This window comes from Catharus ustulatus, chromosome 5 (assembly GCF_009819885.2).
Source record: "Catharus ustulatus isolate bCatUst1 chromosome 5, bCatUst1.pri.v2, whole genome shotgun sequence".
NCBI classification, from domain to species: domain Eukaryota; kingdom Metazoa; phylum Chordata; class Aves; order Passeriformes; family Turdidae; genus Catharus; species Catharus ustulatus.
This window is the reverse complement of record NC_046225.1, coordinates 25,682,436-25,826,614: the sequence shown is the minus strand read 5'-3', so window position 1 is coordinate 25,826,614 and position 144,179 is coordinate 25,682,436. Positions and strand designations below refer to the sequence as shown.

Below are 144,179 nucleotides of genomic sequence, written 5' to 3'. Positions count from 1 at the left end.
TGATCAATTTTCTCATCACACAGTTTTTTTCTTATTAATGTATTTGATAAACTTATTTGCAAAGTAGTAGTAAAAGTGAATGTTCAATGTATGGTTTGAACTGCAGTATAGTCAAACCACTACTTTTTTAGCAGAGTTGCAGCTACTTTTCAAGTTCTAGTGTCAAAGGTTTCTGCCAGAAAGCAGATATTCAAAATACATATTGGGGTCTTTTGTAGGTTCTGCAAAGGCACATGTAGCAGTAGCAGGGAGGGGGGATCCAAGAAGCTCCTGCTACCATGCTCTGAAGCCTTCTTTGAGCAGGTCTACCAGCTGCTCCTCCCATCCACCCTGTCCTGCCTCCTTTGGGACAGTGGCTGTCCTTTGTCATGTGCTTTTGGTGTCCTGCGGCATCCCAGAATCACAGAACCTCAGAATATCCTCAGTTGGAAGGGACCCACTAAGATCAATGAGTCCAACTGCTGGCTCTGTACAGGACATGCCAAGAGTCACACCATATGTCCGAGTGTACTGTCCAAGAGCTTCTTGAGCTCTGTCAGCCTTGGTGTTGTGAGCACTTCCCTGGGGAGGCTGTTCCAGTGCCCAAACACACTTTGGGGGAAGAATCTTTTTCTGATATCCAATAACCTTTTCTCTAATTTCCTAATTTTCAATTTGAATTCTCTAATATCTAATAACCTAAACCTCTCCTGACAGAACTTCAGGCCATTCCCTCAGGTCTTATGACTGGCCACCACAGAGAAGAGATCAGTGTCTGCCCTTCTTGCTCCCTCATGAGGAAGGTATAGACTGCAATAAGGTTTCCCCTCAGTCTCCTCTTCTCCAGGCTGAACAAACCAAGTGACCTCAACCACTCCTCACACAGCTTCCCCTTCATCGCCCTCCTTTGGATGTTCTGTAACAGCTTAGTGCCTTTTTTTATACTGTGGCACCCCAAAACTGTCCCCAGGCACTGAAGGTGAGGCTGCCCCAGTGCAGAGCAGAGTGGGACAATCCCCTTCCTCCCTTGCCCAGCTGGCTATGCTGTGCCTGATGCCCCCCCAGGACAGGGTTGCCCCTCCTGGCTGCCTGAGCACTGCTGGCTCATGTTGTATTTGGGATCAACCAGGATCCCCAGGACCCCTTCCCCAATGCTGCTTTCCTCAGTCTGTCCATACACCCAGGGTTGCCCCATCCTAGCAGCAGAATCCAGCACTTTCCCATGTCGAACTTCATACCATGGGACTATTAGAGACATAACTGTGCTGCATCTGGAGTTTTGGAGGAAATCAGGACAGGCAAGCAAACTTCAACTCCAGCACTTTCATTTAAGGGTATTATCACCTCTTATCTCTGAGCTATATTAAATCTAAGGGCCTCTCTGCCTTATCTGCTGCCAAATAAAAAGGGAATCCAGATATTCTGGCAAGGTTTATAGGCAGGCTGTTGGATAAAATCTGAAGAAATACAGGCATAAAAAGACTACAGACATCATATTACTAGCTCTTCGTTTTATTAAGTTGCTTAACTGGAGATAATAGTTTATTTTAGGTAATTCCATCTTTTCTGTGTCTCTGTGTGTTGCAGGCAGACAGTGGTAGCTGTAAATGCTAGCCGCTTCCTTCCAGTGACTTAGCAGAAAGGCAGCATGTCTGCCAGGCAAGTACAATAGAAGAAATTGCTAAGATGGTTTTGAAACATTTAGTGAGGTCACATAAACTGGAATGGCAATGCTTTTGCAGGTCCTTTAGCACTACCTTCCTGCTTCACTCAAATAAATTCATACATTCAAGTTTGCTCCTGTATATTGTGCCCAGTGATTGTATCAGAAACTCTTTGCTACATACATCTGTTTTTAGCAGCTGAGCAGTACCTTTCTATTTTGAGTTGATTTTTCAAGTGGGAAACAGTCTCATGAGAAACTACAGCAATCTGAAAGAGCAGTAACTTAGTTAGTAGTCATGAGATGCTGCTGTGAAGAAATGCAAACCCCACAATTTAAATATGCAAAAACACAGCCCTGCCATTTTGATCAGAAAATAATCTTTCAATTCTGAGTGTGCCTCCATTCAGACAGTGGCACAATTTTGGTCACCAGGCAGGGCTACAGTCTTGTGTTAGCAGAAGGCAGAAAGAAAGAAAGCCAAGTATTTTATCACACTATTTCCCATTGCTTTTTTAACAGGTCTCTGTAGGTTTGATATAGTACGACTGCTGGAATCACCCATGCATTTAAGCCAGTCCTATAAACCTGTTCAAGGAAACAGAGTAGACCAGATGTAATTTTTCATACCTTTTACACTTAATTGCCTAATAGTAAATAGGATATGCCACCTATTTTTATCTGGTTATATAAACCAAGCTTGGTAGTACTGCTAGGCACTGATTTAAAGCTGAGATAGTCAAGGTCAGAAATCTACCATTTACTTGTGAGTTCTGTCAAGTGTTGAGGCATATTTATGGGAAAGTGTGGGAGGAACTTTGCGAATTTCCAGTGTCTCGCTCAGACTGTCAGTCAAGGTGCTTTGAGCAAAAAATTAATTTTATGTTACTTTTAATCCCATTCATTTCTCCCATGGCAGAAGGGTTTGTTTCTCAGATAAGGCTTTGAAACAAGCAGTTATACCAAAGGGAAGACATGTGACGTGCTTGCATTTTTCTGAGACCATTGACCTCCCAGGCTCCCTGTCAGTCACACTGATGGAAGTGTGCAAGGAATCAACCCTAGTTCAAATTTCCATCACGCTTTGCAGACTTTTTTAAAATGAAACCTGGAAGCTGCTCAGCCTCAAATATCTTAATGACCTGGAAAAAGAAAATGCACCTTCTAACTGATTATGAAAAAAATGTTATGATAAGCATCTCTGGGTTTTTTTTTAAAGAGCAAGATTGATGGTCAACTTTTAAATGGAAGGAGCTGGCTGAGTCAGACCAGCTTTGATGCCACGTTCTATAATGGAAGGAGAAGATACTATCAGTTCCAAAGTACAGTAATTTCACGAATACAAGCCGCACCAATTTGACTAAGATTTTGCTCCTAAACCGGAAATGCGGCTAATAATCAGGAGCGGCTAATACAACCTCAGAAGTGCCTGCCAGAGTGCTGAGCCGAGCAGCTGCAAAGTCGGCATTTTGCGATTGTTACAAATCGCTACTTTGTTGCACCGCGGGTGGAGCCTGGCTCCCTGTAGGCAGAACGGGGGGCGGGGAGAGAGGCGGGAGAGCTCTCTTTCCTCCTCTGCCACAGCCCAGGGGAGAGACGGGGGGGGGGGGGCCCGGCGCCGCCATTGCTGCAGCTCGGGGAGGAGAGGGGGGACCCGGGCCGCCCCTACCGCGGCCGGGGGAGGGGGGGGGGGACCCGGGCCGCCCCTACCGCGGCCCGGGGAGGAGAGGGGGGACCCGGGCCGCCCCTACCGCGGCCCGGGGAGCGGGGGGAAGCCGGCGCCGCCATTGCTGCGGCCCGGGGAGGGGGGGGGGAAGCCGGCGCCGCCATTGCTGCGGCCCAGGGAGGGGGGGGGAAGCGCGCGCCGCCATTGCTGTGGCCCGGGGAGCCGACGGGAGCCCCGCGCAGCCATTGCCGCGGCTCGGGGAGCCGACGGGGTGCTTTGTCCCCGCCCGCCGCCGCCGCGGCAGGAGCGGGGAAACTCCGTCCCCGCCCGCCGCCGCTGCCGTAGGAGCAGGGGAAGCTCCGTCCCTGCCTGCCACCGCAGGGCAGCGCCGACCCGGGGTGACCGAGCCCAGGGGCAGCGGCGGCCGGCCCCGAGCGGCAGCACCGTGCTGGACCACCTGGCCCCGTCAGCGGCCCCTAGCGGGCCGAGCCTGCAGAGCCTTAGCTCAGCCAGTAAACCCCGCCCTCCCGCCGTTCTGTTAATAATTGCACGCGGGTCCTCGCTGCGAACGACAGAGCGGCTTATATTCGTGTGCGGCTTATCTATGGACAAAAACCAAAATATTTGCCAACACCCAGAGATGCGGCTTATAGTCAGTGCGGCTTGTATTCGTGAATTTACTGTACTACTACTTTATTCCTAAATTGACAACACCATGCACATCGGTGAAATCCATAAATCCATGCTCCCCATCAGGACTATACAATAGGAGTCAAGATGTGGTTTTGTCAGGACAGTGGAGTAGGAGCAAAAGGGCTATTTGCATACTTGAATAAATAATAAATATCCAACTGACCTAAAGCGAAGAAGGTACTTGCTCATGCCACAGAGCACATTCACTCTGAGAGAAGTGCGATTGATTTAATTTAATCTAAAAATATTTAACTAACCAATAGCTAATAGTTAATTAGAGCCACTTAAAATACTATAGGAGACATTGGCATGAAACTGCAATTTGCTATACCTGATAGACAGTGATCTAATACAATATCCTTCAGCTGTATACAGCATCCAGCCACAAATTGGGATTTTTTAATTTCAGTTTTCAGTTTGGTAGGAGAAAACTGGTCAACAATTCCAGCAATGTAATTTCCCTTTCATTACAGGAAAAGATGTCAGGCATAACTAGCACTCTCAGGGACAGCTATGGGCACTGTCCTACAAGAGCAGCTAATTCAGTTCCAGCCCCAGTTCTGACTGTTAAATTCAGCATTCACTGGGAAAAAAGCCATAATTTTTGAGTGGAAGTTTGAGTACAATATCTACCCTATGATATTCACTTCAAATTTTTTTCCTGGGAATTGGAACGGAGCTTGGCCAGTAACAGCAAAAATCAGCTTTTTCCTTAAGAAATTGCTGTAAGTGGAGGTGTAAAGTACTGGGCATATACATTTTTAAATAGATACAGAACTGTGCTTGAAAGAACATGTAAGAAGGGGCTGGATCTCCCTTGGCATACTGCTCTTGGCAAAGCACAGATGGAGCTCCATGACTCAGCTTCTGTATTCTGCTAGAAAGATACAACAAGTCCTTGGTAGATCCAAAGTGTATTCTTCTATACCACTTTTATCCAGTTACTCATGAGTCTCTGTACCAGTCCTGGAGGCTCTTGGGATATGATACTTTCTGGACTGCAGCTGGGCCCCCTCAAAGTGCTAACAGGAGTAGGGGGCAGGAGCTGGGTGTTCCTCCAGTCCAGGGGTTTTCCAAATGCCTTAAAGTCCATCTGGGTCACCCTTTTTTGTTTATGTTTTTTGGTAGTTGTTCTTGATTCTGTAGCTAGGGAGGGATATTTTTGTCTAACCACCCTGTGAAGAGAGCTTACCAATACCTAATATGAAGTTTCAGAATTACACACCAAGCCACAGAGACCCAAGGCATCGCCCTTGCCTAGACAGCTCCAAAGACAAATTCAGTTTGGTGGTACATGCATCCTTCTGCCCAGACCACAGTTCTTTCTCCCTACCTGCTTACACAGCAGATGGAATGCTGTTGGCATTATGTTGTAAAACTGTCAACATATTTTTCCCATACAGCTTTTGCCAAGGTAAAATTGCTACTTATCCATAGAGTAAAACTGTACCTGATAGATCTTCATGTCCCTTAGATTCCTTAAACTGTTTGCTGAAAATGAAATATGCAGTCTGTATGGACACAGGCATTTATGACTGACTCTGGTGATACCAAATCTTGAGAGAAACATTATGCAAGCAGATGGTAGCTGCTTTCAGCTGCCTTTAACCAGGAGATGAAGGGACCAGCTGGAGTTGTACTAGTGCTTGAAAATCAAAGGCATTACTGACATTTCCCTGAGCCACCCAGTTTCCAGAAAAATGAGTTTTAATATCTGTTCTGCAGTGCAGAGTTCTAGCCAGGAGCTACAGCCCAGCAAGTAGAAAAGGAAGAAGAGGTTTTATCAGCTGGGACTGATACTGATGTTGCCACTGGCTGTGAGAGCAGAAGTTGATTGCCATACAGGCATATGAGAGGGAGCCATCTAAATCTGGAATTAATTCTTAGCAACCTGCTGACAATGGTAAAGTGCTGTTGGGGTTTCTACACTGAAATGTGCAGTAGTTTAAATGTGGACAGCATGTGCACCATGAAATCCAGATTTCCCTAGTGTAGGATGGCTTGCTGGTTTTTCAGACTGAAAACTGGAAATCAGCCTATTTATTTTATTTTATATGTTTATTTTATATGTTACTTAGGAGTGTCAAAATTTCTCTGATAGTTTAGTGCTGTTTGCAAAGTTTGCTATGCTGCATACAAATGGCTGGTTACAATATGAAAAAAATGCATGGAAACTGGGGTTGCTTGGAATTAAGCTACACAGGTTATTTCAATTATATATACATACATATATACATACAGAGAGAGAGAGAGAGACAAGAGAGAGAGAGAGAGAGAGAGAGAAAGAAAGAGGAGAGGTTTTCTCCTTTCAATTTGGACAGTCCTCTCTTATCCAAGAATGATGCATGACAGGGCCAGCCTAGAAGCAAATCCCAGGCCTGTTCCTTGCTGCTCACAAACCTTCTAATGACCACAGGCAGTATTTTGGCTTCCGTTGAAGTACAAATTCAAAGTAATAGAATGGATAATTTTGGAAAATGGCTGACTGAAGTTCATATGTATGCGTGTGAGGGCAGTGAGCAGACATTGCTTGTTCAGAAATATTGCCAGCATCCTCTTTACTGCTGCCTGGGGAGAAGATTTCTGCTCTTTGCTCTCAGAAGCTGCGAATCAGGGGCTGGAGGAGTTCCGCTGCAGTACTGTGCTCATCTGTAAAGCCTCTCTGTAGTGTATGCACATCATCACTTGCATAACCAACATCCAATTGACCACCAGATGGCCTTTGCAGAAGCCAGAAGTTAAGGTCAAATTTTTATTTCTGATTTGTGGGTAGACACTGTCTCCAGTCCTGCATAATCAGATTCTCTGTGTGTCAGCTAATTTCCTACGGCATAATGTATTTAGATTGGTAGAAAATTTCTTACATTGTTCCCAAAGTACTACACAGTTAAGCAACAATCCTCAGTTATCCTTCTTGCAAAGAGATAGGATAGAAACATGAATTGTTAATCACACACATTCTCCATTCACTCCCAACAGGCATTGCAGGATTGTGGTGCCTGCAGCTGGCTCAGGAGGGCTTAGCTTGCAACAGAGTGGGTAACATCTGTCTGTTGTACCCACAACATCAAGGCCTGAAGAAAATGCTGCAAAATGGGTTGGAGAAACTAAATGAGCATCAGGGTGGGTATTTCAACACTAAGATTTACAGTTGCAACAGCAGCTAAAGAGTTTCTAACTTAGGTACATCTGCTGTATTCTGTCATTGAGGTAGCAGAATCACTGTAAGGAACCTAAACACTGAGTTGTGCAACTTCCAGCACTGGTAATGGTAATGAATGAATCTGCACCTCAACCTTTACCTCTGGTGTACATGGAAAATAGGACCATATACAGAACTGCACTGGATGGAGTTATGTCTCTTTTCAGGAAATTGGACACTGAAAAACATTGCTAGGTGATTTCAGTCCCAGTTGGAAATTGCCCTTCCTGTGCCAAACTGGCACAAAATTCCCTCTCCTCCTTCCACATGCCCCCTCAGATCTACAGAATCCCAAATAATTGTCTGCTCCCATCTCATTTTTGCTTCTACTGCAGCTCCAGGCCATCAGTCTGTGTTTGTATATGTTTTGTGTGTGTGCAGTATTGCCTCTCACAGCAGTCCCAGGTAGTCTAGATGAATAGGTGTGCTATTCAATTATTCAGTTTTCTCAAGGGCTGTTTCCTTCTTTCTCATTCCAGGTGAGGCAAAGGATACTTATGACTCTGCGGTTGTATTGCACAGGATGCTGCTGAGGGAGAGACATGACATTTCAGGTTATGAAAAAATGAAAATGCCTGGAGTTCCCAAAACTATCTCCCCCTTGTCTTTCTTTTTCCTCAGTACTGATGGGTTAACAGTCACCTTAAAGCCTTCAGAGATTCATAGCAAAGGGTGAACTTGAAAATGCACTAAGGAATTAGATTCAATTGTTGTTTATAAATTGCGTGGCTGGAATAGTCTTCATGCCCTGGGGTTGTTGCGACTCAAGTGTGGGATAGGGTACTTTGACTTATTGAATCACAAACTGTTGGACTCAGCCCACGGATGCAACCTGTCCAGATCCCTCTGCAGAGCCTTACTAACCTCCAGCAGATCAACACTCTCACACAACTTGGTGTCATCTGTGAACTAACTGAGGGTACCCTCAATCCCTATTGTCCAAATCATTGATAAAGATTTTACACAGAACTGCCCCCAACACTGAGACCTGGGGAAGCCCCCTAGTCATCAGCCACCAACTGGATGTAATTCATTCTCCCCAGTTCTTTGGTTCCAGCCATTTGGCCAGTTTTTAACTCAGAGAAGAATGTATCTGTGTAAGCCATGGCCTGCCAGTTCCTGCAGGAAAAGGCCATGGGAGACGGTATCAAAGGCTTTTCTAAGTTCAGCTAGACACATCCACAGCAGGTCACCTCATCCACTAGTCAGGTCACCTGGTCACAAAAGATCAGGTTGGCCAAACAGGACTTGCCTTTCCTAAACACATGCTGGCTGAACCCAATCCTCCTGTTGACCAGTACATGCTGCATGATCACACTCAAGATGATCTGTTTGCCACGATCCACTCACACAAGCGGGAGTTGTGATGGTTCATTTGACCTCGGGGTGCAAAAGTCACACAACAGGGGACTAAGCTTTATTCAACAGCAAACAGCAATGTAGTTTTATTAAGTACCAATAACACAGTTTTGCAATATATAAAGAAAACAAAGTAAAGGGAGAGAGAGAAAGAGGGGGATGGGGAATAGCTACCAACAGATGGGATGATGTCCTTGTGGTCTTCAGCCAATAGATGTGTCTTCCATCCGTGGGGAGATCTCAAAAGTCTCTTCAGAAAGTCACTTTTTATAGTCTTTTTCCAAAGCAGATGACCTCTGACTAAGAGGTGGGGAGATTTATGGACTATTGTGTGCAGAGGCCCATTGCTCTGAGAAGCAGATGTATACTTGTGAAACATGCCGCTCCCGAGCCAGTCCCTGCTTGAAAGCAGTGTACTGTGAACAGTGAACCTGTGAACCTGCAAACAATTACTTGGCAAGCATCCACCTCGACCAGGCCAGAACTCCTGTCCCAAGCGAGTGGGGTCTCAGTCTGAGCTTTTGCAAAGGTTGTGAGACAGATCATGGAATCTTCGGACTGTGTCTTACACTGTTCCATTAATTTTCCTGGCACTGAGGTCAGACTGACCGGCCTGTAGTTCTCTCCATCCTCCTCTAACCATTCTTGTAGAGGGGTGTCACGTGGTCAACCTCCGGTCATCTGGGACCCCCAAAGATAACCAGGATGATGATAAATGATGAAGAGTGCTTGGTGAGCTCTTCTACCAGCTCCCTCAGTAACTCCATGTGAACCCCATCTGGCCTCAGAGAGCTGTGAGTTTCTAAGTGGTACAGCAGGTCAAGCAAGGACGTAATGGGTGGTGTTCTCATTGAATATACCCTCCAAAAAAGGTGGGGGCAGAAGTCTATGGAGAAGCTGCTAGTGGATTCCCACGGGAACCAGGAAGAATGCAAGAAATTCTTCTCCCAGAAATACTACTGTCACAGCAAAGGAGAGGGTTGTTGCGCATCTTATGAGAGAAAGTGTTTTTTACAGTATTTCTTACCACACAGGTTAAGATGTCAAACCAAAATCACAACTATTAAATGGATAAAAGTGGGAATCCTGAGCAGAAGCCATTATAATAGCTGAATTCACAGATCATTTCTGCTTGATTCTGTGCCATCGCTAATTATTGCCTCATGGAGTGCAATCAAGCTTTGGATGAACAAAGCCATGAACAGGGCTCTTACCTGGATAAGTCAATCATGTGCTTTTTGCTGGGTGGTAGACCAAAACTGTGGGAGATGTTTACATTTTTTTCCAGTTCAACTTGGAGCCCTGTTTTGGCACAAAATCAGGAAATACCTCATTCAGTCAGAAAAATCCACCTTTTTGGCCAGCCAGGAAAATTTACCTTTGGTTTCTGACCCTCCACAGTTCTCATTTTGTTTCCTTCCCAAAGCCAAGTTTCGATTAGTGCATTAAGAGCAAAGACACGGGCCCCACATGACAGTGTTTACCTCAGTGTGGAAACCACAGGAGATTGCTGAGCAACCAGGACTGCTAAATAGTTCTTGGGAACTGGTGCAGAAAGAATAATTGAGGAGCAAATGAGGAGTTTATGTGGAGCCCATTCGCAAAGACATACACAAGCCTGCTCTCAGTAGCTGAAGTTGTGCCTACTAACAAGCCTCAACTGAAACCGTTGGTTTTATAGTTGACAAAGGGTGCTTGTGCAGTGTCAAATAGTTGAAACATAACAGGTTTGGGGTTTTTCCCCCCCATTTTTATTGTACCATATGTTTTGTGAAAGCAATCACTTAGAAATCTCTATTATGTAATGCTGATTTAAAACGTTCTTAAGCTCCATGAAAAAGACCTCTTTTAATTATATGATCATTTTCTTTCTTTAGCATGCTTTTTTGCATGCTACATGCCTTCCTTTCTACCACATTATGTTCATGGTAGGATAAAGAATAGCACTATTTACTGCTTTAGGATTACAGTTTCATAAATAAAACATAATGAGAATCACCACGTCTAAATAAGATTAACATTATTTTTCTACTTATTCTTAGGTGGATTATTATTATGTAATTTATTCACACCCACCTTTTGTGTAGCAGCAGAACAGCATTAAAGTTCTAACCCTCTTCTTCCCTTTGCCTGCCTGCTGAATATTTTCTTAATACAGAAGTAGCTGAATAAAGCTAGAGACCAGGTCATGTATGAAACAGGATCTGAACTTTTATTTTTTTCCCTTTACTGGAGATTTAAACTTAGAAGTCTATATGTCTCTTTCATCCTTTGCTTCCCACCAGACAACATGCACTAAATGGGGCAGTTCAGGAGAGGAGATGTGCCTTCCCTGAGGTTGAATTTCTAAGAGGTGTTTTACAGGCTCTGCCTAGAGTGTGCTGTTGGTGAGGCTTCACACACCCTTAGCTCTGGGGACAGCTGGGCCATAAGCAACTCCTGGAAGAGTGTCCTTGCTAGACCTTGGCCCCAACTGTGTGGACAAATGCTTTAGGGAGAGAAGCTTGAAGCCTTCACCTCATTTTAAATCCAGACTGGTGGTAATCTGCTAGGAACACTCCACTGAAGATAAGGGCAACAGCTAGCTCCCATCTCCTCAAATAAAACTGAAAAGCCCCAAGCATCTGTCTTCCATGCACATGGGGGCTCAGAGTCCCTACCGATCTTTGTGCAAGAAGCAGGCTCAAGGGGCTGCTGGGAGATGCCCAGTGTGTTTGCTAAGATGACACCCGTGAGAGCTGCTTTTGCAGGTATGATACAGTTTGACTGTTCAGAAGGGATTAGTTTCAGAAATAGAAATAGAAATGCAATTGGGACACTACTGCTTCCAGGGGTAGGCGGCAACTGAGAGACATCTTGAGGGCACCTCCCTGAAACATGGAGCCATCACTGATAGTTTTGTTAGACAGTCTCACTACGTTCCCAGAGAAGTCTGAGATGAATTAGACAACAACTTTGTTAAAATATCCATTTAGATGAGAGAAAGAGACTATTTTGCTGTCTCAACACCCAGGAGTTTTAAATTAGCTGGTTGAGGACCTCAGTATTTCTAGGATGAATTTTAAATAACTATTTAGAGACAGAGGCATCTTCAGCTCTATGCCAATGTTTACAATCAGAAGATGGTATGATTCAGATGCTTTCAACTGCTGTTTCTCATTCTGACATTCATTCTGGGTAAAATATTTTAAATAGGATACAATAATAAAATAGAGGAGAGAATTAATGAGTTTATAATTACTACTTCTTGCTATTTATTGAAGAGCTTAAATGGATGCTTTCATGTTTGAAATAGATTGCTAGATAAAAGGATAAATTTGGCTAGTGTTGGGGGATATAATGCGCTCAGATATCTGGTAAGAATTTGATTAGATCTTACATAATATTTTGATAATAAATAAGACTGCTACGAAATTACCATAGCACATTTTAAAAAATAAGATGGGTGACAAGTCTTCAGTACATATAACCAGGTAATCATGAGCAAGCATATGTGCTTCCAGAGTGGTCAGCTGGTAGCTGCTTCTTGATTATTAACTAACTGCCAGAAACCAAAGAGGTTTACAGTAACAACAATGTTGAGCTTAAAAGCCAGACAGAACAACGTGGTTCTCTGAATAAACTGAGAATAAGTGTAGGTCTTAAACTGAATTTTATTGCTCAAATAGATGGTCTGGGTGCAATTATTAAAAATAAAAATGCGGGGAGGAAATCTTCCTGTGTCTCAAAATGCAGTATCTGTGTAAAGGATGGGAAGGATAATTTGAGCTGGTGGGGTAAAAAGATTCTCCTTGACAGCATAGGGTCTAATACAGTCTTTGGATGTAGAAACAGAGCTAGTTTAAATGGTAATGGAGCAATGATATTGTGTTTGGCACTGGAGAGAGCATTAATGGAATCTGTGTCCAGTTCTGTCATTTGAGAAGGATATTGGCAAACTGAAATGGGTTCACAGAAGAGTTGGAGAACAATTAAGAAGTTGGAAAATACTTATTATAGGCAGAAAACCCACCCAGGAGCTAGTGTGTATTTTACAAAAAGAAAGTTAAAGAGTGCCTAATCTGCAATCCATGAGTTTATGAAGGAGGAAAGCTTTGGTAATGGCTTCCTGAAACCTTGAAGCCAGAAAAATGGGACTAGAAGCATTGTACAGGATCTAACAGTAAGGCTCTCATTAAAAGTTATGGTAGCAATTGTAAAACTTTTTTTGTTTGTTTGTTTTTTTCCTTACAGCTACACTTTAATGAGAATCAACAGAGAGGAATGCTGCTCAAGAGTCATCCCTGCTGGCCTTGGGAGCCAGAAATTTAAGAAAACTACTGAGAGTATCTCTAACAATAAGTGAGTTAAAATTGCATAATCATCCACATAGAGACATAAATACAAGCATGAGGTCAGGGTCTTACCTGAAACCAAATGCTTTAAATATTGAGAAATTGTTCCAGACTGTTCACATGTACAAAAGGCACCTTATGGCACACTGGTTGTCAAGAGAAAGGGGTAAGAAATGAAATGAAATGAAATGAAATGAAATGAAATGAAATGAAATGAAATGAAATGAAAACAGAAACATGCAAGTGAAAAGGGTTGGTTGGGCAAATAACATATGTAAGGTGTGGACCAATGAGAGTAGAAGAGAAGCCAAGTAACTCCCTCCCATGAAAGAAGGTCTGAGAAGAGTGGCGTTTTATACAAACACGAGAGTGAAATTAATCCTGAAAGGAAAATGAATGAGGTTGAGATTTGTGTTAGGCTTAGTTTTTATGCAGGTGTTCTCATTAATGTGAGAGTAAGGGGAACTGCAGATGATGTGAAAGTATAAGTAGCTGCCCTGGAGGAAATATAAAAGGAGATAAGAAAAAAATGGTAGAGGACAATAACACAGGCACAGAATAATAGGGTGAGATTCAGAGTGAAAATATGTAAATTAACTCATTGAGGCAGAGGAAAAGATGGAATTAATCCTAAGGAATGGAAAATTGAACAGAACAGCTATGCTGAAAGATTAGAAATGTGCGAAGATGGAAATACAGAGCCAGTGAAATGAGTCTGCAGTGTGATATAGTAGTTTAAAAGATGGCATTAGTTCTGGATTTCACATGCAAAAAAAACAACTCAGAGTCTAGACCTATAGGATGGTCTACTGCCAGGCCCCAAGCACAGCATGAGGTGAAGATGTCCCCCTAATTTTATTTCTTGGGAAGAAAAATACCATGCTGTGAGTTGAAATATCAATAATACAAGGCATTTTTTGAGTCACTGAAATTAGTTCAAACAGAATCCAGAACATGGATCGAAGTATATTTGGATCAGAATTTAGCTGAGGTATTTTGATATTGGACAGGGTACAGCCAAACTCTTGTTTGCACATTGAAAAGTGACATAGATTGGATTGAGGCATATTCCTCAGGAAACTACAGACTGGAACTTCAGAATTAATTTTCTGAAACTGATCTGGAAATCTGAGTCTTCCTAGGTTGTCTGACTGGGCATTTCCCTAGAAAACTTCTAATAACATTTTCACCATCTTAGATACAGCACTTGTGCAACTGTACCACAAAGAAAAATGTTCAGAGGCAGGGAGATGGATTAGAATACCTACTGGGGTTTTTCCACCTTTGTGATGACTTTATGAAAGCACTTTGTCAGCTCTTCACTAACTACTGTGTACTTAGCTCTGATCTGTCCTGTCCGACCATGGTTTGGGAAGTTAGATTTAGCTATAAATCCTAATCTGTCTCTCTGAAATCTAAATATAGAATAGTTGGGAATGTATGGGCTGAATTATGGATCAAATGTGTCACTGCAGAAATCAAGGACAAAATGCATGACATTAAACTGATGTAAAAGAAAAACTCTTTACTTGACTATTTCTGTACTCATGGAGTACATTTTTCATGCACAGAGCTCTGTGAAGACATCAGCTAATTAATCTTCACAGGATGTCAGGGGACCGTTACTCACACTTTCATTTTTTACGCAGAAGAGAAAGTTTACAGAATCTTTCAGTCTTACAACTGGAATCAGGAACATGCATCTCTTGCCCATTGCCCCATGCTGAAGTCTTCAGCCCATACTGCCACCTAATGCCTATCTAATAAATGTGAGAAAATGCAGCTTTGAATAAACAAATTAAGTAGATATTTTCAAACTATTCACAATGCTTAATAATTTAAAAATTATATGATAGATAAATCGACTCGAGGGAGAGAAAAGCAGGAGAATGTGTGATATGAGGTTGACAGTAACTGCACAGAGAAGCATTGTTTCCTCCTGCAAGAAATTGCAGGCTGCTTTACTGTTCTGGTTTGGTACAAATGTGATCCTTAGTAGCACAGGCACAGCTTCTGAACATCACTAATGGGTCACTCTGAGAACTCCTAGTTGGGGCTAGCAATCATTGGAAGGAGTTTCCTGATCACTTAGGGGGCTTCAGGATAGACATTCCCCACCATTGCTGAGGCAAGCATTGATATATGAGCTCCACTTTCTGGTAGAGGGGGAAACTAAGCCAGCCTGTGATTGCAAGTCTTCTCAGAGACCTCAGGAGCCCAGGAATCCCAAGCCGTTATTTGTGATTACAGCAACTGCTTTGCCTTACGTACTGATGAGGCCAAAACTTGTCATGGACCACAGCACTGAATTGCTGCCCCCTCCATAGCAGTAACTTCTACTGCATCATCAGTCGCAATTTTATCAGTTTTCAAATCTGCCACAAGCAGTTACAGTAGCTATTATTCACAGATCCATCCCCAGCACGGTAATATTCATAGCCACACAGGCTTCTGTGTGCTGCCCCTGGATTGTTTGCAGCTGCTGAGGCACACACAGAGCACACGTTGACACTGGCACTAGACCAGGGGCACGCAGCCATCGACTGCAAGATGCCAGTGTCCTTAAAACAGAAAGAGGTGGCACACTTGTTGCACTGACTTAAAATTCCTGATGTACCTAGACTCCAGACTTGCTAACAAAACATGCTTGTCACTACAGCATGCAAGTACCCATTGCCCAGAGGCAGTGTAAAGCAATTCTAAATATTTTTTCTTAAATTCTCCAACAGTTAGAATATTCCATTAACAGTAATATTTGCATGGTCATGCCACTCATTGAGCAAGTTTCCTGTAACTATTAGGTTTAGTACTGGTTTAATGAACCCTGATATTTTATTGTCCCAGCAGTGCTGACAGTGTTGCCACTGGAAGACCGTAACAAGGGAGAATGAATTGATATTGCCATCTTGTTGCCATTGTTATAGAGATGAAGTTCTGTTTTGCTGTGGTTGAATAACCTTTAAATTGGGGGAGAAATCAGGCCTATACCAGCACTCTTGCGTTTTGATATACAATATACTGAAAGCAGGAGGTTGCTGACAAGCAAGGGAGGCATTCATAATGAAAGCCAAGCTTTTTTTCTGTGGGAGAACTTTTCCGTCTCTCTGACCATCATTCAGAAATCCCTTTTCAATCTAATGTGTGACTTGTCCAAAGCTATGAACCTATGCAGAGAAAAGTAATGCTATGCCTTTGAGGATCTGGAGACTATGCAGTTTGGTTTTGTCCTAATTCAAGTGGAAAAATAAAATATTTTGAGTCCTTTATGTCAGCACTTGAAGGCATCCTTCCTCTTGACTTATGTTGACTGCATAGCAGACATCACTAGAGCCTTCGGTCCTAAAAGTACCCAAAATTTGTGCCTGCCAGAGATCTGTGCACCAGGCAGGCTAGCTTACCTGGCATCTTTTCCTTTTAAAGAGAGCTGCCAACTGACTGGGAAATGGGACAGGCAAGAAATCTGCTCGAGACCTTGTTTGTTTTCTTTTTTTCTAAATTTCACTGGCACAGACACACATTTACAAAGCATTTCAGGTTCAGTTAATTCAGCAACTTGTAGTGAAAAGAGAGTTTTGTCTGTTCTACCCTCCCCACAGTGGTTCTAGTCTTACCAGAAGATGGTTAAAATTACTTAGTATTAACTTTCATTAGAAACTGTCAAAGAGAAAAATACATAGCCTGATTTCTAAAAGGTAATGACTGCAAACTTTCCCACTGGAGTGCACATGCTTGAATAAATTAGGTTATTTTCCTGTTTCAAAATAGGCCAAATTCAGCTTAGGAAGAAGCAATTGTATTTATTACAGGAGAACTCAGTTTTCTGGGAAGTCAGTGGTTTTTTTTCCAGGAAAGCTTCTGTTGTTACGATTTTTGGTGATGGTGTTGTTTCTGTTAATTCTGCATGGCAGTCCCACTATCCTATGTAATATAAGAGAAAAAAAACAACCCCTACCTCAAAGAAGGTTGATCCCAGGAAGAAAAGAGCAAAGCAAGGAAAAGAAAGGAAAGGAGAGAGGAAAATTGTAGTTTCCTCATAGGATCACATGTATAGGCCTTACTGTTTCTTGTCAGTCATCTTCTAACTTTCCCCCACTGCCACTCAAGTTTAAAAAGGAAATGTTTATGATGGCACCCACTTCCATCTCAAAGCACCACAGTGTCAGTGCTCAGTGCCAGGTTTCCAAATGCATTCCCAAGCAGCCAATTAAAGCAGACAAGATAGGTACCAAAGGAAAAAAAAATATTCTTCTGCTGCCACCTCGTTAGGGAATGCAAGTGCCTGTCTCCTGTCAGAATCACTGGAAGGTTTTTGCAAATGCATAAGTGCATAAATTGTGTCTGGGAAATTGCAGCTACTACTACTCCCAGAGAAGTGCATCCTGTTAGCTTGCTTTTTAGATAAAATAATTAAAGGCATAAGTGAGGATTGTACAAAATTCAGATATATATATCAGATATACTGGTATAAATATGATTTGTGCTAACTAAATTTGTAATTATATTAGCAAAATTGTTGCTTTGTATCAATAGGAAAAAGTGTACTCAATTGTTATAAAGTAAAAAGGAAAAAAAGGGACAGAGCAGATCCTCAGATCCTCCAGATGTTTGGTAGGAGGGAGGATAGTGAAGATGTAGGTCTGATAACAGCAATTTGGCCTTGAATTGGGCCAAATTGGATGATTCCAGGCATTGGACACTAGAATAAAGCTTGTTATGAGAACATATATTTAATTATATAACCCAAAGCTTAATGCGCTTGCGCCATCTGCAAGGTTACACAGCAGACACTGAGGAAGACCCAGAGCCTTCATTGGAAATGAGACCCCCGAAAGGATGAGAGACCCCCAACTACTGGTGAAGCCCTCGCAACACAACATAGTGACGCAGATTTTAGGAATAGAAACTAGGAGGAGCTTCCCAGAAGATTTTATATTAATATGCATTAGGATGCAGCATATAAGTGAGATTTTTACCTTGACTAATCTGGTGCAGAGGGAAGGGCCCTACCCATACTCTCCGGTCAGTGTGCCCCCAGTCGATTTTGCTTATGCTTTATTTGAACCTCAATTATACTAAATTACTCACTGCCAAATTTTGTATATATTCAAATATATGTATTTTATACACTTTGACTGTATTCATTTATATACAACTGCTCCTATTAAAAATTGCTGCTAAATTTAACATTGGTGTCGAATTTAATTTTGTTTCATAAATTGGACATATCGAATAACCCATTCATAACAATACTGAATCTAGAACAAGGACTTTTGCAATATTAACAGGGCTTTCATTCTCCACATTTCTTGGCAGATATCCTCCTTTGCCAAACATTTCTATTCTGCTGTTTACTAGACATGGGACAGGCTGAATTCAGGAAGAAGCAAAGCCCTGGTTTTGTCTAAGACTGCAGACACAATTTCTTGCCTGCACAGTCAGGTACATGTAGTAGCCACGCAAATGTTGAGACTTAGCATGTAGGAAACACAGAATTGTCCTTCAGAAGAATATTATCTTATGCTTTTGAGGGAGCAGACATCAATTTAGATTATTTATCATGGATCAGCCATAATTAGCATAATTAGCACATGTTAGGTTTGAGCATTTTCTTGCCAAAGTGATGTGGATACCTTATCTGTATAACAGGAATGTTATGCTTTTTGTTTTGTTGTTGTTGTTGCTAAACCAGCACATTACAGTGTTACTTGTACTGAAATAGCGACTGTGGGGAGTAGACCACCCCTCTTCCCTTTGAGCAGAGGGTGGGACAGAGGACATTTTGGACTGTGACTTCTACCTTTAATTGCTACTGTTTTGTCCTTAGAGGTAGGTTAGATAGAATATGTATTTCTGATCCTGATAAAAGAAGCTGAGATTAAAGTGTTGATCTTTTTCTTCTTAGTGGCATTGCTGTAACTAACTAAATTACTTGGGAATGGAAAGATAATGAATACAGAAAGTGGATTGGAAATGTTACCAGAATGCCTTAATGAAATTTAAATTTTTAAAAAAGCATTTCAGCAACACACTGATTGTCCCTTACAAAGTCACACATAACAGTTAGTGCACAGTGCAAAGTACAGGAGGAGGAAGGGCCTACCACAGTGACCAGCTTCCATTAAGTAGTAACACCTAATGCTGAAGGTTTTGCCCTTGACCTCACCTTTGATGAGCCTTGGTATTCTCTGTGAACTTACTCATGAAACTTCAGGTTTTTCAGGTCATTTTAGTGGACAACAGGAGTGAAAATTTTGCCATTTAAGTTGTTGGTTTAAATACAATCCCAGTTGCTAGTGGCCAGAATTCATCACTGTTTGACAGCTGCTTGCTGGTGAGATAAACGTCCAGGTCCCAGAACTGTCTTTACTTGCATTTGCAAGGAAGGGATGTAGCTGGAAACAGATTTGCATTTCCACTTCTGGAGACCAGAATGATCATGCATATTGCTTTTGATATTTCTTTTCCAGAGGTAGATGATTTGCCTTCAGTCCTATCTGAGACTCTCAAAGACACCTCACTGCCTTGCTGGAGGGGAATGGCTCATGCAATAGAAAAGCATGATTTCCCACACACACTTTTAACTCTCTGACTCCACATAAACATAATCCTAACAGATTGAGTACCCTGTAATAATAATGCAGTAGGAGTAGAAAGTATTTCCACTCTGTCAGTTCTCAGGTGTGTTCATGTAGCTCGTAAAAGCCTGGCACCTTCAGCAGTAAAACTCTACTTTGTAAAATTTGAGTTGCTGTTTTTCTGGCAGAGCTGTGAAAGTTGTCGGCATCCAAGTTGCACAGAACACCTTATTGTTCTGCTTCTCAACTGTGATTCCAGGATCATTGCCTGCATGCTTCAGTGCACATCTCACAAATTAGAGCTGTACCTGTATGCAGGCTCAATTAGGTTCGTTTGTGTACAGGGCAGCTGGGCTATTTCAGTGCTATCTCTGGCAGTGCCTATTCCCAACACTCTGACATGGAAAGAAAGAATAAAAACACTCCTTTTCACAAGAGAGAGCGGAAAAGCCAGAAAGGAGATTTGCAGTAACACTGGTCACGGCTTCCCATTGTATTATCTACAGAACAGGCTGAAAGATCCAGGGTAGTAGCAAGGGCCTGACATGTGCACAGGCAACTGGGAGAGCAGGGAAGGAGCACCAGTGATGTCGTGGGGAACCCAAGCCAGACCTTTAGGTCCAGAGAGAGGTTGGGAATAGAAGCAATGAGCTTGAAGCTGATTTATAATAGTCTGTCTGGGATTTTTTTTCTTCCTCCTCCCAGTTAAAGAACAGGGCAAGGAATTAACATTTCTCTAGTCTTCTGGTAACAAAAGCCTTTACTTCTACTCATAAGCTGAAAAAGTAATTTAAAAAAAAATTCTTGGAAAGAAAATTTGAACCTTTAGGTTTCAAAGGCATTGAGATGCAATTTTGGCTTATCCTAAAATATGTTATCGGGGCAGAGGAAAACATGGGATCCAACCTAATTCATCTGAATTCATGTGTGATCACTTGAGACTGAATTCTCTATTACACTTAGCTTTATTTGCTAACAAAGTTTAACCCAGTCTAGTTTTTTCTTTTTTTTATAGATAAAGTTTATGCCCATGCTGTAACCTAGATAGTTCCCACACGTAGATGTCTGGTTATTTCTAATAAAACTGGATTCCTTTTCATTTTTTATTTCTTACTATTTAAATGAAAATTATTTCTGATATTAAATAGTTCTAGATGTTGATGAAAAGGTGCTATAAAAGTGTCATATTGCATATTTGAAGATTTGATTTCAGAAAATACATATGGGCTTGGACAAATTAAACAAATCTTGCCAGAAGATCCATGAAATAATTTTTATCCAGGTGTTGAGAGATGCTTATAATTTATATAGTAGTATTTGCCCTTAAAATGTCTTCTGCAGTTATGGTTCTTATATCACCTGCATTTATGAATTATTTGAATAAAGGGGATATCAACCAGTTCCTTAACATGTGACTGAGGTGAGCATTTGTCAGCCAGGCTCTGAAAATGTGAAGATAGTGAAGAAACAGTTGTTGGAGCAAGGAGGTGATTATCATGGCCAGCAGGAAGACAGGAGTTACAGATGTGCTATTAAAGCCTGAAACCTGCATTTTCATCATCATGCTTGTACTTTGACTCAGTCTTCCCTGCAGCTTGAGCTACAACACAGCTTTTTGTAGACAGAGTTTGTTCTGTCAGAAAAAGAGGGTGGTGACCTTCCAGGCTGGAATTACAGATTAATGCGTTTGGAAAGGCAGCAGGAAAACTGTCCTTAGTTTCAACTGTCAAATATGAAAGGCATGTCTACGTCAGTCATGATACATGCAAGCACAGTTCTGAATTGATCTCTGGTCCTATTCAGCATTTTAAACAGGTTACAATACATAAAATGCTGTTTTGTTGCATGTTACATTGCATTTTACAAAATACCTAGGAGATAATTTACATTGACGGTTAATGTTGTTTACTTTTAATAATGTGTATGGTAAAGAAAGGTGCATAGTAGTTTAAAACGCAGGCATAAAAAAGAAATTTATTTTTCCATTATTTCTATATAAAAAATCAGTGGTGACAAAGTTGAATGACTATAATTATCTAACATTCTCCCAAAAATAATTCCCCTTCACTTTCCTCTCTCTCCACTCTTCGTACACTCTCAGTAGTTTTTGTCCCTGCTATTTTAATTCTAGTTCAAAGCATGGCTTCCCTGTAGAGAAAACAGATGAAAAGAGTTTTGCCGTTGATTTCAAAAGGGACTTGATTTGACTCCAGATCGTCTTCCCAGTGATCACAACAAAAGAGTAAGGGCTGAAATACACAGTCTAGAAGTTTTTATGGAAATTCAGGGCTTTATTCTGAATGCAGTCAGGTACAGTGTTTCACAAAAAATTTCCAAAGGTTCAGCCAGATGATAGAAATCAAAACTGCAGTCTCACAGCCAGTCTGACCACTTTGCCTGAGACTGAAAATCATCAGGATCTCCTTTGAGCAGGGCTGATCCCAACAAGTGCATCAGGCCTTTGAGGTTAAATGTATTGAAAGGCAGTCATTAGTGCCACTGGAGTTATAGCAAGGATGTATTTATGCTGAGAGAAATCTGTGGTGTAGAAGTACAAAATGCCAAGCTCAGTTGAAAGGTTTTAGGGCATGTGTGTGCAGATGGGCAGAAAGATGTGATTTCTTTCTGCTCTGTTTGGTACTTGTTTTTTTATTTTATTAAATTTTTGTAATAGTAATTTATTCTATGCAGTGTGTAGTGCTATTGGTCATCCTTATTCCTTCAACTATTCCAAAATTGAGGCTTAAGTTTTGGGTGACACATTTCAGGTCACTAAATTCAGAAATGAAATGAAACTGGAAAGCCTGTAGAAGTAAACCACCAGGAAAAACTCCTAAAGGACTGCTATCATCATAGCATTGAAGAACAAATATGGAAAAAATATACCTGAGCAAAACAGTGACTGTGACCTACATAAGTTGTGGACAGGACAAAGTTTGTCTAGACCCCAACCACAACATGGACACATACAGCACTTTCTTCAGGGCTCCTGAGGGAACACCTTAGTCTGTCCACAGCAAGTCAGTCTAGAATCTTCCATTTATAGATGCCAGAATGCCAGTAATATAGGATGGTTTTCCAGTTTTGCTCTGCAATTGGATCAAAATCTCTCCCACCACTATTCATAGACCACAGTAATACTGTATGTGCATGAATATCAGCTTTGTTGGAGCACAATCTCCCTAGCAAGGGGTCTCCCTTCAAAAATGCCTAATTATTCTGAGGTAAATTCAAGGTGAACCCACAACACTTCTTGAATGTGAGGGCAAAATTATCCCCAAAATGCAGATCAATGAAGGTGTCAATGAAGGCATCTCATAAAGAATAAGTCAGTTACACATTTTATTATTCATTTTGATCTCTCAGGGGTCTTTGCAAAACCATTAAATGAAAATGTGATTTGAACGTTGCACTGTATTTGGAGGTGATATAGAGTCCTTGTTTACACTGCTGTCGGCGGAGGAAAAAGCTATGATGGAATTCATAGTAGACTTGAACCAGCTAATGTCAATTGCCGTACCTACACTGACTCCACACAACTGAAGTGAAAATCTGCCTAAGTAATTCTGGTCCTTCTCCAAATCTGTCTCTTATTAGTAAATGAGTTTCATGAAGTACCTTCATCCATCTTGTGCCCCTTTTGCTACCTAATACTTTCCAGAGTAAGACATCCTTGATGAGAATACATTTCACTAGGCTAATTCCCCTAAGGTTTATAAATAATAAGTCACATAAGCACAGCACCTTATTTGCTATATCTGCTTCATTTATGTCAGTACAATTCAGTTGCATTTCCCTGCATGCAAATAGCAAGAAGTGACTCCTAAGACCCTAACAATACTCAGGACAGTGCAAAAGATGGTACTGAGTAATGAACTCAGCACAGCTCAAACATCCAGTGAAGCTGTGACAAAAGCCTCTCACAGACCACAACTTACAGAGCCAACCTCCAAATTACCTCTCGGTGCAAGAGTCTTGATTTTCCCTGCCAGATAAAAGAGAAAGCAACACTAAAAGCTAGTTCAGCAGCTGGTCCCACTTATCCATTCAGTGGAGAGAAATGGAGTTGGCACTGGAGAAGAAACAGCTAACAGGCTGGAAATTACTGTATAGACTGCAGGAATTAATCAAACTTCCACTGGAGCAGAGAGAAACCAATAGTGAGAGCTCTTATGCTCTGCATCTAAAATTTACCTGGGAGCAGGTAAATTACCAGAGCTCAGGTGCCTGGCTCTAGGGTTTATTCAGTCTCTATCCCAAACCCAACAGTGACACCACTGCAACCAATAGGACCTTAAAACCAGCAGGGGAGAACTGCTATTGGACCCTTCCCTTGAATCAGCAGCCTGGAGATGTCTCAGGGGCAGATGCTGCTTGGAGGGGGGCTGTGGAGGGCTTACTTGGATTTTAGCACTGACTGGCCCTTTTGCCCAAGTCTGGTTTTGGGTCTGGTTGATATCCAGCAGTGTCCAAAAACGCAGGCTCCAGCAGAGGGCACAGCCACCCAGCAGAAGTGGGGAGCTAGGCCAGCAGCAGAGGCAGGAACAGCAGCAGGATCTTCCTGGGAGCAGAGATCACAGAATCAGCTGAGCTGGAAGATACCCACAAGAATCATCGAGACCAACTCCCAGCCCTGCCCAAGGTCATCCACAAGAATTATACCATGTGCCTAAAAGCATTGTCCAAATGCTTCTTGATCTCTATCAGGCTTGGTGCCATGGCCACTTTCCAGGCGAGTCCATTCCAGTGCCCAACTACCCTCTGGGTGAAGAACATTTTCCTAGTATTCACATAAACCTCTCCTGACACAGCTTCAGGCCATTCCCTCAGGTCCTGTCATTGGTCACCACAGGGAAGAGATCAGTGTCTGCCCCTCCTCTTCCCCTTATGAGGAAGGTGTAGACTGCAAGGAGGTCTCTCCCCTCAATCTCCTCTTCTCCAGGCTGAACAAACCAAGTGACCTCAGCCACTCCTCACACAGCTTCCCCTTGGGGCCCTTCATCATCTTCATTGCCCTCCTTTGGATGCTCTGTAACAGCTTAATGTCTTTTTTTATACTGTGGCACCCCAAAACTGTCCCCAGCACTCAAGATGAGGCCACCCCAGTGCAGAGCAGAGCGGGACAATCCCCTCCCTTGCCTGGCTGTGCCTAATATTCTCCAGGAGAGGGTTGGTTCTCCTGGTTGCCAGGGCTAAGTGACTCATGTTTAACTTGTCATGGACCAGGACCCACAGGTTCCTTTCTGCAATGCTGCTCTCCAGCCTCTCCTTCCCCAGTCTATGTGTACATCCCAGGTGTCAAATCTGGCACTTTCATTTATTGAACTTCATACGTCTGATGAAGTCTCAACAGTTAGCAGAACTGGCTCCTGCTTACCCCAGATGCACCCTAAGCAGAGATGGAGTCTTTTTTAAAAACACCCTGGTCCCTGCCATTTCCAAGAGAGGAAGAGAGGCAGAGCATCTTTTAGCACCAGAGCACATGAGCACCTGGTCTGTGCAGGTGAAAGGAGGTTAGCACAGCCAGAACATTGGAGAGGGGGGAAGTTTGTTTGTTTTTCTGTGGGTTTTGGTTTTGGTTTTTTATTTTTCTTTTTTTAATGGTTTGTTTGCTCTTGATTTGGATTTGTACATCAGGCAGGCTTCCTAAGCTGAGGTTTACCATTTCTTCCCACTAAACTCAGCTACTAGATTCAGGAGAATTTGTGAGTTACCTGGTTAGCCTTGCAAGAAACACAGGACCCACCAGCTCCCACCAGCTCTGATCTGTAACTAGCTTTTCTGCCTAGTTCAACAGAGAGCCATGGGCCTGAGGTGAAGTGGGGCATGGAGGCTCTTCCTCTCTGAGTTGGGACAGCTCTGCTTCCTTTCCCCTCTGTTAGCCTGTGCAGCATTTCAAAGTGCCTTCCTTGTGCGAGGGAGAGCTCAGGGACTCCTTCTTCCTGTGATACCTCCCAGTGTTCATTTTAGCTCTGTGTTCTCCCCAGTCAGGGCTTTCCCTCTGCGGCATGACTAAAAGCTCACTTGAGTTTTCTGTTTGTCTCAGTAGAGCATCATGTCAAGTGCAATTGTCATATTATACAACATGACAGCAATTAACACATAACTACAGCACTACAGCATCTAGGTCTTTCTTCACTGATGACCACAAATCACAGACAAGCATTTAAACTATGAACAGAATGAATAGGGTACATTTTAATTATGTGGACAATGTGTGTAACAGATAAGCAACGTAACAATTATGCTTTGTACATAAAATAACACTTTCCTTCTAAGACTCTCCTTACATTTAAAACTCAGTAATGAATTTAGCCTTCTGTATCAGCTACGATGGGAGAGTTTTGCTCTTCAGAGAGAAAATGAAGCAGAGAAGTGACTTGTTAGAAGCATCTTAGAAACTCTGCCATTGACCCATTTAGGCTTAATGAACAAAACCCATGAAGTTCACAGGTTTGGGGCTTCTGGGGCCTGACTGAAACCCAACAAATATTCTGTCAACTCCGACAATAAAGAATCAGAAGTTTGACCTTCAGAGACCATTCCAAGACACAAGTTATAAGAAGCAAGTGATGAAATTTCCTGTCTCCTGGGTGTTGATTTGAACAGATGAGGGGCTCAGATAGGAAATACATTGATTGTCCTTCCTAAGGAAGCTAGTGAAGAGCCCCATATGGAAATGCAAAGAATCTTCCTCTGGTCAGTTCCTCGAGCTCATCAGTGCTCCTATATGACCTATGCATATTCAAACCTTCACCAATAATCATATAAGCATGTTGGAAAATTAATCTCTCTTCTCTGGACTGTCCTGGACAAGGGAGAGAGAAATGATGAGAAAAGGGATCTTAGCATCAAAGACAGTGGTATATTTCTACATCTTCCTATGGGAAGGCAATTCTTATCCCTGGAAGGATCTTTACCAATATCTGTATCTTTTAAAACGCTGGAGAAAAACCCCATAGTTCCAAATTTTATAACCCTTTTTTCTCAAACTGATCCAATAATATCCTACCTTATGTCCATGTCACAACTTATTTATGGCCCTCCTACCAGAACTCTGAAACCCCTCCTTTTCAGTTGAGAGCCAAACTTTAAACAGAGCTCTCTCCCATACTGAGTACAAGTTAACTAAGCTGAGCAAACTTGAACCTACCCTTCTGATCAGAATAGTTGGTCCAGGGCTAATCTATTTCAAGCACTCTGCTTCTCTGAATGAGAAGTTGTTTCCGCTGTAAGCTTGCAGTGCTGCAGGCTTATCCTTGGGCAGCACCTGGCTGTAGAAATACGTGTTTCCCAGTTTACAGATTGGTAGATAGATGACCACTGAAGCAGTAAAACAAGATTAAAACAAGCAGATAGCTGGAACTGAGGAACAACCTGTCTGCTCAGTAATATATAAAACCCAAAGACAATTGACACTTCACACTTAAGCAGGTGGTCTTTCTTCCTTGCCCATCTCACAGCCCCTGGAGATGTTTCAAGAGTTGGCCACCACAACTTACTATCACTTGGCCCCTTTGAGAGAATGCAAGGGATCATCCCAATACCAGTTGCACCACCAAGCATGCTACTCACCCTTTCTATGGGCCAGACCTGACCCTTCAGGGAGCCAACACAATTCATTGCACAAGCTATTTACCTTTCTTATTTTACATTAATTACCCACCCACTGTACTGAACTGCATCAGCTGATGGAGGGGCCAAGGGAGTGCTAGGGTTGCAGAGGCAGGGGGAGTGCACGACCAACAGGAAAGCAAGGAGCAGAAACTCCCCTTCTGTGGCAACCAGGTTGGCTCAGCCCTTCCACGCAGGCAGTCTGGCAGTCCTGCCAGTGTGGCAATAGGTTGCAGTGCAGAGAGCAAGATGACTTGTTATTTTGGAACACTCCCCAAATAGCAATCATCCTCCAAACAACTGTCATTCCTGTGGCTCTTCTGTTGGAATGCAAACAGCTTGAGGCACACAGGCATGGTTTTGTGCCCAACCGCAGGTGACTGTGTCTGTGGGTAGGTAGGCTAGGGTATCTAGCACATTTCTGGGGCTGGTACAGAGGAAATGAGATTTAGGGGAGCAGCTGCTGGAGGCCAAGAAGAATACTGGAGAATATCTCAAATAGCAGCACCAGACATGCATCTCTCTGAAAATGAGTTGAGACTGAAGCCACTTCAGTTGAGACTGAAGCAACTTATAAGGGTCCTCAGCCAAGACATAGCACAGATCCAGCTACACTGATGAAACTTCTGGGATATAGGATACTCCAAAGCTTGAGTAGCAGGGGCAGACCCTGCCCAGAGATTTTCCCAAACCTCTGAAATAGTGACAGCAGATTTAACGCACATCTGGGTGCAAAAACTTACCCTTGACCCCACTAACTTCCTATAAAAGTCCCTGTAGTTTTATTAGCATCATAATTTTCTCTTCTTTCTTCATGTGTTCAATCTAATGCTATCATAGACCACTTTTTTAATGCCAACAAAAAGCACTTATGAAGCCAAAAAACACAGGTGGAGAAGATGCTCAAAGATGTGTTTAAAACTTAAAAGAAGCCCTTTAAAAACAGCTTATTTGTTCAACTGTGCAACTTTGTTTATATAAAGCATTTCTTACTTGTATTTTAAAGTGCATGTATCTCTTAAATGCAAAGTGAAGTTATTTTCTGTACTATTTTTGCACAGATTCCAGATGGCACAGAGCAAGTGACTTTGCTATTGAGAACTAAAGGTTTTAAAGAGGTGACTATAAAGAGTTCTTCATCTTTGTACCCCCTTCTTCATTGACTGCAGGGTTCAGTCTGACTGAAGTGAAAGAACAAGAGAAAAGCTCAGCAATCATTTCCCATGTTCAGTCTTGAAGAATCAGCCTAAGCATTATTTGAGGCACCGTTACTTTTTTGATAAGTCCATAAAAGTGAATACAATCAAATATTTGTATGGTTAAATGTCTCATTATTACATGGAAGAGTGAGACCTCCTTTTTCCTCTTTATAATCAGTGAGCCTTTGTGCATACCTGTATGATCTCATCAGCAGCAGCAGGAAGATTATGTAGCATGGCTATGACCTAGTCCTATCCTTCATTTTGGTAATCTCTACATGGCACTTGTGTCGCACATTCACATTTGATCTAATAACAGTAGTAAGTAATCATAGCCTTAACAGTTAAGCAATAACTAACAGGAATTAATCCTGTTCCTGCTTTGAAGGAGCCCAAGTGATAATTTTCATCTTCAAATATGTAGCAAGTGGGCACCATTTCCAAATCTCATCACTGACTCCATTACCTCAGACAGCAAGTGTACCACCACATCTAGTACCTGCTGAGACCAGCAGGTCTTTCCAGAGCTACAGCAAGATATAGCACAAAATTCTGCAGCAGAATTGCAACCTGTTTGTACTGCAAGCTAAAACAGCTGGGATAGAGACTGTAAGCCATTTGGCAATGCCACTGTTGCATTATCAGGGCTTTTTTAAGGCAGGGAGTGAACTGATTTGTTCAGGAGTGATAGCAATATCAGTTGTGTTGGCTCTGGAAGCAGTTAAACCTGCACAGAGTAAAAACAGGTGAAAAGTCTAGGCCTGTTTGATGACACTTTCCTAATCACAACTGGCAGGCAATCTCACTGCTAGAGGGTGAAATCATGATGAAAAAATCCAATCACAACATTTTCAGGGTGCTCAGTATTTTGCTCTGCAGCTACTTACCAAAGCACCTGTTGGCTTTTTGCTCACTGTCCAAGATAATGAAATATGCAGAAACAGGCTTTCAAGAAATCCAAACTAAAAAAGCATGGAATGTAAAGGTTGAAGTACTCACACTTGTTGCTATGTTTCCAACTTTCCACTCTTCACCCAAAATACATGTGTACCTACCCAGACACTGGTAATAAAAGCACTAGGCATCTGAAGCCATGTTTTCTGCTTCTGTCTCTTTTGTACTATAATTTAAAACTAAAATAGTCTTTGCACAGACCCCATTACTTCAACCATATTTTTCATTTTTAGCTTAATTCGATTAAAAAGTAATACATAGGAATGTCAAGAACATGTATGGATTAACATCAAATACCGTAAGTCAGTTCCTATTCCAATCTCTGCCACAGACCTTTATCATGACCTCATCATGCAAACAGGTAGCTCAGCATAGGCATCCAGCTCCAAACTTACATGCTCATATTTGAAGTTTTTGCCTTTTGCTTCTGCATCTTGCCTCCTTGCCTTAATAAACAGATTCTTTTTGCTGAGCTCTAAACAATGAAAATAGATTTATTTCCTCTCCCATTTACTGATATCATCCTACCCAAGGTTGTAGGGAAAGAAGGAGGTCATTGGGGTTGTGCTTTTCCCAGCTTGTACAGATGAAGCACTCCACAGGTCTGCAGCTGTACTGGCAGATAATGCAGAAAAAGACTTGTGTCTTTTGCCTATGAATGAATACCATCTGGGTTGTGCTGAGAACTGTTACTAGCGTGTGCAAAGACAGCGAATACAAATTTGGTGATTTATATGGAAATCGCTGTAAAGAGGGAGCTCTTGCTGTTGGATTGTGCTTTATATACAAGATGTCATGTGATGCAAACCCACAGATATTTTTCACTTCTTGCCACAAACTGCGGCCTAGAGCTTCAGCACAAACTGAAGAATGCTTCTGGCTCTTATGGCTGTGAAGGTAATACTGAGAGGGGCTGAGGAGGTGAACCATGTGAAGACAAAGATAAAATTACCCCACTTACATCAGTAAGCTTTTATCGAGCCAACCTAAACCATAGCCCTGACAATGAGGAGGGGCAGATTTCCATCTGAGCTACCAACATAGGCTGCACCCTGGAGCTGCTGCCCAGGTCCCAGGTCCAGTGTGCACTCTGCAGCTTGCTCCTGCCCCTCATCTTTTCTGTGGTAACTGGCATGAGCTGCACTAAAAATATTCCAGAAGAGCTCAGATCTAGATGATTTCAGAGTACACAGGTGACTTCTAAGTATGTAATCAAGCTGAAGTCCTTGGGTGACAGAAGGAAGTACTTTGAGACAGCTTATTTTATAGATCTTAAAGATGACACAACAATCCTGCTTTAAATTTCCTTGTAATTCAGATTAGTGTTTACTATTAATTTATTATGTGCTAACACTTCCTTTGTACAACAGTTGGTTCATAGGGTTTGTTTAGACTTAACATGGAATTCATTCAAGCATCTTCCCAGCTGCCCATGGTTGAGACCGGGAGTAATGCAGTGGCACAAACAATTTGCAGGCCTGAGTTGCCAGGTAGACTTGGGCTGGCCATAAATGTCCTTTGGCCATCTCTTCTTCATTGCCTGGCACTTGATGAAATCTTTCTCTTGGTTAGAACCGTTCATTCTTGGTACTAACTCTCATTACCTTATCTGAGACCATCACCAAGTTGTTTCTAGATTATGGGGTATACAGAGGATCCCAGTTTTCCATAGTTTCCATTATTGCATGTTGCTTTCATTTCAAGTATAGCAAAATCACAGACAGAGAGATTAAATCCTTTGATGTATTAATTGATACAGCTGGAAGTAAGTTCTTGAGCACACAGGTCCCCTTCAAGTCTTTGTGTGTTTTAGTAATCAATGTTACATTTAAATCACAATATCAGCTCTCATTCCCACTTACTATAGCTTACGTTGACTTGCCAGCAGTATAGTATCTCATTTCCCAGCAGCTGCTAAGAGTTTAGTTGAGACTTAGCTATACATCAGCAAGACAAACTATTCAAAATTACTTCTTACAGCAATAGAAGCCTAACGGTTTTTGCAATAAATTAACTCTATGACACACAGGGAAAAGTATTTGCTTAGTAGCAGAAATGATAATGGTAAGGTGCCCAACCTGATTAGAGAGTTATCTGTAAATCCTGAATGAAGCTGCTTGCATTATTCAACTAAAGGGTCTTGGCTAAACAGAAATGGCATAAACATATATCTGGTAGAAAATGAATCATTTACCTGCAATGCTTTCTGCACAGTCTTAGAAGACATGCTAAATAAAGGGAATAAAAAAGTAATGCTCAATGACTATCCACTTATTGAATGAGATGGGCACTCCATTAAAAACACAACAGTATAGAGGTATGAACATGAACAAGCACAGGGGGACTAATGTTTTATTCCCTGTTTCTTGAGACCACTTCATTCTCCCCACATCCTTTCTCCTGAGAAGCATTTCCTACTTTCACTTCAAGATTGTGCTTTTATGTGAGAACTAATTATATTACTTCAAAAATGGATGCATAAAAGTTATTTTCCTTTAAAATAGACCATATGTTTTTGTTTACTGTTCTTGACTGTGATCAGTATAACCAACTAGAAGCAGGTTTTTTACAAACCCCTCAAGGCCAAGAGGGTTTTATATGCTCTTTCATTGTTCATGCAGATTTTGGAAGTGACCCCAAGATTCAGGATTAACTTGTAGATAATAACATGTTAGGGGAAATTTTCAGGTAAAGCAGGACAGCAAAGGAAGTAAGATTCACTTCAGATTGTTTAACCTATGCAGAAGTCTTGAGAGCTATAGAAAACTTGAAAAAGTCCCCAGCGAGTTTTTGAGACTCACACGAATCTCAGCAGGGTTTAGTATTTCCAGGTTGTTAATGTATTTCCTGAAACTGTTACAGTAAATTTTCAAGTGTTGCTGTGACTTAACCTCTACCCGAGTTCTTGCACTCAGCAATGAAGGCTGAATGCCACATGGATGCTTTGCGAGTCCGGTTGGCAGCTGAGCTTCCAGGTAGACAGAAACTGTGCGGGGGCAATACTCAACCTTATCTGTAGCCCCACGACCACCCTAACCCTAAAGAAGCCCTTGTCATAACATTTCATAACCTTTGTCTTCATCCTATGCACCCCACCAGCTCTAACACCAACTTTAGGAAGCTGCCAGTGTAAGGGAGCAGGTCTTCAGACCTTCGGGCTAATGTGCTGAAAAATACAACTCTGAAGAGCATGGTAATGCAAATGCAAGCAGGATCATCAGACTTGTTAGCTGTTGATGCCTCAATACTCTCTTTTTTTCATTTTCTCAGTGCTTGTGTTTAATGATATTAAGGACTTCCATGTCAATGAGAACTGAAGTCCAGGAGAGTCAAGAGCATGCTGACCTTGGTGGACCTGCTTGCTTAGGCAGGCTTCCTCGACACTGTTTTCCTCCTGCCTTAAGACTGCAAGTTCAGTGGGGGCTGGGACCACTCTTTTAGCTCGGCTTGTACTGCAATGCACATTCAGGATGCTGCCGGAGTCGGAAGAGCTCAGCTGGAAACATCAGCAAGTGGCAGATGAGATGCGAAGGAAGATTAAGGCTACACAAACACCGTGTGACCCAACTGCGAGAGCAGCTCAGCAGGTGATAGTTAGACTTAGGGTCTCTGCCCCATGCGCCACCAGCCCCATGCACACTGTAACATCCAAAAGCGTGTCTGTGCAAAGCAGGGAGCTACGGACAGCCTGGCTTCAGGACGCTGTCACCTGCATGGGGACACCCAGCTGCAGCCCCTGTCCCCGCAGCAAGCTGGATCCGGCTGGGCAGTGGGGCAGAGATCCCACTCCCGCGAACTGGAGGCACCGCAGCAGGTGCGCTGGGATCTAAATGCAAAAGAGGACGTGTCGGGAGGAGGGTGGGGAGGTGGGCTTCTTCTGGGGAGTGTAGAGTGTGTGCGTCTGCCCTTCTGGCTAAATCTGAGCCTGTGCTTCTTTAGTTCCCGGCTGACCGGCGAGGGCACGCAGGGCGCTGCGGCATGGATTCAGCACAGGGAAAGAGGCTTCCTATTTTTGTAGCTATATTTTGGCAGCCTGGGGAGTGCGTGTGGGGGCCCTGCCAGGAACACAGCCCCAGCGCATTCCCCCACCGAGGAGCGCCAGCAGAGCTGCGCGAGGGGCGGTGGGGGGCGGGTGTCCCGGGCGGCGGCGGCGGCGGGCGGGCACTAAGACCGCACCGCCCCCGGGCGCTGCGCGGCGGCCGCAGAAGAGGAGGAGACCGGCGAGCCCGGGAGGAGAGGCGCGGAGCTATGCTAAACCCGGGGTACCGCTGAGGCGGGGCGGGCCAGGCCAGAGGCAGGGGCTCTCCGGCGGCAGGCGCGCAGGGGCCCGGCTCCCGAGGCGGCGGCAGGCAGCATCTCGGCGCGGGGAGCAGCTCCGCAGCCACCGGGCCAATGAACATGTCAGTGTTGACTTTGCAGGAATACGAATTCGAGAAGCAGTTCAACGAGCATGCGGCCATCCAGTGGATGCAGGAAAACTGGTGAGTGCCGCCCCCGGACCCCGCCACCCGCCCGGATCGGGGAGGCGCTGAGCCCATCCGGGTGCGCGGGTTGCGCCCGGCCGGCGCGGTGCGGCTCGGCTCGGCTCTGCGCCGCCGTGTAGGGGCACACGGGCGCTGCCGCCGGCGCTACCTGCACGCCCGGGCGGGGTCTACCCCGCCGGGTTACACAAGGCCGGGGCATCCCGCTGCCAGCGCGCTGCGGGGCCTGAGCCCCACCGCCGCCGCCTCCCTCCGCGCTCCGGCCCTCCGCTAGCTCGGCGGCGCAGAGCCGCACACGTGCCCCGGCTCTGCCCTCGGCCTCCCTTGCCTCCATCCTTGCCCGGCCCTGCCGCTCCCCCCGCTGCAGCCTCGTTCAAACAAGTTGTGCGTTTGTCCGCGCTCCCCGCGGAGCCTCTTTACCTTTCCTTCCCCCTCCCCCAGGTCGTATTAAACTTCATTTGCAGCCATGCGGTTATTAACTTTTCCGGCGTGTGCGTGCGGCCGCGGAGCGGGGACGAGCTTGAGCCGCGGCGGGACCGGGGCTGCGCATGGACCCGTCGGGGCTGCGCGGGTCGCGGCGAGCCAGAGCCTGACGACCCCGCAGAGGTACATACGTAAGCTCGCAGCCTGGCCCGCCGAAGGAGAGTGGCTGTGCCGGGAGGCCGCTCTCTGCCCGGCACTGCCCCGGGGGCATCCATGGGCCTTGGCCGGTAGCACGGATGCGAGGATGGAGAGAGCGCCCCAGTTGCCTTTGCCCCCTCCGTGGGGCCCTCTGAGCTGTCGTCGTGGCCGAGATCCCTCTCTCGATGACACTTGCCCAGTCCTTGTCCTGGCTTTGTTCACCTGCGTGGGCTTTGTGTTCGCAGTATATCCCTACTCACCTGTGCCTTGCTGATGCACTGTCCCTGACCACTCTCTCCTAGTGCCCAGTCTTGCCCTTTCTGCTGCTCCTGTGGTCTCTGTCCCCAGCTAGCCCCCAACTTTTGCATTGTCTACATGCCCTCCCGTGGCAGGTCTGTCTGCCTTCTGAGCCTGCGCAAGTGGTAGGATAGGGCCCAGGCTTTGGTGCCTACATTTGTAGGGTAGGATCCTAGGTGGATCTCAGCCAGAGATTTGCTAGAATCCTTTGGTGACTTGTCTGGGGAATTTTAAGAGCAGTATAATTAAAATGACCATTTAAGTGCATGTATGTCTCCTCCTGTCCTGCAGGTGAGCTCATCACTTCTTGAAGGGTGCCTGGTGACACTCATGTTTCAGGAGAAAGGAGACCACATAGATATTATTGGGCTGGGAGTATTGGATGCTTCCCATTCTGTCCATGTTCCAGAAGAAAACTGGCATCAGAATAGGACATCCTGGTGAAAGAGGATGGAGGGGGTGATACATGGTATATATAAAATAGTCAAATAACCCTGGAGAGATACTGTTTATTTTAAAGAACATGCCTAGCAATTAGCACTCCTGCGTCTTCTCCTTGACTCTCCTGCGCTTTATGATGTGACCTTGGGAACATTACATAACCTCTCCTAGGCCTCAGTTTTCCATGCAAAGAAGGACCAGGGGAGTGGGGGGTGGTAATGCTGAAATGTCCTTATGAGGTCCTTATGACTTAGGTGATGTTTGCCTTGAAGTGCCTTGAAGGTGTCAGGTACTACATAAATACTAAGCAGTGTTACTAAAATCTCCCTGGCAGTCATGTGCTGCGGAGGTCATCAGCTGGGATTCTGTAACACCAGGCTCCCACTTCCCAGGTTCAGAGGAGGAGACCATCAGTGTTATGCTGCTGTACAGCTAAAGAGACATGATCATACATGTCCACATGCTTTTTAGTATGGTTTCACCTTCTCTGAGGGAACTGAGGAATTAATATCTTTGATTCTTGTGAAAATTATGGAGAATGATCTTCCTGTGTCCTGGGAATGTTTCTGGAAATGAAATAGAGCTGTGACCTCTGAAGTCTCTATTGTGGCAGGCTTTTCCTGAAAATGCTGCTAAAGACTCTTCCCAGTTTCAGGTTAAATTGTGCATTTTTGTCTTGAAGAAATGCTCTTGCTTAATGAAACAGGTCCTATTCAAGTGTTTGAGTTTTGCAGGGAGCTGAACTGGTAAAATATAGCAGCTTTTTTACTTCCCATCATGATGACTCAATAGATTTGTGTATGCAGCATCAATGGCAGTACATGGCTTCTGCACTTTGTAGGTGTAACCTTAATGTACACATCCTTAACATAAGAGCCATCCAAGATGAGGTTGTCAGGTAGTATGTAGGGAAAAACGTGTTTCTTCGCTCTTTGAGCAAGAAGACAGACTAGGGGGACCTGCTTAAGGGAAGACTGTGTCAGGATTTTATGCTGTAATTGTTATTTAAATTAGGCTGCAATACTATTACAATGTCTAAGGTAAAGGTAAACAAATTCTATAGGTGTGGCATTGGCTTTTTTACCTCATCTCAGAACTATGTCTTGTTACATTACAACATACATACACACAAAAAAGGCTGTAGGGTCTTAAGGGGCATGAATGGGCTCTAAGGAGTTGACCTTGAGTTTTGGATTTTGAGATGTCTCACTAGGTTGCATATGAAGATGTGGCCTACTTTGAGGATGGGTATGAATCCTTTTACATATCCTCCAAGTTCTGATCTGGTTAAAGCACCATCAAGCCCTTTTAATTAAAGCCATGTAAGCCTAAAGCTGGAAAAGCTTGAATGCAAAGCCTAGGGGCAGTAGCATATACCCCTAGGTACTGGTATGGTTGGTTGGGAAGGATCACGGTGGAAGGTCTGGTTCTGTTCAGCCAAGACTTGCCCCTCTTTGCCTTGGTCCTTTGAGCCTGCTCCAAGGTCCATCACTCCCTGGGGCAAGTGCATGCTCTCTCCTCCCCAGTTGCTGGCGCCCAGTCTTTTCTTCCCCATCCTAGGGCTTGTTTCCTTACTGCCATTTGCCCCTGAAAATCCCATCTGAGGGTATATTGGTCTAATGGCATTGAATGAGCTCCTTCTTGCTTCATTCTGGATGTTGCTGCACCACAGTGTGGAGGACCCCATCCTGCAACATGCATGGCACTGAGACCTCTTTAAAGCTTGGGCCTGGATTAGCAGTGCTGTTTTGGAGGAGAAATGAATAGTCTGTTGCCTGATATTTACAAGCTGATGGTTTTCATGCCTCCCTGAATGCCTGGCTTTATATTTATGCACGCTTTTATGGTATAGCCCCCAGACTACCTGATTCTCGTGCAGAGCATGAGAGTGGCAGAGCAAAGTTGGAGGCTGAAAAGATGGACTTGCAGCCTACTGGTCTCTGATGGTAAGAGGTGCCGATTAGTTGCCTTTCCTAAACTAACAGTGGCAGGATTTCAGGAGGCTAAAGAACAGCAGGTCCATTTGCTGTCATGAAACTCCTTACACTTGATGTTGTGGGAAGGTTGTTGATACATGTTTAAGTATAGTGCCATCGAGTAACTTTGAATTTGAAATACAGTATCACTTTAAGATACTGACATCTTGTGCTCAAGCCATGAGGGGTGTGATTTCAGTATGTTCAGGAGTAAGTAAAATGTTTATTAAAATAATTGCTTTAAGTGATTTCTCAAATCAAACTCAGCACTTCCTCCCAGACTTCTTCAAAGAGGGAAGTAAATAGTCTGAGGACTAGAGGATTATTTTTTAACTGCTGCATGAGAATTAATGCAGCTCTAGTCCTTTATTTCTTATGGATAAGTATATTAATATTTTTGGAGAAAATTCATGGTTCTGTTAGACATGCAGCAAAAAGTGTTGTAGCATTGAGATCCTGATTCCCAGCTGCAGCCAGTGAGGCAGCAAAAACTGGCTGGTGCTCAGGAAAGGCAAAGTGACAAATGCCTGGATGGAGTGGTGACTGCTGGAGTCCTTCTCCATCATGCTGCAGAGCACCAGGTTCAGGCATCAGCACGAAGTGACAGTCGTTCCTGTTATAATTGTCTGGCCAATAATAATTATCTTCAGATGTCTGCTGACGAGGGGCTCACCAATGGGGAGGCAGGAGGCCTGTGCTGACTGCCGAGATTATCTGGGAGAGCTGACGTCAGCCCAGGGCTTGCCTAAAATCACAGAAACTTTTTCCTCTGCTGCTCCGCCAGCTGCTGCAGCACTCTGGACATCCCTGCCCCAGCCTAGTGTCCTCCTGCCACCTGCTCCCCTGGGCAGGCTCTCCTCAGTTCTCCCTCTCTCATTCTTCTCCTGTTTTGCTTCCCCAAAAGCCAAGGTTTAACCCTTGGCAGCCAGCAGCATGCTCGCAGGTAGTACTAGGAGGAGGACGAGCAGCATGAAAGTGAAACTGGTTATTCCGTAAAGATGCTGTTAGGCTCTGCTGCAAAAACTGGCTGGTTTTGTTATCATTAACTGAAGTAATGATTCAGTAAAGAGAGAAGGAACTGCATAAGAACTACTGGGAATTTTTTGGTTTTAAGGGGATCTGACAACTCAAACTCGATTCTGAAATCAACTTAGTGGACCTTAGATGAGGATAAATGTTTATGTACTTGAAAGAAAACATCTGTGCAGGAAGTTATTTTTAACCTTTTGTTAACAAAATTTTTATGTGGCAGAGGCAGAAAATGGAGCCAGTGCTAGAAGAAATTTATCCTTTGGTGTGACTTTCTTTCAAGTCAAAACTAGAGATAAGTGTGGAAGGGCAGAGGGTCAGCTATCTGGGTTTGTAAATACACTTGCCTTTTAATAATTCACACAAACACCATCATCCTAGACAGGTTTGTTTCCTAAATGCAGAACAAGCTCTCCTCATCCACGTAAGCTGCTCTTACCTCATGCAGAAATAACGAGTGAGACTGTGAGTGTATCTCTCCAGGCGTATGTGTGTAGCAGCCAAAAACTGATGTAAATTACTTCCCCCCTCCACCCCAGCTCTTGCTGGATGCCAATTGAAGGATGTAGAGAGGGACGCTGCAGTCACCCTGTACTTTCCTCTGTGCTGCAGCAAGGACTCAAAGGGAAGATGTGAATCGGTTCTTTTCAACAGAGAGACTGTTTTACTTGAGCTGAATTCAATTGGCTCAAAAATTTAGCCTACCTCCTCCACATATCATTCTCCAGAGACTTTTCCTGCTCTCTTGTGCAAACTGGCCATAAAGCTGACAGGGCCACCAGTGCATGGCAGAGATTAGAGGATCCCTTTTCTTTGCCTTTCTTTCATCCTACAGGCCTTATTGAGCCAAAGACTGATGTTTTGGAGTATCACAGGGTTTTGGCTGTTTGAAAATAAAATTATGGTGTCTATGTGGAGTAACAACAGATGTCCTTTCAGAGTTCAGGTGTTTTCTGTCTATGTGGGCTTGGGGGAAAAAAATTAAAAATATGGTGGACACCAAAATGTCATCCTGAAGATAAATACATCAGTGTCTTCTTGATTCAGCCTACCACTGAAACATAGGCATTGACCTTTTGTTTACTCTGTCCCTAGAGTATGAACACATCTGTCATTATGTTGCTTCTGTGATTTTAAACCTCTTGAGAGTGAAGACTTCTCTTCCATTTTGTGAAACACCACGTACTTTTGGGAATAATAAACTTATAGGAGTGGAGCAAAGAGTAATTTAGGAACTTGCCATCATTTTCAGAAGTGAATATGGCATTCAGGAAAGTGCATGTTCCAAAACAATTTAGGTGGTGCTTCTTTTAATGGAAAGGAGCAGAGATTAAAACATTTATTTTTAACCATAGATTAGCATTATCTGAAATATAAAATAAATTTTTCACTGGCTTAGGCTATATCAACATATGAGATGCTTGTGCAACCACATTACCTGTGTAGTGCTACCCAGTAAATTTTTTCTTGCCAACAGTTTTGTCAGCCCTCTTGACCCTTGCCCTGGGTTGGAGTAGTAGGGTTTTGTCTTCTACTGTGCTGCCCCATCACTGACCAAAATGTCACAGAGTGCTACTACTACAAGCTGTGCTGTTCCTGTGTGCATCACAGCATCACATCTCTTGGGGCTTCCCTGGATTCACTGGGGAAGGTTGATACAGCCCCATGGGGTGCTCTGCAGAGACACCCAGGTTACCCTGTCACAAGCTGTCAACAGAATGGGAAACAGTGAGGCTGTGGCTGCACCTGGGCTAATAGAAGGAGAAAATTATATCAGTTTGTGTGCAAGGTTTGTGAATAATGTAATTACTTTCAGAGCCAAAGGAGCAATTGCACCTGATATTGCCCTTCACAGTGTGCCTTGTACTATGTGCTCTGTTGCAAACTGTCAATCGCAAGTGTTGTTGACTTTTTTGAGGACACAAATTTTTTTTTCTGTGAATTTTATTTACATGCTGGGAGCAAGGTGGAAGGACTCCAAAAGCAACAAGACCTTGGTTTGCCTAGAGAAGGGACCAAAGTCCCACATGGCATGAAATGATGGGCAGAGCTTGCATCTGCTGAGCAGTCCTTGACCTCCTGTGGGAAGAGCTGATATTCAGGGTGGGGAAGAGAGGGGAAGATGCAAGTCAGCAGTTTACTTCATGCCAGGGGAGCTGGGACCTTGGAGAGCACAGGCAGTGGTTTATGCAGTACATGACATGCAGGGGAATTATATCTTTGAGGATATGGGGAGCCTGACTTCAAACTGAAGGCAGCCATAGCCACTTTTTAGAAGTTGAGCGTCAGTCAGGTGCTTGAGTTCCGTAATTTCAATGGAAATCAAGGACCTGTGTCATCTCTGAAAATGTCTCTTTGTGCCTCAGTTCCTCTGCTGTAAAATAGGGAACAATTCCTTTCTGGAGATATTCAAAGTTGGTTTTCTGCCATGTTCATAAAGGTGATTCTGAGGTGGTAAGACCTGTATGTAACTACAATAAAGCAGTGCAGAAAGCGTACTGGTCTTACACTATTGCTATGCAGCTTTACACTTGCAATAGCAGCAAAGAATATTTTATTCTTGCTAAGGATTTGGGGCAGTTTGTCGCCTTGTCTGGGGTAACTGAGGACTGAGAAGAGCTGTTGTAATATTAGAGGCAAGACAGTTTAGTGTTGGTAGCATGGGATTAAACTGCGAAAGTCCAGACCATTCCTAATTGCAAATTTATGAGAGGACCTGTTATTCAAATAGTCCAGTAAAACTTCAGACTTTTCAACATCTGATGATAACTTTTAAATATAATTTTTTAAATTTGTTGGTAATTTCAGTATGTGAAGTCTGCAAATGGAGTAAAAAATGAATTGGACATCATCCAGATTGTGAGTTCATCAGAGTGAATGTGTTGATTTTGATATCTGATGGCCTCAGTTACCCCTGGACATAAAACTTAAGGTCAGTCAAGAGTGTTATTAAGGCCAAATATCTGCTCTATATGTCTTGAGCCATCAGTAGTATAAATACACCTGGAAAGTGCAATCCCAGGGAGTGCAAATTAATGTTTTAAGGGGAAGAAACAATGGACCAAGTTAATTTTTGAAAAAAGGGGAGTCTTATCATATCACTAATAAAATTTCCTGGGTTTCAATTTTGTGGTTTTTTTTTAAATTTATTTAGAGCCATTAAGAGCTATTTAAGATAGCAGTAAAATACCCTAAGTATAAACAAAAGTAGGATGCCAAAGTTGTTGCACTTTGCCATTCAGATAGTGGGTTTATTAACAAATGTTTACAAAGACTGTCTTTTTCCTTATGTAATTTTCCTTTTGGCTTTAATTGGGAATTTACCCTCTAGGTCCCCTGATGTGATTCTTCTGAATACAGGTCCTCTGTAAACATTAATGGGAATTTTGTTGTTGCCAACATACATAATCTACAGGCAGCTGAAAGCTGTGGCTTTTCTTCCTTTTTGTTCTCCCTGGAGGAGTTGGCTGTCCAACTCCTTTTCCACGTCTTTGCAGGTCACAAGCAAAAGAAACGTTAGTTATTAGCAGGAAATTATGTAGACACCTTGCATTTCAATTTCTTTTTGTTTTCTCTCCTGTCTTGGCTTGACAGCCAAGCAGAAAACTCCAAGCTGTTTTGTCCATCACATGGATATCTAGATGCTCTTGTCTATCTCAATTTTCAAAGACGATTGCTCTACTGGCACATTATCGCTGGGGCTATCAATTGCCCTGGACCCTGTTGTACCTCAGCTCTGGTCCCAGCTGTGTACAAAGATCCATCTTGTTCCACGTGTACCTGGCATCTTCCATGGTCATGGGCGTCCAGCCCAAACCCAGCCAAACCCGTGGCTGATTTCACTGCCTTTCCTAGGTAAAAGCCGAAGCTGTGAGGACGTGCTAAGAGTGGAACTGCTGATGAGAATGTGCAGCATTCATTTTAGACTCATGATGAAGCAGGTCATTTGAAAGGTAGAAGTATTCCAGGATGCATTATGTTGTCTTTACATTATTTTGTGAGGGCATTTCCCCATTATAGTTTTTCATAAAATATTGCTCTTGGCACTGTCTGAAACAAGATACTGCCTAGTTCAACCTTTGATCTGACCTGACTGCTCCTGTGTGCTTAAATATCCTTTTTTTTTTGATCGCATACCTGATAAAGAAAATACTATTTTTGGTCATACAACAACTGTTTGGAAGTGACATTGCCTCTTGCAGTGACAGTGTACATAGATTATCAGATTATTTTGTTACGCCATTATTTGCTGTTTTAGAACTCTGTCAATACTGTGGAGTTAAATACATTATTTTTAAATCTTGCTTGGGAGTCTCATGCTAAGCAAGTTTCCTTCTGGGCAAAGTACTGGTCATGGATGCAAAAAAAAAACCTTTGTCTTGCCCCTAACTTTGGGTTTAGTTTAAGATTAGTACCCCAAGCAGACAAAACTCATTATTTTAAAAAATTTTAGGTAAATTATTGCTTGGACTATGAGAGCCAGATCTGTGACCCAGTGGGGAGTTTTCCTTCTGTTGCATTGGAGAGAGAATGGCTCCAAACAGCCAAAGACCATGAAGAAAAGTAATATTATAGCACTGAAAGGAATCCTCAGTGTCCTAGTTTGTTAACTTCTAATATAATTACTGAAATGCATATTTTTAATTTTCCAAGAGCCCGTCTCCTGTATCAGTGCTTAGATCAGGGAAAATTTCAAAATTTTGTTTGAGAGATAGGAATAGCTGGTGTTGATCCTACTGTAACACTTGGAGCCTGGTTGTCTCAAGGCTGTGGTACCCAGGATGCTCATACTTGTTAGGAAATAAAGGAAAACATTTTGCTGAAAGAAATGTTCTGAAAACCAGTCCCCTGATGTTCATGAGAGGTGGTCCTTGTGTAATGGTGCCCCTGCATAAAGATTGCAGTTACAGTGGATGTGCTTCCCAGATCCTTCCACTTATGTCTTTTGATCCTGCTGGGGATATTTGCTTGGGATGTTTTGTTTAATGTCCAAGATTCTGGTATTTGGTGATTGCATACAGTTTATATTACTGTTTACTTAGGTCCCAGAAGCACCTTGCAGGCACTGGTGATGGCATTTGTCTCCACAGATGTCTGCTATGTAAGGTGTCTGAGTCATCAGGAAGTGGGCAGCTGAGAGAAGTAAGTTTTATTGTAAAACTGCTCCCTCTATTACCAAATGTAGAGACTCAGGGAGCGAACTAGACCACAGTTATTTCTCCTGATCCTTCCTCCTTCTTCTCCCCCATAATGCATTTTCTTCTTCTTTTCAGATACCTATTTGGTTTTTACTTTCTACCACCCTTTTCTTATTCCTCTTTCATTTTATATAAATCTTTTCCCCCTTTAGGAACAGTCAAGTCAGCAGCACAGGTGGCTGGGGAAGCCCTGGATATTTCTGTAGAACACTCTGCATAGTGGGAAACCTCTGGTGTGTATTTTGGTGTCAGGCTGGTGGAGCTGGGCAGCACAGGCCTGGCCCTGAGCTGTCTCTGGCTGAACAGAAAAAGCAGTGCATCAGGGTAGTCCCACTGCCATCTTCTAATAAAATCACCTTGGTTTCTGGAATAAGGCAATAGTAACCAAAGAAGAGTGTTTGCTTCTACCTTTCCACAGCCCCGTTGTATATGGTATAAAAGAGCCCTCTCTTTTAAAAGCCACTTCCCAGTCACTGAGTGAAAAAATACTAATTGAAGTCCATAGAAAACTAGTGGTTGGCTTTAGCTTAAAAGATTTAGTTGCTAAACTTATGTGTGTTGACTAAATGTAATGTAGCATCTGGTATGTAAAACAATTATGACAATTCACATATTTTGAAATGGTCATTACTGTAAATGGAATAATTGGAAAAGATGTTAGGAGAAAATGAAGAGCAAAGTTGAGCTACATTTAGAAAAGAATACACCAGGCTGATTATATAGGCAATCCAGAGATTAGAGAGAAATTGCAACTGGAAGAGCTACCACAGCTTTTTATTGTAGGGTGAACAAGCAGCTCCTTCCTCTGCTTTCTGTAGTGGCATGCCCTTGATGGAGAAGAAAATTGGATGAGGGATCTGTTAACATCTATCATGTATTGGCATTAAACCTGGGAATGCAGATATTGACCTAATGCCTTCCAAATGTTTTTGGCTTAGCAGTCTTTGTGACTTCAGCTGTTGGGGTGCCATGGAGCATCTTCCCTAATGAATGCTGGTAGCTCTGGGGTAGGCATGCTAAGTGTGTAAGATACTGAGGGTGGTCCTTTGCTGTATCTCAATGAACTGCTGCAAATACTGTGGGCAGTTTTCATTGCTTCCCAATAAAGTGGCATATATAGGAGGGAGATTTTTGACGGACCACAGATCTCTTGCCTATGCTTTTATGATTGTGGTCCAGCATTTTGTTTTCAAAGGCTGTGTTCTGATGACCTTAGTTACAATCAATATTTATTGCTGGCAGAGAGTTAGACTCCTTTCCATTAAACTAGATAGTGTTCCTTTGGTTTATAGGGGATACAAATTTGGCTTCAGACATCTTTAACCCACTTATCTTTAAATTTTCAAGAATGAGTCTTGACTCGATGGAGTTTCAGGTAGTTCTTGTATTGTAAAATATCTGTACATCATGACAGAGGGACATTTGCGTTCACTAATGCCATGATGAGTTACAGTATTTTAAGAATCCCTTCTCTCTTTGCTAAGATCAAGACAATCCCACAATCACATTCTTGGTGAGTTAGAGCTTTCTGTCATTAAAGCATCTATAATGTAGCATTTCTAAGAACAGGAAGGATGCCTTGAAAGGGTTAGATCCTCACAGCCACAAGGGCTGCTCTGAGAGCTGCCCAAAGCCATTGCAGCTGGAAGTCTTCCCAGAAAAAAAATGACCATTTCCACTGACTTTCAGCTGAGGTCTCTCTTCTTAGCTCCCAAGTGTGCCATTAAAAGAAAGCAAGACTTGAGTTCCCAAAACTTTGGAGAGTCTCCCATTCCATGTGCAGACATAAACTTGGTACCATCATGCATTTTTCCTGGCTGCTGAATCAAATGCTCCCTCTTGAATGTCAGCCAGTGTTGTAATTATATCAAGACAGACGTGACTGGCATCACCACCAGTCCTTTATTAAAAAACTTTTCATGCCTTCTTTCAGTGTACTTCTTTCAGGCAACTCTGACTCCATTTCTTACAGACAGCTCTGACTCCTCTCATCTCTGCATGACTAGCTCAACCCCAACCTGTCCCTTTCCCAGCCACCTAACCCTGCCTATCCCTCACACAGCATTTTCTTACCTTGTCTTGTCCCTTGCACAACTGCATGTCCCTTCCCTCCTCACAGCACAGCCAGCACACTCCATCCCAAACTGGGTCTCACTGGGTCTCAAACTCCAACTCAAACTGCAACTGCAATTAGAAGCCAGCTAACCCGCTCTTTTAGAATACCCAAACACATAGATGTTTCCACTCCTCAGTAATCACTACAGCTGTAATGCACTGTGAGAGATTGTTTTCTGCCCTTTCAACCTATCTTCCTACAAGCTAATCTGTGAGGCAACAGGAACAGCTTCCCTGTCAGCCAGGTTTCACAAGGGTGTGATATCAGGGTGGGTTACCTTGGGTTTGCTGGCACTGGAGTAGCTTCCTAGGGCTGAATTTTGATTCCATGCCGCACATGTGGAAACACTGCCATAGCTGGGTAAACTGAGCTGCCTTTTATGACTCCTCCTGGGACTGTGATCTCCTGTGTCAGGGTGAAAGGGACCAACAGAGGCAGTAAACTATCACACTGGTCCAGCTGCCTTGCCTGGAGGCTGCCTGTGTGTCTGTCCTGAAAGCAGTCCTGGAGAAACCACAGCATGGAGGTGATGTATCCTAAGTAGTACCTGCTATGGCATCAATTCACAGGTGCCCATGTGCCCAAAATGTTGCACCTGTGCAGTCTGAGCTGTTTGGTTATGGCTGCAGTAGTGGGCATAAACACTCTTAAGTTTTGAATTGAACAAACATCCCTCTCTAACTGGGTACCACGGTCTGCTGTGATAATGCCGTGTGGTGTGGTCCCTAGACTATCCTGCTCAACCTGCTTCATTCAAAGAGTGGGTAAGGCACCTGTCTGGAGAACTAGAGACTGCCAAGGACCTTCATTATTAAAACTGGGGCCTGGAATTCATCCAAGTCAGTGGGAGACATATCCATGATGGGGATTGGAAGAGGATGTAAAGTTTCATGGATGAGTAATGAGATGGCTCTACCATTTCTTGTAGCAGACAGAAATCTGAGTGCTGCCACTAAGCCACCATCCCACAGGCTTCCTGCAGAAATACCTGTGCAGGATTGATTTAAATGCAGGATCTGGCTGTGGAGTAAATGGTTTTGTATGGGAGATCACTAGAAAGCATGAAAACTACACTGAAAAGGGCTTGTTTCCCAGAGACAGGCTTAGATGCAATTCTCTCTGTGCAAATGCTCCTCTTCCAGAATAAAACTACCCAGTGTTGAACAAGTTAATATGAGGAATGGCTTAGGCTGCCTTTTGCTGTGCTTTAAGGTAGTGGCTGTGTGCTACAGAAAGCCTTGACAAACTGAAGGGAGAAAGATGTCATTTCAAGTCGGGCTATGTTGACTCATTGGAGACATTCTGAAGGTTATGGATATGTGTTAAGCATATCCATAAATAGCTCTTGCTTTATAAATATCATTTACAAAAACAAGTATTCTTCAGGCGCCAGAGTATATACGCGTGTGAGTTAATTAGAGACTGCATTTTCAAAGTGGTGGAACAACAAGATTTAGATCAGAAAAATTGCAAATAAGTTTGCTGGTGACGTGAAATCCAGTGACTTCTGTAAAACTTTCTGGCTTTGTGCCTTGTGTTTTCTTCCCCCTCACTGTATCTGCAGCTATGTCCTTTGGACTCAGTGTAATGGGTTGTGGTGCAGAGAGGAGTGGTGCAGCCCTGCTTCCCATGGCTATTGCACAGGTTCAGTGCTGATGGGGACAGGTCATGGCAGTACTCTGGGGCACTCAGTCACTTCTCTTGCAGAAAAAGCAGGCTGGCAGGAGGAACAGCCAAACCACAAGTTATACAGGCTCAGTGGAGCATTTCATGGCCTGCAAAGTGACCAGGCTAATCTTGGAAACATGCAACCTTCGTTGTGACACCTGACACAGCAGCACAGCCAGTCTCTGCTTTACTAGATTTCCATGCTCACATCTCTGTATTTCTAAATATGGCACAGATTTTTTCCTTTCTCAGGCTTAAGGATGGGGTGAGGGTGGGGCAATGGAAAAAAGTCTACATTAAAACCAGTATGAAAATTTAGAGGTCCCCCTGCAAAAGGGTGGAGGCCTTCACACCAGGATGGTCTTCCAGGTTATACAGGCTGTAACTTTGTCTGCAGCGAGAGCAGCCTCATGGTGCATTCAGAAATGCTTGCCTGACTAACAAATTGCTTACATTTGCTGACTCACTCTTGCACTGCCTTTTCTTTCTTGTTCCCTGGATGTGTTGATTTTTATCTCTGTTACTAGGGCTGTGTCCCAGACACTGTATAATCAGCATGTTTGTATTTGGCTCCTGTGTACTTACATTTGGATACAAACGTTAATATCATTCACCCACAAGTGAATAACAGCAACGAAATACAGGGGTCTGAAGACAGGGGCACTCTGCTCTTGGGCCGGGCCATCCCCGGCATCACTACCTGGCATTTCACACCACCATCTGCATTCGGTCTTGCTGTCTCTTCAAGCCCTGCTCCCCCAGTCTGTTTTGGACAATGAATTTAAATTCAGAATCACAGAATATTTTGAGCTGGAATGGACCCACAAGAATCATCAAGTCCAACTCTTTAGTGAATTGCCTGCAGGCAGCTTTTCACCTGCAGAAGACTAACACAGGCAGCCTGTGTCTGAAAGCACTTTCTAAGTGAGAGCTGTACACGGGCATGGCTAAGAACCTTGGCAGAGCTTCTGGATCTGCATTGTCCTGCTTTTCTAGGAGAAGTATGGGTGATCAGAGGCCTACCTTACCACCTGCCGTGGTTGTAGGTTGCTCCTGCATGCTCACAGCCCAGCATGCTTTCCCACTTTGATCTCTCAGCCAGAGCCATTAAGTGTCCCTGTCTCTTGCCACTTCATATAATGCTTATTCTTGATATGCAATGTTCATATACTTCTGGAGGTACAGCTAATTTCTGACATGTCTTTTCAAATACCAGTGATCCTGAGTGGTGGTCCTAAAATATTTGAGGGTCTAGATTAGTATACAGGGACATTGTGTCTTCAGGTTCTTTCCCTTTGAATCCCAAGCTTCTAAACTTTTTGTATGAGTAGCACTGATGATTGCAACTATCTTGTCTTCTCAATGGCTTCTAAACAGACCACCATTTATTTTCCTTGTCCAGCTTGTTTAGGTCTAGTTTGAAGCCCATCTCATTAAGTTGCCTTCACATGATGCTCTTTTCTCTTGTTTTAATCAGATGATGTCCAGTGTATTCACAGTAGTCCTCATGCAAGGATACTGCATGGCCAATTACTAGGGAACTAATTAGCAGCTTCTTCCTTATGATTCATTCCATATGCACTCATTCCCTTGAGATCACACCACACAGCATCAGCTTGCAGCAGCATTGCTGTAAACAAAACATGCTGTTTGCCCCTATGCCTTCTTCCTGCTCACCACTTTTGTGTCAGTCTAGGTGCAGACAGACAGCACTCCCCAACATCACCAAGAAGAATACAGCTTCCATGGTGCCTTCAAAACCCTCCCTGCGTTGAAACTACAGCCCCTCTGTGCTGGTTCTACATCAGCAGCCGTACGGAACCAGGGTTCTGAGTACCTGGACACTTGGAGGAGCTTTAGCCTGTAAAGGGCTGCCTTTTTGGTTCTTCTTAGGCATGATTGTTTTTCTCAAGTTAAACAGTATTTATAGGATTTCTTATTGCAGGTTTCAGTATTCCAGATTCAGTGAGATAAGTGATACTTAGCATTTGCAAACAGAAACTTCAGAAAATCTTGCCATTTTTGATTGTGACTTTTGTACGTGCTGGAGAAAGTGAAGCATGCAGCTTCTCTGGTGTCTTCTGTTAGCTGTTTCTTCATAGTGGAAATGACTGTCAGCTTCTTGAATCAAGCTCCGAAAGCCCTCCAGGCATTTCAATGGCAATGCTAAGGACTTGTGCCCATCTTTACTTGCTTTAACATTTACATTTTTGTCATTGATTCTGAATACATAATGGACCAAGTATATATTCAAACAATATCAGGACAATATGTGCTTGTACACATACTTTTGTACACTTGTTAATGCATTTTTCTCATTCCCTTTGACAGCAGAATGCAGGGTACAGTCTGCTTTCACTTGGAGGGGCATGCAGTACTCCTTAAATCCACTGCCTCAGTAGAAGAAGTACAGCGCTACCATCTGCCATAATTATGCCATCATTACCTGGACTACACTGGAGTGGTATAAAGCTTTGGAACACCTGCAGTACATTGATGATGTCATTCTGTGGGGCAATAAAGCAGAAGAAGTTTTTGAAAAAGGGAAGAAAATTGTCCAAATACTTTTGAAAAACACTTGTTTTTACTGAGTCTCAAAAGCAGTGCCTGGCACCTTGAACCCATACAGTCAGAACTAAATTATGAGGAGAGCTTTTGTTTTGCCTTAAATTAGCCCATCTTCTCTATCCCAGCTTCGTCTGAATTTGTTAGATTTACTGGCAAAGAGCATCTGGCATGACCTATTTGTAAATCATATATTTAGATTTATTTTGCCCTAGTGAACAGAAGCCAGTTCCAGAACAGACAATAACACAAGAGCTTTAATAAAGAAGCCTTTATTATATATAAACTGATCTTTATCAGTTAGTGGTAGTGTGTATTCTGGTGAGGTCTGCTTTACTAAAACATTTCTTTATTTCTGTTACTTAAGGTGAGCAGTAGGCTTTTTCTTCAGCATGACATGCTCTCACAGGACTGGATGAGCGGTGGTGCTGGAACAGAGGAACTCTTTTCCACCTCCAAACTACAGCACTTGCTCCCAGTAATGTTTTATGTTTCTTTGTGCAGCTGAATGATGAATTTCTGTGATGGAAAAGCTGTTTCAATGCAGAGATCAAAATGGAAACCAGGACTTTGCCACCCAGCTTTCAAATCCCCTCTATTTGAGAGTTGAGGAGAAGGCTTTGCTGCCTTACCAGAGTACCCAGTAGGCTGGAAGCCCTAAGCCTGCTTCCACCCTCTTTGGCATCCAAGCTGCTGACCCTTCAGCTTTATGCCATATGCCTTTCCCAGCCCAAAGCTGGCCACTTGGCTTTTTCTGTAAGATTAAGAAAGAGGTTTGTACCTCTGAAAGGTGCTTTAGGCTGCAGTCAGAGTCAAGGAAATACCCATCTATTATTTATATGGATAGTTAGATCAGATTTTCCAGCTGTTTATTTTACAAGCATGTTGAGACATCTTAATGCAGTTAGAGGTTATTAAGTTCCAAGTTGTTAATTTTCATGATTTTAATAGACCTGTAGCATTCCTGTTTAATCCAGTACTCTGTACTGGCCTATGCTGATACTTTTTAAAGCTTCAGATTTGGCAGCTCTCTGAAAGAGTACCTGTATTTCCCAGATGCTTGGATGAATTTCTTTCTGCTGCTGTTAACCAACTTAGACTTTGTATATGCATTTGGGCTAAAATTTAAAGCCATCTGTGGAAAAGAGCCTGATGCTGTCATTGTGAACAGCATCACTGGCTGATTTTGAACATGGTGCCTCAAAGTGTCTGCCAGGCAGAGGCATTGGGTGGAAGGCTGATTGAGAGAGAAAGAAAAAGATTTGGTTTGATTCAAATGAGGCATAAAATACTGTACCAGCCAAGGAGGTCTGAGAAGCTGCCCAGCAGACCATGCGACGTTGTTCACTGAAGTGAAACCTAGCACAAGATGCTTTCAGCCTCTGCAGATTCCCTGGGAGAAACATCATGCTGGCTACAGCAGAACAGAATAAGTATCAACCACACTTCTTCTGTATTAGTTGAACATCTTTTCTTTAGGCTTAAAAGTGCTTCTCCACTAATTCAGTTTTAAGTTTCAAAGTTTCTAGATTACATTAGCATTTAATCTGCCTTCTACTAGCTGGCAATTTCTGTCCTGATTTGCAGTGATTAAAAAGTAATCTAGGTAGGATTTGGTGGTACTCCAGGATTCAGGCATTTTGATATTTTAAGTCAGATTTTAAACTAAATGCATATTACATGTACACCTTATTTAAAAAAATAGAATCAGAGATAGATTTTTAATGGAAGGACTATTGATAGTTTTCTGATTTATTCAGAATTGTATAGCTGTAGCCACACAATGAGAGAGTACTTTTCATTTTACTCGGGGCATCTTTTGTGGCTGATATCAGAAAAGTACAAAAGCAGTTTGTAAGTCTTTACCTGTGGCTGCTACGTTTATGCTGTTATGTTTCAGGAAGCAAACCCAGGCTAATGCCATAGGACAAGTTTTTTTTATACCATGAGGAACTGTAAAAGAATGCTAACTCAAAAAAAGAAGAGCCTTGAGGCCATATAAATACTTGTTTTTCTTGCAGAGATTATCCCTATGTGACTTTCCTAAATATTTTGTCAAGTTTTTCTGTCTCTTGTTTTCTGTAGTATATGTTGGCACTGCTTGTCTGCTGACTTGATTTGGATCAGCCTTCATTGTTTAATAACTTGAGGTAACGTGTGCAAATCCTGAAATTTATTTGTTTGACTGGTTTATGAGTAAATCCATTTCAATATTTGTTTAAATCTGCTTGAGTCTTAAGCAGTGAGGATGTTGATACCCTACAGATGTATCGCAGGCATATTGCAGGTACTTGCATGTGACAAATTTTGTTTAATTATGACAAATTACCAAGTGGGGGTATTGATGGGATATATGACATAGACCTGTTGAAGTGAGTCCAGATGAGGCCACAAAGATGCTCAGAGGACTGGAACACCTCACCTGTGAAAACAGGAGAAGAGGAGGTTCTGGGGGACCTTAGAGCAGCTTTCCAGTACCCAAAGGTGGCTATAAGGGAGCTGGAGAGGGACAGTTTACAAAGTCATATAGTGATAGGACAAGGAGTAATGCCTTTAAACTGAATGTAGATTTAGATGGGATACTGTTGGGGGGATGAGGCACTGGTTGCGCAGAGAAGCTGTGGATGCTCCATCCTGGAAATGTTCAAGGCCAGGTTAGAGGGGGCTTCAAATCTGGTCTAGTGGAACATGTCCCTGGCCGCAGCAAGTGGGTTGGAAATAGATGACCTTTAAGGTCTCTTCCAACATAAACTATGCTGTGATTCTATGGTTTTCCATAAATATATAATAGTTAGTATTTGTCAAAATTCTTCCTGGGTGCCTATTAGTTCATAAAGAGCTACAAAGCACTTTCACTGGTTAAATTCAGTGTTTAAGCATTTATTAAGAAACTCATCTAACCAAAGCTTTGGTTCCTGGTGTCAGTGCTTTGTCCGTACAACTTTCATGGCTTGCGTCTCACTTTTTCAGGTTATGATCTGTTTTGCTTAAGATATCTTTTGATCTTTGGCTTGTAAGCAGAAGCAATAAACACTTCTGTAATGTGTCAAGGGCTGCCTACACTCACACCTGCTTGGAAATGATTAGGGCAAATTGCCTTCTGTAATGAATGGTGATAGCTCAGTTTGCTATCTACAACAACTGAGGGCTGAATTCAGTCCTCAGTTATGCAAGATGAGTTGCAGAGAGATTGTGACCCTCTTGCTAGCTGTGGGAGGAAGACGGCATGGTATGAGCTTGGCACCATCCTCCCTTCAGGCATTCTCAGAGAAGGAAGTATTGTCATGATTATGGCTTCTGCTGGTTCCACACTGTGTGGTTGGGGACCCTGCCCTTTGGTCACGCATGAAGATGTGTATGTTGCACAAATGAACATTACCATATATAATCCTTTGAGTGCTCTGGGATGAGCTGCACTGTTTGCCTTGGGGCTTCCTGTTTGTTGCCATGTTGCTGTAGTAACAGTAATGACATAACTTCAAATCAGAAGAGGAAAAGACCATCTGAGGCAGGCAAGCCCTTTGAAAGTTTAGTGAGTGCCAGCAAAATGAAACTAGGGCATCAGGGTATCCATAACCCCTTGAAAATTCAAGGAATTTGTTCATAATTAATAGCAGTAACCAGAGTAGAGCAGCATTTTTTGGTCTTGGCTTCGTTTTGGAAACTGCTTGGTATGTCCCTTTTCTTGACTGAGAAGGGGCAAGACCAGAGGCAGATTTCATTGCTATCAAACTCAACTCGATGCCACTGGTAAGCTTTATCACTGTTGAAGATCTCAGAATTGTGTCATTCTTCCATTTGCCTTCAGAAAGGCATTAGTTCTGAGGTATCCAAGGGATGAATTTGGAGGAATATACACCAAAAGCTTCTAGAATTGCCTAAGATGACTAAGATCTTTCCAGATTTCAGTAGTGCTGATTCAGAGGAATGTGCAGGCAGTTGTTCTCAAAGTCCTCCTGTAATCTGCAATTAAAAACTATAGTTTTGTGATACTTGCTGGATTATTCATCTGGATTATCCAGAATATGTAGTTGTGCTGTAGGGATGGACGCACGCATACATATAAACTTTTAAAAGGCAATTTTAATGGAGAAACTAGGAAATTACACAGTGTGGGGATTACTGCCAAAGCAGGCTTTAAGCCACAGAGAAGTAAACAAAAAATAAATGCGTGGTGAAACTTAAATTCAGTTCTTTTATGTTGGTTTGTTTGGCTGGCTGGTGATACATGCGCTCTTTGGTATGATGATTTTTCTTGGTGAGATTGATTTGTGTATGTAAAGATCACTGGTTGGATTACAAGTTTTTGTATGAAATGCCATTTGGCTTTTGCCCCCTAAATTTTCATTTAAAAGCATTTTATGATCATTCAACATGAAATATGACATTGGATTGATAATATATCCATAACTATAGAAAAGGATACCTTTTGAATCTATGCACATGATGCAGAATTACTCCTTTTACATAGTTGTATTTGTAGAGATGGTATTTAAATTACAGCCTAGAATAATTACAGGAAAACAAACAATTGCATTCATGCATCTGATGTTTTAGAAGTCCAGTTTCTTAAATCTGTTTGCTGAATAAATGTCACCTTGCTGGAACTTGCAGAACTGGGTGATTTGTTCACTTGCACAATCCAGAGCAATTCAAACAAGGCAAGAGGACAAAGATAAACTTGGTTTTGTAATGGTAATGCCAAAGGCCTTTATTTTTGTGCAATTAAAATTTCACCTCAAAATTGCGTAATGTGTTATTTCCTTTGATTCTTCAGCCATCTTATCCCAAGAAAGATATGTAAAACGTGTTATACAGGCGCTGAGCTGCACTTTGTTTGGAGCTCTTCTGGGCAGTGGTGCTTATTTCTGATGAGGCAGTGGTTAAGATCTCAGGTGGTGCATTTTAGTTGTAGCTATCCTAAGTTTGTCTGCTTTCATATTTCTTCCCAAGGGCTGAGAATGATCTCCATTGAAACATTGGTGGGTAGCTTAACCATTTTGCAGTTAGTCTTGTGCCTCTCGGCCTCTGAGTGCTTTGGTATTTGTTCTTTATAGCAAGAAGGAGGAAATCCCAGCCTTTCTTGATTTTTTTTAATCTTTGCTGAAGTAGAGAAATAAGGCACACAGAGCCCATGTTTGATGGTACATTCAGTATGCTTGGGGGTCCTCTGGTTTCAGCTCTTTTGGAAGATGTGCCAGTGCACCAACTGTTTTTGTTATAGACAGGTCAGGTTTTTTCTTCCACAGAACATGCTCAAGTCAATGTCCGAAGAGACAAATATGGAATAAAGTAAAAAATAGTTTTGGATATTGAAAATAAATACTATGCATGTATCCAGCATTGACAGTATTGTTGCAAGGATGGAAAAGTTGTGAAAGAACTCTCAGATGATTCAAGCGCCACAGAAGATGCCCTCTGAGGAAAAATTTAAGTGTTTATCTGATGCTTTTATCAAAAATTGTCATGTTACCACCAGAAAAGAAAGAAAATACTGTGCACTGAAGAGTTCTTCCATTTTGTAAAGGGAGGATGAACAAGAATCTGTGCCTGATAGGTGAAGTCCTATGCACAGCATATGTGGCTGATAATAAGCCTGATTATGCATTGAAGCAAATTAGTAACCTACATAAGGAGACTTCTGTAAAATGTTTTGGCACCTAGGAAAATTTCGTCCTTTATTTAAGTGTTTCCTGTCAGTTCTTCTTGTCATAATCACATGTTAACAAAAAGCATATATTCTTATCAATCCCTAGGAAGAATCCTTTGATGTAGTATTTCTGGAATTTCAGTAGTGAAACAAGGTTCAGAAATTGTGTTACCTTAACTGCCATACACAGTTCTTCATTTGTACCATTTCATGTGTTACCAGTGTTGATGATGGCATTCTGGGACATAAGGCTCATTGTCACATAAACAGCTGCTGGAGACGAGGTGTCTCCCTTTCTTTACTCTTGCTCACTGTTGTTCATAGGGTCAATTTAAGTGTATGTTCGGTCTGTTACCTGTATAGTTTTATTACCTTAGTTTTATTTATTTATTGCTGTGGATGTACCAATATTTAGAGATACCATTGCCTTTCATTTTCCACTGGATTATCACATTTGTTTACTTATATCTTTGACCAAATTATTCGACCAGAAGGTGAAGCTAAAATGATGAAAATGAGGAAACTAAAAATACTGATGCCACTGAGCTTTGGTATGGGTAGTAAACCTTTTTTTTTTTTTCTGAAAGCAAAGTGTTTGCAGTGGGTAAAACCAGAGAATGACAGAATTTTTTATCAAATACTGCTGCTCAGAGCTTCTACTTGGGTTTCAGAAACCGAATTTTCAGATAAAATAGAACTAAATACTTAGAAAAAAACTTAACCCTTGTGAATTAAGTTTGCATCAACATGTAATTTTCTGCCCCATTGCTTGAACTGAATTGAATGCTGCCTATTTGTTTTCTCCATAAGGCACTAGTTTCTGAGAGTTTAACAGTTTAAAAGCATTGTTTGCGGATTCCTTTGTGGGCAAATGCAAAAAAAGTAGACTGGCAACATCACATCCGAATGCTGTCTGCTATCACAGGTGTGATGGGCTGGGTCTGAGAAAGCTGTTTTGGGGTGTGTTCCAATTAAATTCCCTCTCCTCCCTGTACATCTCATATCAGTATGCACACAATGTGTATATATAGGGTGTATGTAGGTACTGCTTTTGCACCGTGCAAGAGACATAGGTGTTCCAGATAGTAAATTTTGCAAACTTGTGTTTCCTAAATGCTTGTGTTAATAAAAAGCCCATTATTGGCTGCTTTTGGAGTAGAGGCAGGACAGTTGACGGTGGGCAGCAGAGAGGAGCCTGTCTCTCATGTAAAAGACATTTCCCCAGTCCAGCTGAGCTCTGGGCAGTCCCTGCAGGTGCTCTGCTCTAGCAAGTGACCTCATGCTTTCTGCAGGGACGCAGTGACTCAGTAGCTCATTCAAACACCATAGTGCTGATTGGAGAGTGCTCAAACACGGCAGACAACGGGGATTTGAACAGTGTCTGCGCTTGAGAAAACAAATCAGGCAGTGAAAAAAACCACCCTAAATGGCTGGAAATTAAAGAAAACCCAGCAGCCAAAAACAAGCCCCACACAATAACTGTAGTGCACTGAGCTGGTTAGTGAGATATATATGTGTCTCTGTCCTTCTCTCTCTTTCTAGTAATCTTCTCCAGTGTTCCGAGTATGTCTGATTTTTGAAAGACTAGGAAACTAACAAAAGCACTGTGTCAATTAGTCAATTGTTGTGGATGCAGGCTGCTTATTTCAGTTTATTGTAGGAGTAAAATATGCAGTTAGGTCAGCAGAGACTAGCTAAGCCTTGTAAAGCTGCTTATGTTGTATTAGAGAACCAGTAAAGTAAGGGAGGCTCATTATTCTTCTTCAAAGTTATTTCAGGAATGTCACTGTGAAGTGCAGAAGATCCCACTTCAGAAGAATCCCAAATACTTGGAAAAAAACATTCTCATTGCAAACAATAAAAAGATCTGTCAGTAGTACAACAGTGCCATACCTTGTTGTTTGAGGAAAAATATAAATGTAGAATAAAGTGCCCCATTTGTAGAGAATCAAAGCTTTGTGTTTAAGCAGTGCTGTTAAAAATGCACATTCTTCCTGTCAAGTCTCTGAATTCAACCAGATTTGGTTTTGCCACATTGAGGTAATTCTTCTGTTGCCTTTCCCTTGTAATATCATTATGTTTTGGAAGCTGCCATCCAATCTGTTTAGAATAACTGTTAAAGTCAGTAAACAAATCATGCCAATGTGGCTGTAGTTAAGATGACAATGCTGACTGATGGTGTGGCTTCCTGGAGTAAAGCACTAGTCACTTATCAAGACACTGTAGTGTGTCAAAGGTGGTTTTGGTTAGAGCCTTTTTTAGTGTTGAGGGTTTTACCTAGGAAGGTTGTCTGCGTGCATGCAGGTGTTTATGCAGGGATCATGGGGATGGATCCATATCCCAGCTGGAGATGGACAAGTGAAAGTGTGGAACAGCTGGGTTATTACTGAAGGATGCATGCGTAATTTAGGTGAAAGCCATGTTTGTTTATGTGATGTCAGATTTGGAGGGTTCTTAACTAATTAAAGAATTATTTGTTGGAATCTTAACACATGACATTCATTAGTCTGCTGCAGTATTTGTGTGAAATCTGGAAATGGTGGGAAAAGAGTGCCTGTGAGCAGGCCAGTAGCTATGGAGTTACGGCTAATGTGAAAGTTTCCTTTTGAAATGTGCATGAGATGTGCTTAGTCTTGGATATCTACTATATCTCAAGGTTAGCAAAGGAACTAATGGTTATAATATCTCCCTGGGAGTTTCCCAGTCAGAAACACCTAATGAGAGTCTGCAAAAGGTACTGAGCAGCTCTGCTCTGAAAACCAGACTGACTGCCAGGATCTTGGCCACAAATATTTAGAGTCACTATCCCCTGCGACATCTAAGACAACACTGCTCAAAATGTTTTTCTTGGCTCTTTCATGTATTGCCAATTGCTGAGGCTCAGTCATTTATATGTAAATGTAAATATATGACAGCTTCCCAGTGAGATGAGTGACTGGTTTTTGTGCAAGCTGTAATCCTTTTTCTTTAAAAAAAATGAGCTGGTATTACTATCTTATATGATATGATGAAATGCTAAGTATTGATCATTATTTTTAAAAAAAATCATGAAATAACAGCGCCTTTCAAGCATTTAATTTATCCTACATCTGCATGCATGGACATTGGAAGGCCATAGCCTGTAACTACATTTGAAAGAGTGCTCTGATCATAGTGTCAAATTCACAGAGGAGTGGGTGCCACTCAGCAGTTTTAATTTCATTTTCCATGATCAAAACAATGGTGAGGGTTTGTGAGATCTCCCACCAGTAATCTCATGCAGAAGATAGTCCAGTCCAAATAAAACTGTTCTTAGGAGACTGAAGAAGGGGAAGGCTGAGGTAAGCTAGAGAAATGCATTTATTGCATACACTGCCTATTTTGTCAGAATCAGTGCTAGAGGAGGGTGCTTGTTCGGGATTCATTGCATGTCTTTTGTGACTCCCTGTAAAAAGCAAGAGTTAGATGGCAAGGTGAAAGAGCATAGTACTGGAGGTATCATCCTGTTAGAGACATAACTGCAGTTGAGCCTGTGTACAGTCGTAAGTGGAAAGTTGCCAGCTTGAGTGCTTAGAATTTCTGTTTGAATTATTATGTTGTGCCTACCTGTCCTAAAATTCCCCATGAAAATGTAGTAAGTCCCAGTTCATTCAAGTCCTTGAGCAAATAATTTTGTTGCATGCCCATATCATATTTTACTGTCTGTGAAGAGGCAGCAATATCTTTTAAGGCTTACACTGGGATGCTGTCAGGGTGAATTTATTAATTTTGGTATGTGCTTATGTATGGGCTGAATTGTATCAGTACAAACAGAAGAGTATAAATTTTAAATAGTGGACACAGTATGTGTTGGCTACTGCTGAAAGTTGTGTGTATTTTGGTTTGCTGGACTGACAAGAGGTCACAATATACCTGGAATAACATGGTTCACATCCCTAAATGCACTTCTGAAACTAATGAGTGACTAGCGATACCTTAGACACAGTATGATCATTTATGGGTTTAGTATTTATTTATTTTTCCTTTCTCTTTACAAGTATGCTAAGAGCAAATAATCTGTGACAATGAGTCAGAGGCTAATGGTGTCTTGACCAAAAAATCCACAAGCTTTTTCAACTCCAGTTATTTCTCTTTCGCCTTCATAAAATTCATTGCTGGTGAAAGATGCTGGGTGAACAGTCCTAATGTCTGAAATTTTCTGACCACAGCTGTGTAAAAGTATCAGTGACCTTCCTCAGCTTTGCATTTCTGCTGAGAGGAAATGATAAAGGTGTTTCTTGCTAAGCATGGGCTTAATGCTACCAGCTCACCTCACGCAGATTATCAAGTAGTTTTCAGGTAGTAATGACCTTTGGTCATGGTAGATATGGGTCAGATCTAAACTAGCAAACTGTAAAAGGATCTATATCCCATTACCAAGCCACTATCTGGTCTTACTCATTAACATTTTAGTGGCAAAAGTTCAAATGAGTTATTTCATTAATAGTCATGAAACTGTTACACTGAAACTATTACACATGAAACTAATTACACTGAAATGCATCTGTCAGTAGTAAAGATAACTGACTTCCATGCATCTGAATAAATTTGGTCTGTGTTAGGAAATGTTATTCTGCTTCTAAATGAGAGAAATACATTGCAAATCATGAAGATGTATGTAAAAGGAGAATGTAGATGGGTCCTACGTGTGATGTGCTTGATGCTACAGTTCCCTAATGCAGTCAATGAAGCGAATAATCAGAAGTGCAGTTGATTAGAGGCAGGGTCTTGGGCAATATTTTGTGCCTTATTTCCTCCCATAGACACCAAAAAGTCTGCAAGATAAGAAAGGTTATGGGGCAGGAGGGTTGTCACTGACTTGGGTAAAACCAAATGCACCCCAGTATCAAGACTAGTTTGGATATGTAGAGACCTGGGTATAATGAGAGTGTGTCAGGGAGGAGAGAGAAAAGGGAAGAAGTCTTTAATCTGTTCCTGCTAAGTTTTGCCATTGGACTACATTCCACCACAGAAGAGACTCAAAAGCATGGGTAAGACTGTGGCCAAGCCTATTTTTGTAACACAGTGTTCTGTCTGTAAAATGGCACTGGCCTGTTCTGGACTGAAGTAAAAAAGCTGTGGCATTTTGCACAGGTGTGAGAAACTAGCAGAAAAAAATAGTTTTCCCTCTTTACTTTATTATCTCTGATTTTTGTGTTATAAGCAGGCTTCAGCAAACAGCCATGTTCCAGGACATTTTAGGAGGTGGGGATCTCCGAAGTTTTAAGAGGATGATGCAGACATAGCAAATATAATTAAAGTAATTTCATGCATATAAGGCACACCCTTTTGACTAAAATTTTGATCCGAACCCAAAAGTGCGCCTTATACCCCGGAACACCTTATATATGGACAAAGTTAGGAAATTTGCCAACCCGGAAGTGCAAGCGGCGAGCTTGCCGTGGGAGCACCGAGCTGCAAGGGGGGGAGGCCCCACGGGAACGCTGAGCTACGAGGGGGGGGTGGCACTGCGGGAGCGCCGAGCCGCAAGGGGGGGTGGCGCCGCAGGAACCCTGAGCTACAGCAGCGCTGCAGGAGCCCCAAGCCACGGCCGCACTGCAGGAGCCGCCAGCCATGCCAGCTGGCGCCGCGGGCGGGCGGGATTGCCGAGGCCTGCGGCACAGGGAGGGCGCCTGGGGCTGCGTTTAAAGGCCGCACCAATTTGGGAAAAATGTTTGCAAACTGAGCACCTGTGTGATTCCATTACTAATTCGTTACTTTGTTGCACCCGGATCCTCACTGCAAAAAAAATGCGCCTTATACTCCAGTGTGCCTTATATGTGGACAAAGTTTGGAAATTTGCCAACACCCAGAAGTACGCCTTATACTCCGGTATGCCTTATAGTTGTGAAATCACTGTACATATTTATTTTACCTCTGGATAAGTAAACTGAGATACTTAAAGTGACCTACAGTGAAGTTCATAAGGTGGTACTTTGATATGCAACATACATGCTGCATCCAGTGAGCTATTGTAAACCAAAGATGAGACTCAGTTACTTTTGCTCCTGGTAAGTTCTACTTTTATTTCTGTTCTTCAGACATGCTCTAGAGAAATCTTCACTAGAGTAAGTGTACAATGGAGTTCTACAATGGAGATTCACTATGCAGACAGCCTGGCACCAGTGCAGATTACAGTCTTGTAGCACTGCCACAAATGCCAATTAAATGAACTGTAATGGGCACAGCTGGGTTGTGGAGGCCAAAAATTAACAGAAGGAGAGAAACTGGGTTTCTTCTTTAATAGAAGTGCAACTTGCTTCTACTTTGTATGGAATGTTCTTCATCAGCCTGGGGACTTCCAGTTTTTCTTGGGAAGAAGCTAAGCTGCAGTGGGACCAGGGATGATGCCGCCTGTATGCAGTGAGTGGGTCTCACAAAGCAACAGGAAAGCAAGCCTGCATTGATGTCTATCCCCTTCTGACTCCCAGCTAATGCCTGTTGTAAGTATGCAGAGGCTGTAAATGGCTTGAATTTACTCCTGTGGTTGACCACAGCAAGAACACGGTCAGAAGCATACTTCTGCCCTTGACATACCTTTGTTTAACTCATTCTTGAAAGCTAGGCTTTTTTAGATGAGGAAAAGCTTTTTGAATTGTTTTATTTACACTTTCTAACCAATATAGATACAGTCAACACACCCATATATAGGGAGTGGTAATCTTGCCAATCCGGTCTGAAAAGGCAGAATGAAACACTTCAGAGGTACAGTAAGGAACCCCAGGGAAGGGGAATAGATGCTCAACACACTTTTACCTGTGAATAAGTCACACAGAATGAGAGATCACTGAAAGCTGAACAGTCCCTTAAAAAAGTTTGCTTAATCAAGAAAAAGCATTGGGTAGGGACTTGGGGGACTAAGAAATAAGATTGTTAAAGTTGGGGAGTGTTGCTGTCTGACTTAGAGATGTCAGATGACAAAAACAAGGTCCACCAATTAATGTGCAACTTTTTCAAAGTGCTCTGAAATTTTAAGAAATTTTCCATTAATGTCCCTAAGCTTGGGCCAGACCTATGTGTTTCTCTGGCAGTCAGAGGTGAAATCTTTTCTGGCTTCCGTGCAGTTTCATCACATATTTTGGCAGTGTTTTGCATCCTCTGTCATTTCCCAGTGGGCCTGTGCAGATAAAAAGGACAGGATACAAATATGTTTGTTCTTTGACGGGCAGTAGAGCAGCTTTGCCTGCAGCATTTATGTTTGCCTTGGAGTTGCTGAGTAGTGTTTCTCAACTATAGAAAAAGGTGCTTTCTCCCAGCTCATGCTCTAAGCAAGGATTGTTCTTTACCCTCCCTGCCCCGTAAGTTGCACTAACTTATGAGTGTATCCAAAGAAAGGCAGTGAAACTGGTGATGGGTCTAAAGGGTAAGTCCAATGAGTAATGGCTGAGGGAGCTGGGGTTGTGTAGCCTGGAGAAAAGCAGGCTCAGGAGTGACCTTATCATACTCTGCAACTATGTGAAAGGAAGTTGCAGTGAGTTTTGAGGTGCTTTATTTGGGTTGGAAGGGACCCCTGGACATCATCCAGTCCAATCTCCCTGCTCAAGCAGGGTCCCTCAACACATGTTACTCAGGACCCTGTCCAGATGGTTTTTGAATATCTCCAAAGAAGAAAGCCTACAACATCTCTGGGCAACCTGTTCCAGTGCTAAGTCACCCTCACAGTAAAGAAATTCTTTCTCAGATAGAACTTCCTGTGTTCCAGTTTCTGCCCATTGCCTCTCCTACTACCAGGAGGAAATAGCCTCAAGTTCACCAGGAGAGGTTTAGATTGGATATTAGGGAAATTTTCTTCACAGGAAGGTTGGCAGGTGCTGGGAGCAGGCTGCCCAGGGGGTAGTTGTGTCACTGTTTGGTGGTTTTAGAAGTCACACAGATGTCACAGTTAGGGACATGGTTTAGAGGTGGACTTGGCATTACTGGGTTAATGGTTGGACTCAATGATTTTAAAGGTCCTTTCTGACCTTGAAGGTTCTGGGTTTCTGTTTTTTCTTGATATGTGCATGGTTACAGCTAGAGGATTGTGTGGAAAAGTGCATTTAGCTCTGGGAGCAACCACCAGCTTGGTAGCCCTTCGTCCTCTCTTACAGGTTGATCAGTGCAGGTCTCTCTACATCACCTCAGCCACGGCCTGTGCTGACCTGAACTGAAGTGAGAGAGTGACTCAGTTAATTCCCTGTCAGCCTTTCGACTTTGGCTGCCACGGTGGCTGAGCTGCCAAGTGCCGTGCTGTCCTTAAGGAAGTCTCTTGGGAAGGGGGATGAAGACTTACCAAGTCTTGAGCTCAGATAAATACTGTTATCACTAAGAGGCAGGCTTCCTTTCTCTCTCTGTTCTGCATACACAGTGTAGGGCCAAACCCTGAAATCTTTATCCTCTTTCTATTCTGTGGTGATGCATAACAAATGCTACTGATCCAAACCAAGCCTGACAAAAATGTACTCTTACTACAAGTGGCATATTTGCTAGGAATGGGCAAGCAAGTAGTTTGCTGTTCCCAGGAATGCACTGTTGTCAGTCCAATCAATGCACTGATGCAGCAAAGCATTTCAGCAAAACAAATAAAAAGAAGAAGGAGGAATTTGTTCATGGGTACTGCTCAGTGAGCTTTCTTGAGTAAAGGGTTTAAATATTTGGCTCTGAGTTGCCTTCTAAACTGGACTCCTTTAAAGTGTTTGTGTAGCTGCAGGGATGTGAATGTTGAGCAAAGCTGGGCTTGGCTTGGGGAGGTATGGGGGCCTGTTTACTGGTCAATTGTAGTTCTTCACTACACTTCACTTCTCACTGTTCAGCTGTGAGGGAGGCAAGCACATGGGGCAAAGGAAGCACAGGCCAGTCAAAGACTACGTTTCTGCTATGAGTCAGCCCCAAGGGAATCTTAATTTTAATTTATTAGTTTGGAGTTGAGCTACCAGCTATTATTGGTGCAGCCAAAACCCTTGGGTCTGCTGAGCGCTGTGCTGGAGGCAGACTTGATACCATGACAGGTATCACATGACGCATTGAGATCCTTGTTGATCACTACCACTGCAGCCATTCCAGCCCATCTCAAGGTCCAGAGTAATGAGATTTTCCCAAGCCCCATCCCGGGTCCTGGTCTCTGTGTCTGAGTGGTTTAGACAGCACGTGTCTTCAGGGGCCCTGGAGATAGAAACCATCCTGTGTTACTGGGCTACAAGGATGCACAAGATGATGTAGCAGATGAGCTGGGCTGACAATCACTATATGTCTGTGCAAGGGCAGATCTTTGTGTCTCTTAATGCTCACAAACTTACATTTTCCTTCCTTCTTTCCTTCTCTAGATTTCGCTTCCTTGCTGATAGCTCTGCAGCTCTCCTAGGTATGCGGTTTGTAGGAAGTTTCCTGCCCGGAGGATGGCTCTATATTTTATGCTGTTGTGCTGGCAGGAGTCTCAGTCAGAGTTTCACTGTGTACATCTTGCTCAACAAGTCCCAGCCTTGCAGCCTGGGGGATTTGCGTTGCCACTGCAAGTGCTGGAAGGCAAGAGAGAAGCTTTTGCAAATTAAGGGTGCTAGGCTTGCATGTTTCTGTTTGCAGAAAGACTGTTGTAGGGTAGAGGTGAGACTTGTCTGCCGCCTTCATGTGTCACACCCAGCCATACCCAGCACCACTGAGCTTTTCCTCTCCTGAGTCTGTGTTCCCAGTGTTCGCTTTCAGCACAGTCACACAGGAAGTGATGGTGTGCAGGCAGGAGTGCCTAAGCCTGGTTTAATTTTATAAGGAACCTGAAGGGTCATGTAGCCCATCACCTAGTCTTTAATTTTTTTTTCCCCAAATGCCAAGCCCCATCTTTGAAGCAGGCAAGTTTTTTGCACTTGGAAAGCAGAGTTTCCCAGAGTCTGGATGTCCTAATGACTGGGAGTCATCTCCCTGCCTACACTTAGTGGTGGCTGGCGTCTGTGGGTTTGTTCTGCTGCCAAGAAAACTGAAGTGATTATATACCTTCGTCACCTTCCCTCTTGCATGAGAGCAAATGCAACCTGCCAGGATTTTTTAATAGACATGAAGCAGGGAAGAGTTGTGTGACCCTATGTAAGGCATCAAAAGATCTTTCTAAAAAAATTAAAATTAAAGCATGTGTGGTTAGTGCCGGCTGAAGAGCAAGATAATTCTTCAGACCTTGTGAGATCAGCCACTCGCTGTGTCTGTTGTGATAGATTTGCCCAGCCGGTGTGCTAGGAACTGTTTCTCACTGTTATTTTGTTAGTGTTTATCATTTAATATGAATGCAGGAATCCTCAGTCATTTAAGATGCCTGCTTGTTTCCCCTCTCCCTCCCAAATTAAGGAAGGCTGAAAAGTAAGACTGCACCTTTTCCTAGTATTAAAAATGGAAATTAATTACAAAAGGCAGCTGCATTGTTTGTTTGTTTTTTCTTTTAATACAGAGAAGCATGTTTTCCTTTTTTTAATTATAAAAGAAAATTCACCAAGGAGAGTCTTGTTAAACAAGTCTGGCATTGAGCAGGGAAAGAAAGCAAAGAAAAGGACCTGCCTTCACTCTATAGCAGCTTGATCCAACTCACAGCCATGACCTGAATTTAGTTTCCTCCAGCTTTTTGTTTCCACATTTTTTTGGTTCAGTATTGACAGCTCCAGGAAGGATGGCAGAGCCCTATATTTTGCCCCCAGGCACTCCATGGAAATGACGATTTAGAAATTTAATCATCAGGTATGGACTTATTTCATGCGACACACACTTGCAGCCCAGGGAGCCACAGGAGCAGTGATGCGTGCCCATTGCTGGCAGGCAGCTGCAGGGGCTTTAATTTCCCAACCTTCTCACTGCCTGACTTCCTCTTCCTCAGACCCATCAGAGACAAATATTTCCCCATCTTGTTTTACCTCTCTGTAAAATGTTTCAGCAGAGATTTTTTTTTCAGAGAGACTGAGAGGTAGTGGGTGTGGCTTTGGAGCATTTGGGATGGCTCCTTTGCAGAATGCTAACCTGAAGTCATGGAAACATGTCATGAAGTGCTTTTGACTAGCTGCAGCTGCAACTCTTTCTGCAGTCTAAAACTCTGCCCCCAGAGACACCATTCAGAAAGCTCACAAAGTTTTCTGAAAAACCAACTAAATAGTAAGGAGCCTTCATTTTGTGAAGGAGCCCTAGTCCTTGTCGGTTCATGGAGCTTTGGATGCAGAGAATTTTCCAGCAATGCTTACTCTCTCTGAAGCGCATTAGCATACAAGAATAAGCCATGCAGGGACATAAAGACATTGTTCTGTCACTTTCCAGTTATATTAGCTCCAGGGTGATTAGGTTTTGTACCAAGATTTTCACATTTTCATTTTGGCTGCAGGACATATGCCAGAAGGGTGCTTAATGTGCCACCCCAATAGTTTAAACAAGTGTATGGTTTAAAATGCTTCAGTGTACGATGGTGAGGAAGAGAAGCAGCTGCTTGTTTTTGTACTGTTGCTCTTTTGGATCATTGCAGCCACTAAATTCACATAGACACATAGCTTTTTCTTGGTCTCAAGGAGCTCCCAAACCATTGCTTATTAACACATCCTATCATAAGTAGGTTTTGGAGGGTCTAATGTAATCAATTAATGAGCTTTCTTAAAAAGGTGTCAGCCTAGCTCAGTCTGTGAGCACCAAATTTAGCCAAGTCATTTGAATATAGTTTTACTCAAAGTTTATGGTCTTTCTGTGAATGCAAATGTAGTACTGGGGTTAAGTTTCAATTACATGGTGCCTCATTCTCAACTAGTTACCTCTTTTGTGAGTAAATCCATTTTCTTTAATTATTATTTAAGAGGCTCATCTAGCATGTAGTAGTATTATCAGTAGCATTTAATTTTTATCCATAGTGCTGGTGTTATTTAAACAGAGTGAGTGAGGAGTAGAAGTGGGTTTTATTCTTCCCACCTTCCAAGCAAACAAGGACATGTGAGATGTGAATAAAGTATGTTATATTGCTATAAGGAATTTGGTGTATATCAGCACAATGTTTAAATACAGAGATACAAGATCAAGGAAGCACAGTCAGATTTAAGGAATAGAGATTCGTACAGTTGTGACTGAAGTCTAGTTATGTCCATTGTCTGGTTTGTAGCCACACTACTATACTTGTTTTATTTAGACCAAAAGCTACCAGGGGTGGGGCAGGATGGGTGGAGTGGCAGCTGTAACACAGATCCAGGATTTTCCAGAAATGTGGATGAGAAGCTCAAAGCTGTATTTAAGAGAATTCAGTCCCCAAAAGATAAAAACTTCTGCAAATACAGGCTTGATATATCTTTGAACAAGTCACCAGGGTCCTGTGAGACTGCTAAATGTCTCAGGTGGGGAGTTGCTGATTCTTTTTGCTGGTAAACAGGTAGAGGGACTAAAACATGAACTGTAGGCTGAAATTTAAAAATTTGCTATGAATCACAAACTGACTGTGTTTTGCTTGGCCCAACCTGTTCTACCAACAGGACTGAAACTGCTGAACCAAAACTTTGAGTATGAATGCTGTTCCTTCTTAGCAAAAGACAGAGGAACCGAATATTTATCTTCAGAGGTTTCTCTCTGTCGCTTGTCCCTCTCTACTTGCTGTCACCTTGGTGATTCAGACTAGTAGGAAGGACCAGAACGAAGGGCTGCACTGGACATGTCCACATGAGCTGGTGCTCCCCTGCACTTTGCTGATCCTGTGGACATAGCAGCTTGGAGCCCCAAAGAAGCGAAGCAGAGATTGTGCCTGAGACCATTGTTACTGGATCTCAGTGCAGGTACAGGCTGACTGCAACATAGCAGAACCATGGCCAGGATGCAGGCAAGCACATGTGTCTGTGTTGGTGGTGCAGGTCAAGGTCTCTAAAATGTTTTTGTTTTTAGTGATATGGAGTCCCAGTGTTCTGGAGAAATTGGATAAAGTAGAAAATCCCTTGCAATGGGGCAGAAGGGCAATCACTGGCATAGCTCCCTAAAATGTGAGTAAACCCTTTGTTCTTTCAATTGCAAGACTATCTGCCTTTTGGAAAACAGGCTGGAATGAAGTGTCAGACAAGATGCAGAGTAATTGTGGAAGTCTCTAATATGCATTTATAGTATGCTTACCCTCATAAATCTCAAAGCAAGATGCAGCAACAGAGAAACCAAACCAAAAGCAGTAAACATTAGCAAACTTCTAATTGTTCTAGGGTATCATGGAAATGGAAAAGCTTGTTGAATACACAGCTGTGCAACTTTATATCCAGGCTCTTAGGTTAGCTGAGTGGCAAACGTGCAGTTGCATTGATCATTACCAACCTCGAAGAGAGAGCATTTACCTTCTGGAGGAGAGGCTCATAAAAGCAGGCTACTGTTAATGTGTACAGTAATTTCATGACCATAAGGTGCACTGGACTATAAGGTGCACCCCCTGGGAGCCGGCACATTTCGCAACTTTGTAGATCATATAAGGCGCACCGGACTATAAGGTGCACCTTTTTTTTGCTGTGAAGATCTGTGCCGTGCACAACAAAGTAACGAATTAGTAACAGAATCCCCCGATCGTGGAGTTTACTGGCAGGTGCTCACTTTGCAAACATTTTTCACAGATTGGTGTAGCCCTTAAATGCAGCCCCAAGCGTCCTCCCCATACACAGGGCCCAGCACTCCTGCCCACCCCCAGCGCCAGCTGGCGAGGCAGGGCTCAGGGCGGCAGCAGTTCGGGGTGGCTCAGGGCCGTGGCCGCAGCAGGGGCCGGCAGCGCTTTTGGGGCTGACGGCACTGTTTACAGGGCCACAGCGGCGGCTGTGGGGGCCAGCGCTGCTTACGGGGCCACGGTGGCGCTGCTTTTGGGGCTGGGCTGGTGCCGCTTATGGGGCTGGTGGCGCTGTTTACGGGGCCAGCAGCGCTGTTTACGGGGCCGCAGCGGCGGACACAGCCAGCGCTGTTTACAGGGCCAGCGGTGCTGTTTATGGGGCCGCAGTGGCGGCGGTGGCCAGCGCTGCTTACGGGGCCAGCGGTGCTGTTTTCGGTGCTTTCCTGCGGCGCTTTCTCGCCGCTTTTCAGTGCTTTCCTGTGGCGCTTTCTCGCTGCTTTTCGGCGCTTTCCCGCGGCGCTTTCTTGCCACTTTTCAGCGCTTTCTCGTGGCGCTTTCCTGCGGCACTTCCTCGCTGCTTTCCCACGGCGCTTTCTTGCCGCTTCTCGGCGCTTTCTCGCGGCGCTCCTTGGCGCTTCCCCACGGCCGTGCCGCTTTGCCCTGCTTCTCCCCGGCCGGCGGCTGCACCGGTTCCCGGTTTCCCCCGCCCGGCAGCCGCAGCTCCCGCGGTTCCCAACTTCCCCCGCACGGCCACAGCTCCCGCAGGTCCCGGCTCAGCTCACAGATCACACTTCCGGGTTCGCAAATTTCTGAACTTTGCACATCAGATATGGCGCGCCGGACTATAAGGCACACTTCCAGGTTTGGGGAAAATTTTAGTCAAAAGGGTACGCCTTGTAGTTGTGAAATTACTGTACTTAATGCCCAGAAACTGGAGTGCCCCACCCCTGGAGAGTGTGGTAGGTGCTTGGATTGTGCATACTTAGCAAGAAAGCATCAGATATTTCCCAGTTGCATATGTGGATTTTGTGATGGGGCCACCAGGTGCAAGGACAGTGAGGGTGACCAATGCCTGGGTATTGCTTCTGTTCAGCTGGTGGGCTCTGGTGCAAGAGTTGAAAAGCACTGGAGCACCTCAGGGCATCCTCTGAGAAAACAGTGTCTTTGGGAAGATCACTTTCTTCCCCCTCTCTTGAGCACCAAATCCTGCACGCAGGGGCCAAAGGACTCTTGTATTCTGTTTGCGAAGGGAATAGAGCAACCTTGAGCGAGATGCTGTTGCAAATGGATTCATGTGTCATCTATCATAACATGAGATAAACAGTAGGCAGATACAGGAAGCAGATTTACTTCTTACTTTATAACCCCTGCAAAAGGAAAGTGGTAACCATAGGTGATGAGAGTGAAGAGTATTCTCCTATAGTAGCTGTGTAATACAAAAATTAATGTAGGTATTAGCCTGGCTTTTGACTGGAACAGATTTTTTTTAACTTCTTTGTAGGGCACGCGTAAGTTAGTAAACCTGCCATGGAGAGAAATTAGAGTAAAATCTACCAGTTACAGCAGTGTACAATCAAATGAAGAAGAGAACAGCAAATGGAAGATATTAGGAGATGTAAAATAAGTTTTGGTTATGTGACTTTGGAGAACAAACCAAGGTCATGTAACTTAAGTTTTCTGCTTTCCCTTTGAGAAGAATCTGAAGCAGTATCACTGTCATGCTAACAGGCTCACCTATTCATTTGCTATGATCTGGTTCTGCTTTTTGTCCCTTCGTGACCACAGCCATTAAGTTCTGGCTGTTGATGTATGTGAATTGTTTAAAAATTTATTCATAATTTATGCCCTTGCTTGCTCCATTTGTCTGCCTGAATGTCAATCGCTGCTCTCTATAATTCTCCTTTTCCTTCTCTTGGGTCAGGTATGCGGCCAGTTCCACCTTAGTCCAGATTCATCGCCTTGTTTGTCTGTGATTTCTTTCCTTTTGTCATCTCCTGTCTTTTAACAGGTCCCCTCTGAGCAAGATTTAGCAGAGATTAGGAGAGGCATCTCTCTTTGTATATATAACACTTTAATGTTATACTTCCTAATCCTTTAGTAACCTGGTCTTTTTATGCTCTGATGGAAAGTGAAATACAGCTAAGCAGTTTAGTATCCCATCTAATTAGGTGAGGGGGTGGCTAGGAGCAGAATGCAGTCAAACCCTCATGGATGGAAGGAAAAAGAGACTCAGACTCTTTATTTTGGGAGACCCAGTGGGTCCTGCCACCTGTTGAGAGAGACAGAGGCGTGTGTGCCAAGCATGATGCTGTAGGAAGATGTGGAAAGCCAGAACAAGCTGCCACAACCATATTGCTGACAAGATGGAGATAAGCTACATTAATGCCATGTACTTTGTACTGCTTTGTGCCAGTCCTGCTGATTCATGCCTATTGTTTTGGACTTGTTCAGGAGTGCAAGCAGGAAGTCTGCAGGAAATGGCCAAAAAACAGCTGGGCTGCGATATTTAGTTGAGGAACAGGTGTTGGTGATTGTACAGCTTTTGCTACATTCCTTTGTCCCAGTTTTTCCATACAGGTTTAGGAATGTCATCCTGCTTCTTAAATTTTGTCCACCTAAGATCCTGAAAATTCTGGCAGTAATTAGAAAATTATTTCCACTAGTTTATTGCTTGCAGTATTTCTCATGATGTTTAATATACTCCTCAAAGACTTTTAGTTGGATTCAGGCCAGTTTGCCTTTAGATTTGCATTTGAAAGGGTCTGCTTTAAAGATACTGCCTTGAGTGATTTCAAGTAAAACAATTCTGGATTTAATGGAGAAGCTATAGGTCGCGGTCAATAACATGGGAATGTGACAGGTTGAAAGTACCTGGAAATTTATTAGCAGATTATTCTGGGTATTGAAACCTCCACTGGGAATGAAAAGCAAGAAACTCTTAAGTAAGTAGTAGTGAGATTTCATGAAAATGCCATTTGGTGATGATAACAATCAGATGATGCTACCTTCCCTGCCAGTGGGCACGTTGGACAAGTGGCAAAGCATTGTGCTGGAAGGAGGTAGCAGCATGTAAACCTGCCTCCTAGCTACTCCAAACTGCTTCCTGTTGCAAGTTTTGGGCCTTGCTGAAGCACCTTTCTTTTTGTTCTGACCTGATTGCCAGTTGATTAAGAAGGACAATGGCTGTTGGACAGTGCTCCTTGTTTTAGAGAGGTAATTGAAAAGGTTATGAAAAGATTGCCCCATTTTTTTGTCTGAATTTTGCCTGTTTCCCATTGGTCAAGAGTTAGGTCTAGGTTCACTGCAGCATGTCCGTTAGCATCCTTTGTCACTTGCTCTCTCACCCATAGACAAAGGTCACATGTCCTTGAAGATTCTATTAGATATGTCAAGCAGTCCTTGACATAATATATCAAAAAGTACTATGGGACCAGTCAGAGCAGTTGTTCTCAAGATGACCTGATTTGTCTTCAGTAGGGGATGCTGAAAGATATTCTTTCATTTGCTTCCCCACCAAAATGTCCATTTTTCTGAGTTCCCTTTGCTCCCTTCTCTTCCACAGGTTGCCTGGACATTCAGAAAATTAGAAAGCAAGAAATTTTATGCCAAAGTTCCATTACTGCAGTATCACGGGTACCAGTATCCGCTTTTAATCAAGGCTAGGCCACCAAATGGTATTGCTGGCTTGCTCTCATCCATGTATATGGTTTTAGGTCTTTAGATAGGGAAGAAAAGGGGAGTAAGTGTATATCTGATGTGTTTTAGGAATGGTATGCTCCAATTTAGAATTCCCATGAAAAACTGTGCTCTTCTCACTCATTCTCCTGGCCACTCTCCCACTGCAGAGGAGAAATGGAGGCCCCGTGGGTTGAGATAAGAACAATTTATGGAAAGAGCAGTGAGATGAGAAAAAAATGGTAGCAGCAACATCACTAATGACAGGGTACAGGAAAGGAAGGATTCACACAGAAAACCTTCAGCAGCACATGGGACTGGACAGCTCCCTCTACTATGCTCACTTGACCAAAAGGAAACCCTTCTCCCCAGAAGAGACTCCCTTTCCTCCAACCTCAGCAATGACTGTGGTGGTACAGAATAACCTCTGGGTCCAAGCCATGCCCTCTACTGGCTACTGCAAAATTAACCTTGTCCTGTCTAGACAGTATTGTAAATTATTATGCTTTTCACGCATCCCCTTAGTTTAGTTTCCTCCAGGATAATTTAATGTTTTCCAGCACTGAAAAACTTATATGGTGATGCGTTCTATAAGGTGATCAACAAGCCCTGGCTGTAAGGTCTTATTTGTGCTTTTTGCTGTCCTTTCTAACATTGTGTTCTGCTCTATAGGAAAATCATGCATGTCTATTTTGGCTGAGAGTGCCCTCAGGGAAATCAGAACAGTTTTTATTTGTTTGTGTTTTGCAATCCACTGACAGTTGTAGAAACATCATTTTTTGAGGTTGTATTGGAGAAGGCTGTAAGGGAGCGGTGTCTGCTGGAATGTCTTTCAGGGCAGATAGAAAAATAGCACACTGCTTGCAACTCCTCCATTTGCCATGTTTCATCTTGAATGACTGCTTTTATTTTTACTTCAATATTTTTTGAGATCCAACAGACACTTTCCCAGAATATTTACAAATTGCCTTTGCGATGGTAGAGGGACCTGAGCTTGCCCCTGTGGTGCAGAGGCTTTCCACAGGTACATGGGCAAAGGCAGTTTCAGTAAAGGATTTATATTGATCTGTTACTTGAATTGTATTTTGTCCTGTTTGATAAACAAATATCTATCTACTAAGTAGTTTAAAAAAACAGCACTTGTCTATATAAATAACATTTTAAGTTTCTTCAGGAATCTTCCTGGATCTGAAAGACTTATGCTGATGTACTCTTTTAAGTGTAAAATTACGAAATGTCATAATCATTGATTAATTTGGTCAGATAAAGCAGATCAAAGGAGTAAGGCAGTTGGAGATCTAGTTATTTTCATGCTATGTCTATGTGACATACCTCTGTTAGCATCTTCATTAACTGCTTTCAGGTGAGAGGTAGGAACAAACATTTACTTTGACTGGGAAGGATGTGGGCTAGTAGTCCCCAGGTTCTCTTGCAGTTGTGTTTACTAGCTCCGGGTTTTTACTGTGGAAGCCAGAGGTTTGCATTTACATTGATGAAATTAAAAGTGAAAGTACTGTAGCTTTTCATCAAACTGCAGTGCCTATGACCTACATTAGCTTCTCTGCTTTCCACCAGCTCTCCATCAACTGCCTGAAAGTCTCAGCAAAGCCTGGAAAAAGGTGGTAGGTCCAAGGGGAATTGGGACACCCTGATTTGTCACCTTTTATAACCCCAAATCTTTGTCTTAAGAGCTATATATGTTGTCAGAGTGATTTTGATGGATTTAGCAGAGGTTCCCGGTCAAGGAGTTTCTCTGACTACACTGAGCTTCTGCAAAGGCTCTTAACAGGGATAGGGATGGTCATCATTTTTCCAGTAGGCTTCTGTGGGGCTAGATTAAATTCTTAGTCCTCACACTGTAAATCTTGGAGGAGGTTGTGTAAAAAGGGTTGTTACATGTGATAAGTGTCAGTAACAGTGGGGTCAGATGCCATCCCTGGGATGTGGCCCATCCTTGGGGTGTGTGGTGGCACTGAGGATGGGGTGACGCAGGCTTTGACTTAGGCTGAACCGAGTCACTTGTGATACCAGCTGGGTAGGAGGGTATGATGTGGCTCACCCCAGTCTCCCAACCCATTGGGCTGCAACTTCCACTGCTGTCTGTGCCAGGTGAAAACTTCAGGGGTGGCTGCTGTCATGACAAACACTCTCACCTGCCATCTCCACCTAGAGAGGGGTACTCATTCAAAGTATGAATGGAAGAAGTCAGGGGCAGAGCCAGAGATGAGGCTGATTTTCCTTCAGTGATAATTTTGGCAACTTGGTTTCAAAACCCAAAGTTTTAGAACTTGTTTGGGATCTTTTTCTGAAGTGCTTTCTGTTCGAGAGGTTCTTTTCTCTTGTGACATGGCTTACATTTGGGATTGTAACTAATGAGTTTTTCACAGGTTTATGGGCTGTTTCATCAAGCCTGTATGAGGCTTTTAAAGAACAAGGGACTATGCTTCAAAGCTGAGTTTGCCCCTTCTATCTGAACAAAAACCCAAAGTTGTTCCTGAATTTTAGCTATGTTTTCTCATCCTTATGCTTTTCTTATATTTTCCCACTCACAGAGGAAACAAGAAAAGTTTGCTGCTTTTTTTGTTCCTAGCTGCCTACATTTTAAGTGTGTGGCTAATAGTCTGTAACACGTATGTTTTGCAAACATGAGTGTTACAAATTATTGGCAAACACTTCAACAAAACAGATGCAACCATCAGGGAGGTGCAGGACATGAGCCATCTTCCCCCATGCCCCCACACTTCCATGCCCTTGTTTCTCCTCTCTGTAATTTTAGGGTTGTTGGCTGCCCTGCCAACACAGAAGTGGTTTTCTTCCCCTGGGCCTGAGTGAGTGCAGTGCAGGCAGTGGCTCAGGTGGGCACAGCCTTTTGTTCCCCTGGGACAGTGCTCATGCAAATCGGCTGATAGTGAACTGGGGCTATCTCCACTGGACCAGAGCAGACAATGAGCTGGTGATATACCAGGAAAAAAACCCAGTTGCTCTGCACTTCAGAGGTTGCTGTCCCTGCAGTTCTCACCTTTGGCACTCTGACCTGGGCAGTGGGGGGACCTGGGCTTCAAGATGCCCCTCAGCTCAGCCGCTAGCACTAACAGAGCAAGAGTGTACATGGAAGTATTCCTCATTTTCCATCCTTTTCAGCAATGTTGTGCTTGGGAGAGTTCCCACAGCAAGTCCTACTGGCAGCCTCCTGGCCCCATGTTTCTTTCCTTTATGTGGGCTAAGGGCTCAGGACAATGACAGAAGTACTGTCTGGCAGTAATGACATCAACTGGGTGATGGGAACAGTACCCCAGAGAGAAGGCACATGTAGGGGAATAACAGTCCCTGGCCCATACCTGTTCCCACGGCCCTGACTCCTTGCTCTCAGAGAGGAGAGAGATGCCTGGAGAGTTGCTCCAGCCTTGGGGGAAGCACGGACTTGCACATCCAACAGTTCCTGTCACAAGGAGGCTGAAAGGCCTTTTGAGACACAGGCTTTAGAAATCAAGGGGTCAAATGGTTGGTATGAGATACATCTGTGTTTACTCTCTAATAGCTTTTTACGTCAAAGACCATCATCAGTGAATCACCTGCATGTGTGTGTGACTGTCATCATTGCTATGCTAAATACAAATGTCAAAGGATGTTGAGCTATAGGAATAAATCAGACTCTGTTGGCATGCATGTATCAGACAGGTCTTCCTCTTCTGTGTGTCCATCTCTCTCTGTTATGAAGGCTGCTATGGTCAGTGGGAAGCAGCTGCAGGAACTCAAATCTAAGCCAGGAGTACAGATTATATTTTCACACACAGATCTGGCATATCCACACATTCAATCTCTTCTTGACAGTTCTGTGAAGATTATCTGTGAAGCAAGAGAGAAAGGTTTGCTTTGACAGTGTTTCTGAGGCAGAAACACTGAGAGACTGAGAAGCGTTTTCACACCCTTTTTTATACAGAATGTGTGATTTTTAAATAAGCACAGAGAGAAAGTAACTTTGCCGAGGCTACCAGCCCTACTGGCTGATCTGTGGACATGGGTATGGTGTGTGATTCACATGGGTTCAGGTTAAAGCACTTGAGCTAGACTCTCAAGTTAGCAGTTTCAATTATAAACAAAGTGATTGTTGTTATTTTCTGTTGAAAGCTGGGAGAAAGCTTTAGGAAAATTCCCTTATATTTCATATAGCCAAACATTCTTTTATTTCTTTTTTTTTCAGTAAATCTTCTTTTTTTTTTGCATCAATAAAATGGTGATGAAAGCCAAGAGAAAAATGTCAGGAACCTGAAACTGCCTGTTTACTTTCCAGCAACACTCTGCTCTGGCAACAGCAGTGGGGTTTTAACCTGTTGTGCTCCCTTTACAACAGATGAAGAAGTGTTAGTGAATTGAAAAATGAGCTTTCAGTGTGCAAAGTAAATACATCTTGATTTTAAAAAGCTTAAAAATTCCTATAGAATGTAGAAAGAGGGGGCTAACACCATTTTACTATTCCCCTGCTGAATGTTGTTGTGCAGATAATCCTGTATTACATGATAAAAGATAGTTAAACAATCTGTGATAAGGTTGTCCTTTGGGCATTTCTAGAAGGACTTTCCTTAATGATAAAGTAGAATCCTGTGGAATAGTCAACTTTATAACACATGCACATATATATATACAGTAATTTCACGACCATAAGGTGCACCAGAATATAAGGCGCACCCCCCGGATTCGGCAAAATTCGCAACTTTGTAGATCATATAAGGCGCACCAGACTATAAGGCGCACTTTTTTTTTGCAGCGAGGCCCCGCCCCCAGCTCACCCCGTGTGGTTGCTGGCTGAGGCCCCGCCTCAACCCGGCAGCCATTGGCCCCCGGGCCCGCCTCCACCCAGTAGGGGCGGTGCCGCGAGCCACCCTGGACCTGGCGGCCATGGGCCCAGGAGCGGGGGTGCCGCGGGCTCCCTAGCCCGCCTTCATCCGGCAGCCGTGGGCTCCCTGGACCCAGGAGTAGGGGTGCCGCGGGCCCCCTAGCCCACCTTCATCCGGCAGCCGTGGGCTCCCGGGGCTGCCTGGCCCCAGGAGCAGGGGTGCCGCGGCCCCCCTAGCCCGCCTTCATCCAGCAGCCATGGCTCCCCAGGACTGCTTCCACCCGGGAAGGGGGGTGCCACAGCCCTCCTAGCCCACATTCACGCGGTAGCCATGGGCTCCCGGGACTGTTTCCACCCGGGAAGGGGGGTGCTGTGGCCCCCCTAGCCCACATTCACCCGGCAGCCGTAGGCTCCCGGGACTGCCTGGACCCAGGAAGGCGCGTGCCGCGGCCCCCCTAGCCCACATTCACCCAGCAGCCATGGGGCCCCGGGACTGCCTGGACCGGAGAGGGGCGGTACCTCGGGCCCCCTGGCCCGCCTCTACCCGGCAGGGGCAGTGCCGCGGGCCTCCGGGCCCGCCCCCAGCCGGCTGCTGTGGCACTTCCGGCTCCCCCCACGGCTCTCAGCTCACACTTCCGGTTTGTCAAATTTCGCCGCTTTGTACATCAGATAAGGCGCTCCGGACTATAAGGCGCACTTCCGGGTTCGAGGGAAAATTTTAGTCAAAAGGGTGCGCCTTATAGTCGTGAAATTACTGTATATCTGTTTCAGTTTACTCATTAACATCAGAGAACTCTACAATAATGAATCAGTCTGCTATTTTCAGGGGAAAAAATGGCAACAGTGCATCTGGGCTTGAAAGCACCTTCTTCAGCAGTACTGCAATATTCAAGGCTATTTCACTTTGCATCAGAGATGGGGGGCTGTTTCACACTGCTGCACATGAGGCTCACCCTCAGGCTTTGGCCCCTAATTTTAGAATGCTATGGTAATTCTTATATTTTCAGCATTTTATAAATAAGTGCTTCTGGGAAAGTCAGGATTCCTTACTCCTCAGCTATTTGTTTACCACTGCTTTCCCCTTTGGAGTATTTGCTGCCCCTTCCCAGTATTGTGTTTTCCTGCATGAGGCTTGGGTGGCTGATCTCTTCTTGGCACTCTGTTGCCTTCGTTGGGGGGAAATGAAGGCAAGTGGCGACCTGGTTAGAGCAGGCCACGGCGAACACACACACATACACTTTTACAATCCCAGTCGCCGGACAAATCACGCGCTACACTGATGCAGTCGATGGTGAAATGCGTTTATTTCTCGGCAAACACGGGCTTAAGTAACTTCGATACAGCTGTGATTGGCTAACGCCATGGAGAGGGCGGGGTCTAACTCCTCGTGCATAACGACGTCTTCTGAGTGAACTTTCTAGCTCACCACATTTCCCCCCTCTCCATGACCGATTAAGCCTTCGCAGCTGCGCTAAACTGATGTTAGTAACAACTCGTGAAACATATTAGTAACAACACACGAACTATTTTAAATGTCTAAATGCAATCGCAACTTGGTTATAACTTATCTAGTCCAACAATGAAACGGGAACCGAACATTAACACGGGTACAACAACTGCAACTAGTCCCACTAGGGTGAACACATGGGTGGTAAACAGGGCTGTTGGGTAAACAGGGGAATCGAACTGATTTCATTGTCGGAGCATTTGGCCGTGACATTGGAACTTGTCTTCGAGTTCTTTGCTTGGCTGATGAAGCAGGTTTGGCAACGACAGAACACCGAAGCACGAAGATGGAACGCGAGGCTGACAAGATGGATCACGGCAGTGAACCTGTCAAAAGAAACTCAAGAGATTTCGTTAGTTTCATTGGTTTTGTTAGACAGCACGGGCTTTATGGATTTTAATGGGCACCACTTGATGACATCATCATTTTTTTTACTGCCGCGTACTCTCTGCCTGTTACAACTAGCTTCCATCGTCTCTTTAGCGCAGGAAGCTTCTGCTGTCTCCAGAGCAGTCACTGCTTCAGAGGTTAGCTCCAGTTCACTTGCTGTGGTGTCATCACTCACATTCTTTCTAGTCTCTGGCACTGTCTTAGCAGTGCATCCTCCGCAGTAACACTCAGTTCGGCTACTTTCTGAATTTCTTTCTCTTCCTCTGAGGTTTGTTCTCTCATTGCTTCAGCATCTTTCACTCGTTGGGCTTCCATCTTTTCCTGTTCTGCTGCTTCACACTCCGATAAAGGAACAACAGCTGGAATATCAGAATGTTCTTCAGCTGTTTCTGCCATGTCTCCTCTTGCTTGTTACCTGCAGCTGAGTCCGCGCACCAGGGTGCTGGCAGAGGAATTCTTGCATGTGTGGGCACGCTCCTGCCTGGACTGCTGGATGGGGACCCGGTGCCCCTCCAGGAGGAGTGCCCGCAGTCCTGGCGCGAGAAGAAGCTGATGGAGGGACTGCTGCGTGGATGGGAGCTAGATGTTCTTCTTCTGTGACTGGCTGGTTCGATGCCCAGATGCCTTGGGGCAAATCTCCTGTCTTTCTCCCCGCTTCTTTTCCCTGTGGTTTTTTTGTTTTTTTTTTTTTTTTTTTTGGCTTTTAAAAATAACATTGCCCACTTTATTTTGAACTTCCACGCTATTGGGGCGAACGATGAAGAAATTAATTCTTTTCTTTACGTTTCAGTAGTGCTACAGGTTTGGCTTCACCGCGAAGGGTGGGAAGCAGCAGCAGCTCGTGTTTACGGAGCTGCGGCACCAACCTGGGCCAGGGCTGTGGGGTGTGAGGCATCCCCCGTTCCTCCCGACGGGCTGGGAGCGGGGGGCTCTCCCTCCGCCACCTTCCCATCCTCTTCAGAGATGCCCTCCGCCGCCTGGAACAGCTCCTCGGCGAGGGCGGCAATGCGGGACGGCGCCTCTTCCCTCAGCAGCTCCCGCAGCAGCGCTTCCACAGCCTCCACCCGCGGCCCCGCCATGGCCCCTCATGTTCGTCACTGCCCGTGTGTGAGGCGCGAGAAAGCTCTTGGCCCCGCCCCTCGCCCTCAGGCTCGGCGCCATCTTGTGACGCGTAGAGCAGCGGTGTTTTTTTTTTTTTTTTTTTTTTTTTTTTTTAAAAACTTCTTCAGGGCTCGCCTCTTTAAAGATGCCCTGAGGCTCACACATTTTCTTGCAGTCTGGCGACCGATTAGTAGCTGGATTGGGGGTTGAGATAAGGGACTGGGGCCTCGAGCGGTTGTCAGTTTTCGACCCTGCATGATCACCAGACACAGACTGAGTGGCGGCCACCTCCACTTTCGGTGTGATTTTTAAACAGCCTCGGGCCATTCTCCAAGTTTCCCGTTTTAACCACGCTCCCTCCAGAGTCCTCACAACTCCTCCCCAGCTCTCCAAACGTTTACCAGAGCTGGAGACAATCACGTTGTTAGTGCAGGCGTTAGTACACTCCCTCCAGCACCCTGAATGCAGGGTGTCTGTGGTACGGTCTATCGCCCTCGATTTTAACAACTGCATGATTACGTAATCAAAATCCCTTAATTTGCATTGGATGCCACATTGCCTATGCAATTGGGGAACTACCTTGCCAAGCGCATCCATTTCTTGGCGGTACGTGAGCGTCCTCACCGTCGGGGTCAGATCCAGCTGCCTCGACCGCCCACCTCCTCCAGCACGAGTCCCGTCACCCGGACCGCCCTCAGCCGTGTGTATCGGGGGCTATTCCCTCACCCGAACACCTGGGGGCGATCCCGGGTTTCGGCACCACTATGTTGCCTTCGTTGGGGGGAAACAAAGGCAAGTGGCGACCTGGTTAGAGCAGGCCACGGCGAACACACACACATACACTTTTACAATCCCAGTCGCCGGACAAATCACTCGCTACACTGATGCAGTCGACAGTGAAATGCATTTATTGCTCGGCAAACACGGGCTTAAGTAACTTCGATACAGCTGTGATTGGCTAACGCCATGGAGAGGGCGGGGTCTAACTCCTCGTGCATAACGACGTCTTCTGAGCGAACTTTCTAGCTCACCACAGCACTCCATGGTGCCTGAGTGGACTTTCCTGCATGGGACTCCCTGGCTGGAAATGAGGAGAAGCTTTGTTGCTGTATTCCTTTCTCATTCTCAGTTTCTGCCTCTCTCTTCTCAGCTATACTTTTCCTCTTTCCTATCTCTGTTCCTCTGCCATAGGTGTGCCCATGGATGCAGGAAGCATTCTTCCACGGGTTCCAGCACAGAAAGGACTTCAAGCTTTCTTGCCTTCCGTGCTGTCCCAGCTGTATGTCCATCTCATGGCTACCAGCTCCCATCATTTGCTGCCACACTTACTATTAATCCTTTCTCTTCTCTTTCTCCCATCATGTCTCCCAGCTTCTTCCTCTCCCTTTGCCTCATGACACAGCCATCTCTCTGCTACTGTCCTGGAAGATCTGTCTCACATCTTCAGCCTGTAGCCCCTCTTGCCTCTCTCTCTTGTAAGACCAAATACAGCTTTTAATATGTTCTCCGGAAACCTATAAAAGGGCAAAGAGCTGGCAACTTTTGTCAGAGGAACATGGAGTTGTATTCAGTAGCGATAGTACTTAGTCCTGAAAATCTGAAAATGTAGGAAGGTGGGAGACAACTGTGAGAAACAGAAATGCCAGAAAAATGTGGAGGATTTGGCAGCCCCATCTTTAAGTCTACTGTGTTACCCTGCAGAACAGAACTGAAGACAAACATATGAATGTGCTAACATTTAAATTATTGGATGCAAGTCTGTTACTGGCTTACTTTGAGGGATTTTTTTTTTTTTTTAGTTTGAAGGTTAATTTTTTTTGTCATCATTCTTCTCTATTTAGTTTCACTTCAGGTAATAGTATTGAAAAGTTGCATCACTCCAGAGCAGCTCCAAACCCTTTGTCTTTCAAAATGCTTGTTCAATATTACCTTCCTTTGGCTAAAATTGTATTAGACCTAGTTGAATTCTGTCAGACTGCCATTGCTTTGTGTCACTAGCCCAGGACCAGACTGTAGTATGAACCTTTGGGAAAATCCATCATAAAAACACTGGTAGGAAACTGGTTAATACCAGTCTAATGGAGTTTATCAGATTATCTTAAGAGTACATACCTCTGCAACCCCTTTGTAATTCTATCACCTGGCCTGCCCGGTTCTTTTAACCATTGTTAGGCTGAAAAAATGGTGAAAGTTCAAAGTCCTTTGGGTGCAAAAAGTAGGAGGCATCAAAACAGTCGATGATTTCAAGTTCAGCCTAATCATTATTCAGTGTTGTGTTTACCTCTGATGGGAGATAATACTACTGTGTCCCTCCTTGTCAGAAACTGCTTACAGCTGCTCTCTGCAGTTTACATCACGTGTGCAGTCAAATCTTGCCATGTCTGCCACTGCTACTATGAAGCTGCCACTGCTGCATACTCTGGAAGTACCATTTACCATCATTGTAAATAATGCTATACTCATTACAAAGCTCTAAAGAGACCTAAAAATTTATCTGTTCTAATTACTGTAACTATTGACCTCAATAAATTGATTGAACTCACAAAATATAGTTCCAGTCATAAGAAGCAAAATGAAATGTTACTTGATATAAATATATAGATTATCTGGCTCAGGAAGAAGTGGAGACAGACAGAACATAGACCTGAACTGCAAACTCATTCAGACTGCTTTTTTTGTCTTTAACTGGAACTGAAGTTGAATCATTATTTTGAAGTCTCAACTGTATTTGATCTAGAACTGATTGTTTCCAGCTTGCCTTCTTGTGAAGTGTCTCTAGCTACTGCTCTTGAATCCTGTCATCCTCCCCTGCCAACCTCCATGGCCTGTGCTGTGCATGGCAGCTACATGGCAGCACTGCGTTGCAGTCTTTTCCCCTGCACTACTTGGGATGCCATTCTGCACTACTCTCAGTTGCTTTGGAGATCCATGCATGGATCAGTGCAAGATAGACCTTACCCATGCCCAGAGCAGCTGTGTGCTGTGCTTCACACTGCTGCTGAAAAGGCTGCAGAGGGAAGGAGATGGGACTGCAGTCCAGATTTACAGTAAGAGCCTGCTTCTATCTTTTAACCCATAAATCTTGTGTAAACAGTTAGGTGGTTCAGTATGAGCAAACTTGAGGTGGTTCATCATTACCCAGACTGGTCGACAAATATTTACTGATCTCCAGCCAAGTTAAAGTGCAGTCATGCATTCAGATTGGTGATTCTGTCCCTTCCCTGACCAGTGAAGTAAAATAAATGCTTTTTTCAGTATGATATGAGTAAGGGCTGAAGCTTTGTGATTTTCGAAAGCTAGTTGTGATAACCATTGCCATGGCAATTAAATCATCTCAATGCACAAGGTGAGAGGGTGCTGGCTCTGTGGTTGTCCTGGGCTTCCTGGGGCTTTTGCCAGCATGGAAATCCAGTGGATTACAGGCACTGGTTCCTCCTTCCTCAGAGCATCAGGTGTATTTTCATGCAATTACCCATGTTTTACAACACAGAGCTATAAATACATCAGTAGAAAGAGAGTTTCTCAGTGGGCAGAAAATGGCATGCTGCAAAATGCATACTTGATATGCATCTGGAGTTAGTTTTTACTTAACTTTCACACTTATATAAAATTCAATTTATTTCTTTTGATTGAAAGTTGCATGTGCTTTCTTTTTATTTCCAGTCAGATGTGCTACAGCTTTTCTTAGTTTTTCTGAACCTTCCAGGAAGACCCTTGGCCATCAAGGGCTTCGTGATCCCTTACCAGCTGCCTTGAGGAGATGCAGGCACACGCTGTGCTGCACCACACTGCTTGTCCCTCAGAGCTGTGCTGTGCTGGACAGATTCCTTGGCACAGGGTAACCTCAGCTGGCCAGTCACAATGGAAGAGCCCAGAGGTGGCATCTACTAGGTACCAGTAGTGTCACCATAGCATATTCTTGTCTTTATCTTGAGGTGAAACAACATAGTGTCATTTAAAAATCCAGTTGAAAATCCTCTGAAATGTCTGAAGACATCAGTATGGGTGAGCCTCTATCCCAATGGGAAGCCTGGGCAATGTGCCAATACCTGATCATAGGCCTGTCTGCCACTACTGCCCTCAGGATTCCAGTGTCAGAAGGAAATAAAGGTCTTGTAGCCTGCTGTTGTCTTTTCTGTTACATTAATGAAGTAGTTACCTTTCTTGAGAGGATTTGTCATTCTTTCTTGGTGTGCAATAGGAACCAGAACCTCCAAGTTCAAAACCATACTCCACCCTGTATTTGTGAATGTAGTAATAAATTATGTAGAGAAAATTCTATTCTTGAATAGATGCCCTTCCAGTTAGGCCACCATTAATGGTGTACATTATTAAGCCTTAGTCAGTGTTATATTGTGCTGTGTGGGAAGGAGTTCCAGGCTGAGTCTATTTTTGACCTCTAATGGTTGATTTACAATGAGTTATAGTAGTAGAGTTCAAATACTTGGTTATTATTGCTGAGTTGGACTACTATCAGGCAATTTAAAAATAAAATTAGCAATTTGAAGAGTATAATTGAAGTTGCTTAAGAGAGCCCTGCTTGACCTTTTAGCAAATGCACTGGATTTCCTGAACCAGCACTCACGGGCAGGGCAATGACACAGGGAAATACCAACAAGAACGGTCCTGCTGCTTAATGGGGCTACTGACCTCTCCTTGCTGATTCTCTGCTTCTTGTGAGGCTCATCATGGTGTGTTGCAGTCCTCATGATCTTTAAGTGTCTTTTCAGGGGAAAGAATGGGAAACTAAATTGCCACTTAGGGAGGATCCTGCAGGAAACAAAAATTTGTGTAAAAAAGATAAATGAGGCGCAAATGTGATCAGTTGGTTCAAGTATCAGCCATGTTTTGCTTGCAGAAGTGTGTCTGGGGTCTGCGATATCTACTCTATTCCTCACTGTTCTGAAACTGGTGAAGAATGGGACCCAAATTTGTCTGTCCTTTTCCAGAACTTCCCCAGGGTCAGTTTTGCCTGCACCCAGCCCTGAGTGTGTGCTGGCACGTAGTTTCATACAGAAATGATAAGCTTAACTGGGATGCAGGAATGTCTCCAAAAGAGTTTCCTTTCAAGCAAGCGTACAGGCCCTTAGCAGTGATGTCCATATGTGGCTGCTGTGCATCTAATACTAATTAAACATTTGACAGGTGTTTTTTGGTTTTGTTTTGCAGGAAGAAATCATTCCTGTTTTCAGCTCTGTACGCTGCCTTTATATTTGGTGGTCGGCACCTAATGAACAAACGAGCAAAATTTGAACTGAGGAAGCCACTAGTGCTTTGGTCTTTGAGCCTCGCTGTCTTCAGGTAGGCACTTCTTCACATCTCCTGCCTTTGACATCAGGCCCTGAGGATGTTTGAGGTTCTTCATGTACAGCAACACTGCTAGTGCAACAACAGGCTCACACAGAAATCACATTTCTTTGCTTCTGCTATTCAGGGTTGTGTCCTGATCCACTCCTTAACACTGAAATGATCCCCTTTAACTTACCAGATCATAGCGCATTTGAAGAAGGGAGAAATCAATAACCTTCACGAAGAACAAAGGTGAAAATAAAGGAGGACATGAGAAAAAGTGCTTATCATTGCAATGCATTTACCATGCAAGCTACAAATGTAAATAAACACATTAAGATGTTAGTCTTGTTCTCACTTTACTAGTAGTATTATGTTTGTGCGGTGTATATATATGGAATATTTAGTCAGGACTCTCATCTCCATTACAGTGAGGTAAAACAAAAAAGTCACTGGGTTGATGACAGGTAAATTAGACCGTTGTAACTGATATCAGGAACTGATTTCTGGTTATTCCATCAGAAATTGCTTTTGACTGTAGCAAAAAGGTAGCTCCACAGAGAAACACTGTTTTTTAGTGATGAACATCTCTTGGCTGTGTGTTGACTGCATATTTATTATGGGCACTGTCATGTTCAGATTGTTGGTAGTTGTTGAAGTCAGAAGTAAAATTGACCAACCTGAACTCCACTTTGTATGTTTAATATGCTAATTTTTAATGAGGCAAAGATAAATGAATGAATAAACAAATGGTTATGAAAATGGCCCTTACAAACACATGACTTTTGGTACAAATTACAGTAATTTTACAACTATAAGGCGCACCCTTTTGACTAAAATTTTCCCTCGAACCCGGATGTGCGCCTTATAGTCCGGTGCACCTTATCTGATGTGCAAAGTTGTGAAATTTGCCAAACTGGAAGTGTGAGCTGTGAGCCGTGGGGGGAGCCGGAAGTGCCACGGCAGCTGGCTGGGGGCGGGCCCGGAGGCCCGCGGCACCGCCCCTGCCGGGTGGAGGCGGGCCACGGGGCCCGCGGCACCACCCCTCTCGGGTCCAGGCAGTCCCGGGGGCCCATGGCTGCTGGGTGAATGCCACCCAGAGGGCCCGCGGCACCCCCCTTCCGGGTCCAGGCAGTCCCAGGGTCCCATGGCTGCCAGGTGAATGCCGCCCAGAGGGCTCGCGGCACCCCCCTTCCTGGGTCCAGGCAGTCCTGGGAGCCCATGGCTGCCGGGTGAATGTGGGCTAGGGGGCCCGCGGCACCGCCCCTGCCGGGTGGAGGCAGGCCCGGGGGCCAATGGCTGCCGGGTTGAGGCGGGGCCTTGGCCAGCAACCGCGTGGGGTGAGCTGGGGGCGGAGCCTCGCTGCAAAAAAAAAAGTGCACCTTATAGTCCAGTGTGCCTTACCTGATCTACAAAGTTGCGAATTTTGCCGACTCCGGGGGGGTGCGCCTTATGGTCGTGAAATTACTGTACTAGTAATAGTACACAGATGACCTGAGAACTACCCTTCATTTCAGGGACTATTAGGACTGTAAGTGAGAGCTCACTGAACAACATATAGACCATTCACAAGCTGTTATCAAACACTGCTACTTGTATCTTTCTAATGTCAATATCATAATTACTGATTATATTACTTCACAACTACATAAAACATGTTTGCTTACTGAGCAAGTGTGAATGGTACATTACTTTTCACAGGATGGGAATGTTTTTTGCTGAGAGACTCTACAGAATGAAATAAAGCAGGAATGGAGAAGTTTCACTTTTTTCATGGCTTTTGCTTTTGTTCTCCAAAATTGTATCACCTTGAAACTTCCCAAAAGTCTGACAGGGGAAAATAAATCATATTTCTAATATCTAGGACATGCTAACAAACGAACTTTATTTTGGCTTGGTTTTAATAGTTCATCAACACATCAAAGAATATCTCAGAGCAGACAAAACTTCTAGCAGTCTAAATAACTTTGAGAGCAAGTTCTGACACTGTGGAAATTTGTAATTTTCATTTGATTGCACTTGGTGCTGTATTTCTTGCTATGTGTCTAATGTGATTTTGCTTGAAGGTCCTGGAAGCAATTGTCATTATTTGTTCCAGAAATGGCTGAATCTCAGCAGCTGATGAATTGGTTCTTAGATGACATTTTGGATTTTTGGATCTGTTTGTAAATTTGTTTGTAGCCAGCAGGATCCCAATTCTGATAGCACTTTCTTAATGAATGGGGACACTAGGAACTAGCTGGCTTACACAAAGCATTTGCAGTTTAATTCTCAATCTGAGGTGGAGAAACATGATTTTGAAGCTCTCCTTTGCATAAGATGTCTAGGGTAAATTTGAAAATCAAATTATTTTGAGATATGGGTGGCATTCACAGTGTAGGGTTTTAAAGCAATTTTGCTAGCTAATTTCTTCCCAAAATCACAAGTGATCAATGCACCATACACTGCCTTAGATGGACTTTGAAATCAACACATTCATTATTTGCTGATTGGAGTTTCCATCATAATCATATGAAATAGCCAAGTCATGGTCAGCATGAGCTGCCGAGAGATGCTGGGTGGTATAAAAATGTGGACTTCATGTTTTGAAGCTACAAGCTGCCAGGATGAATGCCACAGAGTCCACCTCTGGGCAGGCACTCGATAAGAAGCATTGGCCAGAAAGGGTACAGTTAGGAGAGGGACTCACAACTCCTCCATCAATTCAAATAGCACCGTTGAGGGACAAGGGCTCCCAAAGCACTGCAGAAATCACCCTTTCCTCTGGTATGTTCGGAAAAGAGACAGCAAGGTGGAGTGGGTGTTTAGGATGTTTGGTCTGCCCAGAAGCACTGTGCATTTAACTTGCTGGATTTGCCGTGGGCATCAGTTGATTGTGAAAATTATATGACTATGCTTTGCTCTTCTGAGGTGCTAAGTAGTGTGCTGAAGAGTGAAATAGGGAAGGGGGAAAACCAACCCCAAATGTTTGCAGTAAGACAAAGCATGAAACCTTTGTAGCTTCCATAGCAACTACACGTATACATCCCACATGCAATCCCATACAAAATCCTTTGACTTCTTGCCTGGAAAACAGGAGAAGTGCAAAGAATTCATTAAAACGTGAGACAAAGACAAAGAAGTGTTCATTGTAGAATCCACTACCTGGTGCTTTTGCACTAGTAATGCTGAATGAAAACACTAGTGTCCTTTCTGGGGCCATCAGTCACAGCCTTACTGAATGCCTCAGCAAGCAGCACTTGAAATGCTGTGAACTTTCTGAGTAACTTGGATTTGTTTTTTTTCTGACTCCTGTCATAACTAGGTGTTGCATTTATATATGCTTGGTATGAAAGGCATTCTGGCTTCTGCCGAAGGTCAATTCAGGTACATTTAAAGGACTGTAGACTTAGTATGGATCCATGAAAATGCTCCTTAAATTTCAAAAGACTTCCTCTTTGGCTTTCTTAGAGGCTAAAATGCTCTGACTTTTACAATACCTTGCAGAAATTCTAAGTAATATATTTGTCTGCCATGAAGAAGGAAGAAAAAACTGCCTGGAGAGCCCTCAGTATTCTGCCTCAAGGTCAATGTGATGCTTTTTTTTGGACTCCTTGTTTATCTCATTTTTAGCACTCCTACCATTTTACCTGCTTCAAATATCCTCAGAAATAGTAACACTTAGCAGAGGCTGAAAAGATGTGTTTTAGGCTTTAAAAGAAAAAGAAATTACCTGCCAGGCAATCACATGGTCCTTCTTCAGAATGTATCCTGTATGCCCTCGCACTTGCCAAGATAATTTAAATGTGGTAGCTGTTACAGCAGGAAACTTTCCACACTCATAAATAAACAAAATTACACCACCCTGCTGAGCTTGCTGAGCATTCAGGAGCCCAGTCAAGAGTGAATTTTGTGTCAACACTAGCAGCCAGCAGGATTTCCGAGGAAAAAATGCAGCTTTATTACCCTTTGAAAGTGATGACTAATTTTGAACATTTTGTCTCTGAAAACTTTAGTAGGAGCAATGACAATAAATCCTGGTTTTCCCTTGGAAATCACTGTGGAAACATCATCTCCTGAAATCTTTTGCTGAGAAATCAGTTTGAGATAGTGGGGCTGCTGGGCTGATTTGGTTTTTTGGTCCCTAGCAGGTTTGTTGACTTGTTTCAGTCATTGAAGATTTGTTCTGTTTTGGTTTGGTTTGGTTTTTTTTCTGCACTATAATTGTGTTTACCCAGCCTGGTTATATACTGAAGTCATGGGGGAGCAGTCCCATGTTGCTCTGTGTTAACAGGAACCTGCTGTTAAGAAACTACTCCAAAGGACTTTCTTCAGTCCCATAAGATCCCAAGGAAACCATTGCTGTTTCACCTACACAGTAAAGGGCAGTCAGTCCTGTATTTCTGAATATTTCTTGGGGTTAAAAATCTGCAAGACACATCAAACCTGAAATGCCAGTTTTATATTCATGACGCTTTGAACATGAAGGCGGGGCCATTCATTGAATGTTTTACTTGGAGTCTATCAAAAGTGCCATGTTGGCATCTGTAGAAATCAGCAAAGCAGGACTCACTGAAGGATACAAACTCATTAATTCAGTTTTTCATTACATCTCAGATGGACTTTGTAATTCCTTTTATGGGCCACAGAGTCTGTGTAAGGGTACCTTTTCTTTCAAGGAGCTTAAACGTGTTTGATTGCCTCGTCTTCACAGAGGACAGCAGCATGGCACCATTTTCCTGTGCATCATTGAGGCTGACAGCAGAAGTTTCAGGGTCAAGGCTCTGACTAATAATAGTAAAAGATTGTCTTCCCTAGGGAGTACTGTCACATCATTGCAGGAGGCAAAGAATCTAAAACATCTAACGTGATGCAATCATTTGTAGGCAGAGGCTAAGCTTGACCATGGCTGATGGGTGAAGTTAGAGGAGGAATATCTCTTCATCTAGCCAAGCCACACCACTACCATGCTCTTATCATCCCCTGAGATCACTTAGATTCTAATCCAAACCCAGCTATGCTTTGTAGCAATGGTGGAAATGAGTAGATCTAAGTATGGGGTTTACAAATGTCTTCCTGGTAAGCACTTTCTCTAAGCAGTAAAAATGGTATCAAATGTAGCTAAAAGATTGTTAGCTGCTTGCCACAAAGGTTAGCTGCTAACCAGGGCCTCAAAGGCAAAGCAGAGTAATTTCACAAGTATAAGCTGCACATGATTATAAGCCGCACTTCTGGGTGTCGGCAACTTTTTGTTCTTTGTCCATATATAAGCCACACCAGATTATAAACTGCACTTTTGTTCGCAGTGAGGATGCTTTCGCAACAAAGTAACCAATTTATAACAATCACGTGATTGCGGGTTTTACTGGCAGGTGCTCAATTTGTGAGCTCCACTCCCCCCCGCGGTGCCGACGGGACCCCACCTTCCCCCGTGGTGCCAGTGGGAGTGAGCCCAGCCCGCCTTCCCCCGTGCTGCTGACGGGAGCCCGCCTCCCCACACCGTGCAACACAGTAACCAATTTGTTACAATTGCACGATCGCGGGGTTTACTGACAGGTGCTCAATTCGCAAGCTCGGCTCGGCCTGCGGCTCACACTTTCGGGTTGGCAAATTTCAGAACTTCGTCCATATATTGGACGCTCCGGAGTATAAGCTGCACTTCCATGTTGGGACCAAAATTTTAGTCAAAAGCGTGCGGGTTATAATCGTGAAATTATTGTAATTCCCACAACAACAGGTCTTATATTTGAAAGACAAACCCAACAAGACTCACTAAAGGAAGATCACTCACTTTGCCTTTATGGAGCTGGTGATGACTGATTTGCTACTGGAAGCACAGAAGCATGTGTAGAGGGCTTTGCACCCATAGAGGGCTCCTGACAAGGTAATTCAAGACATGCCTTTATGTGAAGAGCTCAACTCTGAGCTGAATTAAACAGAAGAGACAAAACATATGTTTAAAGAAAAGATTTCAGTTGCTTGCATTTGTGACTTTGAAATACCAGTAATTTCATGATTATAAGCCGCACCATTTTGACTAAAATTTTGGTCCGAACCCGGAAGTGCGGCTTATAATCAGGTGCGGCTTATATATGGACAAAGAACAAAAAGTTGCTGTTTTAGTTTGGAGGACAGGTGTCTGCTGAGAAAGACAGGAGCTTCTCTTTGAAATGGAGAATGTAAACCCCCTCCCTCCAAATTATTATAATTTTGAAATCAAGGGACTTTCGGCAAAAATATGGGAATTAGGAATAACAGTTCTTTACTAGGGAAATTAAAATAGAAATACAGTACTACAAAGAAACAAACTCCAAACCCTGACAAAATCAGAGTACAACCTGACACCCCATCAGGCAGGGTGTTGGTAGCAGTTCAATTAAATGGTGGTTGCAGTCCTCCTGCAGTGACAGATGTGATTCAGTTGAAGCAGTGCTCCTGTAGAAGGTGCAGTTTCCCTCTGGAGGTCCAGTGGTGATGTGGAGAAATCCGGTTTTCCTCTGGAGTCCAGTGGAGAAAGGGGCTCCCTTAGTGTCCCAAAACCTCTGTTTTTATCTTGGTAAGAAATGTTGGGCTCTTCCCCTGGCTGGAGCAACTTCCAATGGGATGAAGTAATTTTATCAGTCCCACAGGGGGACTCAATGGGCCATTAGCAGAAAATGACTTGCTGGAGGAAGGATGGGTTGTGAAAAGATAAAGAACAATGCCCCGCCTGGTTTCAATGGATGGCCCATTAGAGAATATCTGCCGTTGAGATAAGGATCACTGCCCCCACCCTCAACAGATGGTGATAGAATAGATACCTTTTATCACATTCTGTATTGTAATGTGCGGCTTATAATCAGGTGTGGCTTATGTATGGACAAAGAATGAAAAGTTGCTGACACCTGGAAGTGCGACTTATACTCAGTGCGGCTTATAATCGTGAAATTACTTTACATTCTGGTTATCAGGCATGTAAGTAGGAAAATCGATGAAAGATGATTGAGATTTATGTCCCATCGTAAGAAATGCTATTCACAGATACTTGCCATGGAGATTTAAACTTAACTTAATTTCATATGTTGCTGAGCAACCTATCAAAATCTTAAAATACTCTGAAATTTTATGAGGTCCTGACAGTACATTAAAGAGAAAATGAATTACCAAGAAGAGGAGTATTTGCCAAATAACATTAACATTAATAAGCAGCATTTAAAGTTAATTAATAATCTTCTCACTTACAAATTTAAAAGGAAATTATTACAAAGTGAAACATTTCATATATTTGTAAATCATTAATGCACATTCTCAGGACATTTCTCAGAATTCAAATCAGTAAAAGGCTTAATATACACCTACTTAACAATTTATTTCCATAGGACCACGTTCATCTCTACATGCTTAACTGAATTTCTTACATAACAGATATAGAAACATCTTTTTAATTACCAGTTTGGAGAGGAAGTTGAATATTGGATGAACAGCAGAAATTCAGAAAGACTGGAGAGAAGACAAAAATTAATTGGATGAGATTTAATAGTTTAAGAAGAAAAGTTTATTTCTGTAAGTTATTGGAATTCCAGTAGGAAAATACAAAGTGTTGTGTAGAGTGAATTTGTACAGTGCAAACAAATGCTAGCTGGCATTAAAAATTGTGTAGAGGTGATAAAAATACACAGACTAAGAAAAATAAAGTACTGTCAAGAAGATGTATCTCCAATAATCTACCTTATTTATTCTAGCTATCCTTATTCCCAGATTTGTAACTGATGCCATGTGACAAAATGCCGTGCCCATCTTTTAAAATCTCACCCCTTTGTAACACTCTGCTGTTACTCCTGTGGGACTCCTGTGTCCATCAAAGGTTATTTTGAATGTAAGCTCATTTACTGTTTTTACCTACTCAGGCCTAATTAAAAGTAAACTAAGGAGTCACTGTGAGACCTGACTGATTCTACTTACAGGAGATATGGGTAGGACTGTCTAAAAATTATTATGAAAATCTCTTTTCTCAGTGCTAAGCTGGGCCTTCTTTCTTGAAAACATTTTTCTCTGACTTAGCTTGCTTGTCTTTATTGCTGGAAAATGGGCATCTTAGCAAAGTGAATTCAGTACATCATTTAAAAAGCTGTTGTGCTCATTTTGCCCCTGTTCCTTCCCCTCCCTCACAGTCAATGAGTGTGTTGACACTCCATGTGTCACCCTGAATTCCACCTTTCTCATGAGCTCACCCTGTCTCAGTCCACAGGAGCTCTCACAGGTCACCACCACCACCCAGCATCAATAATACCAAAGCAAAGAGAGTATAACTCTGAGAGCAAAACTTTACCTCTCAATTTTATATAGGGATCAGACTGAAGTGTGCATTTGAGGAATAAAATTTGGTAGCTTAAGCAGGGAACTGTACTAGAACTGTACTAGAGAGAAAGTATATAATTAATTTAAAAGGAATCAATCAAACCTCCTTTCTCTGCCCATGTGGCGGCACTTCTATATTTTACTCAGCCTCAATACCTGGTTCGTGAGCACAGTAAAAGGACCTCCTCCATGCAGAAATCCCTGGGGAAATGGTATCTCCATGTATTTTCTTCTGAGTAAGTCCCCGACAGCTTGTGCTTGTTGGAGGCAGCAGAATACAGCATTGAGAGGTGTTAACTTGCATGACCTATCAAATCCAATGCTTCATCTGCAGACGAGCTGTGAATAGACACTGCCAGACTCACACACAGGGCTTGGCTGCATATGGGTGTCGGCCCATGGTTTAGCAGAGTCACTGTTTTGTCACAAGTTTATTTCTTCTGAACAAATGTGTTTCTTTGTGCCCGTACCATTCAGCATCCTCCCCTTAGGTTGTTGAATTAAAAGAGAAAAATAAATAATTTGCCAACTGTAGGCAAGTCCCTGAGATGTGAACTTCTCTAGGGGCTTGCAGGAGTATTACCCCACTGAGGACAGAATGAAAAAGAAGATCAGTGGTTCCAGGCCAGCAACTGGTATTAAATTTACGGATCTGAGCAACTCATTACAGTTGTATTATAATTTCTAACTTTTTAAGCCTCCTTTATTCTGTCAAATGCTAATGTTTCCTTGTAACTTAGATATTTCTTATTTTGTTATCTGCCACTTTTACAGCTTTACTGATGGCTAGCTTCATTGGCTGGCTTGATTCTTTGCTAAATCTTTTACTTTATTACTGTTTGGCTTTATTTGCATGAGATAATTTCAAACTCCTGAATATATACATTTCAGTGCTATACATGACAGTTACTCTGCAAACTTGATACTTTTGATCCTGTAAGTACCTTAATTTTTCCAAAAGAACTAGATAATGCCACTTTTTGGATTATCATTTAAATCACTACAATTCTATACCTACTCTAAGATTTCCTTGAGATGATGTTGGATGCCGAGAATAATTTCAGTAACAGCAACAGGAACAAGTGCAAATGCCCCTGACGCATTCATTAAGAATTGCTTAAGAGTGCAACATTGTGCTTATGAAATCCTCAACGGGCTTACTTTAGAAATCATCAGATGAATTCCTTAATTCCTATGAGATTTGGCACCAAACACAAGGGCTTAAGTTGTAATTGATTTTTTTTTCCTTTCTAGCAATTGAGCCACAGTCCAAACTTGTTCAAATAAATATCCAATAATTAAGAAGTATTTCTTGAAAGAAAAATATCTCATTGACAATGCAGCCTTCACAAGGTGCCAAGGGAATTCAGCTACAACAAAGCCCAGTTATATTTTAGTGATGGTGTTTGCTTGAGAAATAACAGCTTTCATCAGATATTGTTCCTGCAAGTTCCTACACTCCACGTGCCAGATCACCAGAAGGCAATGTCACCAGGTAGCAGCGCACTGAAGAGGGTGAAACCAGGTAATAGGTAATTACTATGATTAGCTTGTAACTGACTCTTTGGAAATCAGAGGAGATACAGGGATGTATGGGTAGAGCCGGAAATTTTTTTTTTTGGCAATGTATGGGTACAGGAGTGTCCCTCTGGTGTTCCTTGGGTGATGATTGAGTGCAACTGCCCTTCAGCCTGACCATTACTCCCTGCTTATCTTACCAAAACCCAGCGGGCCTTGCATAGCTGCCAAGTGCTCTGGGTAAGGCTCTCCATGCAAGCATAACTCTTTTTGCTGTCACCAGTTATCTTCCCCTCTGTTGCACAGGCTACTGGTAGGGATCTAGACTCAGCTTTTTTTTTTTCTTACTGTGCATTTTAAGTAGTGCAAGTTCTTCCACCAACTCGCAAAGCTTCACATATTGATTATTTTTTTTGTGCTCTCCTTTCAGGATTGTCTGAATATAGCTATTCCAAATAATAAGGAAGGCAGATCTGGAGAATCAAACCATATTTATTCAGGCTTTGTGAGGAGAGACTGGAAGGCAGTACCTGTGGTAGATTGATTTTTATCCACATATACAAATAAGCCTTACAAGTAGTAGCTGCAGCAATTGGCAGAATTGAGAATTGTTGAGTTTGCCACTTCAGCAAGGGAGAGTCAGATGGATTTTCCTCTGCTGTGGTGTTAATGTGATTAAAATCTCCAGATGACAGTGTCCATTGATTGGGAGCCCTGCAGAGATGTTACTGTTTGGGTATGCTTAATGAGGTCCCTGGGGAGGGAAAGAAATAAGTTAGGTCTGGCTTTCCTTCCCGTTTTGTCAATAAAAAGGACAAAGAAATGGTTTGGGGAGCCAGGTGAGTTGTGACTAAGAAATCTGCTGACAAGACGGGAGGGCTGAAGGGAGTGGCCCCACACTGAGGGATTTATTGCTGAGAAGAAAAAGGCTGATGCAAAATGCACAGTATCTGCCCTCACTTGAAAACCAGAGTGGGCCATCACTTTATTAGACCTCATTATCTCCCCCAAAATTTATCACATGGGATCCTAACACCACCCAGGCATGCATGCATGCATATGCTTATGGGTCTATAAAGCTGCACAAATGATATATAATTTCTTGGAGCGATGTAAAATATTTGCACAATTTTTAAATCAGTCTGTGCTGGCCTGACTTCAGGTTGGGTCCCAACTGAAAACTCAAATGATTTGCATTGAAAAGCTTTCTAGAAAGGCATCTGGATCAGTGCAGTAGACAGGTCTAAAAAAAACGGTTTGTGCGCTTGGTTCACTGGTAGGGGTCTTTTTTAGAAATGGAAGGGTAATTTGTTTTGTGATTTTGATAGGATTGAGCCCAAACCTCAAAGTATGCATGAGTTTGTGCAGCAAGAAATTTTCCACCAAAAAGACTGATGATAACTGCAAAGATCAGTACAAGTTGTGCTCACACACACGGTCCTGAGAGCCAGAGAACCTCATTATAAAACACTTCCAGTACTGCTAACCAGCAGGTTTTAGGATAAGCAAGCACCATACTGAAAAAAAGTCTTATTCCTCATCTTCCTCTATTCCAACCTTTTTTTTTTTTTTTTAATCATTACTGTGGCTTGGACTTCATTGTGAATTAGTCACCTTGACTTTCAAGTCTGGTGAAGGAGGACTGTGTGGGTGAACTGCAAGGTGAATTGACAACTGTCGATTTGTTCTCCTTCCCAGTTAGGAAATGGTCAGAGGGAGAGGCTGAGGAGCAACTAGGAAGCAAAACATCAGAAGGAAGGTTTTACTGTTGGGGCTTGTTAAGTTTTTGGGGTCCTCATGTCCTTGCATTTGTGTATGTTTTGGAGGGACCCATTTATGTTATTCAGAGCAGTGGATTATAGAGTTTGTAATAAACATAATGGTACCTAATACAGCATTGGTACATTTCCTGCTGCATTGTTAACTGTAGCCTGTGTATTTCCAGGCTTTTGAGTCAGTCCTGAGATTTTCTGTCACCCTGTGAGGGAGTATATTTGAAACAAGATCCAGCAGAGATGCCAAGCACTGTTTTTGATGCCTTTTCAGTGGCTTCCTAGAGCAGAATAGCTGCTCAGAGCACAGTGTCACATTTTGAATTCACTAGTGCCCGGGCAGGCTGGAAAAGGTCCTGCCTTTCCTGGTCTTCATTTTCCCCACTATGAATGAGAGCAATGAAATAATGTCATTAAGAAGTGGAGGAGAGACTATTTTAGCTGTGTCTTTCACCAGTCCAGGTAAATGGCATGGTCATGGAGCCAGCCAGAGCAGCACAGAGGGGTGGGCAGCAAGGCACTGGAAGCAGCACCTGCTTGTGGGATGGGTGGAGTGGTGGGATAGCTCCAGCAGCGTGGGCTGGAGCTAACTGTGGGGTGCATGAATGTAGGAGCTTAGAGCAGAGAAGAGCTGCACAGAATGCCCATCGCTAGTAATCACATTCACCTTCCCAGTGAAAGTGAATATTTACAAACAATGCATTCTCTTTCCTCTCTCAGCTGGAGAGGTAAAATTGCAAGGGAACAAAGGCATTAGTCATTACAAGCTTTCAGGCAGTTTAGGAAGTTAAAGGTATTTTCTAGTCTGAAACGTTTGTGAAAACTGTGCTCTTAATTACAGTACTTAAGTAATTTTATAGATACCTTGCAGCCTTTCAGACATATGGACTGAAGAGGATGAGTTCTGTCTTCTTTTTAAAGAATGTGATTAACATGAGTGCTCTTAAAGGACTGTTGTGTTAGTTTTTGAAAAAGTGCTTTTAAAGGTATTCAGTTACCATAAGAAAAAAGTGTATCATGGAACCAAGGCCCTTATTCCGTAAGTTTTTTTCCCAGCCTGCTGTAAAAGAATAAATAATTGTCCCAAATAATTTTATCTGTAGGCTAGGCCTTGGAGGACACAGGCATGAGGGAGTTGTTCTGTGCTTTCAATTATTAGCTGTAACTGAATTGTAGTAACTGAGCATATGGTTGTCTAAACACAGTTAACAAGGGGTAGAATATGGAGGCAAAAACCTCCTTCTTTGTTTTTACAGTTTTACACTAAAGTTGCTAGATATAGAATGAACATGTAAATAGTTATCATAGTTCATTGGCACCAGAAAAAACTTGGTAACACTTTTTCACACCTATGCCTGAAACTACTTTTCTTAAAGGAAAATGTGAGAAAATTATAGCCTGTGTGATTTTTTTCCCCCAGTGAAATGCAAACAATGTAGAGCAGAAAGGAATTCAGCCTAGGTGCTTGGTAATATTATGATAGACCTAAATCCCAAACATACAAAACAAAGCCCTGCAGACCTCTGAAAGATTGACTTTAAAATAATCAGACTTTTTCATTCTACAGTGGGAGTTTGGGGTTATGGTTATAAGTCAGTTATAGCTGACTCACTGGTTGTGTTTTCAGGCTTTCCCTTCATAGACTTGGCTGGATAGAAGCCTTTTCAAAATATATTTCCCACATACTCCCATTGCTGCTGAATAGGATTAAAAATCCTATTTAATTAAAATTAAAAACATTTTTGCTGTTTTATCAATTGAAGGCATAAGTAAAGGAGAACAGGAGTTTTTATGAATATTGACACTGAATTTTCCACCTCACTTTTCTATCTGCTCGTGTCACAAGGAGATAAGCACCCCATCATGAATTCTGATCCATACCTGGTTTTATTCTGGAGTTCACTGGTGCAAAACAACTACAATAGTTAAAAAAACAACAAAACTTCTATGAGGGAGAAAATCCAAGTATTTTTTCCTAGAGTTAAGGTCAGCTGCTCCAGTGTGGTCCTATGCAAACTCAAGAGGTGTGACAGTGGGGAGGAGGTAGAAGCATGGATGCTCTTGAAACTCACTTTGTAGATTCACATTCTCTGTCAGTTCTGTCCAGCTGTGTCAGGCCAAATCTACCCTGGTATTTGCCTAATATATTTTCCTAAGGGAAAACAGAGGGAAAGCAAGGGTCTGACTGCATCTGTGGAAGGCACATCTGGTGTTCAGGCTAGGTCAGAACATTTTCAGATGTTGGTGTTTCTAGGACAGCACAACTTTGTAAATTTGCACTGCACATCACTCTGTATTTTTAGATCTTGAAAGTGTGCTACCAAAATATCAAATGTACAAGCAATGAAGTGTTGTTAAGAGGTGTACCAATAGCTTTTATGTCTATAAACTATTTATCTTGAAAGATGTAGGTGTACCTTAGGTATTCAATATGAAGGACTTTGGGCTTGAAGGTTTAGACAGCAACTTCAAAAAGTGAAAGGAAAATCTGCAGTAGGTCAAAGGACTCTGAAGAAAATTCCTCCTACTGGAGTGTGTTTACTGTTATTTTAACTGTAATGTTCTCACTGATACAGACTTAGGTCAGACCTCTTTCTGCTTACGTAAAACAGACCTCATGGTAGGGCACTGAACCACAACTCACAGATTGACAGAACAGCCTGAGCTGACAGGGACCCACAAGGATCATCAAGTCTAACTCGTAAACACAGGAATTAAACCCACAGCCTTGAACTCATGAAGTTGCACATCATTTTTATCCCAACTCAGACACGGATTTTTGACAGGACACTTAAATTTCAGTTTGCCTCACCTCTCTATCTTTGAAATGGGTTTTATGCTTAATCACCTTACTATCACGTAGAGTAAAGGCCATAAAGTTCTGTGAGGAATTCATACATACAATGTTAAGGGCCTTGGAGATGCCAACACAGACAGAAGTCTGAAGGAAGTTGCCTGAATAGACTTCAGCTTATGAGCAGCTTTGTACCTAGCAGTTCTTCACACAGGATCATCTGACCTAAAGCTGCTGCTGGCCTTAGGTTAGGGTGGTAACTCGGACAGCCCAGGCTGGAGGTGGTAGGTCTTGGCTGTTGGAAACCAGAGAAGACCAACTTTTTGGAATGGCAGAGGAAGGCCTGCTCTGTGGAGAGAATGGAAATGTTCTTTTCATCTAAAGTGGATTCAGTGAGAAGAGAGCCTTCTGGGGAGGTACCAGGATCCATTCTAGGAGTTAAAACAGAGAAGTGCTTTACAAATATCTTAAAACAACAGTCTTTCTGCAGGAGCAGGTCTCCCTCTTCATCACTAACCTTGGCATTGCTTGAAAGCGCTTTAGAAATGTTGAAAGATGATGAAACAATAAACTAATTACATTAATTTTCTTTGCCATTTCTTGCAAAATAACAGTGGGGTTAGTTCATCAGCTGTGATTTGAACAAATGTCTCTCTAGGATTTCAAGGTAACTTGCTGTTAAGAAGTCCTGTCTTAAATGCTTATAAAACACCTCAAGAATATTACATTTGGAGTCAAGATTGATCAAACCCATACTCAGTACCATTCTTTTTCAAACTTCTTTGTGAATACCATATTACTGTGTATCCTTCACTGACCAAGAGACTGATTAATTTAATTTGGAAAGTTAAACACTGTCCCACAAACCTAGCAAAATATTTTCAATAACTAGGCAGAGACTTACAAAGCTGGTTCTTCTAGGCAGTTATTAATACAAATACATACTTCGTATAGGTAACCCTTGGGTCACATTGGCCATTTAGGATTTTGGGTGCCAGGTCTTTTTCCAGGCTACTTTTCTGTGAGTTTCGAGGACTCATTATTTTGCAGTGACTTAACAACAGATCTCATTAAACTCCATGAAATCAAACTAAGAGCCATTAATTCCATGTAGGTCGCTACCTGGAACAACAGTCAAATGGTAGCTTTCAGTCATTGGTCATATTTCACTTGTGCTTAATAATCAGCTTTTCACCATATAGTACAAATATGATTTTGCAATCAAAGATCAGTGTAAAGAAACCACATAGTTTCTACACCAATTTAAATACAGGAAGATCCAGGACTTTTGGTAATTCATAGAATTTATGTAACTTAAATTTTATTGAATATCATCAAAACAAACTAATAGAGAAGTCACATCTGAAATAACGTTTAGGTCGTCTGACAACCTTTTCATGACACTATATACTAAGATTTTCCTAGATATAATTGATTACTTCTCTCTTTTGGATTTGTTCCATCTGGAAAATCCAACTTTTTTCTTTTTTAATACTGCACCATCACATATTGGTGAAGTTGGTGCTGTTCCTCCCTTACCCCTGCAGAGCTGGCCAGATGTGGATGAATCTGTCCATCAGTGGAAAAAGAAATCACAACAGGACTTAAGAGGTGATCCATTAAAAGAAAAAAGATAAGTGGAAGAACAGCTGCAACGAAATCTAACCAATCCACAAACACCAAAGAGCAGCCTGGGTATCAGAAATCAGATCAAAATAATTGCAAGTTCTACTGGGTTGTGCTGCTCCTTTGCCATGTTCCTGCACACATCAGCCCCCCCCAGAAAGTGGGGCCCACAGGACCCACAATCTCTCTCAGTGATACCCTGTAAACATATGCCCATGGGCACAAAAGTTTAAGGAAACTTAATTAGCCACAAAACATATTTCTTACTTGTCCTTTGCTTCAGTATACTGGAAGATTGGTGTGTGACCAGGTTTGCAGAACTGCGAAACAAACCTACCACTCATGTTGAAAAATTGTTTGGTTACAAACTCTTTTTTAGGAATGAGTTAAAAAGCACAGCAAGGGCACGACTGGATGACGTGAGTTGTTTTTTGACACGGAGATGCACCCACCTCGATACATGGTGGTTCGTAATACCTGGAGTTCCTGAGTTTCTTTACTCTTTTGTCAACTGTCCTGTTGGGGAGTTCAGCACTGTTTGATGAAGTTGCATTTCTTTTCAAGAAAATCAGTTCTGAGAGTTGTTTCTTATACATGCTTCTTCCCTGCATTTTCCCAGTATCAGTTCATAAGTTTGCATGTGTTCTGTTGTTTGGCTACGTACAGAAATACTCTGCTGCCCCTTTTTACACATACTGCTGTCTCTAGATGTGCTCTTAGGACTGCCTTGCTGCTTGGAGCTGACAGACTGAGAGGTTGCTGTACTTCCCCCACACTCCTCTGCTGACTCAGCATTAGCAGTGCAACTCCTTCCTTTTTCCTGAGGACTGTGGGATTTAAATCAGAAGGGCACAGAAAGGACATTTTATTATGTTACGAGATAACTCTTCAACAGTAGAAGGGAAACTTGGAATGACTGCCAAAGTACTGCTGCTGTCCCTAAGAGGAAGGTGAAGATGGTTTGATTTGTCATGAAGAAAGGTGTAGGAAGCTCCACATTCTTCACCTGCTGCCCTTTAGACATTTCAGAGTGCTCTTTCTGTAAATACTAAAATTAAAAAATAATAAATTAAATAGTCAACAAACAACTAAAAAACCTGCTTTCCCTCTTTTCTTGCTGTTATGGTACAAGCAGGCTGCAGTCAGTGTGGTCATCTCAACTCCTTTCCCAGGACCACTGTCTGCTCAGTGTGGCTTTCACAAAGGAGGATGTTGTGCTTTTTACCATAGCCTTGTGCTTCCAGGGCACAGACTTACCTGCCAAAACTCCTATGAGTCACCATGTAAGCAGGTTGGGGCAGAAATAATATGTTTTCTCTTTTCCAGCTGGACCTCAGACTGGGAGCTGGGAGCTGGAGCTGGAGCTGGACTTGTGGGAGCTCTGTCTGGGTGGCTGGCTGGCTTGCTGCTGAACTAGCCCAGCACACCCACAGCACACTGTAGTCCAATATCTCAGAGACTGGTTGAACCAGCTGGGCACTGCATATACAGATTGCATGGTTTGTTTGGTTGAGTTTTTTTAAATCAGAACAGAGACTTTCCACTCTGGGATTATCCTTTAAGACGTGTTGCTATATTCCATGCTGCACTTCTAAATTTGTTCTTGTTTGGAAGTCACATTCCCTGCTCAGTTCTGCGGTGTTGGTCCTGGACTGGGGTGTCCAGAGGTGTCAGGAGCCAAGAGCAGGGGTGAGTTTCCATAGAAAGCATCCCTAGCAAAAATGGGCAGTGACCACCACTGTGAGGAGGAGCTGAGCCTGCTAGAATGCCACCTGAGGTTGGACTGAAGGATTGAGGTACCTGCTACTGACTTGGGCTTTTGACAAACAAATACTTCGCTCCCTACTGGCAGGTAGGATGGAAACAGCAGAAAGTAGCAATAGGTTTCAGACAATAACACCTGCATTGTCTTCCCATCAGCTAGCTCTCCAGCCCTTAATTCTGTGCCTAACCCATGCAAGGGATGTGTTTTGAGGCCTTCTGAGTACTGAATTTCTGTGGCCAGGTTTTGGTAGCAGGAGGACCATTCCTCATCCCCCTCCTCCCCTCACCACTGGGGAAGAGGAGGTAGAGAATTCAGGGGTAAAGTTAAACCCAGGAAGAAGATGGGGGGTGTTTTTAAGATTTAGCTTTTATTTCTCATTATGCTACCCTAATTTTGTTGGTAATAAAGTCATTTCGCCAAGTTGACTCTGTTTTGCCCTTGATGGTAACTGGTAAGTGATCTCTCTGTATCTTTCTCCCAGCCCAAGGAGCCTTTTGATATAGTTTCTATCCTGTGTCTAGTTGTGAGCAGCTGATAGAGCACCTGTAGTGGATATGCAGCCAGGGTCAACCCACCAACCCCTGTATGAAAACAAGTTTGAGAGGGAAAAATACTACTTTGTATTTTACTCATGGATATATTTTGATCATAGTATGGACAGTAAAATATCAATTGGGCATTTTTTACTGGAGAAGTCACTGCCTGAAGGGAGAATAATGTAGGCTGCATTAGATGATGCGGTTTGTTTCTGATCAGTCTCTCTAGTTGTAAAAGACTGTAATTGTACAGTCATTTACTGCCACCTTATTTTGAAAATCCCTGCAGGTGATTCCCACCAGATAGACTGCTTTGGTAAGCAGTTCATTTCAATACCTCACAAAAGCTACAGCAGAGAGCAGGGCGAGGACAGAATGAAGCAAAAGTGATTTACTGAGTAAGCAATGTCATCACTGTGCTGCACATCATGTATTTGCAAGAGAGAAATTTGTTGGTTGATTTTACCTTGCAGAAGAAACAAGATTAAGTGGCAGAGGCACAAAAAGCAGTCTTAGTTCTCTGGCTCCAAGACACATTTGCAGGCATTAGATCTTTTTCAGTCTCAGGTGGCGCATACTTGTTGGCAAGGTAGTGTTTTGGCATGCAGCACTTCCCATAAGCAGCTACCAGCTCATGGTGTCTATTAAGGTAATTGAATCAGTTACTTGGAGTTTGCTATCCTTCTTTTGCATAAAACCTTCCATGTCAAATATGTGAAAATGTAACTCAGTTTCTGGTGAAAAAATACAGATTAGTCTGACTCACACAGTGTAGAACTGTAACTGTGGTCACTTCTAGATTCATGGAACTAGAGGAAGCCACCATCCTGTGGAATTGTGGAAAAGTGTGTCAGTGTGAATCGGTTGTGTGTGCTCCAAGGAGAGCTCTGCAGTACCTGCTAAATGAAAAGACAGGTAGAATTACATCAATGTAATCTCAGAGACAGCAAAGGGACTGTAATCCCCACCAGGCACAGACTCTGTGGCTCTGTTATCAGTCTAGGTTAGATCCCTGGGTGTCCATACCCAATCACCGTTAGGTCATTGTTTGCCTGTTGCTTGAACAAGTGTTCTTCTCATTGGCATTTGTGTTCATGGCACAGAATTCTCTTTGGTTTTAAAACTTTAGTAGCAAATTATTTTTTTTTTTTTAGAAAAGCAATACAATTTCTTTATAGAGAAAGACATATTGTTTGCATCTATTTGATTTCATTATTTAAAATTTCCATTTCTCCCCCCATTTTAATGTCAACACTGAGATACTTGCTGATGAGAGAACCAGTGTATCATTAATTATTCTGCGTGATCTCCCTCCACCCAGTTTTGCCACCACCCAAAACATAGGAGCAGGAAGCAGCATGCCCTGGCTAGCCTGAGGAGTTCACTGCCTCAGGAAGTGATCAGATCACATCTCTGTCAGGATCATCTGTCTTCTTGGGAATGACAAATGTAGCTCCTGAGGAAAAAAAAAAAAAAAAAATAGGAGGAGGTGCATCTTTTAAACACCAAAGAGAAGACACAGAATGAGTTGTACCTCATTTCAAAACTCCTCCTGCAGGTTTTGGCATCTGCTGAGTTAAAATGCCTGATGAAAGATGTGACAAAAGTGTGCTGAAGAGCATTTCTGGGAGGAAACAACCCTACATGGAGAGGATGCATTATGAGCTGTGTAGATGCTGAGAGCACTGCACTGTCTCCTCTGCATGCAGGGGTGGGTGAGAGGCTGCAGTGGCTCTCTTGCCTAAGCCTGGGAATATGTGCATTGCTTTGGGCAATGCTAATGGGAAACACAGACTCAGTTAAACTTCTTCAGCATACCTGAAAACCACGGCAAGGTGGTTTTTTACTTGCACATAGCACAAGAAGACTCATCTGGAGCAGATAGTAATAGTAGCTTCCTAAGTGCTCACGGTCATCTTTTGAAGTGAAACTTCAGGGATCAGAAGTAATGGTGCAGGAGCCAGGATTCAGCACTTCTCCATGGGTATGACCTGGCTGTAGAGCCCCATCTGTGATGCCACTGACAGCCCAAAGAGCAGCAGGCACTGTGGCGCTCTGTTGGGCTGCAGATTCCATGCAGTGGACAGGGGAGAGCAAGCTGCATTGTTCCTCATCAGCAGGCAGATTTGACTGGATGTATCGACACTGCAGATTTGGAAATCTGAATACCCTGTGCATATTATGTATAAGTTAGGTAGCAGTTTTTATGTGCAATAGGCTTACTAGCACCATCTAGTCTGACCATTACCATAAAAATTGTCACCCAACTCAGCTTTTCAGGCTGCCTTGATGATTTTAAAACATTTTTACAGAATACTGGCTTTACAAGACAAACAGTAACAGAGAATGTATCACTTCAGAGGAACTGTTCTTTCTTTCCCACACCTTGCGGAAATGGTGGCTTGTATTACACACGTATGTTCACATACCAGTTTTAGATGGCTTGTTTTGCCTGCTGCCATGTAGTAGTCACAAAAGACAATGAAGCAGAGTGGGAACCAGGTTAAGTCATGATCAGAAAGTTAGAGGGGAGATAAGATGGAGCTGGGTAGGGGAATGAGGACGTATGATGTAGGCATAAAGTAAGATATACTCAACCTTAAAATAGATTGTGTCTTTGCTCAATTTCTTTTTGTAAGCTCCTTCCTTCACCCAGTATTCATCACAACTTGGTGGGGCCACCAAGCTACAGTGGTAGACAATGGGCAGGCATGTTCTTGCCATAAAAGAATGAGACAAAACTCCTTCTGCAGAGCTCCTTGCTGGTGAAACAAAAGCCTTTGTTTCTGATATGAGCTGGATGTCAAGCTATCCCCTCTGTATTTGCACTAATTAATACTGTTACAAATCTCTTGAAGTTTCTCATTTACAGAACACTGTTACCTTGCATTTCACTTTGATGAGATGAAGGTGAATCTGCTGTTTACAGCTTGATTTAATTACTTGTTTCCTCTGTTAGCAATGACCTGTTAAGTGATGAAGGCAAGTATGTGCACCAAAACACTGGCTCTGACTGAGATTCCTCATCAAAATCTGTGTGCCCCACCTGGGTGCGGCTGTGCTCAGAGCTCCTGTGGATGTAACAAATACAGGGAGAAATGAGAGAAAACTGAGGAAACCAAAAAAGTTAATTGGTCCTGATTATGTTGCTAGTACAGCATTTTATCAACTCATTTCTTGTAGTTTCCCAGCCATCAGCATTGAAACTCTGCATGTTGTTTTGAGCTGAAATAGATGTTTCCCTGCTCCTGAAAACTCAAGGACCCTTCCTGTGGTAATGAAATAAAAACCACTGATGTTACCATTCCAGACTTTCACCAGGAGATGTGGCTGCAGTCCAGTTTACAGGTCTGAGTTCAGAGTAACATCCTAGAAGCAAGTAGAGTTTCTCCAACTTTCAAGCTGTCTCAAACTTATTATTTCAGAACAGTTATGGCCTTTTCTCATAATGGTTTGAAGTGATAGCATGTTGATTTCAAATGTCCACTGACCTGTCCTAATTTTCTCTTTTTGTTTTAAAGTATATTCGGTGCTGTTCGAACTGGTGCTTACATGCTGTACATTTTGATGACCAAAGGCCTGAAACAGTCAGTGTGTGACCAGAGTTTTTATATTGGACCTGTCAGCAAATTCTGGGCATATGCATTTGTGCTAAGCAAAGCACCTGAACTAGGTGAGTACCCTCTCTCTCTTTCTCTCATATGCATTTGTGTATTTTTAAAGAAATGTCCATGCAGGAAGCAGAAGGCTCTCATCACTGTCAAAGTCCCATTTAAGTCTCAGAAAAACTAAGCATAACCAACATGTTAAAACTACATGTTTTAGTCTCTAGACATCAATTCCAGCTTGGCTGAGGTTAGATCAATGTGAAGCTGTATAAGACCTTTCCCAGCCCAGGAATAAACTGCAGTGATTATACACAGCAGGGTAGTCAAGAAGTAGCAGCAATTTGGTCCATACCTCTTCCTGAACTACTTGTAGGCAAATTGGAGTGGCATAATTGGCAGTCACACACCCTGTGGCTACAGAAGTGGAGGGTGGGCTATAGCAATTGTGTTAGCAAGAAGCTTTGAGTCAGGCTCTGCCTCCATTCTGCAGCTTTCATTCTTTAATACGCATTTAAGTGTACAATTATGAACAGTAAGGTGCTTCCTCCCTAGACTATGAAAGCTGTGGCTCTCTGTTTGCTCCAAGTAGAAACCAATTTCCCATAATATCCCTACCTTTTCCAGTCCTGATTTTTATAAACTTATGTCTCTCCTTATCTCTTGATAAGGATACTAACAGATACACATGTGAAAGCCAACTTGAAAGTCAGTCTTCATGTGTTCTCATCCGTGACTTATTAGTGTAAGAAAGGGTTGTTTTCATGGAAAGGAGCAGCCCTCCAGTGTTCGTTGCAGAGATGCCCTTTTTAAACCCCAGAGGACTGTAGCTGTCACTGTGTTCAGGTGTGCAACAAAAAAAACACTTTACCTTTTAGCAAGTAATTTGATTCAGTAAATTGGATGACAGCAATTCATCAGCATTAAAACTAGAATAAAACAGATACCAGTTGTCTTCCTATCTCAGAATCCCTTGGTTTCCTGTTGCTTAAGTTGCTGCAAACCCACAGAAATTTAGTTGCTGAAAATGGGGAACATCAAATAGAACTGCACAGCAACAATAAATTGAACATAAGATTACTTAGTAAAATATGAGTCAACATCTTGCAGTTAATGAAGTGAACAGTATTGTTATGGTCTATTATAGACTATGTGAAGACAGTGCATTTTTGCTTCCATCCTTGACTAATATTCATGATTTAAATTTACTAGGATGCTTACACATCAAACTTAGTCCTCGGGTTCAAATCTCAGGGATCCTTTTGAAAACACTGTGTGTATAACAGTAGAAACCAAGTAGCATACATATATGACCATATATCTAATTAAGATGCTCATTGCAATCATGAGAAGCCGATGGAAGGAAAAAAGGAAGAAAGAGCAATAACATTTACAGTAATTTCACGATTACAAGCCGCACTGACTATAAGCCGCAACTCTGGGTGTCGGCAACATTTCATTCTTTGCCCATACATAAGCCACACCTGATTATAAGCCGCTTTGTTGTTTGCAGCGAGGACCCACGTGCAACAAAGTTGCCAAGTAGTAACAGAATCGTGAGATCACGGGGTTTACTGGCTCGGCTCGGGCCGTGTGGGCACGGGGCTGCCGACAGGGCTGGGTGACTCAGCTCGGCGGGGCCGCTTGGTGGGGCTGCTCAGGGCCGGCATCGGCTGCCACCGGGCTCGCTCGCCCCGGCTCGGTAATGCCCCGCAGTGGCAGATGGTGACGGAGCCTGCCAGCATCCGGGGTGGTGGCGGCAGGCGGGGATGGAGCCCGCGGCACCCACGGCGGCGGCAGCAGGAGGGGAAGGAGCCCCCCCGCTCCCGCGGCGGCAGGAGGGGAAGGAGAACCCCGTTCCCACGGCAGTGGCAGCAGGTGGGGGCGGGAGCCCCCCGCTTCCCGCCCGGGCTGCGGGGATGGCAGCACGGAGCCCCCGCCTCCCTCCCCCCAGCACTGCCAGCACAGAGCCCGCCTCCATCTGCCGCGCAACACAGTAACCAATTTGTAACAATCGCGCAATCCCGGGTTTTACTGGCAGGTGCTCGGCTCGGCACCCTGGCTGGCACTTCCGGGGCTGGAAATTTCAGAAAATTTTTCACATATTAGCTGCTCCTGAGTGTAAGCCGCATTTCCAGGGTGGGAGCAAAATTTTAGTCAAAATGGTGTGGCTTATAATCATGAAATTGCTGTACAGTAATTTCACGACCATAAGGCACACTGGACTATAAGGCGCACCCCCGGGGAGTCGGCAAATTTTGCAACTTTGTAGATCATATAAGGCGCACCGGACTATAAGGAGCAATTTTTTTTTGCGGCAAGGATCCACCCTCAGCTTCCCCCACGCAGTTGCTGGTCGAGGCCCCGCCTCAACCCGGCAGCCATGGGCCGCCGGGCCCACCTGTACCCGGCAGGACCAGGCTATGCCTGCCACTGCTCGGCCCCGCCTCCCTGGGGATGGGGCATGCCCCCCACTGCTCCGTGCAGCGTCCCCAAGGCCAGGCTATGTCCGCCGCCACTGCGTGCAGCATCCCCGGGGCCGGGGCATGCCAGCCGCCGCTCCGTGGAGCATCCCCGGGTCTGGGCTATGTCCGCCACTGCTCCGTGCAGCATCCCCGGGGCCCCGCTGCTCCGGGAGTTTCCTGGCGCTCCGGGTGTCACGCGCCCCCCCTGGCACTCTGGGAACCCTGCGCTGCACGGGCACTCCGGGAGTACCCTGGCGCTCCGGGTGCTCCGATGCTGGCGGGCTCACCCTGTGCCGCCGCTGCCCTGATTCCAACGGCTTTCCCCCCACCGCGGGGCCACCTCCCCGATGCCGGTGGGCCCACGCCAGGCTGCTGCTACCCTGATGCCGACGGCTTCTTTCCCCCGCCCAGGCTGCGCCACCACTCTTCCCTCCACCGTGTGGCCACTTCCCCAATGCCACTGGGCTTGCTCCAGCCCAGCGCTGACCCAATGCCACCGCTGGGCGGGCTCTGCTCGGCTGGGGACTGTCGCGGGCTCGCACTTCCGGGGTGGCAAATGTCACAACTTTGTACATCATATAAGGCGCACCGGACTATAAGGCGCACTTCCGAGTTCAGGGGAAAATCTTAGTCAAAAGAGTGCGCCTTGTAGTCGTGAAATTACTGTACTTTTCTACAACAGTAAGATGGATTTGCAGAAAAGGGATGTGTGTTTCAACATAACCCAAATTTCCTTCTGGAAGCATTTCTTTCGATATGATAGGTTTCATATGCAACAGCTTTTTTGTGTATTACCTCAGAAGGGTCTACTGATTTTAACTAGGTTCAGTTTGCACATAGACATTTGGATCAGAGGACACTGTGCTGTTTCCTCTAGGTTTTCTGTTCTTTGTCAGGCAGCATTTCTCTTGCTGTTACAGTATATAATGGTCAGCTTCACAGTTAGAGACGATACATGTACATCCACCAACCTCATTTCTGTGGATAATATTCACAGAATATTATCCTGACTTCTGTGGATAATATTTGCAGCAAAGGGCTACCAGATAAACCTATGGAGTTTTCAGACGGGGTTATCCATACAGAAAAATGTAGATGCATTGCTTTGCTAAAGATTTCAGAGTGATTAGGAGCCAAACTGGCACTCAGATGGGCGCTCAGATCTAGAGCTGAGGTGGGTTTCATGCTCTAAAGTAGTGTATACCCCAACAAGAGCAAAGGGAGAGGAGCACTGCGTTACTTATGGAATTGTTTGATATGTTTCTCATTTCCTCTCCTTTTTGTGTGTGTTTTTTTTTTTTTTATTACAGGTGATACAATATTCATTATACTTAGGAAGCAGAAGCTCATCTTCTTGCACTGGTACCATCACATTACTGTGTTACTTTACTCTTGGTACTCCTACAAGGACATGGTGGCCGGCGGTGGCTGGTTCATGACCATGAACTACGGAGTACACGCCGTCATGTACTCCTACTATGCCTTGCGGGCTGCTGGCTTCAGGGTCTCACGCAAGTTTGCCATGTTCATCACCCTGTCGCAGATCACTCAGATGTTGATTGGTTGCGTGATCAATTACCTGGTCTTCTCCTGGATGCAGCAGGGCCAGTGCCATTCCCACGTACAGAACATCATCTGGTCTTCTCTCATGTACCTCAGCTACTTTGTGCTCTTCTGCCATTTTTTCTTTGAGGCCTATATCGGCAAAACCAGAAAAGAAAGAAAGGTTGACTAGTGATAGAAACGAGAAGCCATAGCTCAGGGTCATCAAGAAAAACAAAATTATAAGAAAAAAAAAGGCACAAGGAAACACATATATGTATGGTGCAGCTAAAACTTGGCAGCTTAGGGAAAGTTAGCATGGTTTAACCCAGTAAGTTTATGATCCTATCATGGTGAGGACTCACTGAATTCTACTCTATCTAAAAGGACTGCTGATGAAAGACAATTTCCTTCTTGTACCTCTCTGCTCTAGAAAAGAAGGATAAAGGAAGAGAAAAATCAAGAAAAAAGGAAAGAAAAAAGAGAAGAAAAGAGAAATTGAATAATGTTAAGGGGGGAGAAAAAAGTGCGTTAAATAAGCAGTGTGTTTCCCCAAGGTGGAGGAGAGACTTTTATTTAATAAAAGAAAAAAGGTTTCTAAGTCCTTTCTAATAATTCCTCTACATTAAAGGAGAAAAAAAAGAAAGCAGAGGTGACAAAAAAATGTGTTTATAATAACAACAAGATTGCAGAATTAAAATCTTTTCCATAGAAGGTTGATACCTTCAGCCAAAATGAAGCCCAAAGAATGTTTCCTTCATGGAAACTGGCTGAGCTCCACACTGTGGTTACGTATGGAAAAGAGATGAGATTGATTACTCTGCTATGTACTCTGCCAGAAGAGCAGATCCAGGACATAGATTGACCTCCCTCAGCAGGCAGAAAGGAGTAGTACTTTTACAAGAGTTTAATGTGAAAAGATGCAATGTTGCAATACATATCTCAGAGAGTGCATTTTCCAAGTGCATTTTTCAGTTAAAGGCAAGGAATTTCCGAAGCAGGATAAGTCATAGAGGGTTAAATCAATCAATCAATCAATATTTGCTAAATTACCAGGGGCTAATAGTGGAGGGATGTTCAGAAAGGAGAGGGAGACAACTCCCCTCATGAGATTTTTAGGAATTATCCATTACTCTTAATTTAGCCCGCAGCAGCACTGAATTAAATGGGGGAAATCGGGAGAAATCAGTTTGCGAGAAGAGAGTGATTTGTCTGCCCACTGTTTTCAGAACAGAACCCTGTGGTACAATCTGGATTATGTGTTTTTGCAGATACAAGGATGCCTGCCTGAGTTGGGAGAGGTGGCAGGACTGTGCGACATTAGGTATCACTGTGCTTCTGCATCTGCCTCCTGGGCAGTGCAGAGATGTTCAAAGTGCCCTCCTCTGGTCATGTGGAGATACTACTACAAAACAAACTTGGAATAGGTTTTTCTTGAGATTTGTGTAGAAAAATTAGTCTAAATGAAGTAATTTTGCTGCAACAGCTTGACTCTAAAGTCCAGAGAATGTTATCTTTCATTAAATAAATACATTTCTGCAGAATCTGTACTGTAACATCAGACTGACCACTTAGGAAGACACTCTTTCTTCTCTGAAGTCAGCTACAGATACAAGGAGAAATGTATTTCACTCTGAACCTTAGACAGTGAGTTGAGAACAGCCATATTCTTTCAAAGACAAGTAGATTGCATTATCTGTGATATTCCAGTCCTTAAAAAGCCAAATAAAATGTGTAAAAGTTCCTAGTATTTCAAAGACGCAAGTACGTAAACTTGATGTTAAATGTGTTAATGTAGTATTCTAAATTGTAACAGCTAGGTAGTTTAACTAAACAATTAGAAGAACTAGATCAACAAAATAGGGACTGCTGTTCTGCATAGAATATACACACACCTATAACTACACCATATACACATTCTGTGAATTGTCAACAAGAAAAAACCGCCCAGTGGCAGAGAATCACATTTCCTGGCTAATGCAAAAGATTGTCATTATCTTTCTTTCTTTAATTTGAGATTGTACAGTACAAAAGGGGTTTTTTTAAATTATGATTTTTAGCTTTATTTGTGCTGTCATTCATGAAACAGAGCTGCTTTAGTATCCTGTTTAAAGATGACAAGGGCTTTCGGTGTCTCATTATATACAAAAGAAAAACAAATAAAGTTACATTCCATATTATGTGAATGGTCTTACAAATCAAAGGCCTTTTCAGGCTCAAATCGTAATTATAACAAGCAGAAAATGAGTTTACATTTGTGTTATTTAAGTTATTGATGTGCTGACATTTTATAGTACAAAACATAGCAAAATGTGATATGCAGTAATGAAGCTATGATATTCATTAATAGGACTTCTGTATATGTGGAAATATTAGACAAAACCAATTAAATATGTAAACCATTTTGTTATACAGCTTGGGAGTAGATAATTATAATGCTGAATAAGCCTTTTTCCTCATGTTTAATTTTTCCCTGGCTAAAAAGCAGGTTAAGAAGACCAGTAAAGAGTGGAAAAGGCAAAATTAAAGTTAACTGCAATTAGCTGATAAAGTGTTAGTAGAAGCCCACCATTGTGCCATTTAGAGCCTCAGTCCTGTGTGTCTTAAGTCTCTCAGGCAGAGCAAGAGGGCCTGGAAATAGTCCAGTGTCTGGAATTGAAGCTGGAGCAGAAATCTTGGGCTCTCTGAAGTCAGTAGGGGCTTTGCTGTGCTTTGAACAGAGCCGGTGTGCCTGACTGCCTTTATCTGAGGAGAGGGGAAGGAGCCCTGCACATCTGCAAATTTGAGGCTTATAGCTCATGACTCAAAACCTGTATTGGTGGCAAGTGACATCACAGCATGGCAAGGACTTGCAGCCCAACTTTACACGGGTATGAAACAGGGTGGGTTGCAAACAACAATCTACCCTGTTTGATACTCAGTTTCCCTTGATTGCATAGGGTTATACCCCCACATTTCTAGGTCCTGGCTTGCAATGCTGGCAATGCCAACACTGATTTCAGCAGAGCAAGAAATTCACCTGCTCTTTCCCCATCTCCCAAAGCCATCCTGGGTACCTCTGCACCGTTCCCAGCATGTGCTCCTCACCATGCCCACTGTCCTCCCAGACAAGGCTGGGTGTGGGAGAGGCAGCTTCCCTGCTGCCAGTGCAGTCGCCAGCCTGAGTGACCTCCTCAGCAGACGCTGCGATGCAGCCCTGGTGTGCAGGGGAAGCTGAGCACCAAATTCAGGGAGCATCCTGGCAAGATGACTGGGCTGCAGACAAGCACACTTGTAGGGATGTGGCAACAGGATCAGACATGTAAGGTACAGGGACAAATTAGGGAACATGTGTGGTCATGCTGGGAACTGGGTGTGGCACTGCCATTTGCTTCAGGAAATTATAACATCACACACATTTACAATATGGCACTACTGTACCATTGGGCTTTTCCTCTGAGGTTTTCCACTGGACCCAAATGGGTTAACTGGCATTAAAGAATTTGCCAAAAAGACAAAAAACAGCTGACACTGTTTTTCTTACCTTTCTTTTTCTGAAACATACATGCATCATATTTCAACATCATGTTTAGTCCACTTGCATATACTTAAACACTGAAGTAGTCAATCCTAATGTCATGACACCTCAACAGTACTCCTGCTGTTCTATCCTTTGAGCCACAAGATACAATAGGAGCTAATTGGGTCCTACTTATTTTTCCTGGCTTGAGTCTTGGAGTCATCAGATTTTCCTGTTCGGTACCAGAACTCTTTCTTCCTATAATTATTTTAAAGATGTCTATTATTCTGTTGCATTCACACATGCCATGGGGAGCTCAAACTTTATATAAATTTACAAGGATCATAGGACCCGTGACAGCCGTGAGAGATGCTGGAAATGCTGTTATGGGATCCACTCTTAAAGTCAGGAAGGTTCCACTGATGATGACATCACTCTGCCAGAGTCAAAGTCTGTGTTTTATGTTTTGATGCGTTAATCCAATGTACTGAAATAAAACCAGAAATGTCAGTATGGATTTATGCTTACGCAGCTGCCAGTAGAATTTGACTCTTCCTTAACACTACTTCTGTGTAGTGAATACTTAAAGGAAAATATTCTAAACTAATCAGTGAAAGAACAAAAGCTTGGATAATTCTGCAACCTCTTTAAACTGTGCCTGTCATGAGAAGGAAACCCCTCGTTCTTGCAGATCTTCTGTAACTCAGAGTCACAAATTATTTATGTCTGGGCTCACTGATAACTCCCAACTAGGAGCAGCTGGCTCCAAAAGAGACCTCTCACCAGCATCTCCCAGTAAAATGATACAAGTTTTACTTGCGAGATAAGGGCCAAAGAGTGCAAAAGGAATCACTCAAAAGAGTCGGGCACGGTAGCAGGAACAAAATATTGGGCGCAAGTTGCAGGAGAGACACAGAAGGGAGATCTATTCCGTATCCCAGGACAAAGTTTCCAGGCTGAATGCTTACTCCTTTCCAAGATGAGGAAAGGCAATGTGGAAGGAGGGTGGGCTGCACAGTGTCAGGTGCTCAGGATGGGGTGGCTGGTGGAATAAAGCTTCCATGTAGGGGTCCCTCCTGCAGAAGTTAATTAGGCAGTTGCTTGCTGAGTGCAAAAGTGGGTCTGTGGATTTGTTTGGAGGAACATCCATAGTCTGATAACTTGTTCAAGCCTTGGGTGTATGGTTTTTTCTCCTGAAAGCAAAAACTTGGGACATTTTAGGTGAAAACAATGGTACCTCAGGGGTCAGGCAGCATTGAGGTGGTTTCAGGCAACAAAGAGCATAAGAGAGCAATTATTGTGACCATGAAAGCCTTTGTAAGCAGTGCCAGATAAAATGCAGTAGTACTGTAATATCTCTAGTAGTCGTAGCCCATCCTGTACTTCAGAACCAGAAGCAGAAGTATAACATCTTTGTATAGAAACCATAAATACCGACATACATGAATGAAGATGGCTTTGATCACGAAGGAAATCAAAACAAATTTCAGACCATAGTGCATAAGTTCAGGACTTGTTCCAATGCCTGCTAAAAGTGAGATTTTTGGTGAGATGTCCAATGACTAAGTAGCTTTGCTTCAGCCCACTGGGGGCCAGATACAGAGGGGGATGTAAAACCTAAATTCCCTTTTTGCTTAGTGGTGACATGAACCGTCTGGGGCATTACTCAGCTCTGACGTGGGTCTTCAGTCATATTTTCCATCCTAGCATCAATGAGCCCCCTACAAGGGAAGAATTGTAACTCAGAATTGTCAGTGGTTTTCCATTATTTTATTTCAATACATTTTCCATTCCATTTATTTTATTGAAAGCAAGCTAAAGGACAAGCCCTTGATCCTGCTGTTTTGAATGCTCCATTGCAGCCTGTGCACCATACACAAACTTTTGCTTACAGGGGTAAAGGCAGGACCAGGGTCTTGTTACTGACTTAATTTCTAGCACAGCAAACACCACAGGGTAGGATTTGATTTCTTAAATTAAATCAACTGTACCAACACAAATAAGATTGGATCTGCACATTAACTTGACAGTTAAGAGGAACCAGGGCCCCTCCTAGGACATCATAATGTAAAATGCTGCGTGAAGAGGGGTTAGAGTGTATTTCCCAAGGGTTATAAAACAGTACTTCCCAAAACAGTGAACCTTCCTGAGAAATCTTCCTTCTGGACAGCTTCAAACAGGCCTGTCTGCTGAAAAAATGCAACTCTGATTGACTTATCTGCTTTCTCCAAAGGGCCACTACATGCTTTAGGCTTTTTGGAGCCTTAAAGCTCAAACTAGATTTATATTCAGAAAAAGAACAACCTTAATATGTGTACAATAACTAGAAGAGAATAGTATGATAAATATCTTTATTTTACCATTTCCAAATGGCTATTTCATTACATAAAAGGAAGTTTTTATTTTTATTTTTTGGGGTATATTGATATTCCAAATAAATTTTAACTTTTGGTTCAAAATAACATCTGTCTCTGTGTCTTACTAATCTGTAACATCCAATTTTTTTCTCTGCTGCCACCAAGTCCATCTATTGAAAAAGAGAAGTGGTTCTCCAGATACGAGACTACAGCATGACTACTCTGTCACTTCCCAGCAGATCTCTACCAAGTTCATATTTTTGTGCAGCACACAGAAGTAGCATGTTGGGGTTTTTTTGCTTTTTGTTTATGTCTCATGCATCTGTGTGATGAGAGTGCATATCATACAGGTGCTTAAATGTGCTGATTGTACATGCTTACATTTTGGAAATCCTAATCTTTGTATCTGTGGTAAGAAACGGAATCCCTGTCCATCATGGTACCGTCTGCGCAGGGAGACCATGAGAACACAGCAGCACTTGCCAGTGAGTCCTGCCAGCACTGTTCTGTTGCTGCTATACCAATGGCACTGACTGCTCTGCAGAGTCTTTGCACCAGCCGTTTTCTGGATTTTCCTGTGCCCATTGTTCCCTGAACATCCAAGTTACCCATCCCTCTGCCAGGAGCACAACTTGTGCAGACAAGTACCCCTGCTGAATGATGGACACAGCCATCCCCGCTCTACACAGCAAGAGCAGTTCATGGCTTCTTTTACTCTTTTGGAGTTAAGCTAAAGCAGGCTATAAAGGAAAACTTAGTTGCCCTATATACACAAATCAATGAAGAGACTTGCATCTATCCTAGGACTAACCAAAATCTGAGGCAAGATCCAAAATGAAAAATGTTTGCGCTGCATCATCGCCCCGCTGAGTCCTCACCACTCCCCAGCTGGCTTCCAGCCCCGCAACAGCTTTCTGAGCAAAGACAGCAGAAGCTGGAGGCAGAGGGAGGAGGGTAAAGAAGAGTGGGAAGAGCCCACAGCAGGGACACATGGGGATGTGAGAAACCCTGATGACCTTTCTAAGGACTGGCTTGGGAATCAGCCTAAGAAGCAGTCTGAAAATTAAACAGCAAGAAAAGGGAATTGCACTTAATGGATTGGGAAGTGCTTCCTACCATCTTCAGTATTATCACTGGGAGAGTAGAAGAGCAAATAATGTAGCAAAGCAGACGGGTATTTCCAAGGTAGGTGCAGCTCAGTAGCCGATTCAGTAAACAGGCAGAAAAAAACCCTGGGATCTGGGCAGTATAGGGTTGTTTCTGGCTTATGACTACATTTTCTTTCCTCCAGCACTCTATGCTTCTGACAGGTACCTGTGACACTGTCTATGTCCCACGGTACAAAAATCAGCTCCTTTCTAGTTTCCTCTGTCAAGCTGCTGTGGCTCGCAGTGAGTTTGTGCTTGGAAGTCCCCAGCAGAATCAGTCATCCTGGCATCCCACTAAACAGGGCTGCTGCTTACCCAGAGAGATGATATTGGGAACAAAGAAATTGTGTCATGCTTGTCCCTCAGTACCAAGTGGACAGGCAGGTGTCCGTCACCATATGGCTCTAGTAGTGCCCTGTTTATTGCCATCCCAGCATGAAGAAACATTTTCCCAAGCTGAGCAAAGGCAAGAGCCCAGCCACAGCAGAGGGGCCATAGCTGACGCTCTCCTACCAGCTTGTGCAGGGAGTAGGGTACAGCCCCACCTTCAGCTGCACTCTGTTCCTCATGCACAGTGATTGCCTGAAGACAATGCTGAAACACTTCACAAAGTTCACATTAAGTCCATGCAAGCAAACACAGACTCTACAGTGATGCTGGACTTGGTCAAGAAGTTTCTGGAGTCATTGCCACATTGCTTAATGTCAAAATGCTGAATAAACGTTCTTCATCCATTCTCCTCCAAGATGTGCCCACAAAATCATTGCCAGAAATCCCCACATAAACCGCTTCAGCTGTTCCTGCTCTGCCACCTTCCAGCCCTTTAGAGGCCTGAGAACTTGTCAGGCAGCAAACTCTCACTTGCTGCTTGGTCAGAAGCTCACCACAGAAGGCTTAAATGGGGTTATTTATAATGACTTTCACAGCAATGGAGTAGGCTCTGTTGGTTCAAGACTTCACAGGGCTAATTTAAAACAAAAAAGGACAAAATATACAGGAAGCTTGGCTTCTGAAAAAGGCTGCTGCTTTTAGCTGATGGAACATCCAAGAGAAAACTGGGAAAATCTCAAAGACTCCAACTTGAGCCCTTGATCTTATCTGAGGTCCTCCTTGAACCTGCTTTTGCAGCAAGCTTGTCAGTACAAAACCATCCAGTGCAACACAGGGAGAGAAGAAAAATATGCATGTGCTAAAGAGTTTTATGTATGAACTACACCCAGGGAACAAAATTTCAGAATATCTTCTCCTATGCAATACGTGTCTCTTTGGGAGAACACCTTTGAGCTGCTTGTTTCACTGCTTTATCCTAGACTTGTTTGAATTAAATCGGGACACCTGTTCCTTCAGGCAAAAGAAGAACACAAGAAATGAGATGTGGCAACTGGCCAGGACCATTGCATGCACGTATAATGTTGGTGGCTTGTACAGATTCACATCTGGAGGTTGCTCACTTCTTGCACTGACTCAATAAAATACTTCTTACTCCTTGCTCTGCCACCCCCTGGTGTGGCCTCAGTCTATGCATCAGTGAGTGAGGCAAAGGGCTTTTCCCTGAGCTAAAGAAAGAATCTCTTAGTAGCAGGGAAGGAGGTAGTTGCTGTTTTAAGGCTGTGTACTGGAGGGCAGCAAGAGTGCCACTGGCAGGTCCTGCATGCTGCCCATGGAACAGGTATGGGCTCCAGGCCACCACACAAAATGGCATGGCTCAGAGACAGCAAGTTTGGCAAGGCAGTGCTGCATGGGAGCCTCAGGAACAAAGCCATCTCTGTCTTCTAAAAGCATACAACATCACAGGGAGGATTGAGTGAAGGAGACAGCAAAAATTGGACAACAGAAAGGCTTCTTTCTATGCCATCTCCCTCAATAGGGCAGGGCAAATGAGCATGAGGGTCTTATGTTGGAACATAAAAGCACTCAACTTCTAAAAAGATGTAAAACAGAAAGAAAAAGTTGCTGGTATTTGGAAGAGGACAAACTGTTTGTCATCATTACCCAGCCAGACTTTCCCAAGCCTGTCTTTTTTTAACTGCAGATACTGCACCTCTGACCAAAAGCCTCCGCCACAGCTGGGCACACTAGGACATGCTGTGATGTCTGTGGTACATCAGCACAGCCAGAGCCATCTGCTGACCTGTGAGCCCCAGAGAGGCTGAGCTGGGCTCTCTGCCTGCCCAGGGCTGGTGAACATGCATTGCTCCTTGGCAGGAAGAGTTTCCCACTCTTTGAAAGGAGTCAACTTCAATCATGTACAGCTTCAGTAATTCCAAACTGTACAAGTCTCTCTAGAAAATTCAAATGCTCTCAACTGTGTGGAATCTTTTGAATTTTCTTTCTTTTTTTTCACTTTCTCAAACTCTTTGTGTATGATAGCGGCAGTAAGAGGAACCAGGAGCTAACTTTGCTGCTCAAATTCGGTAGAAATCTAGAAAACTCATCAAAAGTATGTGTGCATTTATATATATGAAATACCAGTATTTTAACTGCAAAGGTCTCATGGGTGAATATTTGATGTGTAGAACTTCCTGGAGTTATTTTCTTTAAAGGCAGCAACTGAGTTTGCTCTTAAAATCAGGTGATTTTTTAAAGAACATATAGCTTCCTTTATGAGTAACAGCTCACTGCTTGAAAGCATCCCATGCAAACTTTGAACTAACAGTGTTACAAGCAGTGCTGTGAAATGGCAACCAACTACATAAGTTTAGAGAGTACAGTTTTGTTCCTGATTCTGCCTTCAAAAAGAACTTGTGTAACTCTATATGCAGCATGTACTTGCCAGTCCTTCATGGATTCATTCTTCAATGGGAAATTTCTCAGCAACCAGAACTCCACAGTGCTGGTCAGATGCCTGCAGAATGAAGACAGACACCAACAAGTTGGTAATTCTGCAGCTGTCACTTTTTAATTTTGAAATTAAGCAATAATGCTTGAAGAAAACTGTTCTTTACTTGTACTGATAAGCTTAATCCTTCAGTATGGCAGACACTTGGGTTTAAGATCTGTAATGCCTTTTTGTAGACCTTTTTTAAAAATTCTTACCTACTGTAATTCTATGCACAACCTCCTGTTCCTGAGTCACCTGTGCTTCCCTTCTGAGTTGGAGTGAAGCACACAGGTATACCTCTGGCTTTGTGTCCATTACTTTGAGAAAATCCTTCTCCTTGTGTAGTTCCTCTCTAATACATGGGCAAGCCTAAAAGAGGAGAAAAGAGGGACAGGCCATGAATTATTTTTCCAGAATGATGCCTGGTGAAATAGGGAGAGAGTCACTTTAACTCACCACGTCTGAGGAGATACCCACAGTCAGTTTGTTGCTACCAATGCCAGGACTGCCAAAAGCTGGGCTGACTGGACACTTGTGTCCTTTCTGTTGCAAGAGGTAGAAAATCTGAGTCTCAGGCATGTCCCCCAAAAAAATGCAGACGCAGAAGAACTAAGAATAACAACAAGGAGAGGCATTGCACATGCAGTAGCCTACAGAGACGTGACTGTGGTATTGTGAAGTTCTGAAGCAGTTCATTTACCAAACTCTCCATTTAGGATTAATTATTATTTTTATTATTATTGCTTAATGACTGACTGCTTGGTGAGATGCCTATAAGTGCTTGTGGCTGGTCAGTTGTGAACTTGCTGTTAGTCACAATGTGTTTGTTGATAAGTTAATTTTCTTTCTATTTCTCCCCCGATAACACTGGGCTTAAGTGCAGCTACTGATGAGCTCTCAACATTGATGGTCCTGTTTGTATATTGAACCCAAACTTTACCCTCACAATAAGTGTTAATTAGACACTTTAAACTTCTGGTTTTTACTAAGATTGCCTAGATAAGACAGATGTCGTATGGGTAAGACAGTGGTAGTCATTCCACCTGTCTCCAGAGCTTTAAGCTACTTATTTTACTTGTCTTCAAAGTTCTGCTCAGGTATCTACAAGATAGTTCTTTGTTTCATCATTTGTTACTCTTTTTGTTGGCATGGTCCAATTAGATGCCTTTCACTGGTTCTAAAAAGTAAGATACTATTATCCACCACCTTTCACAATTCTTTAAGAGTTGCAAGTGTGAAACTTTCAGTCCTGCTTGCTATTTGGTTACCTATTCCATAGCAATAGTTATAAATTGTGCAAGAAAAATACAAATAGTTATTGAATTCACAAAGACTATTTATACTGTTAAGCGATATATACCTTACAGGGATTACAGTTTTGTGGAGAGTGGAATAGTTAGAATACAAAAAAAATCAAGTTAAACTATAGATCTTTAACTTTAGAAAGTAGCTCCAGTAAAGAATGACTCATCAGTTCTTTCTTTAAGTCCACATTTACAGCTTGAACTGAAAACTGCTATAATTAACTGGGAAAGCTTCCAAAACAAATACAAAGAAAGATCCAGAAAAATATATTTTTGTATTTTAGCTAAAGCTAATCTTTCCATTGGTCATATCAATGATAGAATGGGAGCCAGTGTTTTTCTTAAAAATAGATATTTCACCACCAGGACTTTTATGAATTCTATGCTTTTGGGTAATTATTGCATCAGGACCCTTGAACCTTGAAAACATTTTCAAAGACACAAAATGAAAATCTTAATGTCATAATTAGAGGGTAGTACATATTTATGGGATTTGTGTGACCTACTCTCTAGGCATGGACCATCTTTTAACAAAGTTCTTGGCATTCATTACTTTATTCATGTTTCACATGGATACAAATGCCTGACAGCTCTCTATTTGGAGAGGAGTCAGAAAATGTGCACATGAAATGCCTCGAAGAACTTCTCCTGGTTTATGAGAGGTCGTGCTGGTGTTACCAATCTCTGCTCTGCAATACAAAATTACCACAGATGCACTGTCCATCTGCAGACCTTCTACTGGCCTGCCTTTCTCTGTTTCTTCCAGTCCTCCCAAAGGTGGGATTTGAGGGTCAAAGGCACTGTGTCTGTTGCAATCTGCCTGTTCACATGCTTAGTGACTTCCAAGAGTCAGTGAGTGCTGCAATAACCCGTGATCATTTGTTTGGGTTGCACCTGGTTGACCAGTGACTGTTGCTCTTCACAAGTTCTTTCTCTCCGGAGATGGTATTTTGAGGGATGAGGGGTTATTTACCTTCCTTCTACCAGCTGGACCTGGAAAACATAAAAGAATTTTTTTTCACCTTAAAAGTTTCTGGAATCTGCCATTTCAGGAAAAATACTTCCCAGCTTTCATCTCAAGCTTGTATCATAAGCTAGTAGATGTTCAACTTTCTCAGCTTGAACTTTACGAGAAGCTTAGTTTTGCTCTTGTGGTAACTCCTCTTCCTCTGGTGCCAGGATTTAAAGGAAGCTTTGAAAAAATTATCTTTGCTTAAAATTTAAGAAAAAACAGTCTCTACTTCTGCTTGGAACAAACCATGAAGGAAGCCATCAAGTAGCTCCTGGGATTTCCTTGCTAAAAAGAGAGAATGACTGGATGATCAGCTAACCAGAGGGATGACAGATCTGTTGACAAAGGACTTACTTCAAACACAAAGTATATGGAAGAAGTTGGCCTCCAAGATGTTTTTTTCTGAGTTGCTTTCCAACTGAGAAATACCATGCCCTTCCCAGCTTCAGCTTCCTTTTTGCCACACAGCATGAAGGTGAAACCTCTGTGCCAGCCTTCCATCATCTGTTGGCAGCACTTGGATCGTGTCGACCTGGATGAGCAGGTCAACACAAATACATGCCTTGGCATTTGAAAATCTTTGCTTCTTTGTCTCTTGCCTGCAAGCAGAACCTGTGTCACTGAGCAGGGAGGAGCGGGAGGAGAAGCTGGGCACCTCGCAGCTGTGAGTATCGCTGTCCAACCAAGCAGCTCTTGGTCTTATCAGCCAGTACTTTTTCTCCCTAGAAATACATTTTGCTACTAAACTCTAGGCTAAAAGCAGAGGGCACCAATCCTAAAATTACAGTGTGCCTAGGCTTTTGCCATTGCAGCTCAGGAGGAGAGGAAGCTAATGCCCCAGCCAGACTCTGGAGGTAGTTACTGTGGACCAGTCAGAAGGACAGAGTTTGCAGATAGAGAGGGAAATTGAGTAGCTTGGGCAGGCCAACCTGCAAGGAGAGACCAAGCAAGCCCATGCAGAAGCCTCTGGAGTAGGTATCAAATGGGCTTTAGTTTCCCTGCCCTGATGTAATTTCTTACTCTGTCACATGATACCCAGTTACAGGACGGAGGAAAGAAGACTTCCTCAAGATCTGGAAAGGGATTGTCATATGTGTACATTTGTACAAGCTTTCAAGTAGGTAACAGGATATTCATGTGAAAAGTCAGCCCTGATGGAAGAAAATATGGATACTCCCTGGGAACACAGCTGGGAAGAAGGGGTATTTTCTCTCCTATGTTCCTTTTATTTCTTCACATGTAAGCCAATCTGGATAAAATTTGAAGGACAGGAAAAGAAACAAGTTTTCACCAGGACTGTGTTTTGATGAAGATGTCCTGTAAGGGTGAGATGTAATTCTGCGCATATGTCCGCCATGCAGCCATGGCTCTCTGAGACCCATTAGCAAAGCCTACTGTGAGGTATGTGCAAAAACCAGGAGAGAAAATGACTGCTCAATGCTGCTTAGCTTCCAGGGGAAAAATACCTGTTTGACAACACTCCCAGACAATCTAATAAGGGGAAAAACCTCCAATTCCCCAAAATTCCTGCTTTCTAAACAAGAGAGCTGAGATCAGGAGGGAACTAGGAAGCAACTACAAATGAGTAACAAATATCTGCACCAGGACATATATCGTGGGAAGAAAGTTAATGTCTCTGGGGTTTTTTTTAATCATCAAGAGGAGCACAGGGGACATTTCAAGAGGAAAGGAGTCTTTATTTTACTTTGCCATAAAAATTAAAAATTAAAATCAGTAGATGGTGTACTCTGCAGTTCTGGACTCCTGCCTTACACAGCCTGGTGGCCGCCTGAAGGCTCTCCCCAAGAAAGATGGGAAGCACCTCTCTGAGCTGCAGTGCAGCCCTGCTCTCTTATAGCAACACTGGCAGTCATGCTATGTCCAACCTGTTTGAAATGTAAAAGAAAGCACAAAAGTAATTTGAATGCTCTGTGGGACACCACAGAGTGTAGAGATCCTGCTAAAAATAATGTAGGTCTGAAAAGTGACAGTTGCTCTGTTTTTTTTTCCACAAGTGCAAGACTTCTGAATTTGCTAATCAGGCTGCTTCACTACCAAGCAAAACATCAGTTCCTTGAATAAAAATGTACAGCCTTCAAATTAAAAAAAAAGTCATGTTACTCCTCCTGTCAGCAGACTTCTCTTAATGGAGTTTTCAGATGTTCTACTGGAAAAACTGGTTAACTAAACTAATTTTCCTCTCTAAATCCTCATGTAACAGTACAAGATGACAAGCACTGAACATTACAAATCCAGAGAACTGAACCAGGTAAGGGCTGGCACAGTGCCACTTGTCCCCTAAGCACTTCTGATTTCCATTCTTTTGCACACATTAACTAGCTGCTTCCTGCTGGATAATTTAATTTGCTTCTAGGAAAACCAAAGAGAATTTGCAATAGAGTCGCTCACTCAGTCACTTGTTGGATCTGGTTTTCCTATGTAAATGGCCATAGTTCACATTCCTGGTCCCAAAAAAATATTTTGTATATAAAAGGGAATGCAAGAGCATTCCTGACAGAAACCCCCTCTGTTTACTGTCTCTTCTATTAGTAGACCTTGTCTGATTAATGAACACATGATGAGACACCTTCTCTTATCAATTATGATATAAATCAAGCAGAGCAGGATGTGGAAGCAGCAATTCCCACACTTTTGGGAAAACCCTGCCCAACAGCTATGCTCTCACCCTGCTCAGTCACACCAACAGCCCTGTGTAGCCTTTCTTTGACAGATGGACCAGACAGGTGGAACTAGCAGGAATTCCTCTCTGATGCTGCCCCTGAGGAGCTGGATCACCAGGCAGAGCTCTGGCAGTGGGCAGAATCCCTGGTGCCACCCCAACCAGCATCCTTGATCCATTAAGGAAAAGGGCAGTAGGACATGGAAAAAAGTGTGGCCTGTTTGTCCATAAGGGGATGGATAAAACCATTCTCCAGAGACAAACACGGCTCTTTAATTTCTTAAGAAGCATTCAAAATACCAGAGGGACAACTGCAAGCCAAGGAGAGCTCAGCTCAGAGCTGGCAGCGTGGTGAAACATTCTCAGATGTGTCAGAGTCAGCTCCCTACATGACTCCCACTAAATCCTCATTCCCACCCATTGTCCCTTTCCTCCTAGCTCCCTTCTCACTCTTCCTATCCATTGGCCCAGGCAAGCAGACCAGGGGATGATTGCACACAGATGGTAGATGGGTCAACCCAGTGGTTCTCTTCTTTCATGAGATGCATGAAACAACATTTCAAACATCACTCGTACTTTTGAGTTAATCTTCCAAACCTACAAATTATGAACTAACCCCTGGGTTTTCTTTACATTAAATGTGCTGCTTATGTGATTTGGGGGAATGTTTGACAGCTTAGGAGGTGTTCACATAAATAATAAAGGCAGCCAGAAAGTCTGTGGGGAGCTACTTACTCCATGCAAATTGGCAAAGATGGCAGCATCCCCTTGAAAAGACCCAGAAAATTAAATTGTGGCATAAAGGTAATCTTCTTTCCAGAAGATTAACTAAGTACTCCAGTGTCACCTTCTCTCATAAAAAAATTTTAAAGACTTCTTGATATTTCATGGATCAATATTACACACTGCTGTTAATAAGGCCTTGTAAAGCTTTGCCAGCAGAAAGTTAGTAACCCAAAGGGACAGACTAGCCCTTAGGGAATGGTGAAGACAGAAGTGGTCTAATCCTCTAGGACTGTAATCCTGCACACCCAGTGGGAACACAGATACACTGAGACTGGAATAAATGTGGGAATGGGCAGTGTGAAGAACAAACAGAGGCTCTGACTAGAACTTGGCCTCCAAGTGAGCATGAGTTCATCTCACAGCAGGGAACCAACTAACACAAATTGCTATCCCGTGTTTCCATTGCTTTCCATAGTAGAGATGAGCAGTTATGCAATGATGTAAGCAATTCTAGCAGGATTAAGTAATTTTTTTCTGAATTGAGAGAGTGATCTTTGATCTTTTCCTCTGCAGAAAAGATCAGTACAAGCACGGTGAGCATGTGGACTAGCATGAACGGCTTGCATTGCTGTTAGGAAATAGATCAGCCAGGACACCAATCTCCCCAGAAGTTAAACTCTTAATTTCTGCAGGTCTATGCTTTGCCACAAAAACTGTCAGAATCAATTTTTTTTTGCTTCGACTCACATAGCCAGGAGACCTTTCAGCATTTTATTTCCTTCTCATTTTCCTTCTTCTCCTTTCTGAGGAGTCTTTGTCCTCCTGCACATCTTGCAAAGTGTTAAGGTCTGAGCGAAGCAGAGCAAATCAATCATTTCTCCATCTTTAATGAGGTGATCAAAAAAAGAATAAACATACACAATCAAAGCAAAGTGGATGCTTAGAGCTTTCAACAAGACAAACTCTTGTTTGGGAATAGAAGACATTCTTTTTCTTTCTTATGATGCAGTTACTTATTTTCCAGGAATCTGACATAAAGTATATTGAAGCAAATATATCTTTCCTAGCAGCCTGAATACCACAGGGATTTTCAGCAGCTACACACACACACACACACCCCCATACTCAAAAAGCACTATATTATTGATCCAAAAAATTGCTTTAAATGGCAATGCTAAAAACTGACAAAAGAATCCTTATTCTATGACAATTCACTCAATTGCAGTTTAGACTGTAAAAATCTTGCCAACAGAGACATCTTGCCAACATTAACTATAGTATCTAGGTATAAAATGCAGCAAATTAGAAGTAATTTGTTATCCTTTTATTTTTAATCCAGAGAGAAAGAGTGAGAAAGAGGAGGAAGATCTGACCTGTAGGCCTAATCCACTCCTCCTGCTATTACTCTTAGCCAATGGGGTCTGGCAGAACACTGGTGTTGGGAGTTTGGTGGTAATTGGACGTGGTAAGGGGGCTTCACTTTTAATCCAGCCAGGCAGTGCCACAGCAAGCTCCAACACTACAGAACTGCACCAGCTCAGCCAGGCATGTATTTCTCAGTTCTTCCTTCTGCCAGTGTCTTTGCTCTCCAGTGCCAGACTGGAGGGGGTTAGTCAGAAAGGACATCTGGCCCTAGGCACACTGCCCAAAAACCTGAGGTGCTGAAGATACTTCATGCCTGCTTTGAAGTAGCATTTGTAAGCCTCATCTAAGATGCAGGGTGGTTGGGCTTGCTACAAGGTGACTAGGTCTTTAGTTGCCCAAATGTAGGCTTGCTGGTTTTACATAAAACTTGAGGGTAGCCATTCCCACACTGCATCCTTTAAACACTTTTTTATTTTTACGCCTTGTCAGCACACCAAGACACAACACAGTTCTGAGCTCGTTTCTCTTAATTCTTGTGGTATAATTTTTCCCTTAGAATATCAAACTACCAAAACAGCTTATAGGAAATCTTGGCAAAGTTATTCTCATTTGTCACAATGCAGTCTCTACTCAGTGTGATAAAGAGCAAATAAGGATCTTGTTTTGCTGCTCTTCCTGGATTACAGATTAACTCTGTAGGATTAACTATTTATGTATCAGCTGATACTTGATTTTATTTTTATAGTGATTGATTCCTTTAATTACTTTACACACTTGTTCAGGGGATAGGCAGAAATTTTTCAGGGCCAGCAATAACTTTTAATATTCCAGTGTCTTCAGTCAAAATGATTCGGCACAGCAGACATCTTGTTCAATGCTGTCAAGTAGCTTCAAAAAATTCATGAAATATCACTCACAGAGCTTTTTCTGAAGCATGCAAATCACAGACCATCTCCTTCTCTGGAGGAAACTAATCCTCTTTTCAGACATAAACATGCACCATATATGCAAGTTGCCATTTTGCTCTTCATGTCCATTGCATGTACAAAGGCTTTTTGGTGGGACATTTTGTTCCACTCACCCTCATAAGCTTAAGTGAAATCATGTTTCTTGATCAGACTCCTGATTCTTCAATAACTCAGAAAGCCCCCACAGTTTCAGTGATGCTGGTTTGTAAACCCACCATTTTGAGGAATGGTCAGTCAGAAAGTTCTGTTCTAAACACAGATGGTTGGGCTTTTGCCTTTTGAGGCTCTATAATAATCTATAATATTTCACAGCATCCACAGGGACTACACGAAGGATTTCATAGCTCACACTGTCTCAACGGTGAGACATACAGTTTGTGGGAAGAGGAGATGTAGTACTGAAGTGGTGGTGGCAAGGCTTTGTGGTGTGTGCTTCCATCACTGGAAGTATTGAAGAATGTATTAGGACGATACAATATGATAATAGGAATACAATATTTTTGTAAACGTTAGTTGTTCTTATACTGGCAGCAGAAAGAATATGGCAAACTACTGGATTGCCTTTTCACCCCTGTTCTACTGTAATTTTTATTGCAACCCTCAATGGGTTTTCCTCAATATTTTTTCCAAGCTAGAGCTGTACAAAGTATTTGCTAAGAAACATTAAAACTTACCAATTACCAAATTGTATGGTCAGTAGTAAAACTGTAAGAGTTGCTTTCCTAAACAGGAACACATGGGTTTTATTCCAGAGGATTACTTATGACCAAGAAAGTGTACTTAACTTACAGAAAAATGCCAAAGACGTCCTCAAGCAGCTACTAGACAAAATGGTATTAAAAGCATAATCAATCTTACTGTCATATTCAGCCAAATTATAGAAAAACTGTAACTCTCTAAAAATCAATGGTATTTTTTCTAGTGGTCACCCTTGGCCAGTGATAGGGGCAGAATTACATGGATTTCCAATAGCAAGGAGTGGGCTTAGTGATCAAAAATGAGCCCATAAATTTCATTTTATTCACTGAGGCCCTGCTTGCACAAATGGTCCATTTTAATTTCATGGGTTTCCAGTGTAGGAATCTAACTTCACAGTCAAACAAAAACATGTCAGAGCACAAAAAAAAGCTTTTGCTTTGTTATAAAGGGTCAATCCTAGGTGCTGCATAAATGTAATTCTAAAACATTTTGAGGTTTTATCTAATTGCCTTTTTCCAAGATCATATCACTGCTCTACTTTTCATCGTGTGAGAGTATTTTATAGCAGTTGTTGAAACATCCTGGGAAGGTTGAACATGACGGGAAGGTGGATTGACAACAGGGGAGTAGTTGTTAACAGACATAACAATACTGCACCGGGTGACTGGTCCAGGCACAAATAAAATGGGAAATGTCTCCTTCATGGAAAATTTTAATGCAATAAACCCATGCCTGTGTTACATAGTAGATACGGTTAAGTGATTCTGGTCAGGCTGCTGTTTCCTGCTGCAGGAGCACTCGCACCTGCATGCTGGGAGCTGGTCACGCAAGGCTCCCTCTCCTCTATGTAAAAGCCCCCTCTGCTGGGCCAGCCTGACATGGAAAAAACGCAACATTAAACAGCAGATCATCCCGCTTCCTCCCCGAAAATGGACAAGTCAGCAGAGCAATTCCCCATCAGCTATCCCTTCTATAAGGAACGCTTTTCCTGACTGATGCAATGAGAGTCAAAGAGTGGTTTCTAAAATGCTTAGATGAACACGCACCCTTACCTCTCCCACACATGAGGTGGACAGAAGGCCTTTTCTCCCAATATGGAGGACTCCCGAGTTTTAGGCTGTTTTTCATACTCCTGTCAAGGCAGTTTTACCTGGTGGAGGGCAATGCCACTCCCCAAGAGATGTTTCCTACTGCCAATCCTTTCATCTTTTATGTGAGAGGATCTCTTAATACTCAGGTAAATCTAAACTGAGAGACATGTCAGAAGGTTGAAGAGTGAAACCAAAGTGTCCCAGTGATTTGAGCAGGCTACTCTGACACATTGAAATGACTCAATATCAGAGAAGTCCTGGAGCAAAGATGATTATTTTCCTGAACATGAGTTCAGACAGAGTTACAAAGAAATGAATGTTGCACTCCAGCTTCCTTGCACTAATTTAGCTGAGTGATTTCTATGTCCCCTTCACTTATGAGCCACTGAAGACAAAGCAACTCCACAGCTACCTTTGAATATTCTCATGACTATGTAATTCTCTAGACAAGCACCATCATTATGAGCTGTCCACTTTCAGCTGGATCTCGATTGCAATGAAAGCTTCCCAATTGTGCATTCTCCTTACCGTTGCCACACCCAATATCCAAGCTGCACCCAGGGAGACCTGTTCAACTGCTCAATAATGCATTACGACATCAGTCAATATGGCTTTTGTCAATGAGCTGCTGTCTACAGCAGGAAGTACCATTTAACATGCAGGAAGGGGAAGAGCTGTGGCCTCCTTGCTGGACAAAACTAGACACTGTTGCCACCTGATTTCATAATAAACCAAGTGTACACTGTGCTGTCAGTATGAATTTTCCCTGCCAGGCACTTCTGCTTAAAGCAGGTTAACAATGCACAAATCCGTGGATTCAGCATCTAGGCTGGCTATAACAAAGTAATTTATACAAACCTCTGTGGGGTTCTTTCTGGGACAGGGGTTTCAAGTTTCAGAACTAACAAAAGGATTATCTTCACCATGTGGTGTTTTATAACACATGTTGAAAATGACATTTAACAACAAGCTTTGTAAGTGAGAGACACTGATGCAGCCACTCACTCTGCCTTGATGGAGACTAAACATGACAGCAACTCAAATAACCACAGGGACTATCATTAGTTTGCAATTAATCTCCTCTCACACATGGCTTGCTGGAGCTGTAGACAGCATCTCACAAAGACAAAGAAAAAGCATCCCCAGTGAGCAGAGGGAAGAACTGGAGGGAAAGGTCACAAACCACTGGGAGGTGAGAGTAACAAGCAGCGAAACATGTGACTGAGGAGAAAGGAGCTCTGTGATTTGTGAGGACTCAAGTGAAAAGCATGTGAGTCAAGATACTCAAGGAAAGCTTCACAATTAAATTTGTGTAAGTAATTAGTAAGAGAAATAAGAGTAATTAGGAGAGCAATAAATGTACCAACATTTTTAGTGCAGGTAAAAAATGGCAGAGAGGCATTAAGAGGTAGTAGTAGAGAGAGGCATAAGGGTGGTAGAGATGGCCATAGTTTCATGGAAGTTTATCACAGGGCTGGAGAAGGAGCAGTCCATAAAGCTGTCCGAAATACTCACTGTGAAGCAGCACACCTGGAAAGCAATGAAAATAAATAATGCTCATTTTTTTTTTTGGAAAACACATTTTAAATGAGTATATTAATCTGAACCCCCAAATTACTTATTGTCGGAACATGTGTTCCATGTAGGCAAACTGTGAGATGATGAGACTCACTTTTCTGCCTCAAACACGCTTCTGTCATAGTACATTCTCTTCCTGATTCTGTAAAATGAGGGGTAATAGTACTATCCTGCTCTATCAGATCTTCTCAAAGATAAACACTCTGATATTACAAGGGCTGGGGTACAGTGGTGTCCTGAAAGAGATGAACACAGAGCAATCTTAGCAGACCTTTAGCTCCAAACATGAACATCCCACCCTTCTGAGACAAAGTACAAAGCAGTGTTTGCTGCTTTGCTGTTGTAGTCACTGTCTGTCCCTGATGGTCAACCCTTGAACTCATGTGGAAATCAAACACATCAGTACAACCCACTTCAAAGTCTACTCTTAAAGTTCACTAAATTTTTGACAAAAAAACCCCACAAATCTTGGTCAGCAGTGTTAGCTAACATATTTCCAAATTTCTTTAAATCTCTTGAAATAGGAGACAATAGAAATATCTGGCAGAAGAGGGTATGACCAAAGCTTCATAACGCTTCTCCTTGACATCCAGAAGTTTTACTGAGGTCTGAAACAGTGCAGTTAACTTTACCCTTTTACCTTCTTCCTCTCCCTATGCACTCCACAAATTTGGCTCTTTCAACCCCTCCAAGAAATTACTTGCTTGAACCAAGGTTGTGTCAAAGGGATCTCATCCCTTGTCGTTATCTCAATTCAGCTGGGTGGCAACGGCAGTTTTTCATTTCTGAGCTTCCACCTACTCGAAGTTTAAAACTCACAGTTACAACTCTGTGTAATTTTTGATCAGTTTAAATTTTCTCTTTCATCCACAACTGGAGCTGGAAAACCTCAACAAATAACAAATAACACTTCCTATGACGTAAGAGTGTCTTTCCACCTGCAGAATGTCTGAGACCAGTTGTAATTTTATCAAATGTATTTTGTTTTCTACTACTGCCAAGATAATTATTTTGCTCTGTAAAACTCTAGTTGCAAACACCATTCTACAAACATCAATGCAACTGTTTAATTTACCAATTACTTCAGTAAGTAAATTTATAATTATCTACTAAGTCAGAGTGCAAAGAAATACTTAATGTTCCAGACTGAGGTTTGCTCAGCTATTACTTGCCATGATTGGGACTGTTTCCAGCCCTTGGCTGTGTAGCTTACATGTATTTCTGTTTCATTGAATACTTCTGCATTTAGAGTTTAAATTTAACTCTTCCCAGATATTCCAGATAAAGTTTCGTACCAGAGAGCAGACAAAACCAGACATAGAGTAGCTGCCAAAATTCACTCAAATATTAATTCATAGTAAACATATTTTTTGCAATACTGACTTTCAAGCATATTCCTATACACCTTCAGTGAGCAACAAGGAGTCCCATATATAGTGCTAAGGTCAAAAGTTTTATGATAAAATTACAATGGTTATGGCCCCCTCCTTCAGAGAGAATAGGAAGGCTTATTAACAGGTTCGTAATTACAGGTGTAAAGACTAACCATCATTCAGGCCTATATGTCATTGCTGAATGTAAATGTTTTTGGAAGGTGGTAAATATCAACATTAGTGTTTACTGGTTTGTGGTGAATGCAGATTGGAGTAATCATTTCCCTTTATCTTACAGGATGTATAATAAATCCTGAAAAGCTATCAGCATTCTTATACACCATGCTTCAAAAGAGTTTTTATTCTTCTGAGTGAGGTTGAAGAGTTCCTGGATTCCTGATTATACTGAGCAGTGAGAAAAACTAACACATGAATAAAGCAGCTCCCTGTGTTAGCTTGCCGCAGAACTTGCCTTCACACTTATCTGAAATGACAACCCCTCTGGGTACACACTCCTTATGGTCCTTCATTTGAATGCTACAGCTTCTTTTCTTTAAATGCACTTATTTTGAACAGAAGACTAAACAACTGTTATATACTAATTTAATCCATGTAAAACCTCACATATAAAAGGGTTGGACAATAAAATGAAAGGAGATGTTAACACTGAGTACAAATGCCCAAAACCAGACTCCAGCACACAATTATCTTACCAATAAAAACTACATAACAAACCTCCAGTGGAGTTTAGAGCCTTGTTACTGATCTTTCTGCAAGATACTCTGCAAACCAGGGGTACAGAACCCCTTGGCAATTTAAAACTTGTTTTATCAGTTACAGTTAACTTTTGATTGTTCATGGACAGATTATTCAGGTTGCAGCTCAGTGGGCTCCTGCTATCCTGAAAAAAATTCTTTGGCTACCACACGGAGCCCAGCAAGAATTTTCAACTTTTCCTGCAGGAAAAAAAACTTCTTTCTGAACCAAACTCTTCAAATCCCACTTTTATTTCTCCAGGTACACATTTCTGTACAGAAATTAAATCAGTTCTTTTATCTCTTTACATTCATACCTACCATATTAATACAATAGTTATTGTTTTAATTCCTTAAATGCATATTTTGTGAAACTTCTTCCCAGCTGATAGTTTGGTGAGAATATAAAGCAAAGTGTACTGTAGATACTTCCATTCCCAAAAAGGAAAAAAAAATTGCCCTAATCCCCTAACATATTCAATGCTGTTGCTATGCATTTTCTCTAATATATAATCATTATTGTCAAATTCTCCCAACATATTCCCAAATTTGATATAAGCTTTAGGAGAAACACTGAACAGGTTTTTAAGTGCATACAAATTAGTTCACATCTTTGTTTAGTGGCGCTGTCAGGCAGCAGTACTGGTTGGGCTTTTAATAATATTGTATTTTACAGCTCCAAAGGACAAGCAAGCTCCCTGGGTTGGCTACTTGCACTTGTGCATTTTGACGTGATTGTTGCCAATACCAGGAACTGGGAAAACTGACAGGGAAAAAACAGTGTGTAGTGTAAAGCCAACTCACCTGAGATGCCCCAACTTTTATAGTGATCCATCCATCTGCTCCCTTGGAACAATGTTTCTTATGCTTGAGTTGTGTACCAGGAGCTAGGAAAAAAAAGTAGACATTGTCTCAACGACAGTGGTTTACAAACTATTTGCCTTCTGATTCCCCAGTCGTGGAAAAACACCTGCTGGAAGAGAGCCTGTACCACTCCCTTGCCTAACAGATCCCCACAGGCTGTGATCCTGCCATTACATCCCAGTCAGCTCCTCTATATGCTCTGAGAACTTGAAAAGAGTTGAAGACCAGGAGAACACCGCTCAGATTCAGGGAGCTGCTGCTGAACTCTGTGACTTTGCTCATGCTCTCAGGCACATATGCTCTGGTGTGGTCCAGGATCATGTTGTCCTGGTGATTCGTGCAGGGATCTGCTGGAAGCTGTCACAGTTCCTTTCTCTCCTGTGCATTGAGGTTTCCATCACTTGAAATGAGATGTCAGCAGTAGCAACACATGCAGGTGTCATGGAGTGATAGTGACATGTTTGGGCCAGGCAGGCAGGTGACCTGGGACTTGGGAATTGATTCTAGTTTTAGACACAAATCATGGTATCATGAGTTATTTCTTCTACCCTGTCAATTTGTGGAAGCTCCCCACAACCAGAAAATACTGAAAGCGGTGGGAAGTGCACCAGGAAATCTGCAAAAGCACACAGACCTTTGAAAGTGTTTGGCATTTTAGCTATAGGTGGCAGACACTGAGGGCAAGGAGGAGAAGGACAGAGGAGGGTTAATGCTGGCACCATCCATGAGGGTGCTACCAAGTGCCAGAATCCACTTAGCTTTAGTAAATGCAGCCCACAGAGAAGAGCATGTTGCACAGGTGGATGCAAGTGTCTTTCTGCACTCACAAAAATTACCCTCCAAATGCCTCAGGTGCCCTGTTCAAAACTACAAATAATGTTTCTCTCCAGCCATGATTCATTAAGATCCGTGAAACACTTAAGGGTTTGGGTGGAAATGTTTTCTCTATAAATATGGTCAATAATATTACACACTGAGCTATCATTCCTTTAAGAAAAACAACTAAAATACATTTAGTGACATAGAAAGGTTTCTGGATGACCTCAGCCCTTCCAGTAACTTCAGAATGGCTCAAAGTTGAGATGACTCTGCTCCATTAATGTAAGTCCTGTTCCATTAAGTTTAGTCTCCCTTTTGTTTGACAATTACATAATTTTTCCAAGACAGCACTGGATAACCCAAAATTTTGCCTCCTGAATTTTAACAATAACAGTCCCTTTTGCCATAGTATAATACATAGCATAGAAAATAGTAACTAGTAAATTAAAAGGGGCTCTTAGACACCTCATAGTAATAATTAGCATTTTATATCTCTTCTTATGTTCAAAACAACTAGCACAAGTTACCCAATTAATCCCAGCTCCTTGGGATTCTCTTGTCCCACTGCACTGGCCAGCTCCATGCCTGCCTGCAAGGCTCAGCAGCCCCTGCCAAGAAGAGGATAGATGATACAACCCTGAGTATGCTGCCCAGCTGCCTCGAGCCCACCTTGCCACCTTGCCACCTTGCCCCGAGTTCCACCATGCCACAGACCACCTTTCCTAGCGGGTTTCTCCAAACATGGCCACTTACCAGAAGCCACCCCTCTCTGGGCTGCAAAGCAGCTCTGTAGCAAAACTCAACAGCAGCTTACGGGACCCAGAGAAAGGGCAAACCCTTGTCCAAGCATCAGATTCAGCAAATGGGGCAGGATGTGTCCCCTGGTGCCCTAACCCCAGATTATAGGTGAGGATGCCCCTGAGAGCCAACACTGCAGGTGTCTCCAGGTGCTCAAACATGGAGGGAACTCTTGGCTCCCGCCAAGCAGCCCAGGTCCTCGCTGTGGGATAAACCTGCAGTAAGGCATGATGCAAAAATCTGACCCTCTGAGACCACCCACAGTCTCCCTGAAGCTTTTGCCACTCTCACCTACCACTAAACACAAAGTTTCTTTTCCTAATGCAATATGCCATGATAAAGAGGTTAAGCCAAACAAAGCTCAATGTTCTCCCCTGTCTTCTGTGAAGAGGGTGTGAGTTTCTCCCCTCTCTCATCAATCAGACACCTTTGGACATCTAAATGGGTTAATGCACATGGCTGAACCACAGGGACCATCCACATGGGAAAAGTGAAAGCAAAAGCTTTTGGCATAACCTTGGAAAAGGAGATTTTTTTTCTTTCTTTTGGAAACTGTAAATGTGTTCCTACTGTCTTTCCTCAGTCCCTCATTTCACTGCCAAATTGGCATCAATTTGAAGTACTACATAAAATACTGGTGCAAGTCACTGATCTCTGCATTTTTATGTTTTATCTCTGCATTAAATACACATAAAGAGCTATGAATTTTTTAAAATACAAATTATTTCAATAACTGAATTGATAGCCCATCAAGGGCCAAATAGCTTTGATATTAACAGGATTGTGGCTTCATTATATGATATGTGTTAGTCTGTGCATGTTTGGGTGAAAAGAGATCAGCTAAAATAGTAACAGCTTATCTCTGCTTTCTAAAGATTCCTTAAATATGGGTCCCCAGATCCCTATTTTGTGTGTTCTCACAATAGAGCACTGTGCTATTTCATCTTCCTCTGCTTTAATCTTCTGACAGTCAGTGTAGTGCAGTACTGTGAGGTTTTGGGGTGAAGGGGCTGTCAGTGCTTGGGCTTTTAAATTAAATCCAAATAAACTTTAAATGTATTACAATCTAGGAATGTCTAAAAAATATATTTAAATATCCTTGCTCATAAACAACTCAAGCTGCTCTAAATTCAGATTCTCAGATTAAATCCTGAAAGATTTCCAGGGAGAGTTTCAATTCTGACTGGCTCCATGACCTGTTCTGCAGAGCAGATTCCAAACCCAGGGGTACAGATTCTGTATACTCCAGTACTGGTAGCAGCACCCTAAATACCCTGCAGCACTATTTGAGAAGTGAGCCAAATCCTTGTGTAGGTTTGATGACATGGTGCACGATCACAGAAGATTGAATTGTGCTCCTCGGTCCATCTCCAGAAGAAAACGACCTTAGGAGTGTTACACCACCTGCTCTTGAACAGATAGACTGAAGATAAATGTGCACACTATTGAAATATTTTAACTGGTTTTTGCTCTTTATTTACTAAAATTTCTTTCTAAATTAGTGCTTATGCAACATTTTTTGCCATCCATACTCTTGTTTTTCCTCCCAAACCAGCTGGAATAACTTGAAACAAGAAAGCGGTTCATTTTTCTCTTCCTTATGGCAGAGTTATATTGTTTTATTCTTCTTCCAATTCATTCTTCACATTTTCATTTCCTAAGAGAGACTTTTTCTGAAGGTCTGTTAGAGAAACAAAATCAGAGTGTTGTTGGTTGGGGGAGGTTTAGAAATTTTTCCATTATTATGTTAAGCTAGTCGGGGTGGCTCCCCTTTTAGCCGTTAAGTGCTCCAAGACAAAAGGATGACTGGGCGGGCCCTGGTTTCTTGATTGCCGAAAGTGGAGTGCTGCTTTTGTCCTTCAGGTGGGTGGGGAACACTGGCAGCTCGCCGGCCGACTTGAGAGAGAAAGGTTGCTTCTCTGTGGCGAGATCAGGCTCCTTGGTCTGGGACTGCTAAAGCCTCCTGCTTCCTCTGAACAACGCTGAAAACTGGGATGCCCACAGTGAGCTGAGTGTTTTCCTCACCCTTCTCCCACCTGGGATGGCGCTGCCGCCTCACTCCCCTGCTCCTGCAGCAGCTGCGACTGAAAAGCTGCCCGCCCTGCTCCATCGGGACTGTGCGGATGAAAAGGGGCATCGGTGACTGGAAAAAGGGACTGAAACTGAGTTCGTTCTGTTCTGTCACTGGTTTTTTTTCTCTTCATATAGCTGATGCTGTTTTTGTTTGTCTTGTAAATATATCAGTAAAGAATGTTATTCCAAACCCCATACCTTTTTTGCTGAGAGTTCCTGAATTTCCTTTTCCTGGCAATACTGTCCCTTTAAACCAGACACAGAGTCATAGGATACACTGAGTTGGAATTAGTTTCTGCCTTTCTCTATCTTTTTCCATTCTTTCTTCTCAACAGGCCAACCAAGTTAAGAGCTAAGGCTCTGAACCATGCCTGCAGCACCACTGAAGAAGCTGCTAGCAGCACAGAGTTGAACATCCACCTGTGCAAGTCTGGGCGTCGAGCCTCTCCAGCTCCTCTGGTGCTGCTCAGTTTTAACCTGACATTGGCCATAAGAGGGACGGTGAGTGATAGGATGGAGGCTGGCAGGAGCAATGCCCTGTCACTCTCGCTGGGGATGAGCACTGCTTTCAGCATGATGCTCAGCCACTACTGTGCACAAGGCCCTTGGAGAACTGCCTCTGCCAGCTGGAGTCTCCAGCTGAACCACACTCAGTTCTTAACAGGGCCTCACATGTAACATTAGACAGTGTTGTCAGCCCTCTCCTTGTTCACAGCATTTCGTGCCTCACACTTTCCCTTCAGGATGTTTTCCTTACTCCTTGTCACTAGTGGGAGGTGCAGCCCCAACACTTAAGAGACTGTTTACCGGACACCATGGGGCAGTTCTAGAGGAAAATCATTAAATTGATTTTTGTAGGCTCAAGAAGCGCATGTCTCCAACCTAACATCTGATGGTAGATTTGCCCTTACTAAAGAGGGCAAGAGCCCTTCATTGCAAATTGTGCATGCAATGTTGGCAGGGGGTGCGATCTGTGGTGTTCCTCCTTTTCAATACCACAGATCTTTGCAAAGCAGAAAGGAGATGCATCAGACCTGTAGGTACCATTCTGGTCTAACAGGAATCCGGTTAACAGGAATTACCCACTTTAGAGCAGGTGTACACCAGCACAAGGATATTCAACCTGCTTCTATGGCTGTATTTCATATGATCTATAGATACACATTATATGCAGTTAATCATGCTTTACAGAGTTAATATTCATTACTCAGTGATATACAAAATATATTCGTTATCTATTAAATCTTCACTATCTGTAATTATTCCCCAGGGTACCATAGATAGTGAGTCAGCAGGCACAGATTTTTATATCAGTTTTTACTGTAAGATGATGATGTTTATTAATATCACTATCAGACATGACCCTGAAATGAAGCAGATGTAATCGAGGTTAAGCTCCAGGAGGCACCTAGCAGTCTGACCAAAGGAACTGATGTTCATCAGATAATAAAAGGGGAGACCTCCCTCCCTCCAGAGGCCCTGCACAGAGATCACAGATGTACAGTCTTGTTCTGCAAATTCCTCCTCACACTATTTCCAACCCCCTCTAACAAGCAGTTTGTCCCTTATTGCAAAGATTTCAGTCAGCTCTAGCAGACAGTTAAACCCAGTATCTTATTTTGCTTACACAAGAACTTTTATGGTTGGATTTGGTTTATTTTTCCCCAGTATATCCTAGAGGGTGATGCCAGAGAAGTTGAAAACAGAAATGAAGTGGTGGCAAAGTTGCTGTGACGTCACAGTTGTGAGCAGTCTGTCACTGATCCCCACCACACCAGTGTCTGCCTTAAGTAAATCCATAGCAAGGTTAAACACTGCTCCCGAGTTCAAATGGTACAATGTAATGGAAAAGGACCTTCTGTGGGGAAGGACAGGATGACAAAGTAACAGCAGCTTTCCATGTGTCTCAGAATGCCATCACTTTCTAGTGTTGAGTACAATAATGCAACAGCCCATAAACGAATGAAAACTATGCTGGCAGCTGGCACTCACCAAAATATATTAATGTTTAACATTAGATCTTGCAAAATGACTGGTGAGCTGGTGCAAATGATCGTTTTATAGGTATTTCAGTGGCACACTTCTTTCCTACCAAGAACATATCTGTCAGTTTCAGTGAGAGATAAGTGGATAACAAACCCCACATGAACTCTTTTCTACATATACACTGGTGCTGGATGTTACAGCAATCCCATACTTTTTATTAATACCATTTGTGGATCAGCAAGGGAATTATTGAGCCATACCCTATTGCGTTCAGGTCTTTCTGTTCTGCTTTCAGCCCAGAACAGGCATGGTCCAACCTCATGCCCTGCCTGCCACAGCAGCTGGGTGATCTCCCTCTGGCCCTGGCTTTGGTTGACGTGGACCAGTCTCTGGGCACAGGACTGCAGGGCATGGAATAGGCAGGCTTTGCAAAAGAGTTGATTATCTTGAGAGGTACAAACAAGAGATACAGAAAGAAAACACCTCATTGACCAACATCAAAGAGCAGTTAAGCGATGAACCTGGAACCGGAACAGAGAATTCTGTTCTGAGCTAGATCACATTGATTCAAGCAGTCCTTCAGGTCATTTTTGCTCTGTTAAGGTCAAAATCAGAAAGAGTTTGACAGAGCATGAAGATCCTTTCCTTGAGGTCCTGTTCTTAACACCACCCCAGCTTGATACCTGGATGCAGGACCCTCAAAAAGTTGACAGTGGTATATGTTTAAGTTAATGCAAAAAGGTTGTTTTAAATTACAGTAATTTCATGATTATAAGCCGCACCTAATAATAAGCTGCACATTACAATACAGAGTGTGATAAAAGGTATCTATTCTATCACCACCTGTTGAGGGTGGAGGGCAGTGATCCTTATCTCCGCAGGAGATATTCTGCTAATGGGCCATCCATTGAAACCAGGCAGGGCATTGTTCTTTATCTTTTCACAACCTGTCCTTCCTGCAGCGAGTCATTTTCTGCTAATGGCCCATTGAGTCCCACTGTGTGACTGATAAAATTACTTCATCCCATTGGAAGTTGCTCCAGCCAGGGGGAAGAACCCAACATTTCTTACCAAGATAAAAACAGAGGTTTTGGGACACTAAGGTAGCCCCTTTCTCCACTAGACTCCAGAGGAAAACCGGATTTCTCCACATCACCACTGGACCTCTGGAGGGAAACTGAACCTTCTACAGGAGCACTGCTCCAACTGAATCCCATCTGTCACTGCAGGAGAGCTGCAACCACCATTTAATGGGACTGCTACCAACACCCTGCCTGATGGGGTGTCAGGTTGTACTCTGACTTTGTCAGGGTTTGGAGTTTGGTTCTTTGTAGTACTGTATTTCTATTTTAATTGCCCTAGTAAAGAACTGTTATTCCTAATTCCCATATATTTGCCTGAAAGCCCCTTGATTTCAAAATTATAATAATTTGGAGGAGGAGGTTTACAGTCTTCATTTTAAAGAGAAGCTCCTGCCTTTCTCAGCAGACACCTGTCCTCCAAACTAAAACAGCAACTTTTCTTTCTTTGTCCATATATAAGCCGCACCTGATTATAAGCCGCACCTCTGGTTCGGACCAGAATTTTAGTCAAAATGGTGCGGCTTAGAGACTAGCAGAGTTAATGAGATGGGGGAGCAATGATCCTTTATTTTTCAATTTAAAAAAAGAGAAAAAGGAGAACGGCCAGCCTCTGAAATTTCAACACATGAGAAAAGATCATTTCCAAAAGAGTCACACTCAATCTCTGTGCCTAGCTGAAAGGAATTTGTGGTTTCATTTAAGGACCTTTTGGACTGTTTTTCATGTCAAAATTACATGTTTGCTATACTTTGTCACTTTTCCGAGATTTACTGAAACAAAGAAAACGTTTGAATGAGATTTGAGACAACTTCTTTCTCACCTGTCAGAAAGGTAATCCCCAACCTTCAGATAAATGTGGGCATGTGGTTTTCAAGTATATCTCACTCCATATGTCTTCACAAACACCAAATAGATCTAAAGTAAAAGGACAGGTTTTTTCCCTCCCACAGATCAAAAGGTTAAAGTGATGGACCTCACCCAGGATGATCCAGACCTTTCTTCCACATAATGCCTTCATTTTCACTCCCTATAGAAATACAGACTCCCAGGCACAGAAATTAGGAGAAAGATTGAAGACATCGACCCACTCCAGCACGACTGTACTACTGATCTCAACCATACCAGCAATAACTGGAACAAAAGCATTATGCCCAATTTAGGAATCGATCCTTACAGGTGAACCACCACACCATTTTGACCACTGTAACTCTGAAATGAGATAGACACTTAGTTGTTGTTGTCTTGTCCTGACTCTCATTATTAAGGTAAAATGATACTTAATGTTTTGTATCAGCTGTCTTCCATCAATATTTTGGAGTAAGCACTATAAAGTAAACACTATAGCTCTAGCATCTCCTGCTCACATGAAACCTTGAGGGTTTGAAATCTGCTTTCATGTACTCATGTTCACGCTGGATTTGGGGAAATATCCATGAAAGCAGAGGAAGTGGCTCCAGCAAAACAGCAAAAAGAAAAGGTGGACATAGAAAGCTATGTTTGCATGCCACAACACAACACCCCACACCACCCCACATCACCCCACCCCACACCACCCCACACCACACCACACCACACCGCACCGCACTGCCACCGCCACCACACCACACCTCC

At 43.0% G+C, this 144,179-nt stretch overlaps 1 protein-coding gene across 2 annotated transcripts; it reads left to right on the top strand.

The window, feature by feature from the left end:
- Nucleotides 1-33,443: 33,443 nt before the first annotated feature.
- On the top strand, nucleotides 33,444-117,531 carry ELOVL6 (ELOVL fatty acid elongase 6). Of its 2 annotated transcripts, XM_033059949.2 has the most exons (4): nucleotides 33,447-33,719; nucleotides 85,512-85,643; nucleotides 107,480-107,631; nucleotides 111,339-117,531. In XM_033059949.2, the coding sequence occupies exons 1-4, from the start codon at nucleotides 33,631-33,633 to the stop codon at nucleotides 111,761-111,763; spliced, it is 798 nt and encodes a 265-aa protein (XP_032915840.1). In that variant the 5' UTR covers nucleotides 33,447-33,630; the 3' UTR covers nucleotides 111,764-117,531. The 2 variants fall into 2 exon arrangements, with proteins under 2 accessions (XP_032915841.1, XP_032915840.1); XM_033059950.2 differs by lacking the exon at nucleotides 85,512-85,643 and having other exon boundaries at nucleotides 33,444-33,719.
- The last annotated feature ends 26,648 nt before the right edge of the window (nucleotides 117,532-144,179 follow it).

Coding starts and splice junctions, on each gene's coding strand:
- ELOVL6 (XM_033059949.2), top strand. CDS start 33,631: ATGAACATGTCAGTGTTGACTTTGCAGGAATACGAATTCGAGAAGCAG. Junction 33,720..85,511: donor CAGTGGATGCAGGAAAACTG/GTGAGTGCCGCC, acceptor TTTGTTTTGCAG/GAAGAAATCATTCCTGTTTT. Junction 107,632..111,338: donor AAGCAAAGCACCTGAACTAG/GTGAGTACCCTC, acceptor TTTTTATTACAG/GTGATACAATATTCATTATA.